The sequence below is a fragment of the Leiobunum rupestre genome, chromosome 5 (genome assembly GCF_980474605.1).
Source record: "Leiobunum rupestre chromosome 5, qqLeiRupe1.1.hap1, whole genome shotgun sequence".
NCBI lineage: Eukaryota > Metazoa > Arthropoda > Arachnida > Opiliones > Sclerosomatidae > Leiobunum > Leiobunum rupestre.
Window position 1 is genome coordinate 23,376,947 of NC_143388.1, and position 144,179 is coordinate 23,521,125.

The 144,179-nt window shown below is 39.5% G+C and overlaps 10 protein-coding genes across 10 annotated transcripts; 7 read left to right on the top strand and 3 right to left on the bottom strand.

Annotated features, from left to right (window-relative positions):
* Positions 1–2,985: 2,985 nt before the first annotated feature.
* On the bottom strand, positions 2,986–6,913 carry LOC149943851 (uncharacterized). The gene is made up of 4 exons (XM_090176224.1): positions 6,617–6,913; positions 5,216–5,378; positions 3,225–3,469; positions 2,986–3,162 (listed from the first exon to the last, which is right to left on the bottom strand). Exons 1-4 carry the CDS (start codon positions 6,911–6,913, stop codon positions 2,986–2,988), a joined length of 882 nt encoding a protein of 293 aa, XP_090032350.1.
* Positions 6,914–26,709: 19,796 nt separating this feature from the next.
* LOC149943852 (uncharacterized) lies at positions 26,710–32,991 on the top strand. The gene is made up of 4 exons (XM_090176225.1): positions 26,710–27,006; positions 31,381–31,543; positions 32,508–32,752; positions 32,815–32,991. Exons 1-4 carry the CDS (start codon positions 26,710–26,712, stop codon positions 32,989–32,991), a joined length of 882 nt encoding a protein of 293 aa, XP_090032351.1.
* A 4,934-nt stretch (positions 32,992–37,925) lies between these two features.
* On the top strand, positions 37,926–39,313 carry LOC149943853 (uncharacterized). The gene is made up of 2 exons (XM_090175643.1): positions 37,926–38,416; positions 39,144–39,313. Exons 1-2 carry the CDS (start codon positions 37,946–37,948, stop codon positions 39,258–39,260), a joined length of 588 nt encoding a protein of 195 aa, XP_090031769.1. The 5' UTR covers positions 37,926–37,945; the 3' UTR covers positions 39,261–39,313.
* A 39-nt stretch (positions 39,314–39,352) lies between these two features.
* On the bottom strand, positions 39,353–41,309 carry LOC149943854 (26S proteasome non-ATPase regulatory subunit 5). The gene is made up of 6 exons (XM_090175642.1): positions 41,079–41,309; positions 40,844–40,988; positions 40,538–40,783; positions 40,231–40,480; positions 39,861–40,162; positions 39,353–39,798 (listed from the first exon to the last, which is right to left on the bottom strand). Exons 1-6 carry the CDS (start codon positions 41,255–41,257, stop codon positions 39,397–39,399), a joined length of 1,524 nt encoding a protein of 507 aa, XP_090031768.1. The 5' UTR covers positions 41,258–41,309; the 3' UTR covers positions 39,353–39,396.
* A 4,285-nt stretch (positions 41,310–45,594) lies between these two features.
* On the bottom strand, positions 45,595–76,180 carry LOC149943855 (nose resistant to fluoxetine protein 6-like). The gene is made up of 14 exons (XM_090174980.1): positions 75,910–76,180; positions 73,386–73,555; positions 71,739–71,859; positions 71,323–71,416; positions 67,974–68,089; positions 67,732–67,905; positions 66,846–66,939; positions 64,650–64,739; positions 63,784–63,952; positions 63,634–63,713; positions 62,437–62,565; positions 62,260–62,380; positions 45,996–46,325; positions 45,595–45,934 (listed from the first exon to the last, which is right to left on the bottom strand). Exons 1-14 carry the CDS (start codon positions 76,058–76,060, stop codon positions 45,731–45,733), a joined length of 2,043 nt encoding a protein of 680 aa, XP_090031106.1. The 5' UTR covers positions 76,061–76,180; the 3' UTR covers positions 45,595–45,730.
* A 2,438-nt stretch (positions 76,181–78,618) lies between these two features.
* On the top strand, positions 78,619–80,238 carry LOC149943856 (uncharacterized). Its single transcript, XM_090176226.1, has one exon. It carries the CDS (start codon positions 78,619–78,621, stop codon positions 80,236–80,238), a length of 1,620 nt encoding a protein of 539 aa, XP_090032352.1.
* Positions 80,239–80,407: 169 nt separating this feature from the next.
* Positions 80,408–82,990, top strand: LOC149943857 (uncharacterized). The gene has a single exon (XM_090176227.1). It carries the CDS (start codon positions 80,408–80,410, stop codon positions 82,988–82,990), a length of 2,583 nt encoding a protein of 860 aa, XP_090032353.1.
* A 40-nt stretch (positions 82,991–83,030) lies between these two features.
* On the top strand, positions 83,031–84,007 carry LOC149943858 (uncharacterized). The gene is made up of 2 exons (XM_090176228.1): positions 83,031–83,128; positions 83,179–84,007. The coding sequence occupies exons 1-2, from the start codon at positions 83,031–83,033 to the stop codon at positions 84,005–84,007; spliced, it is 927 nt and encodes a 308-aa protein (XP_090032354.1).
* Positions 84,008–92,456: 8,449 nt separating this feature from the next.
* LOC149943859 (nose resistant to fluoxetine protein 6-like) lies at positions 92,457–120,630 on the top strand. Its single transcript, XM_090175924.1, has 16 exons — positions 92,457–92,748; positions 103,153–103,409; positions 104,423–104,661; positions 106,048–106,162; positions 106,224–106,311; positions 108,264–108,355; positions 108,422–108,586; positions 110,106–110,199; positions 112,643–112,735; positions 114,245–114,410; positions 114,997–115,076; positions 115,136–115,261; positions 116,007–116,127; positions 117,858–118,044; positions 118,105–118,247; positions 120,371–120,630. Exons 1-16 carry the CDS (start codon positions 92,555–92,557, stop codon positions 120,533–120,535), a joined length of 2,325 nt encoding a protein of 774 aa, XP_090032050.1. The 5' UTR covers positions 92,457–92,554; the 3' UTR covers positions 120,536–120,630.
* Positions 120,631–121,690: 1,060 nt separating this feature from the next.
* Positions 121,691–134,377, top strand: LOC149943860 (clotting factor G beta subunit-like). Its single transcript, XM_090176230.1, has 7 exons — positions 121,691–121,784; positions 128,540–128,725; positions 130,590–130,699; positions 132,252–132,367; positions 133,390–133,643; positions 134,109–134,257; positions 134,318–134,377. Exons 1-7 carry the CDS (start codon positions 121,691–121,693, stop codon positions 134,357–134,359), a joined length of 951 nt encoding a protein of 316 aa, XP_090032356.1. The 3' UTR covers positions 134,360–134,377.
* The last annotated feature ends 9,802 nt before the right edge of the window (positions 134,378–144,179 follow it).

A 144,179-nucleotide genomic window follows, 5' to 3' on the forward strand; every position in this document is an offset into this window, starting at 1 on the left:
CTTAACATTGATTTCTATCATCATTGGGAACAACCGAGAGCCTCTATACCTCCGATTTCTCCTTGGAAGCCAGTGAAAGCTGTGGTGCACATAAGCGTAACATATGTACGATGTGAAACTTTATCAGTTATTTCATTCAGAACTGGAAAATATTGAAGAGAACGATACGGATGGCTCTGTAATTCCCTGCTCATAACATCAGTACTGTAGAACTGTTTGCCATAAAAAAGGCAGTACGTTATGCCCGTAAGAATAACATTGGCGATATTATTATCTTTTTCGATTCTAAATCCACGCTTACCATGCATAATCTCCGACTTCAGTTTGGATCAACAAGTATTAACTTTTAGAACTTTATGTGAAAATTATCAGGGAAACATTTCTTTGTTATGGTGTCCCGTGTGCAGGGTAACGTCAATGTATCTGTAGTCAATTATCCTCCTTCTCACAGTCCATAAGTGGTTTCTTCTAACTTAACTTATCGTATATACTATTCTCCACCACTCTCTCCCCCCCTTTCGGCTTTCCGTTGCTATATGCAACGCGTTTTGAAATTTTTAATGTTTAGGCTTAGTTTCTCTTTTCGATTTGATAGTCGCCAGCCTGATTTCCCGCACGGTACTGATGAGTTCCAAATAGAACGAAACCAGTCTACCGTTGGAATTTCTGGCTATTTTATTTATTTTTAATTTAGTTTATTACTCGAAGATCTATTTGATCCGAGTTTCGCGTTGCTCGAAGACCTATCGGTACGAGTTATTAGTAAGTTTTTAAATTTCTTCAAATTTGTTTAGGTTTTAGCTATATTATCCCTTTTAATTATGGACTTATCTACTTTTTCGCGTATTTTATCTTCCTTCTCACAGTCCATAGGTGGTTTCTTCTAACTTAACTTATCCTCCTTTAATTCCGAGTTTCTTCCTAATTCAAAACATTGCCTAAAATTGCATTAAACTATTTACAGACATCTGGATATATGAGTGGTGCATGTTCCTTATACATAGAGATCTGGTTATAAATCAGATCGTACTAGCGACGTATTATCCACTTTAAGGAGGAATCAAATATTTGTACTAGTTTTACCTAAAATGTGGTGCAGTCAGTGGACCATGTGTTCTCTTGTGATAGTGGCCAATATGTTAGACCAAGGCTCATTCATTCCTTAGTTACGGGCAGATATCATAATAATTGAAAAGGTATAAAGACAGCTGAGGGAGACATACGAGGGGCAGGTCACTTCCATTTTGGGTGCGTCTTAATCATAGTAAAATGATTAAATCAGGGTTATCGTGATTAAATCAGGGTAATCAAGATTAAAAAATCTACTCAAGATTAGAAAATCTAATTATGATTTAAACGAGATTTAATCACTCTAATCATGATCTAATCATTCTAATCATTCTAATCATGATCTAATCTTTTTAATCAGGATTTAATAATTTTACTTAAATTTAATCATTTTAATCACGATTTAATAATTGTAATCATGATTTAATCATGCCAATCACGATTTAATCGTTTCAATCAGGATTTAATCAGATTTAAACATTCTAATCATGATTAAACGTGATTCAATCAACATAATCGTGATTAAATTGAATTTAATCAAAATAATCACGATCAAATCGGATTTAATCAAGGAATTAAGTCACCTGCCCCTCCGAGACATGCAATTATCTCCGCTGTTTGTGATATTCTCCGTGCAGCCAAGATTTTCTGACCTTACTTTCCGATCAAGTTCTACGATACTTATTTACTTGTATGCTTTCATTTTTTGTTTGGCTGACTTATATGTATACCCGATTTGTGTTTTTGAATTTAAATTTTTTATTTTTTTTAAGACTGTTCTATTTCCAATGTACCTCGGAGTGTATGGTGTGAAGATCTAGTTTTCATATGCACCATTATTAAAATATATTTTCTTTGATAAAAAAAATTGTCATTATAAATAATAGGCCTTTCCATAAAATATTTCTACGGGCTTTAACTGTTTTTTCTACGTCACCCACGACCAATTTCGATAAAACTAAACAAAAAGTTGGCTGTACTTTTTGCTTTTTCCGGTAAGATTTCCCCAAACATTTGACACGGAGTTCGGGTTAGGCTTAGTGACTTCGGAGTTCAAACTGATTTTAATTTATTTTCAATTCTAATTAAATGAATTGTTATTGCAATTCTCATTTCAACTCTGTCAAAGTATTGTTAATACTTAGATATTTATGATACACAACAATCTTCACCTGATACCCTATACTGTATAAAGTATAAAGGCTATAAACAATAACTGTTAAACATCATCGAAACCATACAAAATTTTTCGTTATTTTAAATATTTAAATCCTCTTCTTTTATGACTAGTTAAGTAAACGAAATACTTTTATAGTTTAAACATTTGATATAACAAATTTATTGTATTTATTTTAATCCACCTTGTTTTTTAAATACTTACACTCGGTAGCAGACGACATACCGAGCTCAAGAGTCGAGCAAGGAGTAACATTTATAACGTTGATCTAAATAATCCTTGAAAAAACAGTTTTCCTTCCCCCTCTTACCGTAACGAACATTTTATGGAAAGGTCTATTTTGAGACAAAAATATTTTTTCAGGAAACGATTTAAAATATAACCTTTAATTGACAAAGCAACAACTTGTTTGATACGAACGAATAGGTAGTTAATTCGAGCACATGAAGCTCATACAATTTTTGTATTTGGACAAAGGAATTTCGGACATTTGCAAAAACATTTGGACGATTGAAATTCGAATAAATGCGACAACGCCAAAATAAGAATGTATTTATTTATACTTAGGGGCAATGACGTCAGTTTTAGGGAACCAATGAGATACCAGGCTGATTTTTTTTTTGGGAAATGAGCTTACTGTTTGAGCGTGGGGGGAAGGGGTAGCAACGCTAAAAATCGTCTCAAAATAGTCATTCTCCCTAAAAGCAAATGAATACATTTTTGGCCAAAATAATAGAAGCCTAATTAAAAAATTTCTTGGGAGAGAATTCTTGATTGGATGTAAATAGTTTTCGTCTCGCGGCTTCCAAATGGGCCTCGGCGTAGATATCAGCGTCCTTCCAAAACATCTCCTCCGCTTTCTTGGCCACTTCCGGCGGAATCATTTCGATCTCTCTTCCTGTGGACCAGGCTAATACCTTTAAACCAAAAATACGTATGTTTACCAACAACTGGATAAATGAAGATCAGGTTAACGTACTTGGACAGCAGCGGCTCTTTCCAAATAGTACATCAGGTCGAAGGCAATGGCTGTGGACCTGCCCACTGTCAAAGCTCCGTGACTGCCCATCAACATGGCGTCATTCTCACCAAGTACTCGACACAATCGTTGTCCTTCGGCGAAAGCTCGCGCGAGGCCCCCGTAGTGTCTATCGTAGGCTATGCGGTTGAAAAATCGGCAGGAATTCTGATGAACCATGTGAAGAGTTGGGTCTTTCAGGGAGGCTGTTACAAAGATAAGTATCGAACGGGTTAATGGGTTTATTGTGGTACCAAGGCATTTCCTTAAAGCAAGTGGCGGTTCTAGTGTAGTAGCTGGATGGTACGATAGATGTGGTATTCTGCAGCTCCGCGAACCTATCGGTTCAGATTTCCAAAGCTTATTAACGGGAACCGCGATGTATTTGCAACGGGGCACGCCGTTTTGCTATTCATGTACTAGTCACTCATATTTCACACGTTCACCGTCTCATCGTAATTTATGATAAACATATTTTCTTCTGAACAAAAATATGTTAAAATATGAAAAGGTAAAAAAAAGTAAAAAAGTTTACAAAAATGCTTCTAAAAGCGCTTCTAGGTGAAAGCAACTTTTGGGACTCAAAGCTAAAGGTGAGTTGTCTGCCATCTGTTGTCTTCGCGAAACCACGTGTTTGATAAGTTAATAATCACGTGATTCCGAAAAGCCAATCAACGCGAGAAGCTCCCAATTCGCCACACCTTTCCATGGTGATAATAAGCAGTCAATCTGAGATAAAGGCTATTTCGCGAAATGGCACAAGTGACCGCAATAACATCTTGATACCCGACAGCATTGATCGCCCTGAGGACACCGACCGAGGTTTCCGACAGAGTAGGGACTTTAAGGCAAGTAAAATATTACCAATGTATTGAGGTCGGTGGGAGGAGCTCAAGCGATCAGCCTGATCGAGACGAAAAAGAACCGCTATAAGCAATCTAGCAAACATTTTAGGGGCCCGTCACCTTGACCTTCACCCGCGCACCCTCCCCTTGGAAATTTAAGTTAATTAAAAGGGCACGCGACCACCTAAATTGTCCCTGAATGAATGGTGTTGGTCCATTTGATCGAAAAATATGTGATCGACAGTCGATCATTATACGTTGCAATTGATCGAAATTCCATTTGATCGAATCCCATTTGTCATTTGTTTCATAAGATCGAACCTTCAAATGATCGAATACTATTTGATCGAATGCAAAAGTATTTATAGTAGCAGTTGGTATGTTTTTATTTTACCGAATGTCAATATGAAGTGCAGAAGGAATAATGATGGAATAATTAATTGCTTTAACTGTATTAAGCCACAAAGATGAAGATATTTCTACTTTAAACACTATATGATGGAATATTTTATGACATCGACGATAACGGCCCGTTGTTTTTGATATATATAAATAGGGTCAGGTTAGGTTAGGTTAGGTTGATGTACGCGCGCCGTAGGCGCGTATGCACCGTTGTATACGAGGCGTCTGACCACCTTCCCGGCCCTTCTATTGCTAAAAATTAGGTACAGAGTTCGTTTTTTAATAGGTCTTTTTATTAATTATGTCAGAGAGAATATTTTGTTTTCTACGTCACTGCACTCAGGTTTTTTTATGTATATTATTTTTCTTTAGTACAGTTTAAAGAAATAATTATTATTCATAGAGTCTACTGTATCTCATTCTGACTAGATGTTGCCTTTTCGATTTACTCCCAAAAACTAGTAGTTTTACACTACAGTAGCTTTCGATCAAATTTCGTTCGATCAAATGGAAATGCGATCAAATGGGACCCGTTCGATCATTTGGGAATCGATCAAATAGACTCAAACCTAATGAATTCCTGGTCTAATCGTTTCTGAACCTACTCATCTTAAGATATGCATTGCAAAAAGTCTAATGCACTCTGCGTCTTCGGTATTCTTAACTTATCTAAGAAAGTGAAAAAAAATATTTTTATTGACTTACAGAGCGCCGCGGCGTAGGGCATATGGGTATGCATGACGGATCTGACGTCGGGTCGGCTCTGGTAAACTCCTCGATGAATGCAAACTGCAGAAATATCCACCTTGCCCTTCCCTTCCACCAACTGGTTGTCGGAGTTCAAGCCCACCAGGTTGGTTGGTGTCACCTACGCAAATTACATCAACGGTCAATAGATCGTGCAATATAACCTTCTTTCGTGTAATATGTCATTCCATTTGAAATAGAGCCACTGACGGGTTGGAAATCAAGCGCGATAATAAAACCATTTCGGGGGGGAAATCGATCCCAACCACGGTGGATACTTTTCGTCTGTTCGGGAACAAAAGGAGTACACCTTTTACGCGAAATTAAACTATTAACTTGTTCTAATGGAGATAATTACTCTACACTGTGAAGGTCAGAGTATTAGGGTGACTTTTTTTACTCCTCCTCAAAATTAAATCTTAAGAGAGTAAACTGATCTTCTGCTTAACCAGAATTTATCTTCTAAAATGAACACAGGCAGGCATTTTGTGATAGAAAAAAAATTATGCGACTCGAACTAATCGCCACCACAGAATCAGAATAAAATGACGTCATAGGGTTACTCTTTTTACCCTACTCCCAAATTCACCTAATGTCATGACGATTAGCACTAACAAAGCCAACGTTGCGCCATCCATAGATTATTTCTGAACTAATAATCTCGTATTATATTCGTAGTATTGTCCAACTGGCAGCGTGCCACTTTGAGAAATATATTTGGAAAATTTCTATAAACGTGTCTCATTTAAATTGGGGGTCCGAGTGACCCCTTGACCACCCTACGAAAGATTTATTTCGACGGTCCCAGCATTTGTTTTGAGAGTTAATGATCACCGGACTGCCCCTATTTTCCAGTTTAGTTGATTCTCTATTAGAGTTGTTTGTTGGAAAATTTTCCGGAAAAAAGTTTTTATTCCATAATTAGCCTAATATTGTTCGCAAATTTAAATTTGTCGAGTCCAAAAGTAAAACTAAACCTCTAGACTAGTCTAGAATGAAAACCCTTAAAAGGTAGTTTGATCTATTTTAGCCGTGCTATTTTTTTCCTCAATGTTGAAAAGGCTTTAGTAGCTAGTTCTGTAGCGTTGTCGCCAAATTATTTCATATCTTAAATCTTCTATGCGCGATTCTGAAGGACAAGGGCCTTCAATAGAGAAATTTTTGTGGACCTGCAAATCGTCTTTATCAGACATTGCGGCTATGAAATTTCGTTGTAGGCTACAGCCATGTGAATCCGTAATAATATTACCATTATGGCTAGAAGAATTATATATATATCCTTCTGGTATTGTATCGCCTTAACAGCGTTTTTGGTCCACAATGCCAAAGTTAATGTATGAAGTAAAATTGAATAATTACTTCATTCCAATACAACCCTGAAGGAATGACCAGCATAACGTCGCTTTCATTTACGTCCCTAGATGGCGCCAACGCCGATAAGTGATTTCTAATTCCTTCGCACAATCCGTAGCTGTCAAAGGCGCGATAAGCGGTGGCTAAACGCACTCTTTGTTGCCAATTCTCTCTTCTGGCGTTTAAATCCTTGTCCTCGCTTTGAACAAGCTGCTTGGCTGCTAATGAGGAGCTGTGTCGAGAGACCAAGAGTTGCCCATTGCCCAATATCTTCCACGCGTAATCCGATACGGATCTCAACATCTTTGAAATTAATTCGCCTGCAAACTGGAAACTGCATAACATGTATAGTTTATGTTTCAGGCCGGTTTGAAGCTACTAACGATTCAACGAACAGGTGTGGAAAATAATAAGCTGGTGGGCGTTGGAATTATGACTAAGAAGACAGGTAGTAATTTCAAGACTGCAATAACAGAAACAAGATGTCAGGAGATTTTAGTTCACAATGAATTTATTTCACTCATGAATATTCAACCGGAGTATGCAAGGTCCCCTCCCGCTAGGGAAAAGGCGCAGTCTATTAAAAACGTAAAATTCTGTGATTGGATGATAAGGGAATATAAAAGGTCTACGGAACCTAATTCTATCAATTTCTTAATTTAAAATTAGAACGAAAAATAATACTAACGTCATTTTTATCCATTAACTTCAAATTTAAATTAAATAAAACTTCGAGAAGAACGGGCTTTGGCCATTCTGACCGCTCAAAAACTTCCCCATCGAATCCTCCTAACTCCAGTCACGGCCAACTTTAATCACGCGCTGTTCGCGCTACTACGGCCAACACATTCGTCGAAATTCCGCGAGCAAGGATTTTCCCCCTATAAACTGTACTATAATGTGTAGGAGGTCAGCGCCACGCTCGGTTGTTATATTGACTTCAATATAGAAGCTATTCTAAAAATAATTATCCGCTAGGGGCGCTGACGTCATACACATATTTTGCTCATAGGTTAACACAGAAACGTCAACGAATGAGATGGCCGCTGTAGCGCGAAAGATGCGCGAGAAATCAAAGTTGGCCGTGCTCCAGTGAACATTTTCAATACCGTTTGTAAAAGTAAGCAGTAAAGTTTTCACTCCTACGTGTTCTTCCTAGGGCGGGCTCAACCATTCAACTATCTCGTACTGTTTAAAGGAATATAATTTAATCTCTACCGAAAATGAATTCATGTACGAAGAATATTCTTTACCGAAACGAGTCTAGGGGGCGTTGGGGCGCAACGGTCTTCAGATGTAGCACCTATGATCAAGCGTCTGCTTTAATCAAATTTAAGAAAATCTGGTCAAAGTTGCACGGAGGAAACACAAAACAGTGTAAAATTATAATTAAATGCTTCTACTGCATCTACCATAACCCTCTTTTGACTGCCAAAAGCTAATAGAGCCTGCTAATATGCTACATATCTAGTTTAAGTGACGTGTGCTTTGGGTCATATTGAGTCGAAAATGTCTAATGAACATGGGTCCCAAAATGCATTGCTTCCGAGAAATTGTCCCTCAAAAATCAGCCTCCAAAACGTCGAAAAACGGTTAAATGTGCAGTTTCTATTATTCCTTGGACCCAATTGTTTCCTTTTACTAAGCAATTGTTTTTTTTTCGAAAAAGATAATAAAACGATCACTAGTATCAAAAGTGCGATATTAATTTGAATAAGTAGGTTAAGTGTGTAAATAACATTTTACGTAAAACAATCGTGTTTCAAAATGTTACCGTTATTTAAATGAAAGTTTCCAATTTAATTCGGATCTTTTTATTCTTCAAATTTTATCAAACACGTACAAATTTAATTTAATTATAAAAATTGATCAAAATCACCACCTTGGGCTTCGATACACGCATGGGCCCGTCGTACAAATGATTCTTGAACCCGTTGGAAGAATCCAGGCGTGTTACAGGCATCAATTATTCGTTGTCGCAGGTCATCAATGTCGCGAACTTAAGTCTTGTAAACTCTTCAAAAAAAGTTAGTCATATGGTCCAAGGAATAATAAAAACCTTTCTAAATACGGAAAAGATTTATAAGGCCTCCCTTTTCAAACCCCATAGAATAGGGATATGTTAATATGGAAAATATAGTTTATTTTATACGCTTTACAAAAAGTTTTAATTATAGTTTGTCATGTGGCCCAAGGTTAAAAAGGATAAGATAAAGGTGCGTAATGTTTTAGTTTAGGGGAAATGTTTTAAAGTAATTTATTAAAGTAAAATAAAAATTATTATTTTAATAGTGGTGACCACGGCTGTGCAGAAAGGACACGACGGGAACGGGACGTTGTCGGGGTCAATGTGTGTTAACCGCGCTGGAACCGGAAGCGCAGCGTGAAGGCACTGCCAGTGCCTTTAGTTTTGACGTCTGGTGGCTAGAGAAGCGCGTCCAGGCCAAAGCCACGGGGACATCGGTTGTGTCGGCGAGACGATGTAGTCCGGGATAAGCGAAGGTCATCCCGGGTATCGTCTCACGATCACGTGACCGTAAAAGTCGCTCGTGTTCGTCGCCCGTTCTAACGGCGTTTTGCCGCAGGTCACTCCACTTCGGTGTTCGACGAGAAGAATGGGAGAGGTTCCATCGCCGAAGGAAGAATCGTCTCGGAGACCGGCGGCATCGAAGTACCCGGGGAAGAAGCGTTGGATGGCTGCGATGGCATTTCCGAGCTGCGTCTCGAAAGAATTGTAGTCCAACATTCGGCGAAGACCAGTAGAGAAGAAAGCCGGCGCCAAGGAAGACGTCAAAGGTTGGCCCGTGACGTTTCGCACGGCGATTGACCCCAAGATCGGCGTCTTCAGAAAACCATTGCGAGACGATTCGACGACGGCGAGAATCGGATACATTCTGGCGCACGTGTCGGCCACGCTCCCGTCAAACCCACGAAACGGCGGGTGGCGAGCGTGACAGAAGAAGAAATCCTGCGGTCCGTCATCAGGTAGGCGACATAACGAAGACGCCAGATGGAAACCGGGATTCGCGGGTTCCAGATCGGCGAAAAGTCACGTGGCGCCCTGAATGCGAAAGGCCTCGATCTTCACGGCGACGTTGACTAGTGAGACCCCGCCCGTCACGCGGGACGCGAACAGGAAATCCGCGGCCACCCAGTGCAACCAATCGTTATTAACGAGATGACGTTGAACGTCAATCACTAAAATCGGCGGAAGCTGTAGCGTCTTTAGCCGGTGCCAGAGAACGGCAGCGGTGACTTGGTTCGCGATCATCACCCGGCCCTCGGATGGAGGAGAGATGGCGAAGTCGGCGCCAGTGACCCAGCACCTTGGGAAGACGCCGTTCGAGGTCAGGCCAGTTTTGGTCGGTGTAGGTGATCGTGTTCCCGAAGTACACGCCGAGAAATTTTCCGCCGTCGGAGCGGGAAGGAATATCACCCGGCTTGTCGATTCGATGGCGCCACGTGCCGAAAAACAGCACGAAACACTTTTCGCGATTAACTGTGGCGGCGGAAGCGGTGCACTATGTAGAGAGGCATCGAAAGAAGCCGACAAATTGCCACTTCTCGCGGATCAGGCCGTTGAGGTCGTCGGATTGAATCGCGCCGTGACTTGGGTGAGCGTTCGCGATGGTCAGCGAATTTCGGAGCGAGTCGTTGAGCGGCGCGATGGTGATGGCGAATAAGATGGCCGAAAGTGGGCAGCCCTGACGAATGCCGCTGTTAAACGGGATCGTCACCGTGTTGTTATAGTGGAGGTGGAAAGTCGCGTTCTCGTACAGCACGCGGAGATGACCGAGAAATCCTTCCGGGATGCCGAATCGCTGAAGAGTCAGGGTGAGGTAGGTGTGTTCGACTTTGTCGAAGGCTTTGTAACGAAAAATGTAAGGCATATACGCTAGATATCAAATTTAATCAAATAACCCCTTGCAATTAAAATATTAAATAATATGGTTTTAAAGTCAGTGACAGTGCTTCCAGTTTCCTGCAGGTGCACGCGCTGGTAGCGTAGGCCTGCCGGCGACGATGGTTCCCATTGTCACTGCCTTTAGTTCGTTTCGCGAAGAGGGACCCCCTGGCCAGAGCCCTTCCTAAACGATTCGGCCCAAACTATATTGACTCGCTTTCCATTTCGGGATTGGCGGGTTAATCCCCTAACCCCTTCAGTAGAAAACACGATTCCCATCATTTCCTTTTTTTATTTAAGAAACCAAAAATAACGAGGGTGCCAAGCCTCTTTTATACCATACATGAATATATAAAAACTTTTCCAAAATGTACTGTATTTTGTAAAACGGATATTGGTGTGCGCGAGTTTTGTGGAATGTGTAGTTGGGATTTTTGAAGAAAAACCCAATGACGTAGGGGTGACGTTTTTCATGAACGACTATCTTTCGGACTCTACGGAGAGACGGTAGATCGGAGTGACCGGCCCAGAGGAAGGTGAAGGCAAAAATCTCTCAGAGCCTTTTGAGTGTCGAGCCGCGATTTAAAATATGCGACACATCCCTGATTAATGAGCGTCGCGTAAACGTCGTTCGGGTGAAATGTGCAATTCCTAAAAAGATAAACCAAATTACCGCGGTCGTCCCCAGTGAGTGCCGTACCAGCCAGAATCGGACGCCGGCTCCAAGCATGGACACCATCAGCAAGCGCAACTCGAACGTTAGAAGAATGGACCGCCGCCACTATAGAGCTTCGCTCGGATAATATAAGTATATTATAAAACTTACTGATTGGTTCGGCCTTGCTGCCGTTCATGTAACCTTCGAACGGACCCATATGGGCCGTTATCTTGTTTTAAATTGTGCTAGTCTTGGTAATGCTCATAAAGCGTTAATATATTTTCCCCCTAATGTTTAAGTGTGCACACACCACTGCATGTGGTTAAGATTAAGGCCCCCTATTCGTTTAAAGAAAACCATTTCATTAAAATTAATTAATTTCAAATGTCAGTTATGCAATTTGATTCCATTAAATGTGTGAATGTTTTTGGCAACCCTCTAAAATCTGGTTTACTTCTTATTTTAATTAATTAAGTATTTAAAAATTCCCCTAGACAACGTTTCATTTAATTTTGATACCGCTAACCCCGAAAGTTAAGCGAGTTAACCCGGGCCATCATTTTTAATGTGGAGGTTAAAATATTCGAATAAGCTTATTGAGCCTAACGTGCTCTCATTTACGTACCCGACCTATTGGGCTTAATGCCCAACTTTTACGAACTGAATAGGCTTATCCATGTGGTTAAAGTATAATAATTAATAATTTCTCTACAGCTTTGCCGAAGTCGACGTTGAGGATGGCCAAAGGTTCGTTGACAGCGTTGGCTTTCCCGATGGTGTCAAAAATCGACCGACCGGGACGGAGTACGATTGACCCGGTCCGACGATGGTCGTGATTACGGTATTGAGCCTCGCGGTGAGGACGCGAGCGTACATCTTGTAGTCGGCGTTAACGACCCATATAGGGTGCCAGTTCTTGATGGATAATAGGTCGCCTGATTTCGGAAGCAGAGATGCTATCGCCTGAGAGAAGGAGGACCAGAAATCGGGATGTCACGAAACACCTCGATTAGTATAGGACCGAAAAACTCCAAAAACTTGGCGTAAAGTTCGACGGGCAGACCGTCGTAACCGCACACTTTGTCTTTCGCGAGTCCGGAAACGGCGTTCGCGACCTCGTTCGCGGCGAAACAACCTCCGATGGTTTCAGCGTCAACGTCGCTGAGTTGCGGTAGGTTGGCGCGGTCTGATAAAGGTTTCGTAGAAGGTTCTCAAGACAGTTTACGTTCATTCGCATTCGATCGACGCGCTTAGTGTCGAAAAACTCGACGATTAGGGCGTCGTGGTCTGACAGCGCGGCTAGCACGTGGCGGGCGTTTTTCACGGTGCGCGCGGCGCGATTGTACAACCGATCGAGCCGGGCGGAAACGAGTCGCTTAGGCCGCTTAGCTCAGGCGTCGGGAACTGTCGAATCGGGAATTAGATGCTTGAATAGTTTTCTTCCGGTCGGATGTCGCTGTCGATAGGGATCAACCAGCTTGTATTTCTCCAGGACCTGCCGAAAAAGAGAGGCGACGGCCGGATGATTTTCGCGACAGTTGAGGTGATCGAGGCCGGGATTCAAAGTGCAGTTGAAATCCCCTAAAAGGAAGACCGGTTGGTCATCCTGGGAGGCGGCGAGCGTATCGGCGACGATGGAGGAAGACGAGAGGTACACGATAAAAATGTGGCAAGGCGCGGAACGCGATAGCGGAGAGCCGGCTTCGAGACGTGCGTATATCGCGGTGTGACAAAAAGCCTCAGTGCAAGTGACTAGGTGAGCGATCGACACCAGAGCATCGTAACTGCTTCTCTCGCGAAAAGAGCGGTGTTGACGTACGAATGGACTGGTTGGAAGGTGCCCGCGCGATCATACCAGGTACACGTGTCGTTATCGATACGACACTGGGTGGTGAAAGGGCGCGCTGACTTTTTCGTTGTCTTCGATTGATCGTCTACGCCGTATGGTCACTTGAAGGTGGTACGTTTACCGTGGTGAGAGTGCCGTCGGTTGACTCTTGAGAGAAAGGCATATCAACATCTTGGGAAAGTTACGAGTCCTCGAGCCGTAGATCTGTGCTGTCGGTTGGAGACTGAAAAGCGACGGAGACGTCGGAATTTACATCCGCGGTGTCTAGGCTGGGTGGGGTCTGATGGTAACCGTTTTAACGGCGGTCTCAGTGAGATTGGTGAAAGAGTTCGGGGTGCTAGAGGCAGTCGAGGAAATCCCGACAGCGGCTGTGGTGGCGGCCGGACCGGAGTTTGCGCGACGACGCGGTGGGAGAATCTAAGTGGTTGAAAATTTAATACCGGTTACCGATGTGACCTCAGATCGAGAACCGGCCAGGCCACACCTACAGTCGTGGCTGTAAATTTAATACCGGTTGACGATGTGGCCCCAGATCCAGAACCGGCCACCGCCACACCTACAGTCGCGGTTGTAAATTTAAAACCGGTTACCGATGTGACCCCAGATCCAGAACCGGCCACCGCCACACCTACAGTCGCGGTTGTAAATTTAAAACCGGTTACCGATGTGACCCCAGATCCAGAACCGGCCACCGCCACACCTACAGTCGCGGTTGTAAATTTAAAACCGGTTACCGATGTGACCCCAGATCCAGAACCGGCCACCGCCACACCTACAGTCGCGGTTGTAAATTTAAAACCGGTTACCGATGTGACCCCAGATCCAGAACCGGCCACCGCCACACCTACAGTCGCGGTTGTAAATTTAAAACCGGTTACCGATGTGACCCCAGATTCAGAACCGGCCACCGCCACACCTACAGTCGCGGTTGTAAATTTAAAACCGGTTACCGATGTGACCCCAGATCCAGAACCGGCCACCGCCACACCTACAGTCGCGGTTGTAAATTTAAAACCGGTTACCGATGTGACCCCAGATCCAGAACCGGCCACCGCCACACCTACAGTCGCGGTTGTAAATTTAAAACCGGTTACCGATGTGACCCCAGATTCAGAACCGGCCACCGCCACACCTACAGTCGCGGTTGTAAATTTAAAACCGGTTACCGATGTGACCCCAGATCCAGAACCGGCCACCGCCACACCTACAGTCGCGGTTGTAAATTTAAAACCGGTTACCGATGTGACCCCAGATTCAGAACCGGCCACCGCCACACCTACAGTCGCGGTTGTAAATTTAAAACCGGTTACCGATGTGACCCCAGATCCAGAACCGGCCACCGCCACACCTACAGTCGCGGTTGTAAATTTAAAACCGGTTACCGATGTGACCCCAGATCCAGAACCGGCCACCGCCACACCTACAGTCGCGGTTGTAAATTTAAAACCGGTTACCGATGTGACCCCAGATTCAGAACCGGCCACCGCCACACCTACAGTCGCGGTTGTAAATTTAAAACCGGTTACCGATGTGACCCCAGATCCAGAACCGGCCACCGCCACACCTACAGTCGCGGTTGTAAATTTAAAACCGGTTACCGATGTGACCCCAGATCCAGAACCGGCCACCGCCACACCTACAGTCGCGGTTGTAAATTTAAAACCGGTTACCGATGTGACCCCAGATTCAGAACCGGCCACCGCCACACCTACAGTCGCGGTTGTAAATTTAAAACCGGTTACCGATGTGACCCCAGATTCAGAACCGGCCACCGCCACACCTACAGTCGCGGTTGTAAATTTAAAACCGGTTACCGATGTGACCCCAGATCCAGAACCGGCCACCGCCACACCTACAGTCGCGGTTGTAAATTTAAAACCGGTTACCGATGTGACCCCAGATCCAGAACCGGCCACCGCCACACCTACAGTCGCGGTTGTAAATTTAAAACCGGTTACCGATGTGACCCCAGATTCAGAACCGGCCACCGCCACACCTACAGTCGCGGTTGTAAATTTAAAACCGGTTACCGATGTGACCCCAGATTCAGAACCGGCCACCGCCACACCTACAGTCGCGGTTGTAAATTTAAAACCGGTTACCGATGTGACCCCAGATCCAGAACCGGCCACCGCCACACCTACAGTCGCGGTTGTAAATTTAAAACCGGTTACCGATGTGACCCCAGATCCAGAACCGGCCACCGCCACACCTACAGTCGCGGTTGTAAATTTAAAACCGGTTACCGATGTGACCCCAGATTCAGAACCGGCCACCGCCACACCTACAGTCGCGGTTGTAAATTTAAAACCGGTTACCGATGTGACCACAGATCCAGAACCGGCCACCGCCACACCTACAGTCGCGGTTGTAAATTTAAAACCGGTTACCGATGTGACCCCAGATTCAGAACCGGCCACCGCCACACCTACAGTCGCGGTTGTAAATTTAAAACCGGTTACCGATGTGACCCCAGATTCAGAACCGGCCACCGCCACACCTACAGTCGCGGTTGTAAATTTAAAACCGGTTACCGATGTGACCCCAGATCCAGAACCGGCCACCGCCACACCTACAGTCGCGGTTGTAAATTTAAAACCGGTTACCGATGTGACCCCAGATTCAGAACCGGCCACCGCCACACCTACAGTCGCGGTTGTAAATTTAAAACCGGTTACCGATGTGACCCCAGATCCAGAACCGGCCACCGCGACACCTACAGTCGCGGTTGTAAATTTAAAACCGGTTACCGATGTGACCCCAGATTCAGAACCGGCCACCGCCACACCTACAGTCGCGGTTGTAAATTTAAAACCGGTTACCGATGTGACCCCAGATCCAGAACCGGCCACCGCCACACCTACAGTCGCGGTTGTAAATTTAAAACCGGTTACCGATGTGACCCCAGATTCAGAACCGGCCACCGCCACACCTACAGTCGCGGTTGTAAATTTAAAACCGGTTACCGATGTGACCCCAGATCCAGAACCGGCCACCGCCACACCTACAGTCGCGGTTGTAAATTTAAAACCGGTTACCGATGTGACCCCAGATTCAGAACCGGCCACCGCCACACCTACAGTCGCGGTTGTAAATTTAAAACCGGTTACCGATGTGACCCCAGATCCAGAACCGGCCACCGCCACACCTACAGTCGCGGTTGTAAATTTAAAACCGGTTACCGATGTGACCCCAGATTCAGAACCGGCCACCGCCACACCTACAGTCGCGGTTGTAAATTTAAAACCGGTTACCGATGTGACCCCAGATCCAGAACCGGCCACCGCCACACCTACAGTCGCGGTTGTAAATTTAAAACCGGTTACCGATGTGACCCCAGATTCAGAACCGGCCACCGCCACACCTACAGTCGCGGTTGTAAATTTAAAACCGGTTACCGATGTGACCCCAGATCCAGAACCGGCCACCGCCACACCTACAGTCGCGGTTGTAAATTTAAAACCGGTTACCGATGTGACCCCAGATTCAGAACCGGCCACCGCCACACCTACAGTCGCGGTTGTAAATTTAAAACCGGTTACCGATGTGACCCCAGATCCAGAACCGGCCACCGCCACACCTACAGTCGCGGTTGTAAATTTAAAACCGGTTACCGATGTGACCCCAGATCCAGAACCGGCCACCGCCACACCTACAGTCGCGGTTGTAAATTTAAAACCGGTTACCGATGTGACCCCAGATCCAGAACCGGCCACCGCCACACCTACAGTCGCGGTTGTAAATTTAAAACCGGTTACCGATGTGACCCCAGATCCAGAACCGGCCACCGCCACACCTACAGTCGCGGTTGTAAATTTAAAACCGGTTACCGATGTGACCCCAGATCCAGAACCGGCCACCGCCACACCTACAGTCGCGGTTGTAAATTTAAAACCGGTTACCGATGTGACCCCAGATCCAGAACCGGCCACCGCCACACCTACAGTCGCGGTTGTAAATTTAAAACCGGTTACCGATGTGACCCCAGATCCAGAACCGGCCACCGCCACACCTACAGTCGCGGTTGTAAATTTAAAACCGGTTACCGATGTGACCCCAGATCCAGAACCGGCCACCGCCACACCTACAGTCGCGGTTGTAAATTTAAAACCGGTTACCGATGTGACCCCAGATCCAGAACCGGCCACCGCCACACCTACAGTCGCGGTTGTAAATTTAAAACCGGTTACCGATGTGACCCCAGATTCAGAACCGGCCACCGCCACACCTACAGTCGCGGTTGTAAATTTAAAACCGGTTACCGATGTGACCCCAGATCCAGAACCGGCCACCGCCACACCTACAGTCGCGGTTGTAAATTTAAAACCGGTTACCGATGTGACCCCAGATCCAGAACCGGCCACCGCCACACCTACAGTCGCGGTTGTAAATTTAAAACCGGTTACCGATGTGACCCCAGATTCAGAACCGGCCACCGCCACACCTACAGTCGCGGTTGTAAATTTAAAACCGGTTACCGATGTGACCCCAGATCCAGAACCGGCCACCGCCACACCTACAGTCGCGGTTGTAAATTTAAAACCGGTTACCGATGTGACCCCAGATTCAGAACCGGCCACCGCCACACCTACAGTCGCGGTTGTAAATTTAAAACCGGTTACCGATGTGACCCCAGATCCAGAACCGGCCACCGCCACACCTACAGTCGCGGTTGTAAATTTAAAACCGGTTACCGATGTGACCCCAGATCCAGAACCGGCCACCGCCACACCTACAGTCGCGGTTGTAAATTTAAAACCGGTTACCGATGTGACCCCAGATCCAGAACCGGCCACCGCCACACCTACAGTCGCGGTTGTAAATTTAAAACCGGTTACCGATGTGACCCCAGATCCAGAACCGGCCACCGCCACACCTACAGTCGCGGTTGTAAATTTAAAACCGGTTACCGATGTGACCCCAGATCCAGAACCGGCCACCGCCACACCTACAGTCGCGGTTGTAAATTTAAAACCGGTTACCGATGTGACCCCAGATCCAGAACCGGCCACCGCCACACCTACAGTCGCGGTTGTAAATTTAAAACCGGTTACCGATGTGACCCCAGATCCAGAACCGGCCACCGCCACACCTACAGTCGCGGTTGTAAATTTAAAACCGGTTACCGATGTGACCCCAGATCCAGAACCGGCCACCGCCACACCTACAGTCGCGGTTGTAAATTTAAAACCGGTTACCGATGTGACCCCAGATCCAGAACCGGCCACCGCCACACCTACAGTCGCGGTTGTAAATTTAAAACCGGTTACCGATGTGACCCCAGATCCAGAACCGGCCACCGCCACACCTACAGTCGCGGTTGTAAATTTAAAACCGGTTACCGATGTGACCCCAGATCCAGAACCGGCCACCGCCACACCTACAGTCGCGGTTGTAAATTTAAAACCGGTTACCGATGTGACCCCAGATCCAGAACCGGCCACCGCCACACCTACAGTCGCGGTTGTAAATTTAAAACCGGTTACCGATGTGACCCCAGATCCAGAACCGGCCACCGCCACACCTACAGTCGCGGTTGTAAATTTAAAACCGGTTACCGATGTGACCCCAGATCCAGAACCGGCCACCGCCACACCTACAGTCGCGGTTGTAAATTTAAAACCGGTTACCGATGTGACCCCAGATCCAGAACCGGCCACCGCCACACCTACAGTCGCGGTTGTAAATTTAAAACCGGTTACCGATGTGACCCCAGATCCAGAACCGGCCACCGCCACACCTACAGTCGCGGTTGTAAATTTAAAACCGGTTACCGATGTGACCCCAGATCCAGAACCGGCCACCGCCACACCTACAGTCGCGGTTGTAAATTTAAAACCGGTTACCGATGTGACCCCAGATTCAGAACCGGCCACCGCCACACCTACAGTCGCGGTTGTAAATTTAAAACCGGTTACCGATGTGACCCCAGATCCAGAACCGGCCACCGCCACACCTACAGTCGCGGTTGTAAATTTAAAACCGGTTACCGATGTGACCCCAGATTCAGAACCGGCCACCGCCACACCTACAGTCGCGGTTGTAAATTTAAAACCGGTTACCGATGTGACCCCAGATTCAGAACCGGCCACCGCCACACCTACAGTCGCGGTTGTAAATTTAAAACCGGTTACCGATGTGACCCCAGATCCAGAACCGGCCACCGCCACACCTACAGTCGCGGTTGTAAATTTAAAACCGGTTACCGATGTGACCCCAGATCCAGAACCGGCCACCGCCACACCTACAGTCGCGGTTGTAAATTTAAAACCGGTTACCGATGTGACCCCAGATTCAGAACCGGCCACCGCCACACCTACAGTCGCGGTTGTAAATTTAAAACCGGTTACCGATGTGACCCCAGATCCAGAACCGGCCACCGCCACACCTACAGTCGCGGTTGTAAATTTAAAACCGGTTACCGATGTGACCCCAGATTCAGAACCGGCCACCGCCACACCTACAGTCGCGGTTGTAAATTTAAAACCGGTTACCGATGTGACCCCAGATCCAGAACCGGCCACCGCCACACCTACAGTCGCGGTTGTAAATTTAAAACCGGTTACCGATGTGACCCCAGATCCAGAACCGGCCACCGCCACACCTACAGTCGCGGTTGTAAATTTAAAACCGGTTACCGATGTGACCCCAGATCCAGAACCGGCCACCGCCACACCTACAGTCGCGGTTGTAAATTTAAAACCGGTTACCGATGTGACCCCAGATCCAGAACCGGCCACCGCCACACCTACAGTCGCGGTTGTAAATTTAAAACCGGTTACCGATGTGACCCCAGATTCAGAACCGGCCACCGCCACACCTACAGTCGCGGTTGTAAATTTAAAACCGGTTACCGATGTGACCCCAGATCCAGAACCGGCCACCGCCACACCTACAGTCGCGGTTGTAAATTTAAAACCGGTTACCGATGTGACCCCAGATCCAGAACCGGCCACCGCCACACCTACAGTCGCGGTTGTAAATTTAAAACCGGTTACCGATGTGACCCCAGATTCAGAACCGGCCACCGCCACACCTACAGTCGCGGTTGTAAATTTAAAACCGGTTACCGATGTGACCCCAGATCCAGAACCGGCCACCGCCACACCTACAGTCGCGGTTGTAAATTTAAAACCGGTTACCGATGTGACCCCAGATTCAGAACCGGCCACCGCCACACCTACAGTCGCGGTTGTAAATTTAAAACCGGTTACCGATGTGACCCCAGATCCAGAACCGGCCACCGCCACACCTACAGTCGCGGTTGTAAATTTAAAACCGGTTACCGATGTGACCCCAGATCCAGAACCGGCCACCGCCACACCTACAGTCGCGGTTGTAAATTTAAAACCGGTTACCGATGTGACCCCAGATCCAGAACCGGCCACCGCCACACCTACAGTCGCGGTTGTAAATTTAAAACCGGTTACCGATGTGACCCCAGATCCAGAACCGGCCACCGCCACACCTACAGTCGCGGTTGTAAATTTAAAACCGGTTACCGATGTGACCCCAGATCCAGAACCGGCCACCGCCACACCTACAGTCGCGGTTGTAAATTTAAAACCGGTTACCGATGTGACCCCAGATCCAGAACCGGCCACCGCCACACCTACAGTCGCGGTTGTAAATTTAAAACCGGTTACCGATGTGACCCCAGATCCAGAACCGGCCACCGCCACACCTACAGTCGCGGTTGTAAATTTAAAACCGGTTACCGATGTGACCCCAGATCCAGAACCGGCCACCGCCACACCTACAGTCGCGGTTGTAAATTTAAAACCGGTTACCGATGTGACCCCAGATCCAGAACCGGCCACCGCCACACCTACAGTCGCGGTTGTAAATTTAAAACCGGTTACCGATGTGACCCCAGATCCAGAACCGGCCACCGCCACACCTACAGTCGCGGTTGTAAATTTAAAACCGGTTACCGATGTGACCCCAGATCCAGAACCGGCCACCGCCACACCTACAGTCGCGGTTGTAAATTTAAAACCGGTTACCGATGTGACCCCAGATCCAGAACCGGCCACCGCCACACCTACAGTCGCGGTTGTAAATTTAAAACCGGTTACCGATGTGACCCCAGATCCAGAACCGGCCACCGCCACACCTACAGTCGCGGTTGTAAATTTAAAACCGGTTACCGATGTGACCCCAGATCCAGAACCGGCCACCGCCACACCTACAGTCGCGGTTGTAAATTTAAAACCGGTTACCGATGTGACCCCAGATTCAGAACCGGCCACCGCCACACCTACAGTCGCGGTTGTAAATTTAAAACCGGTTACCGATGTGACCCCAGATCCAGAACCGGCCACCGCCACACCTACAGTCGCGGTTGTAAATTTAAAACCGGTTACCGATGTGACCCCAGATTCAGAACCGGCCACCGCCACACCTACAGTCGCGGTTGTAAATTTAAAACCGGTTACCGATGTGACCCCAGATTCAGAACCGGCCACCGCCACACCTACAGTCGCGGTTGTAAATTTAAAACCGGTTACCGATGTGACCCCAGATCCAGAACCGGCCACCGCCACACCTACAGTCGCGGTTGTAAATTTAAAACCGGTTACCGATGTGACCCCAGATCCAGAACCGGCCACCGCCACACCTACAGTCGCGGTTGTAAATTTAAAACCGGTTACCGATGTGACCCCAGATCCAGAACCGGCCACCGCCACACCTACAGTCGCGGTTGTAAATTTAAAACCGGTTACCGATGTGACCCCAGATCCAGAACCGGCCACCGCCACACCTACAGTCGCGGTTGTAAATTTAAAACCGGTTACCGATGTGACCCCAGATCCAGAACCGGCCACCGCCACACCTACAGTCGCGGTTGTAAATTTAAAACCGGTTACCGATGTGACCCCAGATCCAGAACCGGCCACCGCCACACCTACAGTCGCGGTTGTAAATTTAAAACCGGTTACCGATGTGACCCCAGATCCAGAACCGGCCACCGCCACACCTACAGTCGCGGTTGTAAATTTAAAACCGGTTACCGATGTGACCCCAGATTCAGAACCGGCCACCGCCACACCTACAGTCGCGGTTGTAAATTTAAAACCGGTTACCGATGTGACCCCAGATCCAGAACCGGCCACCGCCACACCTACAGTCGCGGTTGTAAATTTAAAACTGGTTACCGATGTGACCCCAGATTCAGAACCGGCCACCGCCACACCTACAGTCGCGGTTGTAAATTTAAAACCGGTTACCGATGTGACCCCAGATCCAGAACCGGCCACCGCCACACCTACAGTCGCGGTTGTAAATTTAAAACCGGTTACCGATGTGACCCCAGATTCAGAACCGGCCACCGCCACACCTACAGTCGCGGTTGTAAATTTAAAACCGGTTACCGATGTGACCCCAGATTCAGAACCGGCCACCGCCACACCTACAGTCGCGGTTGTAAATTTAAAACCGGTTACCGATGTGACCCCAGATCCAGAACCGGCCACCGCCACACCTACAGTCGCGGTTGTAAATTTAAAACCGGTTACCGATGTGACCCCAGATCCAGAACCGGCCACCGCCACACCTACAGTCGCGGTTGTAAATTTAAAACCGGTTACCGATGTGACCCCAGATCCAGAACCGGCCACCGCCACACCTACAGTCGCGGTTGTAAATTTAAAACCGGTTACCGATGTGACCCCAGATTCAGAACCGGCCACCGCCACACCTACAGTCGCGGTTGTAAATTTAAAACCGGTTACCGATGTGACCCCAGATCCAGAACCGGCCACCGCCACACCTACAGTCGCGGTTGTAAATTTAAAACCGGTTACCGATGTGACCCCAGATCCAGAACCGGCCACCGCCACACCTACAGTCGCGGTTGTAAATTTAAAACCGGTTACCGATGTGACCCCAGATTCAGAACCGGCCACCGCCACACCTACAGTCGCGGTTGTAAATTTAAAACCGGTTACCGATGTGACCCCAGATCCAGAACCGGCCACCGCCACACCTACAGTCGCGGTTGTAAATTTAAAACCGGTTACCGATGTGACCCCAGATCCAGAACCGGCCACCGCCACACCTACAGTCGCGGTTGTAAATTTAAAACCGGTTACCGATGTGACCCCAGATCCAGAACCGGCCACCGCCACACCTACAGTCGCGGTTGTAAATTTAAAACCGGTTACCGATGTGACCCCAGATCCAGAACCGGCCACCGCCACACCTACAGTCGCGGTTGTAAATTTAAAACCGGTTACCGATGTGACCCCAGATTCAGAACCGGCCACCGCCACACCTACAGTCGCGGTTGTAAATTTAAAACCGGTTACCGATGTGACCCCAGATCCAGAACCGGCCACCGCCACACCTACAGTCGCGGTTGTAAATTTAAAACCGGTTACCGATGTGACCCCAGATCCAGAACCGGCCACCGCCACACCTACAGTCGCGGTTGTAAATTTAAAACCGGTTACCGATGTGACCCCAGATCCAGAACCGGCCACCGCCACACCTACAGTCGCGGTTGTAAATTTAAAACCGGTTACCGATGTGACCCCAGATCCAGAACCGGCCACCGCCACACCTACAGTCGCGGTTGTAAATTTAAAACCGGTTACCGATGTGACCCCAGATTCAGAACCGGCCACCGCCACACCTACAGTCGCGGTTGTAAATTTAAAACCGGTTACCGATGTGACCCCAGATCCAGAACCGGCCACCGCCACACCTACAGTCGCGGTTGTAAATTTAAAACCGGTTACCGATGTGACCCCAGATCCAGAACCGGCCACCGCCACACCTACAGTCGCGGTTGTAAATTTAAAACCGGTTACCGATGTGACCCCAGATTCAGAACCGGCCACCGCCACACCTACAGTCGCGGTTGTAAATTTAAAACCGGTTACCGATGTGACCCCAGATTCAGAACCGGCCACCGCCACACCTACAGTCGCGGTTGTAAATTTAAAACCGGTTACCGATGTGACCCCAGATCCAGAACCGGCCACCGCCACACCTACAGTCGCGGTTGTAAATTTAAAACCGGTTACCGATGTGACCCCAGATCCAGAACCGGCCACCGCCACACCTACAGTCGCGGTTGTAAATTTAAAACCGGTTACCGATGTGACCCCAGATCCAGAACCGGCCACCGCCACACCTACAGTCGCGGTTGTAAATTTAAAACCGGTTACCGATGTGACCCCAGATTCAGAACCGGCCACCGCCACACCTACAGTCGCGGTTGTAAATTTAAAACCGGTTACCGATGTGACCCCAGATCCAGAACCGGCCACCGCCACACCTACAGTCGCGGTTGTAAATTTAAAACCGGTTACCGATGTGACCCCAGATCCAGAACCGGCCACCGCCACACCTACAGTCGCGGTTGTAAATTTAAAACCGGTTACCGATGTGACCCCAGATCCAGAACCGGCCACCGCCACACCTACAGTCGCGGTTGTAAATTTAAAACCGGTTACCGATGTGACCCCAGATCCAGAACCGGCCACCGCCACACCTACAGTCGCGGTTGTAAATTTAAAACCGGTTACCGATGTGACCCCAGATTCAGAACCGGCCACCGCCACACCTACAGTCGCGGTTGTAAATTTAAAACCGGTTACCGATGTGACCCCAGATCCAGAACCGGCCACCGCCACACCTACAGTCGCGGTTGTAAATTTAAAACCGGTTACCGATGTGACCCCAGATCCAGAACCGGCCACCGCCACACCTACAGTCGCGGTTGTAAATTTAAAACCGGTTACCGATGTGACCCCAGATCCAGAACCGGCCACCGCCACACCTACAGTCGCGGTTGTAAATTTAAAACCGGTTACCGATGTGACCCCAGATCCAGAACCGGCCACCGCCACACCTACAGTCGCGGTTGTAAATTTAAAACCGGTTACCGATGTGACCCCAGATTCAGAACCGGCCACCGCCACACCTACAGTCGCGGTTGTAAATTTAAAACCGGTTACCGATGTGACCCCAGATCCAGAACCGGCCACCGCCACACCTACAGTCGCGGTTGTAAATTTAAAACCGGTTACCGATGTGACCCCAGATCCAGAACCGGCCACCGCCACACCTACAGTCGCGGTTGTAAATTTAAAACCGGTTACCGATGTGACCCCAGATCCAGAACCGGCCACCGCCACACCTACAGTCGCGGTTGTAAATTTAAAACCGGTTACCGATGTGACCCCAGATCCAGAACCGGCCACCGCCACACCTACAGTCGCGGTTGTAAATTTAAAACCGGTTACCGATGTGACCCCAGATCCAGAACCGGCCACCGCCACACCTACAGTCGCGGTTGTAAATTTAAAACCGGTTACCGATGTGACCCCAGATCCAGAACCGGCCACCGCCACACCTACAGTCGCGGTTGTAAATTTAAAACCGGTTACCGATGTGACCCCAGATTCAGAACCGGCCACCGCCACACCTACAGTCGCGGTTGTAAATTTAAAACCGGTTACCGATGTGACCCCAGATCCAGAACCGGCCACCGCCACACCTACAGTCGCGGTTGTAAATTTAAAACCGGTTACCGATGTGACCCCAGATCCAGAACCGGCCACCGCCACACCTACAGTCGCGGTTGTAAATTTAAAACCGGTTACCGATGTGACCCCAGATCCAGAACCGACCACCGCCACAAGATAATATTAAGAATATTAATGTAAATAAAAATATGCCTTTGTTTTACAAACGCGTATTTACCGATCTTTTTCTTTCTTAAATTTTCAAAAAGATAAACGAAAGTTTCTGGTTTCGCTGAACAAACTGACCCTGGCATATTTAAACTTCAATAAACTAAGCAAAAAAATTGAAAGAATAACACATTTAATTTTTGCCTCGTCCAAAATGCGTAAGTATCAAAGAAATAAGCCGTTTAGTTTTTGCGTAGTCAAAAACGCATCTTTAAATCGCGCGTGAGAAGTCTGGCAGTGCTGTCAACAGGGACCTGGAAGGCTATTCTGTAAAATTCAAAAATGGCAAAAATAATATCGATCCCTAAAAAATGGCAATGCGCGAGTGGAGAATGGGGGGATCTCGAAATATCAAACTATCGATTGTGTAAGTTCAATTTTCAGCAGTGGCAGCTGGGAGCAACAAACACAAGGAGAACGCAGCTAGCCTTTAAACACGCTAACGCAGTGTTGTGTACAAATTTCATTGGACGAGCCTTTACGCTGAACGTTTTACGGACGGGGAAAATAATTTCAAAATTATCCCTTTCCGACGGCAGCAGGCGCTATAGCGTCTAACCAATGAAAAAATATTCGCAAGAAAATGCACGACTTTTGACGGGTTGCGTTCTCCTTGTGTGTGAGGTGCTTTATCCGGTATTTTAGTCAAATCATAAACTAAATGCTTAAGCGTACTACAAATATCTGTTTATTTTTGATGCACAAAGCTTAAATTGGCACCATCGAAGCATTTCATTAAAATTGCTTACGTCGGCATGACATTTCGATAGCAGCCTCTTCAGTTTTGATTTATACAGAATAGCCTCCCTGTTACAGGTTTTTTAGAAAGATACGCCTCTCATAGCGAAGCGACTTTACACTCTCTAACGCCAGCTGGTTATTTTCTACACTGGTTTGTTGAATCGTTTGTTGCTTCAAACAGGGCTAAAACATAAGTCACTTGGTGCGCAGAGTTTCCAGTTTGGGGGCGAAATAATTTAAAAAATGTTGAAATACATATCCGATTACGCGTTGAAAATATTGACCAATGGCCAACTTTTGGTCTCTCGACACAGCTCCTCATTAGCAGCCAAGCAGCTTGTTCAAAGCGAGGCCAAGGATTTAAACGCCAGGAGAGAGAATTGGCAACAAAGAGTGCGTTTAGCCACCGCTTATCGCGCCTTTGACACCTATGGATTGTGCGAAGGAATTAGAAATCACTTAACGGCGCTGGCCCCATCTAGGGACGTCAAAGAAAGCGACGTTATGCTGGTCATTCCTTCAGGGTTGCATTGGAATGAAGTAATTATTCAATTTTACTTCATACATTAACTTTGGCATTGTGGACCAAAAACGCTGTTTACAATGAAAGAAGTATATAGCACTTGGGAAGTGTTCTATTCTTCTAGCTATATATACTGGTAATAATATTACGAGGTGTTTATTTGGACGGTCCCAGCATTTGTTTTTACAGTTAATGATCACCGGACTGCCCCTATTTACCAGTTTAGTTGATTTTCTAGTAGAGTTGTTTGTCAGAAAATAATCCAGAAAATTAGCCTAATATTGTTCGCAAATTTAAATTTGGCGGCATTTTCACCTCATTTTTTCGAATACAAAAGTAAAACTAAACGTCCAGAATAGTCTAGAATAAAAACCCTTAAGGGGGAAGACTATAGTAAAAACCTCTTTTTCGTTCAAGCTGAACGTTTTAGTTTTAACAATTACACAATCGAATTATATTATTATTAATAGGCTGAACCTTCCTCTACACATCAATAATTATTTTATAAGTTAAAAAAAAACAGTTCAGCTTGAAATAGCGCGAAACTAAACAATGGCCACTGTAGTATTCCCCCTTAAAAAGTAAAATATGTTTCAATTTTCCGGAAATTTTTCCGCATTTAATTTTTCCGGAAAATTAACAACTCTGTAGTATAATTTTACTAAGCTAAGCAGTGGTATCCATCCTTTATAAGTCAGTTGCAGGCTAAGAAAGACAAAATATATAGTACAGTCGGCGTAAGGATACCTCAGACCATTTCCGGCCAGTCAACCGCGCGAAATTTGAATTTGACCACTTTACGGTCAATTTAAAATTTCGTGATTTTCATCGTCTTTTCGCGCCATCTAGGAACCGAAATTGGAATCTATTTTTTAATTTCATGTTGTCCTGAGTTTAATTACTGAATACAGCCGAATTATTTTGCTAAAGAAGGTTCGATAATGGAAGCTCCAAATATTTTAAATAGCCCAAGAGGTTACTATAAAAAGCACGATAAAGGTTTATTGTTAACAAGTAAAGAGAAAAACATAATTTTAAACGTCTATAGCTCATTAAGACAACGTAAGCCTCACTCAAGAAACCGTGGTAACTATTTTAATGGAAACTGCCGATTTAACTGGTAAGACGTAGAAATAAATTTACAAAATTAAATAATTATACCTACTATTTTAAATTTAAGAATGATAGGAATGCCTTATCTTTTAAATTTGCTCGCCACCACTATTATGAAATTTAAAAATAAAGATTCCAATTTTGGTTTCTAGATGGCCCTAAAAGACGACGGAAAGAGCAAAATTCAAATTTGACCGTAAAGTGGCCAAATTCAAATTTCGCGCGGTGGAATGACCGGAAACGATCTGAGGCATCCTTGCGCCGATTGTACTATATATTTTGTCTTTCTTAGCCTGCAACTGACTATAGTTATTTCATCTTCTTTCGGCAATGACTACAGAAATCACTTTACCAGAACGGACAGAAAAATAGGCGCACCAGTTGGTTGCTATTCAGTGGTATGTGTGGCAACCCTGTTTTCTAGTTGTTCAAGGTTGAACAACTATTTTCAAGGCAAATCCGTAAACATTATCACTAACCTTGAGCAATTTATTGAGTAGTCTATTATATTTTCTAGGTCGCACATATCGCTTCGCATTCAATGGACCGTGTTTAATGCACTTCCACTACAACAAAATAACCCGCAATTATCGTGCCCCCTCAAAATGTGCGGGAAATCTGGCTCGAGACTATAACACTGAATAGAGAAACTAAGCCTAATCATTAAAAATTTCAAAACGAGTTGCAAAGCAACGGAAAGCGTATTATATAATCCTTTACAATGCAGTCCATAGGTGGTTCCTTTTAACTTAACGTTGCGTATATACTAATCTCCACCACTCTCCCCCTATTCGGCTTTCCGTTGCTTTGCAACTCGTTTTGAAATTTTTAATATTTAGGATTAGTTTCTCTATTCGAGCCAGATTTCCCGCACGGAACTGACGAGTCCCAAATAGGACGAAACCGGTCTACCGTTGGAATTTCTGGCTATTTTATTTAATTTAATTTAGTTTTTCACTCGAAGATCTATTTGGTCCGAGTTACGCATCTTTTTGTTTGCACGAAGACCTATCGGTACGAGCTATTAGTAAGTTTTTAAATTTCTTCAAATTTGTTTAGGCTTTAGCTTTATTATCCCTTTTCATAATGGACTAATCTAGTTATTCGCGTATTATATACTCCTTTACAATGCAGTCCATAGGTGGTTCCTTTTAACAAGACTTAAATATAGTTTATGCTAGCTAGGAGCAACAAACACAACACCCCACACAAGGAGAACGCAACCCGTCAAAAGTCGTGGATTTTCTTGTGTACGTTTTTCATTGGCTAGACGCTTTAGCGCCTGCTGCCGTCTTAAGGGGAAAATTCGCGAATTGTCTTCCCCCCCGCCCGTAAAACGTTCAGCGTAAAGGCTCGTGACGCTCGTCCAATGAAATTCGTACACAACCCTTCGTTAGCGTGTTTAAAGGCTGGCTGCGTTCTCCTTGTGTTTGTTGCTCCTAGATGCTAACGTCTATTGGCGGTCATAGTGAAACGTCACTTCTACGCCACGAGTTACGCATCCGATATATCTAAACAAGAAGGCCAATGTTACTTTATAGAAACTTTAGAATGGCAGATTATGATCCTTGAACAGCCGATTCAGGTGGCTTCAATCCACTCAGATGTCACCGTACATCACTCTCGAAAACATTGATAAGAACAGGTTACTAGACGAATTTCTAGCTACGACTCTGTACGGAATACACTCAATTCGCCCGTATAATAATAATAATAATAATAATAATAATAATAATAATAATAAAATAATAATAAGCTTGGATAATACAGAAAGCACCATCTAGCGACTTTTAATGCCGGGTTAAATTCCGTCGGAGGGTGGTGGAAAGACCTTCATAACTCGCTTTATACCATGTGAGCCAACAGCTCCCTACACTTACTATTACCGTTAACCTCTACCATTTTTTATGGAAAGGGGAAAATGAAGAGCTCGTTGAGCCAGTAAGGAAAGAAATTGCAAACTCTACACAAAAGGAGTTTTTCCGAGTTTTCACCCAGTGCCACAAGCTCGGATCGAATTCCAGACATAACACGATACTTCGATTATACTTCCAGACATAACACGATACTTCGATTATACTTCCAGACATAACACGATACTTCGATTATACTTCGAGACATAACACGATACTTCGAATATTCTTCGAGACATAACACGATACTTCGAATATACTTCCAGACATAACACGATACTTCGATTATACTTCCAGACATAACACGATACTTCGATTATACTTCCAGACGTAACACGATACTTCGATTATACTTCCAGACGTAACACGATACTTCGATTATACTTCCAGACATAACACGATACTTCGATTATACTTCCAGACGTAACACGATACTTCGAATATTCTTCCAGACATAACACGATACTTCGATTATACTTCCAGACATAACACGATACTTCGAATATTCTTCCAGACATAACACGATACTTCGAATATACTTCCAGATATAACATGATACTACGAATATTCTCCCAAATTTTATATTTCACAATAATACGCGGAATATTCTTCATATTTTAGCCACGTTCACACTAGACACTTTGGAAACGTTTTAAAACGGTTTCGAAGGTGGAATTGTAAACTTTTGGTGTCAAATGTATTTATCGTATGCCTATTAATACAGTGGACATCGAAAATGTTTAATTTTATCTTTCGAAACCGTTTGAAAACGTTTCCAAAGTGTCTAGTGTGAACGCGGCCATTTTCTTACACTATAAACGATATTACCCTAAACTTGAATGTATTACACGGTCGAGACCTAAATTTCATTTGTAATACCGCTATATCTGTAATTCTCGAGGTACTTCCCACAAACCACCTGCGAGCCTGCAATATACAGATACACAGTTTCGGAAGTACATGTATGTTAAGGTACAACAGGATATAGTCGTAGCTATCTTGGAAGGGACCTTGTTTAACATTGGAAAACCGGTTTTATACATATAAGTTATTTCTTGCAAGTCTAAACCCAGTTTTTGAGTGTATTTTGCAAAATTGGCTTTCAAAGATTTATAAAAGCGAGGATAAAAGTTTAAACGTGTCGCCCTAATACTCTGACCTTGATAGTGTAGAGTAATTATCTCCATTTGTTCCAGAACAGACGAAAAGTATCCACCGAGGGTGGGATCGATTTTCCCTCCGAAATGGTTTTATTATCGCGCATGATTTCCAACCCGTCAGTATCTCTATTTCAAATGAAATGACATATTACGCGAAAGAAGGTTATATTGCACGATCTATTGGCCGTTGATGTAATTTTCGTAGGTGACGCCAACCAACCTGGTGGGTTTGAACTCCGACAACCAGTTGGTGGAAGGGAAGGGCAAGGTGGATATTTCTGCAGTTTGCATTCATCGAGGAGTTTACCAGAGCCGACCCGACGTCAGATCCGTCATGCATACCCATATGCCCTACGCCGCGGCGCTCTGTAAGTCAATAAAAATAACATTTATCCTTTTCTTATAGATAAAGTTAAGAATTCCGAAGACGCAGAGTGCGTTAGACTTTTTGCAATGCATATCTTAAGACAAGTAGGGTCAGAAACGATTAGACCAGGAATTCATTCAGGGACAATTTAGGTGGTCGCGTGCCCTTTTAATTAACTTAAATTTCCAAGGGGAGGGTGCGCGGGTGAAGGTCAAGGTGACGGGCCCCTAAAATGTTTGCTAGATTGCTTATAGCGGTTCTTTTTCGTCTCGATCAGGCTGATCGCTTGAGCTACTCCCACCGACCTCAATACATTGGTAATATTTTACTTGCCTTAAAGTCCCTACTCTGTCGAAAACCTCGGTCGGTGTCCTCAGGGCGATCAATGCTGTCGGGTATCAAGATGTTATTGCGGTCACTTGTGCCATTTCGCGAAATAGTCTTTATCTCAGATTGACTGCTTATTATCACCATGAAAAGGTGTGGCGAATTGGGAGCTTCTCGCGTTGATTGGCTTTTCGGAATCACGTGATTATTAACTTATCAAACACGTGGTTTCGCGAAGACAACAGATGGCAGACAACTCACCTTTAGCTTTGAGTCCCAAAAGTTGCTACCACCTAGAAGCGCTTTTAGAAGCATTTTTGTAAACTTTTTTTACACCTTTTCATATTTTAACATATTTTTGTTCAGAAGAAAATATGTTTATCATAATTTACGATGAGACGGTGAACGAGTGAAATATGAGACTAGTATATGAATAGCGAAACGGCGTGCCCTGTTTCAAATATATCGCGGTTCCCGTTAATAAGCTTTGGAAATCTCAACCGATAGGTTCGTAGAGCTACAGAAAGCAGCAGAATACCACATCCATCGTACCATCCAGGTACTGCACTAGAACCGCCACTTGCTTTAAGAAAATGCCTTGGTACCACAATAAACCCATTAACGTATCTTTGTAACAGCCTCCCTGAAAGACCCAACTCTTCACATGGTTCATCAGAATTCCTGCCGATTTTTCAACCGCATAGCCTACGATAGACAATACGGGGGCCTCGCGCGAGCTTTCGCCGAAGGACAACGATTGAGTCAAGTACTTGATAAGAATGACGCCATGTTGATGGGCAGTCACGGAGCTTTGACAGTGGGCAGGTCCATAGCCATTGCCTTTGACCTGATGTACTATTTGGAAAGAGCCGCTGCTGTCCAAGTACGTTAACGTTAACTTCATTTGTCCAGTTGTTGGTAAACATACGTATTTTTGGCTTTAAGGTATTAGCCTGGTCCACAGGAAGAGAGATCGAAATGATTCCGCCGGAAGTGGCCAAGAAAGCGGAGGAGATGTTTTGGAAGGAAGCTGATATCTACGCCGAGGCCCATTTGGAAGCGGCTAGACGAAAATTATTTACGTCCAATAAAGAATTCTTTCCCAAGAAATTATTTAACTAGGTTTCTATTTTGGCCAAGAATGTATTTATTTGCTTTTAGGGAGACCACTTTCAAGCTAACATTATTAATTTGTCATAATGATACCGAGGAAAAGAACCCCGCGCTGCTTTTGTTTGGGGGATGACGAAAGTATCGCCATCTCTGTCGTACCTTGGAAGTTCATTTTCTTAAATGTTCAGGCCTTTTTTATATATAATGTAGGCACCCATGTAAATAATTATAGAAAACGGTTATTGATTCATCGAGTCTTTTTCATTTCCCCTAACACCAGAGTTCAACGAATTTAGCTCGCATTACATATTAGAGCAAGCTGTCAATTAAAGGATCTACGTTTCGAAAGGTAAATAAACCATTTATTTACAACGTTCTTAGTACTTTATAGGATGATTTGTTTTATAATAAATACTTTTTACCTCTCCGAGGGGACAAAGTCCCCTAGGAGGGGTTATACAACGACCGTGTCTGTCTGTGGGTCTGTGGGTGATATTCTGAATAAATTAAAATTGGTCGTTTCGTCTCAATTATTTTAATTATAATTAAAATTTTATACCGGGTGGGATAGAAATGGATTAATATTTTTAACAAATAACTCTAAATTGCGGAGATATATCTTTAAGGGTTATCTCGAGAAATTAATACCACTAGGGACAATTCTACCGAGGAGAGGTATATTTTGGCTTGCCAACTTGTTACCTCTCCGAGGGGACAAAGTCTCCTAGGAGGGGTTATACAACGACCGTGTCTGTCTGTGGGTGGGTCTGTGGGTGGGTCTGTGGGTGTGTCTGTCTGTCAGGACTGCGAACGCGTTCGCATTTTCGGTGCAAAGTGTAATCACTGCGTACGCAGTTTCTCAAAGGGTTGGCAAAACCACCGTGTGACGGTGAGCGTTAACGGATGCATTTGCGGTTTGGTTTGGATGGTGTTTTTTCGCTCACCGTCGTGACGGTTGGTGTATTACGGTTTTTGTAATGTTTATGCGTAGGTTGTGAGTGTTGAATTTGTTGTGTTTGTGTTCTGATGGATGTGCATGTTGAGTCTGTTGTGTTTATATGGGCGTTTTCTCTCCAACGTCTTCTTAATGACTTTGGGACGGACCGAGTGCTGAGTGTAATGCTACCTCTCAACGTCCAATGGCAGGGTTTCCACCAGTTGTACACGGTATTCGTCTTAGTATCAATTTGCGATCGCATCGGGCGGGATTTGAACCCGAGACCTCCTGATTGACAGGCGGACGTTCTACCACAGAACCACCGACACTTGTTACGCCTTATTGAAAATTAGACCTTCAGCTTTATCGGAAGCGTATTTAATAGAGTACGAAATTTTGGTTTAATTGAAATAGAATTGAAATTGAAATTATTGCATCGAAGAAATTCTAATTTAGCGTTTCTCTATTGATTAAAAACAAATGCGCCACCCAGGTTTCGAACCCAGACCATTCGGCTTGGCAGTCGAGCGCTCTACCACAGAACCACCGATAGCTGCTTAGATTCACTGAAATTAAGACAGGCATCGTAAGCATAATAGGTAATAAAGTCTTTTTTTATTAATGAATTTATGAAGGCCTAATCTGGTATTTTTTAAAGGTTAAATCTTGTTTTAGCGCAGTCAGCCGAGATTAGAGGGTTAAAGGGTAGACCCTGTGGGTGGTCCACTTTCTTAACGACCTATATATAGTTCTGTTAATTCAAAGGAGATAATTTAACGTTAATTGCTTTAAGAGGTGGCGGTTAGTCAAGTGGCTCTCTGTGCTTTGTTGATGGTAAGGTTTTTGCTTCTTGTAAATACATTTGGTGTGGATATTTGGATATCTACGATTTCTAACGCAGTCAATGATTTCTTGGGTGTGCGAGTCATTATATGATATTGGAAATTGGACGGCATTGGTCTTTTTCATGTGGTATGCGTCACAACGTCAACAGGAAGTGAACGAGTCGTCCACTACCAGATATCTACGGTATCTTCATCAAGGGCGAGTGTTGAAATAAAATGAGCGTTAAAGATGCGGCAAGTATTTCGTAAGCGAGTAATTCCAAAAAGCCTCTGTAGATATTTCTTTCATTAAAATTTGCTTCGTATTATATTTAACTGATAAACTTGTTCTGTAAAAGGGTTTAATTCAATTGTGCATTGTTATAGTACGTCTAACTTACTGTTGTAACTACTTAACTTATGATATTCTGAATAAATTAAAATTGGTCGTTTCGTCTCAATTATTTTAATTATAATTAAAATTTTATACCGGGTGGGATAGAAATGGATTAATATTTTTAACAAATAACTCTAAATTGCGGAGATATATCTTTAAGGGTTATCTCGAGAAATTAATACCACTAGGGACAATTCTACCGAGGAGAGGTATATTTTGGCTTGCCAACTTGTTACCTCTCCGAGGGGACAAAGTCTCCTAGGAGGGGTTATACAACGACCGTGTCTGTCTGTGGGTGGGTCTGTGGGTGTGTCTGTCTGTCAGGACTGCGAACGCGTTCGCATTTTCGGTGCAAAGTGTAATCACTGCGTACGCAGTTTCTCAAAGGGTTGGCAAAACCACCGTGTGACGGTGAGCGTTAACGGATGCATTTGCGGTTTGGTTTGGATGGTGTTTTTTCGCTCACCGTCGTGACGGTTTGGTGTATTACGGTTTTTGTAATGTTTATGCGTAGGTTGTGAGTGTTGAATTTGTTGTGTTTGTGTACTGATGGATGTGCATGTTGAGTCTGTTGTGTTTATATGGGCGTTTTCTCTCCAACTTCTTCTTAATGACTTTGGGACGGACCGAGTGCTGAGTGTAATGCTACCTCTCAACGTCCAATGGCAGGGTTTCCACCAGTTGTACACGGTATTCGTCTTAGTATCAATTTGCGATCGCATCGGGCGGGATTTGAACCCGAGACCTCCTGATTGACAGGCGGACGTTCTACCACAGAACCACCGACACTTGTTACGCCTTATTGAAAATTAGACCTTCAGCTTTATCGGAAGCGTATTTAATAGAGTACGAAATTTTGGTTTAATTGAAATAGAATTGAAATTGAAATTATTGCATCGAAGAAATTCTAATTTAGCGTTTCTCTATTGATTAAAAACAAATGCGCCACCCAAGTTTCGAACCCAGACCATTCGGCTTGGCAGTCGAGCGCTCTACCACAGAACCACCGATAGCTGCTTAGATTCACTGAAATTAAGACAGGCATCGTAAGCATAATAGGTAATAAAGTCTTTTTTTATTAATGAATTTATGAAGGCCTAATCTGGTATTTTTTAAAGGTTAAATCTTGTTTTAGCGCAGTCAGCCGAGATTAGAGGGTTAAAGGGTAGACCCTGTGGGTGGTCCACTTTCTTAACGACCTATATATAGTTCTGTTAATTCAAAGGAGATAATTTAACGTTAATTGCTTTAAGAGGTGGCGGTTAGTCAAGTGGCTCTCTGTGCTTTGTTGATGGTAAGGTTTTTGCTTCTTGTAAATACATTTGGTGTGGATATTTGGATATCTACGATTTCTAACGCAGTCAATGATTTCTTGGGTGTGCGAGTCATTATATGATATTGGAAATTGGACGGCATTGGTCTTTTTCATGTGGTATGCGTCACAACGTCAACAGGAAGTGAACGAGTCGTCCACTACCAGATATCTACGGTATCTTCATCAAGGGCGAGTGTTGAAATAAAATGAGCGTTAAAGATACGGCAAGTATTTCGTAAGCGAGTAATTCCAAAAAGCCTCTGTAGATATTTCTTTCATTAAAATTTGCTTCGTATTATATTTAACTGATAAACTTGTTCTGTAAAAGGGTTTAATTCAATTGTGCATTGTTATAGTACGTCTAACTTACTGTTGTAACTACTTAACTTATGATATTCTGAATAAATTAAAATTGGTCGTTTCGTCTCAATTATTTTAATTATAATTAAAATTTTATACCGGGCGGGATAGAAATGGGTTAATATTTTTAACAAATAACTCTAAATTGCGGAGATATATCTTTAAGGGTTATCTCGAGAAATTAATACCACTAGGGACAATTCTACCGAGGAGAGGTATATTTTGGCTTGCCAACTTGTTTATTGTTACTTTATTATTTAAATAAGTGAGTTTCTGGTATTTTTGGCTGTCAACATCAATAAACTTAGGAAGGTTTATGCTTCGATATCGGTTTCTAAAACACTTTTAGTGTCCTCTGGCTTACCCCCTTTGTAATCTCTTATGTTATGCAAGGAAATATAAGTTACCTAGCTATAGTGCATTTAATAAAATAAGTTGTTTATATCACGTACTATATGTAACTAACACCTCGTTTTCAATATTTCGTAGTAGTTCAGCTCACCTCTGAAAATTTTAGCTATGTAACTAAATGTAAATAAAGTTTATTACGCTTTTACTATATGATCTTTGTCTTGCTTCTCGAACTTTACAACATTTCCGTTAGGCCTAGACCTGTCACGCGAACACAGTTTTAGTTAAATTCTTTTATTTAGAATTTCTCACACTAGCCTGAAAAAATATATAATTTTGTTTAAGTAGCGACGAACTTGAGACCACCATTTCATTTTGGAATTTTAGGATAAATAGTTTTAGTTAGATGCGGTGGAGATGGCGTTATTGTCGTACGTACGCCAACGAAAAGCACAGGCTAAAGTTACGGTTTTAATCGGCAAGCACCGAAATATTATAAAAATTAGTCTAGTTATTTTAATGTATTTTAGTTTCCATGGAGCCAATTTTTTTCTGAGTTCCAGCGGGAAGTGGATAAACGCTATCGGCAACGCGCGAGAGAGTGATTTTGAATCTTGGGTACGAGTTTAAATTATCTAGGGTGCTGCCGTCTACTATTTACTTTTGCTACTATTGATTTGGAAAACAAAGGTAGAAAAATCTCAAACTCGTCTGCTTCGTCCGTTTTAAAAATAACGAAAGCACGGTTTATACTCTAAGGTTTATAGAAACTAAAAGGAATGAACATGGGAGATAATTCGGATATAAACGATCCGAAGCAAAAAGCCATGGAAGATCTTAGACGAGAATACGAAGTACTGCGGGATTTGTATTATAAATTGCTAGAACGACACGCTGCCGCTCAAAATTTCATTGACAAAGTGTGTGTTCATTTTGGAACCTCGCCTTTGTCTACGGTAAAAGCAGATTTGGACCCAAACAATGCATTGAATAAATTTTTGGCACCAAATGTGTATAAACCCGAAGATTTTGAAAGTGTATCCAATTTTCAACGCTCAACTGATAACATTTTAAATAGCCAAAATCAAAGTGTTTCAAATGTGACAGAAACTCAGAATGCTAGTCAAGATACAACTGAAAGCAATTCCATATATGATAAGAGTGGGAGTTTTTGCTTATTAGAATCGCAAGGAAGTTCGGATACTTTGACTCAATTTAATTCAAGTCTATCACATTCAATTGAAAATCTTGTAAGTACCATTTTTTTGGGTATGGGGTTGTTACTTCTTTATGATTTCACACTAACAAGGAGACGACCCGAGGTGTAACACACCGATTTTGTTCAAACTCGGGGGTTTGGTAGACCTTCATGTAACTTGAAACACCCTAAAGGGAAATGTCTCCATAGGCAACCGTTTTGCCATGGCAACCAAAAATGTTTTTGACAATTCAAAATGTAAATTTTCCTACTGAATATAACATGGAAATCTGACCAAATGTAAGGGTACCCCTGTAAATATTTTAATCAACTTCGAACTTTTTCATAATTTTCTTTTTTATATTTTCTATTTTTAGCATTTTCAAAAATTAAAATTTTCCCATGTTATTTTCTATAGGAAAATTTCCATTTTGTGTTGTCAAAAACATTTTTGGTTGCCATGGCCAAACGGTTGCCTATGGAGACATTTCCCTTTAGGGTGTTTCAAGTTACATGAAGGTCTACCAAACACCTGAGTTTGAACAAAATCGGTGTGTTACACCTCGGGTCGTCTCCTTGTAAGTTCAAGTCTGTTGGGCATATTCTAGGAGCGAATAAAGGTAGAATGTATCATAAATAACATTAACGCAAAAACTATGCATTAGTTTACTGGAGCTAAGCAAAATTTAAAAATAATGTTACTTTTTTATTGGGATTTTCATCAGTAAATCGTTATTCAAGTAACACGCTAGCCTTAAAATAACTTTTGTTTACAACAGCCTGAAGAAGAACAACTACTTGTTCTGTCTGAAGCATTACTAAGGACCAGAGCAGTTGCAGAAGAGCTACAAATCCAATCATTATTATTAGTGAAAAAAGTGGCCAAATTATGCTGAAACAACTTATTTAAGCATTTTTAATACTTTACCATCATTTTACGCGCTATTTAACAATTGATAAAATTTAACTTATTAACATTGGTCCTTTAGCAAAATAAATGTATACATAATGACAATGTTTCATTAAATTTAATTAAGATGCTTGTTCAAAAGATATTTCTGCTGAGGAACCGATGTAAAATGGCCCATCTTTACAGAAATCGGTTATTTTCTGCATGGTATCTGCTTCAAATATAGTACTTGCGGTACTAGATTTAGCTAACGCAACTGAAATTGCGTATTTGGATTCTTTTCCCCGCTTTTCACTCTCCGTTGAACGGTCTAGTAAATATTCAACGAATCCGGGACTGGCAGCCATTAGCCTCTGTCCCCATTCTCTGGTAGCAACGTGCTTAATAGCCGATAGAGCTGAACAACGGACATCTATAAACGGGATTCTTGCTAGGGACAATAACATTCGCAACGTTCCTCCAAATGAAAATTTACGGAACCATTTCTCAACTATGTCATCAATTTCAGATGTGACAGATTGTTCCTGTAAAATAATATAAAAATGTAGAAAATATCTAAACTTGAAAATTGTAGGCAAATTCTTACGTCAATAAAAAGCAAATTTGAAATTGCTTCTAAAGCTCTAGGTTTTATGTCTTCACTTCCGTTTTCAGCTTGACGACCAATTGCGTGCATAGTGTCACTAACGCTCAACCCTGGAATTTTATCCAACATCATTTTGCCTTCATTTTTAGTTCCAATTATACCGATAGTTTCAATTGCCACCCCTCGAAGAGTTGGATCGCCAGATTCAACAGCAGATAAGGTGTAATGCAAAACATCTGAGTATTCTTTAGCTAATAGATTAGGGTTTTGTTGACCTAAATTGCCAAAGAATTTTAATAAACCTACAAAAATAGGGAATATATTGTTATTATGAATACCAAAACAATGAAATTTAAACATCATTACAGACCTGGGAAAAGAAATGTTGCCATAGAATCATCAGATGAATCCAACAGAATGTTACGAAATTTTTCAATCACTCCTTGATGTTCCAGAAATACTAATCCGTGATTTGTGAGAGCAAGTTTCGTTAGAATTTCTATGCAATTAAGTTGCAACAAAATGTCATCAGATTCTAACTCTGATAAGATTTGCATAGAATATTCTGAAGCAATTAAAGGTAGAGCAGTCGGTTGGTCGCATGAGATTGTGATTAAAACCTAAATGTTTATAAAATTAGATAATGGAACATCAGAAGTACATCCTAAATATCTTACATCGTAAACCCGCATTCTTTTAGTTTCATTTCCCCTAGCCAATATTTCATCAAGAACATTTTTGACAGGAGGATTTAGCAAAGTGGATATACCTTCTGGTATTCTACTCAGTGATGTAAGGATCGAGATGCTGAATTTTGCCACCGAGATATTTGAATCCCCAAGAAGTTTGGCAGTGTTACAAATTACATCAAGGTGTTGAATGAATTCTGATAATTCAGTTTCATTCTTCGTACACCTTTCGAGCTTTGGAAGACAAGTATTTATTATTATTGTAATCATTACCAAATTGCATTTGTAAAATACCTCTCGGAGAGTTATTTCCCTAACTTTGGGGTTGTTATGATTTAAGCCTTGCATGATAATACTTTGAAAGTGCGAGAGCATTAAAGCTGGGGATAAGCATCGCAAGAGTTTCTTAATTAAGTCGCTAACGGCTTCACTTGTGAAACTGTAAATCGATGAAGAGTTAATAACCTACGTGTAGAAGTGTTACAGCTTGCAGTATGATGACTTTCAAAATATCTAAGCCTTTGCTTACCTGGCGGAATGCAAGCGTTTAAAAAGCTTCACGGCGTCAATATTATTTTGTAGCGTTTCCGCGACTTGTGTATAATTTGTAGCATTAACTAAATTTATAATTTCTGTACATAAATTTTCAGAAACAATCGGAGATTGAAGTAAGTCCGTTAAACGGGCTGCTAGTTGTTCCTTCACCATTTTCACGTGCTAATGAGATTTCGTCTGCTTGTTCCATAGCAGCAACAGGGGTGCGTCAAAATTCTAAGAAGGATTTCTTCTCTTCTTGAGAAGAGTTCTTCGTGAAAATTTGTCTTCCCGTATGAACTCGCTAAAAAGCGTCAAATGTAAAAAGTAAAAACATTGTTCTAAAGATGGCGGTTTATGAGAATCCCACGTAAACTAAATCTCTGACAGTAAATGTTAATTTACACGATTTCACGACAATATATAAATCTATAAAACACTTTATTTATATCATACTGTTTATTTTCTTCAGCATCAAGTAAACTGACTAGAATATTAGCTGCCATTAGGCGAAAACTATTCGCTAGATTTGGAGTAAATTTTTGGAAAAAGCGAGCAACTTCAAAATACAGTTTGGCTATTATTGTATGGAAGAAGTTGGTAGTTTGGGGTAAAAGGTGTACTCTTTTCGTCCCAAAGCGAGCGAATAGTTTTGGCCTATTGTTATTTATAATTTCCCCCTTTTTGATTAAGTGAGAATGCGTGTACCATTTCCCGCTCTTGGGTGCTCCGATATCGCCCAAAACCAATCTGCAGATTTCGACAGATCAACGGATCGAAATCGAGATTGGAGGAAATTTTTGCGCGTTCCTTTTCGATTTTTTGGCAAAATGGCGGACCAATACGCGAAAATTCAAATTACTAGCAGACGCAAATCCACAAAGCGCGGAAATATGTTAATGGATGTTCTATTTCAGGCTTGGAAATAAGCGGTGGTCACTGGGTCAAAGACCAGTTTATTAATTGCTTGGACCAGTTTTTTATTCAAAAGCTAGGGGTTCACTGGTCCAGTGTCCAGTTTATTAATTCAAAATTATCTACCATATTATTAACCAACTGGTCTACGTGACCACTTAAATAATTCAAGAGTTGGGAGCCACTGGCCAAATAGACCAGTTTAGAAATAAACCTTATTTCCAAGCCTGTTCCATTTGCGTTTTTGCCGGGAGTAGTAGCATACTCCTGTAATCCCGAGCTTCTGGGAGGCAGAGTTTGTGAATGGCCTTTTGAGGACGACCACCGATCCGCAACGGGTGGTTGGAATACTTCCCCCACGGGTGTCACCCCTATCTCCAAGTGTCCCCCCGTTGGCGTGGCCTTTACACATATCACACCCCTGATTAATCGCATAGCGGTTAGTGGAATGTATTGTCCCATCTACTCTAAAATACAAAAATGTGGTTCTACTCTAGTCGACTGGGGCGAGATCTATGACGTTAGAGACAGATTCGGAGTGAATCTCGAGCAATCAAATATAACCATAAGTCTATAATATAGTTCCATAAGTTTGTCACTTTGGGGAATATTTTACTGAGTAAAACTTTTGCATGTGAAGAATAAGAAGTGTCACACTTACGTAAAATCTTATACACTTATGGTATAACCAATTTACCGCCACGTTTTAAAATTCTAGTTTCGAACCACAAGCAGACGATATTTTATCTATATTTTTCGAGATCGAATTCGACATTAACTCGTATTTCGAAAGAAATTCTCGATCGAAATATTTGCAGAATTAAAGTTTCCGGGTGTTTCCAATTTCGAAATCTCAAGAGATTTCGTTCGGAAACTGGATTTAGAAAGTTTACAGAAAAGGCTCTCAGGTGCCGAATAAAGACCACAAACAGGGTGATTCATCCAAATGTAATATAGACCTCGTACCCTAGAAAATATTTATAAACCGACGTGCGCAGTTTGCATTCTTAAGGACATTTAGCCTTTTCGTTAGTATCGTCCAAGATAGATTGGTCACCGTCGTATGCCCTGTTCCTAAGAATACCGTCTCTGCATACTACACGCGTGACGCGTATCAAGATGAACTGGATAAAATTGATATGATTGAGGTAGTGAAAGATTTCATTAAAGGGGAACGGCCAAGCTTTTCCAAATATGGCCTTATTTCCGTATCAAAAGATTAAAAAATATCCTTTGGCCCAAAAAGTTGAAACGAAAAATAACGCCAGGTGTTTGGGTTTGAATTTTCGCCGCCATCTCAGGGGCGGTCGCCAGCGCCCCTAACCCCGTATGAGCGATTTGCGAACTATCCCAACTTTTAAAATCGCGTAATTTAGGCTAGGTCTCTTATAACTGGAACGCGCCGCGCGTGCAAAACATATTTTTTGCGTCTTCAGCAGCACGCGCTTTTACGTTGTTTTTCTGTCTCACCGACTTCTCACCAGGTGTCGCGGCGGACGCGCGCTTTTCGATTTCCCGAAATTTCTTTATTTTATTAAAAATTAACCACTCAATATTTTTTGATGCGGTTTTCGCCATAAATTTTAGTTTTTAATGGACTATAGGGCTATTTAACTGGTTAAAGCTTGACCGTTCCCCTTTAATAAAGAGTGTATAGTTAAAATTTTTGGCTAACCTTAAGCACGATGATAAAATAAAATTTGTGTGAATATTCTGTGTAATTATTTTTGGCTAGTTTGATTCTGTTCCTAGCTCGTTTGATTCTAACTTAGTTAATAAACCGGCTATCTAATTCGACTAAAATCGGTAACTTATAAAGAAAATCTGGAAATATGCATTAAATATCTCGACAAAAAAAATCTAGCGCTATCGGTTCCCGCCAAGACAACCATTTTCGAATCTTTGTACCCCCCCAAAAAAAAACTGTACGCCGCCGCTGTGCAAGAAAGTTAGGTTAGATTTTGTTCATAAACTTTTTAAGTTTAGAAATGAAATGGATTCCAGTATTTCTAGTATATTTCATTAAAAAACCTCAGTCATATGCGGCTTACTATTTATTTTTACTTAACACAATGGTTTAAAAACCAATTTAAAAAATAAAAGGTCTAAAACATAATAAGCCTAATCATGTCAAAATTTAACGTAAACCATGGACACTGTATCCATGCGTAAACCCTCTTACGCTTCAGCTTCTCTACGAAACTACGTCGGAAATCAACTTCAGCGACGCCAAGTTGGTCCACATTGAACTAAAATTAAGCGTTATTTTCCTATTCTCAGTTTTAACTCGTGCTTTTTAAAGCCTGTACAGTGAGTTCCCTTAGATTGTTGGTCGATGATTCAACTGAACACACTTTAAAATTACGATAGCTGAGGATATTAAATAATACGATAGCTGAGGTTATTACATATTACGCTAACTGAGCGGTTATTACATATTACGATAGCTGAGGTTATTAAATATTACGATAGCTGAGGTTATTAAATATTAAGATAGCCGAGGTTATTACATTACGATAGCTGAGGTTATTAAATATTAAGATAGCCGAGGATATTACATTACGATAGCTGAGGTTATTACATTACGATAGCTGAGGTTATTAAATATTAAGATAGCCGAGGTTATTACATTACGATAGCTGAGGTTATTAAATATTAAGATAGCCGAGGTTATTACATTACGATAGCTGAGGTTATTAAATATTAAGATAGCCGAGGTTATTACATTACGATAGCTGAGGTTATTAAATATTAAGATAGCTGAGGTTATTACATTACGATAGCTGAGGTTATTAAATATTAAGATAGCCGAGGTTATTACATTACGATAGCTGAGGTTATTAAATATTAAGATAGCCGAGGATATTACATTACGATAGCTGAGGTTATTAAATATTAAGATAGCCGAAGATATTACATTACGATAGCTGAGGTTATTAAATATTAAGATAGCCGAGGTTATTACATTACGATAGCTGAGGTTATTAAATATTAAGATAGCCGAGGTTATTACATTACGATAGCTGAGGTTATTACATTACGATAGCTGAGGTTATTAAATATTAAGATAGCCGAGGATATTACATTACGATAGCTGAGGTTATTAAATATTAAGATAGCCGAGGATATTACATTACGATAGCTGAGGTTATTACATTACGATAGCTGAGATTATTAAATATTAAGATAGCCGAGGATATTACATTACGATAGCTGAGGTTATTAAATATTAAGATAGCCGAGGATATTACTTTACGATAGCTGAGGTTATTAAATATTAAGATAGCCGAGGTTATTACATTACGATAGCTGAGGTTATTAAATATTAAGATAGCCGAGGATATTACATTACGATAGCTGAGGTTATTACATTACGATAGCTGAGGTTATTAAATATTAAGATAGCCGAGGATATTACATTACGATAGCTGAGGTTATTAAATATTAAGATAGCCGAGGATATTACATTACGATAGCTGAGGTTATTACATTACGATAGCTGAGGTTATTAAATATTAAGATAGCCGAGGATATTACATTACGATAGCTGAGGTTATTAAATATTAAGATAGCCGAGGTTATTACATTACGATAGCTGAGGTTATTAAATATTAACACATTTATTGAAATTATTTAAATAGAACCATAAAATAGAATAATACAGATAGGCTTATACATATAATTTACATAAAATGCCTTTATTTTTGTATTGGCAAAAATATAACGCGATATTTATAGCTTTTCATCGAAAGCTTTATTTACAACACCGTTTGAGTGTCCGTTAATAGCGACAGGGGCCGGCAGGATCTCGGGTTCCTTTTTACCCCGTTTGGGCAACAAAATCTTTTCAAGCCCTAAAAATGGCGCCTCAAAAGCCAATGAACCAGCGAAGGCGAATCCGTAAGAAATCACCAGAAAGCCGAGGTACATGACAACCTATTCGAAAACCACAAACTTCAAGTAAGACTGAAAACAATTCACCTTGTAGATAACTTACGTGAGAATAATCCATATACATGACTCTTTCTCTAATAATACCACTGTAGGCCAACTGAATGATAGGATGTATCAAATATGCCAGGTACGTAGTCCTTCCCAAAGGTATAAAAAGTTTCCAAGACAGAATGGAATTAACCACTCCACCATTACCCGTCGAGCAGGCAATTACGACCCAAGCGAGACCCACGGCCCAAGCGGTCCTGTGTGTTCCTAAGTACATGGCGTGGATCGCTGTGCTACTTGGGTTCGCTTTGTTCCATTCGAAGACGCCGTAAAGGACGGATATATTGCAAGCAATCGCCAGACACCAAAGAATAGTTTTGATCGTCTGTAAGAAGACGTACCAAAGGTCCTATATTTTTCTTTGACAGAGTATCAATACATTCAGGTACACTCTGTTCAAAAAGTCTTTGCCCGTGGGAGATTTCGAACATTTTCGCCCATCATTTCTTGTATAGTTGCATCAAGTTGAAGCGGACATCGGTAGTAGATAAATAAAATGTTTAGCTACAAATTGGCCAAAATAATTTTCTGGATAGACTTATAATTTGGCCTATTTTGGCCTAAAAGAGGGGGTGTCAACTTTTTTATTTTTGATCTCAGGTCATTTTAAACCCGATTTTCGTGTTCTCCGGGGTTGATTTATATTTAGAAAGTGTTGGAATTATTGAAATCGACGCATTGGTTCAAAAGATATTCACCAAAGACGTTTTCACAGAAATTGAGAAATATCTAAACATCTCACCAAGCCATTTAAAATAATATATGTTGACGGGTTTTGTCGCCATCTATAGTTCCTAGAAGTAATATTTTTTGTTTAATTCTAAATATGTAACAAATTGAAGGTTAACATAAATATTTTCTGGCGTCGCCTCTGTTCGTTTCTCAAATGAGCACATGAAAACATTTATTATTTTAAATGGCTTGGTGAGATGTTTAGATATTTCTCAATTTCTGTGAAAACGTCTTTGGTGAATATCTTTTGAACCAATGCGTCGATTTCAATAATTCCAACACTTTCTAAATATAAATCAACCCCGGAGAACACGAAAATCGGGTTTAAAATGACCTGAGATCAAAAATAAAAAAGTTGACACCCCCTCTTTTAGGCTAAAATAGGCGAAATTATAAGTCTATTCAGAAAATTATTTTGGCCAATTTGTAGCTAAACATTTTATTAATCTATTACCGATGTCCGCTTCGACTTGATGCAACTATAAAAGAAATGACGGGCGAAAATGTTCGAAATCTCCCACGGGCAAAGACTTTTTGAACAGAGTGTACATAAAAATGTAGTTTTGGCAAAGCCATTAGCTCCTGGTACGATCCTCGCATCAGACCTCTTATATCTAACTGGACTTGTATCGCTACACTAAAGATATTGGTCATCTTAAACCAGCTAATACATTTTGGTGGCACCATCATGGGTCCATTAAAATAAACTTTGAGGGTGTCTTGTAATTATTTATAATGATTCGTAAAATATACAATATTTCAACTAAATTTTAATTGCACTCGAACTTTCAAAATTATTATTTGTAATTATTCATAAAATGTTCGTTACTTTAACCATATGTAACATAATTACTCATAAGTATGCCTCTGTATAACATTTCCATTGAAAAAATTCAATGAGACCTTGTTTCACGCGGATCATACATTAAGCGGACCCAAAAATGCAAAAATGCTTATAATCCTTGCGCTATTGAAAAGGTTACCATGGAAATGAAATCACGGGATCGCGAGGTACGAGCTAAACTTGACAAGGTCAAAGCCAGAAACGCGCGAGGAATTCTCACTAACTTCCGTTTCCCATCAGTAAAGTTGATGACGCGTATTTCGTCACGGAATTGTAAGTGACGTAATTTACGTCATATCCCGTGAACAAGGTTTCATTAACCAAAATTCTTTTACGGCATACTTATGAGTGATTATGTTACATATGCTTTAACTAAATATTCATTTACGAAGCACATTCAAAGGTTATAGGAACTGACAACAGATGTCGCATCACTCGACTTTAAAAAATATAAGCCTTTTTACAGGATTTTTTGTTATAGTTAGATCTAAGTGGTCTGAGTCCTCACCTACTTTTTTGCGAAAGTTCGTCTGCATTTTAAAACACAACGTAAACATAGATGGCTATCGTGTGTTTGGAAGAGTGTTATGAAAATCAAAAGCAGACGACCTTTCGCCACAAAGTATGCTAGGGTGTAGTGCTTAGAATTTCTGCAATACTTTATTCTTAGGTACATGACTTCATTCTTGATACAAGTGCTATTATATATATCAGGAATCCATACCTCAACTTGGAATGCTTATCATGGCAGATGTGGCTGACGGTTTTTTTGACGTCACTATGTTCACTAAACAAACAACTTGCAAAATAAGCATTTCAATTAGGAATGCTTATCCTGCCGTGGATTGGGGGAAGGAGCTTACAGTTGGAGCGTGAGGTGGATTGGGGGCTGGCGCTTACTGCTAGAGCGTGAGGTGGATTGGGGGAAGGAGCGTACTGCTAGAGCGTGAGGTGGATTTGGGGAAGGAGCGTACTGCTAGAGCGTGAGGTGGATTTGGGGAAGGAGCTTACTGTTAGGGCGTGAGGTGGATTGGGGGAAGGAGCGTACTGCTAGAGCGTGAGGTGGATTGGGGGAAGGAGCGTACTGCTAGAGCGTGAGGTGGATTTGGTGAAGGAGCTTACTGCTAGAGCGTGAGGTGGATTGGGGGAAGGAGCTTACTGCTAGAGCGTGAGGTGGATTGGGGGAAGGAGCTTACTGTTAGAGCGTGAGGTGGATTGGGGGAAGGAGCTTACTGTTAGAGCGCGAGGTGGATTGGGGGAAGGAGCTTACTGTTAGAGCGCGAGGTGGATTGGGGGAAGGAGCTTACTGTTAGAGCGTGAGGTGGATTTGGGGAAGGAGCTTACTGCTAGAGCGTAAGGTGGATTGGGGGAAGGAGCTTACTGCTAGAGCATGAGGTGGATTGGGGGAAAGAGCTTACTGTTAGAGCGTGAGGTGGATTGGGGGAAAGAGCTTACTGTTAGAGCGTGAGGTGGATTTGGTGAAGGAGCTTACCCTTAGAGCGTGAGGTGGATTGGGGGAAGGAGCTTACTGCTAGAGCGTGAGGTGGATTGGGGGAAAGAGCTTACTGTTAGAGCGTGAGGTGGATTGGGGGAAGGAGCTTACTGTTAGAGCGCGAGGTGGATTGGGGGAAGGAGCTTACTGTTAGAGCGTGAGGTGGATTGGGGGAAAGAGCTTACTGTTAGAGCGTGAGGTGGATTGGGGGAAAGAGCTTACTGTTAGAGCGTAAGGTGGATTGGGGGAAAGAGCTTACTGTTAGAGCGTGAGGTGGATTGGGGGAAAGAGCTTACTGTTAGAGCGTGAGGTGGATTGGGGGAAGGAGCTTACTGCTAGAGCGTGAGGTGGATTTGGGGAAGGAGCGTACTGCTAGAGCGTGAGGTGGATTGGGGGAAAGAGCTTACTGTTAGAGCGTGAGGTGGATTGGGGGAAAGAGCTTACTGTTAGAGCGTAAGGTGGATTGGGGGAAGGAGCTTACTGCTAGAGCGTGAGGTGGATTGGGGGAAAGAGCTTACTGTTAGAGCGTGAGGTGGATTGGGGGAAAGAGCTTACTGTTAGAGCGCGAGGTGGATTGGGGGAAGGAGCTTACTGTTAGAGCGTGAGGTGGATTGGGGGAAAGAGCTTACTGTTAGAGCGTGAGGTGGATTGGGGGAAAGAGCTTACTGTTAGAGCGTAAGGTGGATTGGGGGAAAGAGCTTACTGTTAGAGCGTGAGGTGGATTGGGGGAAAGAGCTTACTGTTAGAGCGTGAGGTGGATTGGGGGAAGGAGCTTACTGTTAGAGCGTTAGGTGGATTGGGGGAAAGAGCTTACTGTTAGAGCGTGAGGTGGATTGGGGGAAAGAGCTTACTGTTAGAGCGTGAGGTGGATTGGGGGAAAGAGCTTACTGTTAGAGCGTAAGGTGGATTGGGGGAAGGAGCTTACTGTTAGAGCGTGAGGTGGATTGGGGGAAAGAGCTTACTGTTAGAGCGTGAGGTGGATTGGGGGAAGGAGCTTACTGTTAGAGCGTGAGGTGGATTGGGGGAAGGAGCTTACTGTTAGAGCGTGAGGTGGATTTGGGGAAGGAGCTTACTGCTAGAGCGTAAGGTGGATTGGGGGAAGGAGCTTACTGCTAGAGCGTGAGGTGGATTGGGGGAAAGAGCTTACTGTTAGAGCGTGAGGTGGATTGGGGGAAAGAGCTTACTGTTAGAGCGTAAGGTGGATTGGGGGAAGGAGCTTACTGCTAGAGCGTGAGGTGGATTGGGGGAAAGAGCTTACTGTTAGAGCGTGAGGTGGATTGGGGGAAAGAGCTTACTGTTAGAGCGTAAGGTGGATTGGGGGAAGGAGCTTACTGCTAGAGCGTGAGGTGGATTGGGGGAAAGAGCTTACTGTTAGAGCGTGAGGTGGATTGGGGGAAAGAGCTTACTGTTAGAGCGTAAGGTGGATTGGGGGAAGGAGCTTACTGCTAGAGCATGAGGTGGATTGGGGGAAAGAGCTTACTGTTAGAGCGTGAGGTGGATTGGGGGAAAGAGCTTACTGCTAGAGCGTAAGGTGGATTGGGGGAAGGAGCTTACTGCTAGAGCGTGAGGTGGATTGGGGGAAAGAGCTTACTGTTAGAGCGTGAGGTGGATTGGGGGAAAGAGCTTACTGTTAGAGCGTAAGGTGGATTGGGGGAAGGAGCTTACTGCTAGAGCGTGAGGTGGATTGGGGGAAAGAGCTTACTGTTAGAGCGTGAGGTGGATTGGGGGAAAGAGCTTACTGTTAGAGCGTAAGGTGGATTGGGGGAAGGAGCTTACTGCTAGAGCGTGAGGTGGATTGGGGGAAAGAGCTTACTGTTAGAGCGTGAGGTGGATTGGGGGAAAGAGCTTACTGTTAGAGCGTAAGGTGGATTGGGGGAAGGAGCTTACTGCTAGAGCGTGAGGTGGATTGGGGGAAAGAGCTTACTGTTAGAGCGTGAGGAGGATTGGGGGAAAGAGCTTACTGTTAGAGCGTAAGGTGGATTGGGGGAAGGAGCTTACTGCTAGAGCGTGAGGTGGATTGGGGGAAAGAGCTTACTGTTAGAGCGTGAGGTGGATTGGGGGAAAGAGCTTACTGCTAGAGCGTAAGGTGGATTGGGGGAAGGAGCTTACTGCTAGAGCGTGAGGTGGATTGGGGGAAAGAGCTTACTGTTAGAGCGTGAGGTGGATTGGGGGAAAGAGCTTACTGTTAGAGCGTAAGGTGGATTGGGGGAAGGAGCTTACTGCTAGAGCGTGAGGTGGATTGGGGGAAGGAGCTTACTGCTAGAGCGTGAGGTGGATTGGGGGAAAGAGCTTACTGTTAGAGCGTGAGGTGGATTGGGGGAAAGAGCTTACTGTTAGAGCGTAAGGTGGATTGGGGGAAGGAGCTTACTGCTAGAGCGTGAGGTGGATTGGGGGAAAGAGCTTACTGTTAGAGCGTGAGGTGGATTGGGGGAAAGAGCTTACTGTTAGAGCGTAAGGTGGAATGGGGGAAGGAGCTTACTGTTAGAGCGTGAGGTGGATTGGGGGAAAGAGCTTACTGTTAGAGCGTGAGGTGGATTGGGGGAAGGAGCTTACTGTTAGAGCGTGAGGTGGATTGGGGGAAAGAGCTTACTGTTAGAGCGTGAAGTGGATTGGGGGAAAGAGCTTACTGTTAGAGCGTGAGGTGGATTGGGGGAAAGAGCTTACTGTTAGAGCGTGAGGTGGACTGGGGGAAAGAGCTTACTGTTAGAGCGTAAGGTGGATTGGGGGAAGGAGCTTACTGCTAGAGCGTGAGGTGGATTGGGGGAAAGAGCTTAATGTTAGAGCGTGAGGTGGATTGGGGGAAGGAGCTTACTGCTAGAGCGTGAGGTGGATTGGGGGAAAGAGCTTACTGTTAGAGCGTGAGGTGGATTGGGGGAAAGAGCTTACTGCTAGAGCGTAAGGTGGATTGGGGGAAGGAGCTTACTGCTAGAGCGTGAGGTGGATTGGGGGAAGGAGCTTACTGCTAGAGCGTGAGGTGGATTGGGGGAAGGAGCTTACTGCTAGAGCGTGAGGTGGATTGGGGGAAGGAGCTTACTGCTAGAGCGTGAGGTGGATTGGGGGAAGGAGCTTACTGCTATAGCGTAAGGTGGATTGGGGGAAGGAGCTTACTGCTAGAGCGTGAGGTGGATTGGGGGAAGGAGCTTACTGCTAGAGCGTGAGGTGGATTGGAGGAAAGAGCTTACTGTTAGAGCGTGAGGTGGATTGGGGGAAAGAGCTTACTGCTAGAGCGTGAGGTGGATTGGGGGAAGGAGCTTACTGCTAGAGCGTGAGGTGGATTGGGGGAAAGAGCTTACTGTTAGAGCGTGAGGTGGATTGGGGGAAAGAGCTTACTGCTAGAGCGTAAGGTGGATTGGGGGAAGGAGCTTACTGCTAGAGCGTGAGGTGGATTGGGGGAAGGAGCTTACTGCTAGAGCGTGAGGTGGATTGGGGGAAGGAGCTTACTGCTAGAGCGTGAGGTGGATTGGGGGAAGGAGCTTACTGCTAGAGCGTGAGGTGGATTGGGGGAAGGAGCTTACTGCTATAGCGTAAGGTGGATTGGGGGAAGGAGCTTACTGCTAGAGCGTGAGGTGGATTGGGGGAAGGAGCTTACTGCTAGAGCGTGAGGTGGATTGGAGGAAAGAGCTTACTGTTAGAGCGTGAGGTGGATTGGGGGAAAGAGCTTACTGCTAGAGCGTGAGGTGGATTGGGGGAAAGAGCTTACTGTTAGAGCGTAAGGTGGATTGGGGGAAGGAGCTTACTGTTAGAGCGTGAGGTGGATTGGGGGAAAGAGCTTACTGTTAGAGCGTGAGGTGGATTGGGGGAAAGAGCTTACTGTTAGAGCGTAAGGTGGATTGGGGGAAGGAGCTTACTGCTAGAGCGTGAGGTGGATTGGGGGAAAGAGCTTACTGTTAGAGCGTGAGGTGGATTGGGGGAAAGAGCTTACTGTTAGAGCGTAAGGTGGATTGGGGGAAGGAGCTTACTGCTAGAGCGTGAGGTGGATTGGGGGAAAGAGCTTACTGTTAGAGCGTGAGGTGGATTGGGGGAAAGAGCTTACTGTTAGAGCGTAAGGTGGATTGGGGGAAGGAGCTTACTGTTAGAGCGTGAGGTGGATTGGGGGAAAGAGCTTACTGTTAGAGCGTAAGGTGGATTGGGGGAAAGAGCTTACTGTTAGAGCGTAAGGTGGATTGGGGGAAGGAGCTTACTGTTAGAGCGTGAGGTGGATTGGGGGAAAGAGCTTACTGTTAGAGCGTGAGGTGGATTGGGGGAAGGAGCTTACTGTTAGAGCGTGAGGTGGATTGGGGGAAAGAGCTTACTGTTAGAGCGTGAAGTGGATTGGGGGAAAGAGCTTACTGTTAGAGCGTGAGGTGGATTGGGGGAAAGAGCTTACTGTTAGAGCGTGAGGTGGACTGGGGGAAAAAGCTTACTGTTAGAGCGTGAGGTGGATTGGGGGAAAGAGCTTACTGTTAGAGCGTAAGGTGGATTGGGGGAAGGAGCTTACTGCTAGAGCGTGAGGTGGATTGGGGGAAAGAGCTTACTGTTAGAGCGTGAGGTGGATTGGGGGAAGGAGCTTACTACTAGAGCGTGAGGTGGATTGGGGGAAAGAGCTTACTGTTAGAGCGTGAGGTGGATTGGGGGAAAGAGCTTACTGCTAGAGCGTGAGGTGGATTGGGGGAAAGAGCTTACTGTTAGAGCGTGAGGTGGATTGGGGGAAGGAGCTTACTGTTAGAGCGTAAGGTGGATTGGGGGAAGGAGCTTACTGCTAGAGCGTGAGGTGGATTGGGGGAAAGAGCTTACTGTTAGAGCGTGAGGTGGATTGGGGGAAAGAGCTTACTGTTAGAGCGTGAGGTGGATTGGGGGAAGGAGCTTACTGTTAGAGCGTAAGGTGGATTGGGGGAAGGAGCTTACTGTTAGAGCGTGAGGTGGATTGGGGGAAAGAGCTTACTGTTAGAGCGTGAGGTGGATTGGGGGAAAGAGCTTACTGTTAGAGCGTAAGGTGGATTGGGGGAAGGAGCTTACTGTTAGAGCGTGAGGTGGATTGGGGGAAAGAGCTTACTGTTAGAGCGTGAGGTGGATTGGGGGAAAGAGCTTACTGTTAGAGCGTGAGGTGGATTGGGGGAAAGAGCTTACTGTTAGAGCGTAAGGTGGATTGGGGGAAGGAACTTACTGTTAGAGCGTGAGGTGGATTGGGGGAAAGAGCTTACTGTTAGAGCGTAAGGTGGATTGGGGGAAGGAGCTTACTGCTAGAGCGTGAGGTGGATTGGGGGAAAGAGCTTACTGTTAGAGCGTGAGGTGGATTGGGGGAAAGAGCTTACTGTTAGAGCGTAAGGTGGATTGGGGGAAGGAGCTTACTGCTAGAGCGTGAGGTGGATTGGGGGAAAGAGCTTACTGTTAGAGCGTGAGGTGGATTGGGGGAAGGAGCTTACTGTTAGAGCGTAAGGTGGATTGGGGGAAGGAGCTTACTGCTAGAGCGTGAGGTGGATTGGGGGAAAGAGCTTACTGTTAGAGCGTGAGGTGGATTGGGGGAAAGAGCTTACTGTTAGAGCGTGAGGTGGATTGGGGGAAAGAGCTTACTGTTAGAGCGTAAGGTGGATTGGGGGAAGGAGCTTACTGTTAGAGCGTGAGGTGGATTGGGGGAAAGAGCTTACTGTTAGAGCGTAAGGTGGATTGGGGGAAAGAGCTTACTGTTAGAGCGTAAGGTGGATTGGGGGAAGGAGCTTACTGCTAGAGCGTGAGGTGGATTGGGGGAAAGAGCTTACTGTTAGAGCGTGAGGTGGATTGGGGGAAAGAGCTTACTGTTAGAGCGTGAGGTGGATTGGGGGAAAGAGCTTACTGTTAGAGCGTAAGGTGGATTGGGGGAAGGAGCTTACTGTTAGAGCGTGAGGTGGATTGGGGGAAAGAGCTTACTGTTAGAGCGTAAGGTGGATTGGGGGAAAGAGCTTACTGTTAGAGCGTAAGGTGGATTGGGGGAAGGAGCTTACTGCTAGAGCGTGAGGTGGATTGGGGGAAAGAGCTTACTGTTAGAGCGTGAGGTGGATTGGGGGAAAGAGCTTACTGTTAGAGCGTGAGGTGGATTGGGGGAAAGAGCTTACTGTTAGAGCGTAAGGTGGATTGGGGGAAGGAGCTTACTGCTAGAGCGTGAGGTGGATTGGGGGAAAGAGCTTACTGTTAGAGCGTGAGGTGGATTGGGGGAAAGAGCTTACTGTTAGAGCGTGAGGTGGATTGGGGGAAGGAGCTTACTGTTAGAGCGTGAGGTGGATTGGGGGAAGGAGCTTACTGTTAGAGCGTGAGGTGGATTGGGGGAAAGAGCTTACTGTTAGAGCGTGAGGTGGATTGGGGGAAAGAGCTTACTGTTAGAGCGTGAGGTGGATTGGGGGAAAGAGCTTACTGTTAGAGCGTGAGGTGGATTGGGGGAAAGAGCTTACTGTTAGAGCGTGAGGTGGATTGGGGGAAAGAGCTTACTGTTAGAGCGTAAGGTGGATTGGGGGAAGGAGCTTACTGTTAGAGCGTGAGGTGGATTGGGGGAAAGAGTTTACTTTTAGAGCGTGAGGTGGATTGGGGGAAAGAGCTTACTGTTAGAGCGTGAGGTGGATTGGGGGAAGGAGCTTACTGTTAGAGCGTGAGGTGGATTGGGGGAAAGAGCTTACTGTTAGAGCGTGAGGTGGATTGGGGGAAAGAGCTTACTGTTAGAGCGTGAGGTGGATTGGGGGAAGGAGCTTACTGTTAGAGCGTGAGGTGGATTGGGGGAAAGAGCTTACTGTTAGAGCGTGAGGTGGATTGGGGGAAAGAGCTTACTGTTAGAGCGTGAGGTGGATTGGGGGAAGGAGCTTACTGCTAGAGCGTGAGGTGGATTGGGGGAAAGAGCTTACTGTTAGAGCGTGAGGTGGATTGGGGGAAAGAGCTTACTGTTAGAGCGTAAGGTGGATTGGGGGAAGGAGCTTACTGCTAGAGCGTGAGGTTTATTGGGGGAAAGAGCTTACTGTTAGAGCGTGAGGTGGATTGGGGGAAAGAGCTTACTGCTAGAGCGTAAGGTGGATTGGGGGAAGGAGCTTACTGCTAGAGCGTGAGGTGGATTGGGGGAAAGAGCTTACTGTTAGAGCGTGAGGTGGATTGGGGGAAAGAGCTTACTGTTAGAGCGTAAGGTGGATTGGGGGAAGGAGCTTACTGCTAGAGCGTGAGGTGGATTGGGGGAAAGAGCTTACTGTTAGAGCGTGAGGTGGATTGGGGGAAAGAGCTTACTGTTAGAGCGTAAGGTGGATTGGGGTAAGGAGCTTACTGCTAGAGCGTGAGGTGGATTGGGGGAAAGAGCTTACTGTTAGAGCGTGAGGTGGATTGGGGGAAAGAGCTTACTGCTAGAGCGTAAGGTGGATTGGGGGAAGGAGCTTACTGCTAGAGCGTGAGGTGGATTGGGGGAAAGAGCTTACTGTTAGAGCTTGAGGTGGATTGGGGGAAAGAGCTTACTGCTAGAGCGTAAGGTGGATTGGGGGAAGGAGCTTACTGCTAGAGCGTGAGGTGGATTGGGGGAAAGAGCTTACTGTTAGAGCGTGAGGTGGATTGGGGGAAGGAGCTTACTGCTAGAGCGTGAGGTGGATTGGGGGAAAGAGCTTACTGTTAGAGCGTGAGGTGGATTGGGGGAAAGAGCTTACTGTTAGAGCGTAAGGTGGATTGGTGGAAGGAGCTTACTGCTAGAGCGTGAGGTGGATTGGGGGAAAGAGCTTACTGTTAGAGCGTGAGGTGGATTGGGGGAAAGAGCTTACTGTTAGAGCGTGAGGTGGATTGGGGGAAGGAGCTTACTGCTAGAGCGTGAGGTGGATTGGGGGAAAGAGCTTACTGTTAGAGCGTGAGGTGGATTGGGGGAAATAGCTTACTGCTAGAGCGTAAGGTGGATTGGGGGAAGGAGCTTACTGCTAGAGCGTGAGGTGGATTGGGGGAAAGAGCTAACTGTTAGAGCGTGAGGTGGATTGGGGGAAAGAGCTTACTGTTAGAGCGTAAGGTGGATTGGGGGAAGGAGCTTACTGCTAGAGCGTGAGGTGGATTGGGGGAAAGAGCTTATTGTTAGAGCGTGAGGTGGATTGGGGGAAAGAGCTTACTGTTAGAGCGTAAGGTGGATTGGGGGAAGGAGCTTACTGCTAGAGCGTGAGGTGGATTGGGAGAAGGAGCTTACTGCTAGAGCGTGAGGTGGATTGGGGGAAAGAGCTTACTGTTAGGGCGTGAGGTGGTTTGGGGGAAGGAGCTTACTGCTAGAGCGTGAGGTGGATTGGGAGAAGGAGCTTACTGCTAGAGCGTGAGGTGGATTGGGGGAAAGAGCTTACTGTTAGGGCGTGAGGTGGTTTGGGGGAAAGAGCTTACTGCTAGAGCGTAAGGTGGATTGGGGGAAGGAGCTTACTGCTAGAGCGTGAGGTGGATTGGGGGAAGGAGCTTACTGCTAGAGCGTGAGGTGGATTGGGGGAAGGAGCTTACTGCTAGAGCGTGAGGTGGATTGGGGGAAGGAGCTTACTGCTAGAGCGTAAGGTGGATTGGGGGAAGGAGCTTACTGCTAGAGCGTGAGGTGGATTGGGGGAAGGAGCTTACTGCTAGAGCGTGAGGTGGATTGGGGGAAAGAGCTTACTGTTAGAGCGTGAGGTGGATTGGGGGAAAGAGCTTACTGCTAGAGCGTAAGGTGGATTGGGGGAAGGAGCTTACTGCTAGAGCGTGAGGTGGATTGGGGGAAAGAGCTTACTGTTAGAGCGTGAGGTGGATTGGGGGAAAGAGCTTACTGTTAGAGCGTAAGGTGGATTGGGGGAAGGAGCTTACTGCTAGAGCGTGAGGTGGATTGGGGGAAAGAGCTTACTGTTAGAGCGTGAGGTGGATTGGGGGAAAGAGCTTACTGTTAGAGCGTAAGGTGGATTGGGGGAAGGAGCTTACTGCTAGAGCGTGAGGTGGATTGGGGGAAAGAGCTTACTGTTAGAGCGTGAGGTGGATTGGGGGAAAGAGCTTACTGTTAGAGCGTAAGGTGGATTGGGGGAAGGAGCTTACTGTTAGAGCGTGAGGTGGATTGGGGGAAAGAGCTTACTGTTAGAGCGTAAGGTGGATTGGGGGAAGGAGCTTACTGTTAGAGCGTGAGGTGGATTGGGGGAAAGAGCTTACTGTTAGAGCGTGAGGTGGATTGGGGGAAGGAGCTTACTGTTAGAGCGTGAGGTGGATTGGGGGAAAGAGCTTACTGTTAGAGCGTGAAGTGGATTGGGGGAAAGAGCTTACTGTTAGAGCGTGAGGTGGATTGGGGGAAAGAGCTTACTGTTAGAGCGTGAGGTGGACTGGGGGAAAAAGCTTACTGTTAGAGCGTGAGGTGGATTGGGGGAAAGAGCTTACTGTTAGAGCGTAAGGTGGATTGGGGGAAGGAGCTTACTGCTAGAGCGTGAGGTGGATTGGGGGAAAGAGCTTACTGTTAGAGCGTGAGGTGGATTGGGGGAAGGAGCTTACTGCTAGAGCGTGAGGTGGATTGGGGGAAAGAGCTTACTGTTAGAGCGTGAGGTGGATTGGGGGAAAGAGCTTACTGCTAGAGCGTAAGGTGGATTGGGGGAAGGAGCTTACTGCTAGAGCGTGAGGTGGATTGGGGGAAGGAGCTTACTGCTAGAGCGTGAGGTGGATTGGGGGAAGGAGCTTACTGCTAGAGCGTGAGGTGGATTGGGGGAAGGAGCTTACTGCTAGAGCGTAAGGTGGATTGGGGGAAGGAGCTTACTGCTAGAGCGTGAGGTGGATTGGGGGAAGGAGCTTACTGCTAGAGCGTGAGGTGGATTGGGGGAAAGAGCTTACTGTTAGAGCGTGAGGTGGATTGGGGGAAAGAGCTTACTGCTAGAGCGTGAGGTGGATTGGGGGAAAGAGCTTACTGTTAGAGCGTAAGGTGGATTGGGGGAAGGAGCTTACTGTTAGAGCGTGAGGTGGATTGGGGGAAAGAGCTTACTGTTAGAGCGTGAGGTGGATTGGGGGAAAGAGCTTACTGTTAGAGCGTGAGGTGGATTGGGGGAAAGAGCTTACTGTTAGAGCGTAAGGTGGATTGGGGGAAGGAGCTTACTGTTAGAGCGTGAGGTGGATTGGGGGAAAGAGCTTACTGTTAGAGCGTAATGTGGATTGGGGAAGGAGCTTACTGCTAGAGCGTGAGGTGGATTGGGGGAAAGAGCTTACTGTTAGAGCGTGAGGTGGATTGGGGGAAAGAGCTTACTGTTAGAGCGTGAGGTGGATTGGGGGAAGGAGCTTACTGTTAGAGCGTGAGGTGGATTGGGGGAAAGAGCTTACTGTTAGAGCGTGAGGTGGATTGGGGGAAAGAGCTTACTGTTAGAGCGTGAGGTGGATTGGGGGAAAGAGCTTACTGTTAGAGCGTAAGGTGGATTGGGGGAAGGAGCTTACTGTTAGAGCGTGAGGTGGATTGGGGGAAAGAGCTTACTGTTAGAGCGTGAGGTGGATTGGGGGAAGGAGCTTACTGTTAGAGCGTGAGGTGGATTGGGGGAAGGAGCTTACTGTTAGAGCGTGAGGTGGATTGGGGGAAAGAGCTTACTGTTAGAGCGTGAGGTGGATTGGGGGAAAGAGCTTACTGTTAGAGCGTGAGGTGGATTGGGGGAAAGAGCTTACTGTTAGAGCGTAAGGTGGATTGGGGGAAGGAGCTTACTGTTAGAGCGTGAGGTGGATTGGGGGAAAGAGCTTACTGTTAGAGCGTGAGGTGGATTGGGGGAAAGAGCTTACTGTTAGAGCGTGAGGTGGATTGGGGGAAAGAGCTTACTGTTAGAGCGTAAGGTGGATTGGGGGAAGGAGCTTACTGTTAGAGCGTGAGGTGGATTGGGGGAAAGAGCTTACTGTTAGAGCGTAAGGTGGATTGGGGGAAGGAGCTTACTGCTAGAGCGTGAGGTGGATTGGGGGAAAGAGCTTACTGTTAGAGCGTGAGGTGGATTGGGGGAAAGAGCTTACTGTTAGAGCGTAAGGTGGATTGGGGGAAGGAGCTTACTGCTAGAGCGTGAGGTGGATTGGGGGAAAGAGCTTACTGTTAGAGCGTGAGGTGGATTGGGGGAAGGAGCTTACTGTTAGAGCGTAAGGTGGATTGGGGGAAGGCGCTTACTGCTAGAGCGTGAGGTGGATTGGGGGAAAGAGCTTACTGTTAGAGCGTGAGGTGGATTGGGGGAAAGAGCTTACTGTTAGAGCGTGAGGTGGATTGGGGGAAGGAGCTTACTGTTAGAGCGTAAGGTGGATTGGGGGAAGGAGCTTACTGTTAGAGCGTGAGGTGGATTGGGGGAAAGAGCTTACTGTTAGAGCGTGAGGTGGATTGGGGGAAAGAGCTTACTGTTAGAGCGTAAGGTGGATTGGGGGAAGGAGCTTACTGTTAGAGCGTGAGGTGGATTGGGGGAAAGAGCTTACTGTTAGAGCGTGAGGTGGATTGGGGGAAAGAGCTTACTGTTAGAGTGTGAGGTGGATTGGGGGAAAGAGCTTACTGTTAGAGCGTAAGGTGGATTGGGGGAAGGAACTTACTGTTAGAGCGTGAGGTGGATTGGGGGAAAGAGCTTACTGTTAGAGCGTAAGGTGGATTGGGGGAAGGAGCTTACTGCTAGAGCGTGAGGTGGATTGGGGGAAAGAGCTTACTGTTAGAGCGTGAGGTGGATTGGGGGAAAGAGCTTACTGTTAGAGCGTAAGGTGGATTGGGGGAAGGAGCTTACTGCTAGAGCGTGAGGTGGATTGGGGGAAAGAGCTTACTGTTAGAGCGTGAGGTGGATTGGGGGAAGGAGCTTACTGTTAGAGCGTAAGGTGGATTGGGGGAAGGAGCTTACTGCTAGAGCGTGAGGTGGATTGGGGGAAAGAGCTTACTGTTAGAGCGTGAGGTGGATTGGGGGAAAGAGCTTACTGTTAGAGCGTGAGGTGGATTGGGGGAAAGAGCTTACTGTTAGAGCGTAAGGTGGATTGGGGGAAGGAGCTTACTGTTAGAGCGTGAGGTGGATTGGGGGAAAGAGCTTACTGTTAGAGCGTAAGGTGGATTGGGGGAAAGAGCTTACTGTTAGAGCGTAAGGTGGATTGGGGGAAGGAGCTTACTGCTAGAGCGTGAGGTGGATTGGGGGAAAGAGCTTACTGTTAGAGCGTGAGGTGGATTGGGGGAAAGAGCTTACTGTTAGAGCGTGAGGTGGATTGGGGGAAAGAGCTTACTGTTAGAGCGTAAGGTGGATTGGGGGAAGGAGCTTACTGTTAGAGCGTGAGGTGGATTGGGGGAAAGAGCTTACTGTTAGAGCGTAAGGTGGATTGGGGGAAAGAGCTTACTGTTAGAGCGTAAGGTGGATTGGGGGAAGGAGCTTACTGCTAGAGCGTGAGGTGGATTGGGGGAAAGAGCTTACTGTTAGAGCGTGAGGTGGATTGGGGGAAAGAGCTTACTGTTAGAGCGTGAGGTGGATTGGGGGAAAGAGCTTACTGTTAGAGCGTAAGGTGGATTGGGGGAAGGAGCTTACTGCTAGAGCGTGAGGTGGATTGGGGGAAGAGCTTACTGTTAGAGCGTGAGGTGGATTGGGGGAAAGAGCTTACTGTTAGAGCGTGAGGTGGATTGGGGGAAGGAGCTTACTGTTAGAGTGTGAGGTGGATTGGGGGAAGGAGCTTACTGTTAGAGCGTGAGGTGGATTGGGGGAAAGAGCTTACTGTTAGAGCGTGAGGTGGATTGGGGGAAAGAGCTTACTGTTAGAGCGTGAGGTGGATTGGGGGAAAGAGCTTACTGTTAGAGCGTGAGGTGGATTGGGGGAAAGAGCTTACTGTTAGAGCGTGAGGTGGATTGGGGGAAAGAGCTTACTGTTAGAGCGTAAGGTGGATTGGGGGAAGGAGCTTACTGTTAGAGCGTGAGGTGGATTGGGGGAAAGAGTTTACTTTTAGAGCGTGAGGTGGATTGGGGGAAAGAGCTTACTGTTAGAGCGTGAGGTGGATTGGGGGAAGGAGCTTACTGTTAGAGCGTGAGGTGGATTGGGGGAAAGAGCTTACTGTTAGAGCGTGAGGTGGATTGGGGGAAAGAGCTTACTGTTAGAGCGTGAGGTGGATTGGGGGAAGGAGCTTACTGTTAGAGCGTGAGGTGGATTGGGGGAAAGAGCTTACTGTTAGAGCGTGAGGTGGATTGGGGGAAAGAGCTTACTGTTAGAGCGTGAGGTGGATCGGAGCAACGCAAAAAACCGTCCCAACATTGTCATTATCTCTAAGTTGAAATAAATGCATTCTTGCTGAACTTACTCGACTGAACTTGAGTTTTCTATTTCCGGCTAAGAAATAGCCAGCGTAAATACCAACGCAGTACGGGCCCATTCGACACCAGGGTGTAATGTAAATTTCCCGGAAAAAGAGAGACAATTTCCTAAATATAATTTAGAAAATTAGTCAAAGTACAAAAGCCACCATTTCTTATCTTACTCTGCATTATTAGTTTGATCCAAGAACAGCGTAGTAGGTGGATAGTCGTGTTTGACTCCTAAATAAATCGGTGTTATGATAGAAGCCAGCATGAAGGCCAAATTGAACAGAATTCCGACCACGGGTTTTCTTACAAAAGTGAAAAAATAAACTTGAAACTTCTGAGACGTAAAATCAATTTGAAAGAAGGCATTAGGTAAAATCACAAGTTTATAATTATATAGCTTAAGTGTGCCAATTATTGCTGAAATTTATATATCGTCGCCGTTAAAACAAAACCACGTAACTTGAAATACGTGATTTTGTAAAAATTGACATATTTAGATTCTACACCCCAATTTACGTGTATAACATTAAAAACATTAATAGGTTGCAATTGAATTTCTTTTTTTAAATCGATAAAACATTTAAACGTATCTTTGATATTCACAACGCATTTCGCGCAAAAGCACGTCTCTCGCTTATTTTCAGCTCCTATCTCACTTCATGACGCGAAACCACGTATCTCTAAAAATTCCCCTTTAGCAAAATATTTTAAAATTAAAATCTTCATAAATTCAATATTGAAACGAAATTATTTAACTATAAAATTAACTCACGTTTAAAAACCTAACACGCGATATCACAAAACCCTGCAAAATTAAAAATCCATTTTTCTCAAAAAGGCCACCGAAAAGATACGTGGTTTTGTTTTAACGGCGACGATATGTGGAGATACGTAGAATTGACGTCATTTAAAAAAATAAAGCCCGTCTAGCGAGTAAAATACAGATTACCACACGCCAATCCTACACCTCGACAGGTCTACCTGAAGGATGGATGCGTTCATTATGACTACGAGGTCAAGAGATCGTACTAGGCTTAACGACTTAGTTAAAAGTCTACTAATAATTGGTTTTCAATCTGGAAATTAATTAAGGGTAATATTCTGGCTCAGCTGAAACGCTAAAACTTTTGATAATGGCGATCTAACGGCAAGAAAATGCACGCCCAGATATAGCTTTGCAATTTCTTGCCACTAGAGCGCCATTAAGAAACATTTTTTCACCAGCAATGGAAATTCTATGAGTCTGGAATATTCCTGTTCGTTAATTAATCCATGTTCTGGAAGTGGCTGTAAGTTAATATTGACTAGCACCTCGGACACACTTAAGTGAAACAATTATAAACTGATGTATTTTTAAAAAAAAAACGTACTTATAGAGAGCGTAAAGAATGATAGGCGACAATATATAGAACTGCATGTCGTTGGAAAGATACCATCCGTGACCTAAACACTGGAAAGTTAAATTGAAACAATTAAGAAATAGAGCCTTCGATACGAAACCAAGTCTTAACGACGCGTACCATTATCTGTTGTTTGTAAAGGTTACTTATGTACAACAAAGCCGGCCACCAGGACTTTTGACAGTTGGTAAATATCGCCGTATTGCCTGGATCTCCCCAAGTTGGACCCGAACCAAACAATGGGTAAAGTAAGGCCACCAGAATTACCAAGGCGTAAGCTGGTGTCAACCTTTATGAAATCGAAATTAATATACATTTATACATAAATAACGTAAGAAGCGTAAGTATGACACTATTGTTAATTTGGCATTAAATCACTTCTTCACAGTGATCAGGGCCACCGAGAGCGGGCCTGGGCCCCTGTGAAATATGAATTCAGGGCCCCAAAGAGAAAGGTTAATATTGTGGTTATACGTTTTCGGAGATAATTATACCTCATCCAATCCCGGGTCCCTAACTACTACTAGAGCCCCTTAGACCTTTGACCCTCTTGGCTCGGCTCGGGCCCCTTTATATATCGGTAATTTCCGGACCCCTAGGCTAAAGCCTACTGAGCCTATTGGTAAATTCAAAACTGGTCACACGGTAGTGACTTCATAAACTATATATTCCGATAATTAAATGAAAATTTATTTGCTAATTCTTTTACTAATTGGTTAGTGGTGTAGAAAGTTAAATAGTAAGGCAAAAGGAATAGAATAGTGTCATATTTAAAGGGAATATAACCTCTAGAAATTTTGATTCCCCCTCAAAAGATTCCAATATTGTCCGCTTTTCACATTTGTGTCGCTGCTAAGTGGTTTGTTGCGGATTTGTGGTTTGTTGCGGAGGTGGTCCCTCAATGGTTGCGGTTTTTTAAGTACAGAACGCTTTGGAGGCTACATTCCCTTTAAGGTTATCATGTTATTTGTGATGTTTGTCCGTACCTCCAAACACGGTGGAAATAGTACAGGCCCCAATTGATATTGCCGGTCTGTCTGAGACCCTTTATAGCGATGTACGACACCAGAAGACCACTGAAAAAAGGTACCGTCGTGTTAAAAGACTACGTACAAAAACCTTAAAGCGAGTATGATTTTTCATCAACGAATTTAACATTTATGCCACTTGAATTCAACGGAACTCGTAATTTTATTTTATATCTCCATAGAAAAATTAACAACCTCATTTTTAAAGAAATTGAGAGGAACGAAAATTTTAACAGCCTAAAAAAGAGCGAAAAGAAATGAGCGAAAATTTTACAGCTCAAAAAGGTGTGAAATGAGAGGAGCAAAATTTTAACAGCTCAAAAAAGTGCGAAATGAGAGGAGCAATATTTTATCAGCTCAAAAAAGTGCGAAATGAGAGGAGCAATATTTTATCAGCTCAAAAAAGTGCGAAATGAGAGGAGCAATATTTTATCAGCTCAAAAAAGTGCGAAATGAGAGGAGCAATATTTTATCAGCTCAAAAAAGTGCGAAATGAGAGGAGCAAAATTTTAACAGCTCAAAAAAGTGCGAAATGAGAGGAGCAATATTTTATCAGCTCAAAAAAGTGCGAAATGAGAGGAGCAATATTTTATCAGCTCAAAAAAGTGCGAAATGAGAGGAGCAAAATTTTAACAGCTCAAAAAAGTGCGAAATGAGAGGAGCAATATTTTATCAGCTCAAAAAAGTGCGAAATGAGAGGAGCAATATTTTATCAGCTCAAAAAAGTGCGAAATGAGAGGAGCAATATTTTATCAGCTCAAAAAAGTGCGAAATGAGAGGAGCAAAATTTTAACAGCTCAAAAAAGTGCGAAATGAGAGGAGCAATATTTTATCAGCTCAAAAAAGTGCGAAATGAGAGGAGCAATATTTTATCAGCTCAAAAAAGTGCGAAATGAGAGGAGCAATATTTTATCAGCTCAAAAAAGTGCGAAATGAGAGGAGCAAAATTTTAACAGCTCAAAAAAGTGCGAAATGAGAGGAGCAATATTTTATCAGCTCAAAAAAGTGCGAAATGAGAGGAGCAATATTTTATCAGCTCAAAAAAGTGCGAAATGAGAGGAGCAATATTTTATCAGCTCAAAAAAGTGCGAAATGAGAGGAGCAATATTTTATCAGCTCAAAAAAGTGCGAAATGAGAGGAGCAAAATTTTAACAGCTCAAAAAAGAGCGAAAAGAAATGATCGAAAATTTTACAGCTCAAAAAAAAAGAGCGAGCACGAGCGGTGCACGAGTTGAGCGGTTATTTAACAAAAGTGCCCATCACTGGTAGAAACAGGGCATATTAGTAACATGGACGAATCAACTAGTTGATTCGTCCATGTTAGTAAAAATCTCTAGTAACCTTGGAACAGACTTGGAATTAGCGGGAGTCTTGGGGCCAATGGCTCTTAATAAAAATCAGTGGGCTCTTAAAATAAATCATTCGAACGGGGGTTGCGGGCCACCGGGGCTCTCAATTTAATTAAAAAATATGTATTAAACATTTTACGGAAATTTCTGGAACATGATTTGTACGCCGTTTTTGAAACTCTGTTTTCCTACCCTATACGAGAGTTACAAATTATTATGTGTGATATTATAATATACTTGCTTGTTTTAAAGTTAATAAATGTTATGTAAGTAACGTAACCAATTTTTATTTTCCTATTTTCCCTACCTAATTTTAAATTTTTCCCCCAATTCCCCCCCCCCCCCGCTTGGGCCAGTGGCTCTCAATAAAAATAAACTTAAGGGGGGTTGGGCCCCCTTAAAAAATATCACTATTTCCAAGTCTGCCTTGGAAACAGGAATAGTTTATTAAAAAACGAAGGATGCGACATCTCTTGTCACTTTCTACAAGCTTTGAAGTTACTTAAATAATTAATATTTACTTAAAATATTGAATATTTTACGAATTATTACGAATAAAAGCTTTGGAGGTTCTTATTTAATTATTTTTAGATAAAATAGGAAATAGGATTTATAGGAGTTTTCATTAACAGAAAAATGATGGCGCCACCAAAGCTTATCCGTTGTCGTAAGCTGAAGATCATTTTTAGTGGGGCGTTACGAGTCCCGTTACCAATAAGTGGTCTGAGATTACGTTAAAAAAAACGTAGACAATTTTTGGATTTGGTTCAAACTCCCTTTAATACAAAGAATTTTTAAAAATACCTCAAGAAGAAAAATGAATCCACGGATATAGTGGCATTTAGGATGGCTTGGAAGGCGAAATTATCTCCAAATTCGGCAGTTTTCAGCAGATTACCTGAGTTAAATTATATTTTGTTTAATATTTGAGGAAACGTTTAAAACAAGTTCGTTGTTTTTTCTAAAACGAAAATTATTGGTTTTTATTTTAATTAATTTCATTTTTTAAATTTTATGCCTGTTTTTTGACAAAATGTTTCATAATTTGCTGAGCTGTAATGTAAACTAAATTTGAAATTAATTTTAATTAATTTAATTACTACTTGCAATTTAGTTTGTTCTGATAAAAATTAAAATCTAAATTCTTCTAATTAAATATTATTTCTATTTGTAATTTAGCTTACTCCGATTTGTGTTCTACGGTAATGTAAATTAAAATTTCAATTCATCTTAAATAAAATTAATTAATACTGTAATTTAGCCTGCTCCGATTAATTAACTAACATTAATTATTATAAATTTAATATTCAAAATTAAATCATATAATATTTGTAATTTAGTTTGATCTGATTTGTGTACCGCAGCAATGTGTATGAAAATTTGAAATTAATCCTAAATACATTTAATTAATACTATAATTTAGCCAGCTCCGATTTGCGTCCAACGGTAAGGTACACTAAAATTAATTTATATTAATTAAATTTTATTACTATTTTAATTTAGTTTACGCTGATTTGAGTGCAGCGGTAATATAAAATAAGAATTGAAATTAATCTTAATTAAATTTAATTACTACTGGCTCTGAATTGGAATTTCTACAGAAACACATTCTAGTCTAAAAGGTGATTTAAGAATATTATTTTTCTTAATAAAGTCATTTAAACCCTTTAAAAAAGCAAATATGGCGTACCATACAAGGACATATTGATGAAGTAATACGCGTGTCCCAGAATAACCCAGGCCATGCTGAGGAATCGGACGCCATTGACAGCGGACAAACTATCGGCTGCTTGGTCGGTGTTGAGAACTTTCACTCCGTTCGTATACACGGAGAAGCACAGTAAAATTTTACGCACCAATAGTCCTGCGGATTGTGTTTATGGGAAAATTAATTAAAAATAGTTTAATCTTTTAAGCCAAAGTCTCTAATACCTTTTCCTTCGCCCAGTATATTCGGAGGTTTTTCGGAAAACGCGGTAAGCAATCTTATTGATACGTCCAAAACAGTGCCACTGACTAAAAATGCCCCTAAAATTGACAATATTGTGCTAGAAAAACCATGAAAAAATGGGTTTACAAATTTCGCACTTTGTAAAATAAAGTTAACAATAATGTTCTTAAATATTTCTTCAAATTTGTTTAGGGTTTAGCTTTTTTCTCCCTTTTCATGATGGACTTATCTACTTATCGTTTGCAATATTAACGTTACCTAATAATGTTCTTATTTTATTTGCGCTATATATATATATTTTATCCAATTATGTATCTTATTTTGACAAGATAATTGTTACTCTAATTTATCACGTTGATTTGAAAGATTCGGTAATGCTATAGGTGACCTTTTTAACGGTGTTTGATAAAACTACGCTCGAAGATAATTATTTACCGCGCTGTTGACCGACTTCTGTCATATTATTTAAAGGTTAAACATACTTAATTATAATTTTATATCTCTTTCTGTACCGCTTTTACGTTTTAATAACTTTCCGTAAAACGCTGTCTGAATCGAATGATTAATTATAGTTAATGACACTTATTTACACTATTGTAATGATGCTAAAAATATGATCTATTACAATAGTACCAAAAGAAAATAAACCAAAGTTATCAGACTGCTATGAAACCATTTTTTTTACATAAAAACAGCTATACCCACAATTCCCAAGTGCAATAAACGGGGATGGAAATTAGCTTTTATTTGACTCGATTTTCTCATTATTTTCATAAGGAAAATGCCCTCCGATTCTGAGCGCTATTTCGATAACTTCGGTTCATTTACGTCTGATAGTACTAGATTGCTTTAAGTTATGGTTAAACTGTTAATAAGTTTCTATAAAAGTGAAAATTGAAACAATTTATTAATATCTGTTCGAAAAGATTGAAAACGGACAGGTTTCTGTCAAAGAGAACGAAAATGTTTTGGGTTAAAGCCACGTAAGATCGTTCTTACACACAATCCCTAAGAGATTTGTGTACAGCGTAGCCGATGCCGCCGCCGCCGTATTTTACATAACTTTTCAACAATGAGATCTAGAAGGGTCAGTGATATGCATTCGGTAGCCCGTTATACATTTTGGAAATCGGAGCATATTTTAATGTTTTTTTTTGGCGATTTTCGCCTTAAAATCAACATACTTTTTTTTAAAATTAGGAGCGACTTGGTTGAATATAATATTTTTAGTTAGTTCATTTCTGAACTAAGTTTTCGGTTGCATTAAGAAATTTTAATTTGAAGTGAGATTTCTGGCCAATTCGCGGGACCCCACAACCCGCGTACGCACTATTGTCATAATTGAATTTCGTGCCAATTGATACAGGCGCCATCTCACTCGTTCGCGTTTCGCTAGCTTTTTTCCAAAACCTGGTAACTCAAAAAAAACCGTTTGTCTAAATATTTTTCGCATTTCGTTACTTTGTATTCAAAACGAGGGGTCGGACACTTGCCATTATTTTGTACGGGATTTCGGGATTTCGTAGAGATTTTGGCGATTTCATCATTACTTTTTGAAGTGATTTTGGGATTTCAATGTTAATTTACCATAGAGAGAGTTTAAAGATTTTGCGATTTTAGACAAAGTGTACGGGATTTCGACCCCTCGATTCAAAACCAGGTAACTAAAAAAATTCGGTTTGTCTAAAAATTTATTTAAATTAAAGTGTTCGCGTTTTGCTACTTTATTGGCAAAATAAGGTAACTCGAAAAATTATTTTCTGATAAAATTGCTCTTGGGTTTATTAAGTCAATGTACTAAATGATTTGTACAAATTAAAATTTAATATTTTAAGTATTGTTAATAAATCGTGTGTACTGAAATTCCAGTGACATCTTGTTTTTCGTTTTTTCTCCCACCACAATTATCAGGAAGGATAGAATTTTGAGCGTTAATAATACAAACCAGGTGCTGAACTTCATTCAAAAATAAATTTATATTTACTATTATTCGATGCAATAAAATCTTTTATTATAACGAACCATGGACAAAAAATATTTTAACCAAAAAATATATTATTCGATGCAGTTTTCTAAAGTTTTTAACGTGTTTTTCATTATGCACGTATTTCCTGTTAAATCGATTGATCTTTAACGTATTTCCCGTTAAATCGATTGCTCTTTAACGTATTTCCCGTTAAATCGATTGCTCTTTAACGTATTTCCCGTTAAATCGATTGCTCTTTAACGTATTTCCCGTTAAATCGATTGCTCTTTAACGTATTTCCCGTTAAATCGATTGATCTTTAACGTATTTCCCGATAAATCGATTGATCTTTAACGTATTCCCCGTTAAATCGATTGATCTTTAACGTATTTCCCGTTAAATCGATTGATCTTTAACGTATTTCCCGTTAAATCGATTGATCTTTAACGTATTTCCCTTTAAATCGATTGATCTTTAAAGTATTTCTCGATAAATCAATTGATCTTTAACGTATTTCTCGATAAATCGATTGATTTTTAAGGGGTTTTTTAATAGGTTTGAAGGTGTTTTTTTTAAATAGATTATTAAGGTGTTTTAATAGATTTTAAGGTGTTTTTTAATAGATTTTAAGGTGTATTTAATAGATTTAAGGTGTTTTTTAATAGATTTAAGGTGTTTTTTAATAGATTTTGAGGTTTTTTTATAGACTTTTTAACGTTTTTCCCGTTAAAATCGATAGATTATCAAGCGCTTTTTTTCCATAGATTTTTAACATATTTCCCATTAAATCGATAGATTTTTAACATATTTCCCATTAAATCGATAGATTTTTTAAGTATTTGAAATCGAAGAATGTTTGACGTATTAGCCGTTAAATCAATAAATTTGTAACGTGTTTATCATAAAATGTGAGATTTTTACGTATCGATAGATTTTTATTGCGTTTCCCATAAAATTTGAAAGATTTTTAACGCGTTTCCCATAAAATATATATATATATATATAATCGTTAGATTGTTAACTAATTTTTCATAAAACGTTAGAATTTTAATCGTGACCATAAAATCGTTAGACTTTTAACTAGTTTTCCGTAAGATCGTTAGATTGGTAACGCGTTTCCTATAAAACCAATAGACTTTTAATTCGATTTCCGTAAAACCGTTATACTCTTAATTCGTTTCCGTAAAACCATTAAATTGTTATTGTTAACGCGTTTACCATAAAATCGTTAACGTGCTTTCTATAAAAGTGGTTATTTTTAAATGAAAGTATTGACTAGAATATTGCTATTGTCGATTATGATAATTTATGATATCAAATGAAAAAATGCCAATCTATAACTTCTATTTTGGGGGAAAACTCACATGGCAACGATTTGACCAGTATTTAAATCTCGTTTTTCTCTGGTTTGACAAACTCCCACGGAGACAGACAAGTCGATCTGACCAAGTAGTATCTCTGAGAACATAGAAAAATAGCAAATCTCAGTTATATCAATGGAATTTCCATTTCAGCTTAAAACAGGGCTGGTAGGACTTTGACAGAAGTGGAAAAACCACTGATTTCACCTTGAATATGTTTATGCCGGTTTTATCCTGTTGAATCCCGTTTATTCCGGGTTTTTGCCAACCCGGTTTTAAACAAAAACAAGGTTGGCAAGTTTTTTCCATAGGTGGAAAAACCTCGAAATTCTACATGGTTAAAACCTTTAATGATGTTTTTATCCTGGTTTTTTCCAGCCCTGTTTTAAATTAAATCTTAAAATGAAAACGATTTTAACTTTGAAAGTAGTTTTGAACAGCGACTCTGATATCGTTCTGGTTGCAAGCGCTTGGTACGCAGACATCCCATCGGAAACCAAAGCCTTTGGCACCGCTAGGTTTGAAGCCCTCCGAATTCGTCTAAAGACAATGACCATTGAATCAGCGATTGCATACGTAACATAATCATTCATAAGTATGCCTCTTTATATATTTATATAAAAACACGAGACCTAGTTTTACATTGAAGAATTAGTGGACACAAAAACAGAAAATTCTCATAATCCTTGGGCTAATAAAAAGGTTACCATCGAAACCAAATCTCGTGTTCGCGCTAAACTGTAGAATTATTAAATCCAGAAACACGTGAAGAATTCTGCGCGTTAAGGCGAACCTTATTTTTCGTCAAGAATGTATCCTATATTTTAACTCATAAGTCTGAAGAAATTAAAATAGTTAATATTTTGGTTTGAGTCTATTTGATCGATTCCCAAATGATCGAACGGGTCCCATTTGATCAAATTTCCATTTGATCGAATGGCATTTGATCGAACGAAATTTGATCGAACGAAATTTGATCGAAAGCTACTGTAGGGTAAAACTACTAGTTTTTGGGAGTAAATCGAAAAGGCAACATCTAGTCAGAATGAGATACAGTAGACTCTATGAATAATAATTATTTCTTTAAACTGTACTAAAGAAAAATAATATGCAGACAAAACCTGAGCGCAGTGACGTAGAAAACAAAATATTCTCTCGGACATAATTCATAGAAAGACCTATTAAAAAAACGAACTCTGTACCTAATTTTTAGCAATAGAAGGGCCGTGAACGTGTTCAGACCCCTCGTATACAACGGTGCATGGAATTTCGATCAATTGCAACGTATAATGATCGACTGTCGATCACATATTTTTCGATCAAATGGACCAACACCGATATTTTACCCTTATAAGTCTTTAAAACGTCCTAGTTTTTAAAAATGCTTATTTCCAACACTGTTCGCCGATAGTTAGTTTTCGACTATTTCTATAATTGGTTATTAACTTTATTTTGCTGGTGTTGTCAGATAAATATCTTTATTTCTATTTCACGTGATTCATTTAAAAAACGCACCGTAGCGACTTCGCGCGTCAGTTAGGCGAACTACTCAAAAATACGGTTTTAATGGAATACTAAATTAGTTCCTTGGGCTAGCGGTGCCATTTTCAATCGCAAACTAGATTTATGTCAAAACTATGGAGATCAGTTTTAATTTTAAAAATGGGTCCACTATAGTTCGGATTGTTTCAAGGGCGCCAGTTTCCAAATACTATAGTTTGTAAAATATTTAAAATTAAATATTAAAAAGAAATTCGAATATAAATCTCCAATCATTGACTAGTTAAGGTTTCTAACCAAATTATGCAAAAAACCGAGGTTTAATATCTTAATTTTTGTAGAATTAGGGAGTGTCGTCTGATTTCTGGAGTTATTGCTGACTTCCCCCTTAAACAATTTGGACAACCATTTTATCTTATTGTATAATTAATTTTTTCCTTTTTTCTCTCAATTTTCTTCCTATATTTCACTGATAAATTTCCTATAATTCCTTTAAAGGATTTTTAAATATTCTGTGGTCACCATGCATCTCTCATAAAAGATATATTATATAAGATAATGTTTACCAGGATGGCAATGTTGAAGTCACTATTAATGGAGACGCTACAGTACTGTCCGTGGAACTCGGAAACATTCTTGCTGGGATAGTCGGCGTCCATGCACTGGTCGAAAGCGCCGAGCAAAGATATACTGCCCAAACCGATACCCGCCTGAAGTTTGCCGCTGGAATCCATAACTAGGCAGATGTTAACAGAAATTACGTTAGAAAAATATATTACATTGTTGAACGCCTTAAGTGGGAACAATACAATAAAAGCCTTTTTTAGTTCAAGCTGAACGTTTCTGTTTTAATATTTACAGAATTGAAATATATTTTTATTATTAGACTGAACCTTCCTCTACTGCTTAAAATAATGTTGATAAATATAATATTAATATAGTTCACGAGATACAAGGTCCTAACTAAAGGGTAGTTTAGCGCTTGCCCAACTTGTTTAGCTCCGGGTGTCCTAATTAAAACGTAATAACTTAATTAATTTAAAATTTAAAATTGTCAAAATTATTTTAATCACTAAACAAGAGGCTGTTCTACACTTAAATATTAATTTTATAAGTTAAAATTAAAAATTAAAAGAGTTCAACTTGAAATAGCGCGAAAGTAGACAATGGCCACTGTAGTCTTCCCCCTTAAATTGAAATATCTTCAATCTTAAAGATTCCAAAGTGAAATCACGGATAAATCTTTAAACACATTAATGTTTTATTTATTTTCAACCGTTTGTATCAGAAGGGTGATTGTTAACTCGTTCGAAATGTTAAAAGTACAAATGTTGGAATAAAGTGTTTTGTTGAAAACTGTGTAAGGGTCTATGATATATCTATAACATTGAAATGAAAAATTTGATGCTGCTTCCTTATTTATTTAGTTCGTGAATGTCACTAGGTGGTTTCTTTTGACCTGTTCTTGGACTAATAGTGTACTCTTTTTACCCTAAAACATTTTATTCGCCTGTTCCGGGGATGAGAATTACTCCGGCCCATAAACTATTCGCTTGTTCCGGAGTATTAGGGCTACTCTTTTTACTCCTTCTGAAAAAGAGGTGTAAAGGAGTAAATCTGATTTTGTCGGCTGCTAGCCAGAATTTATCCGCTAAAAAAGCCACAGGCAGCATTTTTTGGAAACACATTTTTACTCTGACTCAAACTATTCGCCACCACAGAATCGGAGTATAATGACGTCATAGCGTTACCACAGAGTAACCCACTCGCATAGAGTGGAAGGCCCTATGGAAGCGCGTGAAACATTATAATAACAGTTTAACTTGTTTTCGAGTGGTGAATAAATATAGTCCGAAGAGCGATGGTGTTGTTTTTACATAAACTGACTTTTTTATCCAGATATTGTACATGACCTTTAAACCAACTTGTTTACTTCACACCTCGAAAACAAGACGTTGCGTACGAAAAGTGGGTTACTCTTAGTCTATGAGCGTTACTCTTCTTACCCTACTCCGAATACCCGGATCAAGCTAAAAGAAACCACCTTTTATTTCCACTATCGAGAGAATTATTAGGTTTTGACGATCAGCGGTCACTATGGTCAAATTTTACCCCTTGTACAAGAGGGAGAAGACCAAAAGTAATCGAACCAATTAAATTTTTTTTTAAATAATTGGTCCCAGGTCCCTTTTGTTCAAAAAATAAATTTATCCAAGAACATTTAACACAAAACTATTTATCTCAAAAACATTAATATTTCTAAACTCTAAAGCAAAGTATCAAAAGCTAAGATGATTCACTACGTTTTGAAGAAGCCTGATCACTTCCCCCTGGTAGACCACTTTCATCTGGAATCTAATCCATGTGTTAAATTTGAACAAATTTAATTATATTTTTCTTATTAAGCTGAACCTTCCTCTAGTGCTTAAAATAATATTTATAATTCTAATATTAATAGTTAACGAGATATAAGGTCCTAACTAAAGGGTAGTTTGGGCGCTTGCCCAACTTGTTTAGCTCCGGGGGTCCGAATTAAAACGTAATAATTTAATTACTTTTAAATTTAAAATTGTCAAAATTATTTTAAGCACTAAACAAGAGGCTGTTCTACACTTAAATATTAATTTTATAAGTTAAAATTCAAAATTAAAAGAGTTCAGCTTGAAATAGCGCGAAAGTAGACAATGGCCACTGTAGTCTTCCCCCTTAAAACCTCAAAATATTATTTTTGTGGATAAATGATATTCATGAAAGGTTTTCTTATTTCAAGGTCAATGATAATTTAACAACTAAAACATTTATCGTTGTTAAAAAAAGTTCAGGAAAAAAACCTCGAACGTAAAATTTCAAATTTCAATCACAAACGGTTTTTCTTAATTCAAGGTCAATGGAAATTCAGCTACCAAAAATCTGATCGTTGGTAGATTAATTCAGGAACAAGAATTAAAATTAAGCTACAAAAAATCTGATCGTTGGTAGAACAATTCAGGACCAAGAATTAAAATTGTAATTTCGAGAATCAAAACAGCCATTTGGGCGATATTGGAAAGGTAAAAACAGTTTCAAAGATGGAATGCAATGTTAACTCACATTTAATAGCGTTCATATTGACTTCGCTCAGCCCTGTAGATAAATTCCCCAACGCAACTTGGCATTCGCTGGACACATTCGGGTGCTGGTAGCCTTTTAAAATGAACCCTAACATGGTCATCGAAGTAATACCATCAATTACCGATCTCATAGCTAATTTTACTAATAGAGAATTGTCAAACGTCGGTGATTTTGCGTCACTAGGTTGTACCGATTTCAAACTTAAATCTAAATTTTCGCCTTTAATTAAACCCGTTAAGGCTAAACAAAGTATTAAAATTTTGAAATACATTTTGTTTCTAACAGGGCGAAAAACTATTAAATAAGAATTTAAACCGATCCAAACGCGTAACACGGTAAGAATGTTTAGTAGCTAAAGAGAGGTTTTAATATTGATTGGAAACTTCGCTGATAAAGTAATTTGTTACGGTTCTATCAGTGGAATTTTCTTATCGATGGTATCTCTTTTAAAACCAATTCAACGATGCCTTTGGTGAAAATCGAGATTGAAAATAGCCGCGTGAGTAATTGACATTTTATCATATCGTAATATTGCGTCATTCTTAAATCCCACCAAAGTGTTTTTATGAAATAAAATTTGTATCTCGCAACGTTTTTGATTGATTCGGGAATTTCCATAACTGTTCGAAAGATAAGGTCTAACGTCATAAACGAGATTACCTCAGCGTCCATGGTCAACTTAAAATTGTAGAAAGGTCAAAGTATTCTGGAATTTTAAATTCAGAAATATTCTGAGAATGTATTAGCCGAACTCACGAAGCATTATTGTTTCAAATGAATTTTTTCAAAAAGTGCATTTACTTCTGGTAATACGATAACTATAAGAGTGAGGTGGCGGAGTGGTTAGCTCTTTGACCTCGCAGAAAGAAGAGCTGGGTTCGATCCCAGCTTGTGAAAACTTGGAACAACTCCTTCCGCGTTGAGTTTGCAAGTTCTCTTCCCACTGGTTAAATGGGTTTTCCGCGAGCTCTTCAGTTTCCCCTTCCATAAAAACTTGTTGATGTTAACGGTAATAGTAAGTGTAGCGAGTTGTTATTTCGCGTGGCATGAAGAGCTTGCCACCACCCTCCTACGCATTGTAACCCCACCACCTGAATAAATGTCTTTAAAAGGTCGCTTGTTGGCTTAGGCCTATAAGGTGGTGCCTGATTATTATTATCATTAGGGCCACCCTACTTTGCCTTTGATATTCCAAGTGTATAGGTATATAATTTCCTGATGTTACTCAATGAAACAAAATATAATTTAGAAGTATACGTTTAACAACGTCAAGATATTTGCTGTAACTAGGATGTGTTTTTAACGTAAATAGCACCTGTTAAATGTAGTGCCAAAATTTCGTTGATCCACAATAAATTTTAAAATAATCACTCTTTAATATAGACTATTATTATAAACTATGATAAATATTATGTCAAAGCAACGCGTTTTAGCTTATTAATTAATTACTAATTAATAACATTACTACAACACTAACGTTTTTTTCTCTAAAACCTTCAGCTCGCTGGTTCTTTTAGATTAATCGTAGATTATAAACAGAGAGGTTACTTCAGCAACAACGAAGATTTTATCGGATAATAACCTCACCATTTGCATTTGTCACACAATCACGTTCTACTCGTAGCGGCGATTCAATTATTATCTAATTAAATTATATTGGGTTTTATTAATCTACAACTGAACAATTATACGGCGTGACATTCATCAATAAATGAGATAAAATTTTTACGAACATAATTATGAAAAGAATGCGCACTCTTTAATCACGTTCCACACACACAGTATTGATACTAAAAATGACTTTAATTAACAAATTATAAAAATGATAATTATAATTTTAGGTGCTAAGTGTTTGGAAGTGTTTGTGACCGTGGCGTATCTATGGTGAAGGGCAAGGTACACAGTTTGCAAGAAAACGAGAACCACCGTGGGTCTAAATATTAAATAAATATATTTTAGTTTCCCCAAACGTTGTTGGTCTTTTTTACCTCTTCAACCGTGTTCAAGGTACACAGTGTTAAATATCTTTGTATTTGTGTAATTAGTTTAAAATTGTGTATTATTGTTTAATTGAAATGTGTTTATTATTAATTTGTAAAATGTTGTATTTTTTTTTTGTGTATTATTTGTTTTTAAAAATGGCAATATCCATGGAAAATTAATTCGAGAATTTTCTTTTGTAATAATTTTCTTTTGTAAAATGTATAAACGCGAAAGTGCCAATCTGGGTTTTTCCGTGGCGAAAACGTTGAGCCATCCCTGCCTTGCAAACCCGAAAGACGAAGACCGGATATTGGAGGCAACGGGGGGCGGCTCAATGGGACCGTCCTAGTATTTAGGGGAAATACCCCATCCTTTATAAAAACAGAATGACCAGAAACGTCGTAAAAACTAGGTGAGAAAAAAAGCTCGCTCGGACTCTAAAGAGTCAACCCTCCTAAAGGAGGAATTTTTAGTTCAAAATAAAACTTAACCCTTTTAAAACCAAAAAGAAGTCTCAAATTATCTTAAACAAAATAAGAAAGTAGGCTCGCAAGTAGATACAGTTAAAGATCGCTTTAGGTAATTTAGTCCTATAAAACTCTCAACATAATGGTGCCGAAACCCGGGATCTAAAAGCCAACGTAAGCGAATCAAAACTTGGAAAAAAGAACTGTTTTTCCAACGCGAGCAACGACCACGCCAAAGATGACGGAGCCGGCAGAAGAAGTGATTGCGGCCGCCAACGCCGCGTACCAGAGGGTAAAAGCCAGCCGGACTCCCATCCGGAGAGCCATCACCGTGGAGACTTCGAAAGTAGAAACGCTCATCAAAGACAAAAAATGTACGATCGAGCAACTGGAGGACTTACTGGCCATCGTTCTTCAAAAAGAGGAGGAAATCATTCTTCTCGACCAAAAGGCCGAATCGCACCTCGATTCACCAGCGGATCTCGAAAAGGAGGCGAGCTCGACAATAACTTACAGGGACAAAATCACCGTCGCCAAATCCAAAGCCAACCGGAAAATCAACGAGCTCCGAGGCTACGGAACGACAACGTCCATCCCTTCGAACCACGGAGGAAACCTGCAGCTGACGACGCCAACGCTGATCCCACCACCGCAGATCATCTCGGCCACGAAGCTTCCCACCATCACGATGCCCAAATTCAACGGAGACATTTCAAAGTGGTCCAGTTTCTGGAGCCAATTTCAAGCGGCGATCCACCGAACGAACTTACCAAAGGTAGAAAAGTTTACGTATTTGGCTTCGTATTTAGAGGGGGAGGCGGCTAGTGTATTAGATTTCTTAGACGCGTCAGAGCAAAACTACGACGACGTAATAAAAATGTTAGAAGACCGATATGGTAGAAAAGATCTCGTAATACATAGATTAATGAATAAGTTATTAGATATACAATCGGTTAAAAAATCAAATGATGTAAAAGCGTTGCGCACCCTGGTTGATACGTGTGAGGGAACAATAAGAAGCTTAAGAAATCTAGGCGTAGACCCAAAAGTAAATGGTACTTTTCTCTGCCCAGCCCTACTACGTTGTCTTCCTAGCGATATTAGGCTAGATTATAGTAGAACGAAACCCGCCGGTGACAATTGGGATGTCGATAACTTGATAACGTTCCTTAAAAAAGAGGTAGAAAATCGGGAGGTCTCTGAAATGTTAGGACAGGGGCCCCAAATTATAGATAGTTACGCGAAAGTTCAAAAAGAACAAAGTAGGGAAAAATCCTACCCGGAAAAGTTTAAAAGACAGCCATCGGCAACCGCGCTATCGGCTGTAGTCCCCAACGAAAATGTGTATTGCATTTTTTGTAAAAGCACCCAACACTCGTCCACGAATTGCACCTATCACTCGATCGAGGATAAAAAACGCCTATTAAAAGATGAGGATAGATGTTTTAATTGTATTAGAAAAGCCCACCAAACCAAAAATTGCCCGTCAAAATTTAAAGGGTGTAGAAAATGTGGGAGGGCCCATAATATCGTAGTGTGCGAGAAAAATGAGTCAAATTCCAAGAAAAATCGAAACCCCCCTAAAGAGGGCGAAAAGGATAAAGAAAGGGGAAGGGAGGATTTTACTACAATGCAGGTGTCGGTAAACAGCTCTCAAGTAGCTACTTCAAATACAGTTTTGTTACAAACAGTTCAGGCCCTCGCGGAAAACCCCGAAATGAAATCAAAAGGAGAAACAATTCGTTGTTTATTAGATGGGGGTAGCCAATTGTCATTTGTACAGGAAAGCTTATCCCGTAAATTAAAATTGCCCGTAGTTGGTAAAACTGAAAATAGCGGTTCATGGGTTCGGGACTAGTAAAGCCGCGGAAGTAAGTCGGCGTATTGTTAGGCTAATTCTACGTAACAAAATTTACCCACGTGAATTTATAGAAATTCAGGCCGTAGAAGTCCCGTTCATTTGTCGGGCATTGTCTAAACCACCTTGTATCGAAATAGAAAATTATCTCGAGGAAAAAGGCCTACAGATGGCCGATGAATCGGAAAAGGGAACCCTAGACATTAACGCCTTAATTGGGGGTGATATTTATTGGGAGTTAGTTTCCGGTAAAATTGAGCGTTTCGGAAAAAACACCATCGCTTTAGAAACTAAATTTGGTTGGGCCATAACGGGTCCCGTAAAAATAACAGGTGTAGGACGAGAAACGTACTCGACCTTGCACGTTAGTGTGGAAGAAAATCAAGTTAATGAAACGTTAAAATCGTTTTGGGAGATTGAGGCTATAGGCATTCGTGAAAAATCTAATGACCCACCCAATGACGAAGAAATCGTAGAAGATTTCGAAAATAGCATTGAATTCGAAAACGGCCGTTATAGCGTTCGATTCCCCTGGAAAATTGATAGGGAAAACCTGCCCAATAATTTTGAAATCGCGAAAAAACGCGCGCAAAGTTTAGCTAGAAAACTTGGGAAAAATCCCGCTCTTTTCAAAGAGTACAGAAAAGTTCTTCAAGAACAGTTAGATTCGGGGATTATCGAGGAGGTACCCCCCGAAAAGATTGACTCGAAAAATTGTCATTATGTGCCCCACCAGGCGGTAGTGCGAGATAGCAGCGCCACAACAAAGGTCCGAGTCGTTTTCGACGGCTCCGCCCATGAAGCGAACTTACCCTCTCTAAACGACTGTTTGTCGCCAGGTCCTAATTTAAATCCTGATATGTTAGGCTTACTCTTGAGATTTAGAAACCACAAAGTGGCTTTGTTAGCCGATATAGAAAATGCTTTTCTTCAGGTGGGGTTAGCGGAAGAAGAAAGGGACGTAACTCGGTTTCTTTGGTTTAAATATGACCAAGAGGGAAAAATAGATCAAAATTCATTTAGGGTGTTTAGATACAATAGAGTTCCTTTCGGGTTTTCACCCTCCCCGTTCCTTCTCGCTGGAACAATTAAGTTCCATATTAAAAATTACCAAGAAACTGACCCCGAAGTAACCGAAATTTTAGATAGGGATCTCTATGTAGACGACGCTGTAAGCGGAGCCGAAAATGTCGAAAAGGCTTACAAAATATCAGTTAGGATGAACGAAATTATGGGGGACGCGAATATGCGACTAAGAAAGTGGAATTCAAATTCGGCCGAGCTCAGACAAATGTGGGGGGAGAAAGATAAAAACGCAGGCCCCATTCCTATTTTCTCTAGTGAAAATAGTTCCGAAACTCAAAAGGTGCTAGGCTTAAATTGGGACCCCGAAACTGATACCTTTTCATTTAACTTGTCAAAATTAATGAGTTACCTAATAAACCTCAAGAAAACGAAGCGGTGCATTTTGAGTTCCGTTTCCCAAGTATTTGATCCGATGGGGATTTTAGGGCCTTACACAATTAGGGCCAAACTACTGTTCCAAGAGTTATGGAAAATAAAAAATTTGACCTGGGATGACGAACTTCCGGAAAATATAGGAAGGGAGTTTGAAAAATGGTGCGAAGAACTACCCGAATTAAGAAAAACAGCTTTTCCCCGGTATTATTTGAATGGGTTGGAGGGCGAAATAGAGTCGAGAGAGCAACACTGCTTCTGCGACGCCAGCTCAAAAGGTTACGCAACCGCGATTTATTTTAGACTGACCACTAAAAGGGGGGAAGTTAAAACTGTACTGGTAATGTCAAAAACCCGCGTGGCCCCGCTGAAAGATAATACGATTCCCCGTTTAGAGTTGATGGGGTGCGTTTTGGGTGCCCGCTTAGCTAAATACGCTAACGAACAATTTGAAAACAAAATCTCAAAAACGTATTATTGGACCGATTCAATGATAGCCCTTCACTGGATAAAAAATAACTCGGAGGATTGGAAACCGTTCGTTTCCAATAGAGTCCGCGAAATCCAAAATTTAACTAACCTCGAAAATTGGGGTCATTGTCCCGGAACTAGTAACCCAGCCGATTTACCAACTAGGGGCTTAAGCGCGAAAAAGCTCAACGAAAGTAAACTTTGGTTTGAGGGTCCGTTATGGTTGCGGGATCCCGAAAGTCATTGGCCAAATTTTCCATCCACCCCCTTAGATTTATCTAACGACGGGGTAGACGCTGAAAGGAGAAAGGTAGCGATGGTAACAACTCGCGATGATCAAAATTTAATCCAAAATCTAATCCCTTTAGACCGCTATAGTAAAATAGATAAATTATTCCGCGTAACAGCCTGGGTTAAGCGCTTCGCTAAAATGTTGAAATGTAAAACTAGAATTAAGGGTAATTTAACCGCTGAAGAGCTAAACGAAGCGGAAAATCTATGGGTGAAACATATCCAGAAAATTGAATTTAAAGATGAAATAATTTCTTTAGAAAACAAACAAGAGGTTAATAAAAATTCGAAAATTGTATCTTTGAAACCATTTATTGATAACGAAGGTTTGCTCTGTGTGGGGGGTCGCTTGGAAGAAGCGAAATTAACGTATAGACAAAAACATCCGATTATTTTGGGAAAAACTAGCCGTTTCGCCTCCCTGCTCGTAGAAAGAAGCCACGCCCAAGTGCTACACTCTGGTGTAAACGGCACAATCACGCAAATTCTGGGTGATCTCGGGTCGCCAGTTAGCCAAACAAGTAATAAATAAGTGTTTCGAATGTAAAAAATTTAGTGCAAAACCGGGCAAAATGTCGGAAGCCCCGCTACCGAAAGCTAGAATTGACGAAACACCCCCATTTAGTACCATAGGAATAGATTTCTGTGGCCCTCTGTATGTGATTGACAAGTACAAACCAAAACAATGGTAAAAACATACGTCTGTTTGTTTACGTGTAGCGTGACGCGCGCGTTACATCTTGAATTAGTCGATTCTCTGTCTACCGAAGACTTTTTGTTAGCTATGCGGAGAATGATCGCGAAAAGAGGTATTCCTCAAATAGTGTTTAGCGACAATGCAGCCACTTTTAAAAAGGCGAATGCAGACCTTAAAGAACTTTGGAAAAATATCAAAAATGACGAAATTTTTGCGTTTTTCGGTAAAATTGGAATATCTTGGCGTTTTATCGCTGAAAGAGCGGCCTGGTGGGGAGGTCACTGGGAGCGGATGGTTCGCACTATCAAAAGTACCCTAAAAAAGGTATTGGGTAATGCTCAATTAAATTTTGCCGAAATGTCAACATTAATCGCGGAAACCGAGGGAATGATAAATTCCAGACCCATTACGTTTGTCTACAATGACGTTAACGAACCATGCCCACTCACTCCCGCTGATTTCTCTATCGGTAAAAGAATCACCACCTTGCCAAATCAAAACTTTAAAGATTTAAATGTAAATGCCACGCGAAAAGATTTGATACTAAGATTAAAGCATAGACAAAAGGTACTCGAAAGATTATGGAAAAGGTGGCAATCAGAGTACCTGTTAGATCTTAGGTCGGCTCATCACAGTAAGGTAATTAAGCGGGAAACCATATTTAAAGAAGGCCAAGTTGTTCTCATTCACGAGGACAACCGACCCCGTCAAAATTGGAAATTGGGTTTAATTACAGAAGTAAAAATTGGCCGTGACCAAAAAATACGTTCCTGCTTAGTTCGTACTGGAAATGGAAACGTCATACGACGTCCCATACAATTACTGTACCCCCTAGAAATTACTAGTGATTGAAATTTAAAATTGCTTAAAAATTACTCCCTTTAATTTGAAAAAATGTTTAAATTGAATTGTTTTTGGAAATACTAACGTATTTGCCGGGGGAGTGTTAAATATCTTTGTATTTGTGTAATTAGTTTAAAATTGTGTATTATTGTTTAATTGAAATGTGTTTATTACTAATTTGTAAAATGTTGTATTTTTTTTTTGTGTATTATTTGTTTTTAAAAATGGCAATATCCATGGAAAATTAATTCGAGAATTTTCTTTTGTAATAATTTTCTTTTGTAAAATGTATAAACGCGAAAGTGCCAATCTGGGTTTTTCCGTGGCGAAAACGTTGAGCCATCCCTGCCTTGCAAACCCGAAAGACGAAGACCGGATATTGGAGGCAACGGGGGGCGGCTCAATGGGACCGTCCTAGTATTTAGGGGAAATACCCCATCCTTTATAAAAACAGAATGACCAGAAACGTCGTAAAAACTAGGTGAGAAAAAAAGCTCGCTCGGACTCTAAAGAGTCAACCCTCCTAAAGGAGGAATTTTTAGTTCAAAATAAAACTTAACCCTTTTAAAACCAAAAAGAAGTCTCAAATTATCTTAAACAAAATAAGAAAGTAGGCTCGCAAGTAGATACAGTTAAAGATCGCTTTAGGTAATTTAGTCCTATAAAACTCTCAACACACAGTTTGAAATTTCCAAAGGAAAAGCGTTGGTGTCATATCGTACTGGGGCCTCTAAAAATACAATGGTGGCATTTAGAATATTCTGACGTACCTTAATTAATTCGATAAAAATAATGAAAAATTCGATAAATTTGCGTATTTAATTAAATAGGCAAATTTAACGAAATTTGCGTATTTAGTTAAATATGCAAATTTAACGAAATTTTAATTTTTTTAATCATCAATCGCATATAACAGTTATAAAAAAATCACCTACGCCTTAATTAATTCGTGTTGGGCACTTAATACAGCGTTGGATTAAGATACCACAGAATCGTTTGAAACATTTGGGTTGCATATAACTAGAGTTCTTAAATTACCGTAATTTAGGAAATCAGTAAATTACGCGGTAATTTACCGTAATTTTCTTTTTTAAAAAAAAGGTTTTTTTTACGATTAAAACAAGGAATACAAAGAAGAAACGCTTTTGTTGGGTATTATACATTTTATAAATTACCACAATAGGTTATAAATGCCCAAAAATGATCAATTATCTTAATTTTGAGATGCATTATCAGTATCATCATATTCCTCAGGGTACTCACTATCGTTTTCATCCTCGTCAGATTCATCGATATTTAATTGAACCGGTAGAAACAGGGCTAGACATAAGTCTTCTTCCTATTAAACGTATCAAACTATTCTAAAACGACCTTCGACTGCTTGGAAATTCGCAACCAAAACGAATCTAGGTGGCGCAGCGGTGCCTAGCTCTTCGAGTTAGTGCGTTACGCCTATGACCTAGTGTTTGCTGGAGTGAAATTACATTATTAAACGATGCAAAAATACACTAAAACGCCAATAACGTTAGGTTTTGAGTTTTGTAATCTTGTGCGACGTATTTTAGGTACATTTTAACCCGAAAGATCAAAGAAAATTGAGAAAGTGAAACAAGAGTACGATGGTAAATTACCATGGTAATTTACCACAGTAAATTACCCTGGTAATTACCAGGGTAATATCTAAGGTAATATATAAGGTTCCATTGACAACGCACAATGAAAATCTTGGTGAAAGTGTCTAGTTTCGCGTAAAAGGGCGTATTTAGATGGTTAAAAAGGACACAGAGAATAGGTGAGAAACTGGTCTAGTTTCGCGTAAAAAGGCGTATTTAGATGGTTAAAAAGGACACAGAGAATAGGTGAGAAACTGGTCTAGTTTCGCGTAAAAAGGCGTATTTAGATGGTTAAAAAGGACACAGAGAATAGGTGAGAAACTGGTCTAGTTTCGCGTAAAAGGGCGTATTTAGATGGTTAAAAAAGGACACAGAGAATGGGTGAGAAACTGCTGTAGTTTCGCGTAAAATGGCGTATTTAGATATTTAAGACAAAGCTTAATGTCGACTGAGAGCCAAGTTTAGCTTACCACGAGGCGAGCGTAAAATCTCGACTTTAAAAATCGGCCGTTCTACGATAACCACAAGTGCCTCCATAGTTTTCCTTAGAAATTCCAAGTGTACGCGTATACATTTTATTTTAAAGCCGCTAAGAAAAACTTTTACAAAAAATTTTATTTAAAAAGTATATTTCTTTATTTCCGTACTTTTTCTTTATTTTTAAATATTTGCCAACCACTTACCCCATTAGAAATTTTGGTTTAATACAATAAACTTTCGAGATCAAATTAAAAATAAATTTAACTTTTATTTGCAATTTGGATTAAATGGGAATGAAAAGGCGTTTCCTTAAAATAAAAATTTGTCGAAGAATATAAATGTTTTTTATCTATGTTTAACTTCACTTTCTCGGCACGCGCAATACTTTCACGCTGGTTTTACAATGGGAGGCTCCTCGCGATTCCAGCCCCAGGGCTTTTTAGTCCGCCGCATCATAGATGGCGCCAGAATTATACAGGGAACAATTTCAAAAATTTCGTTTTAGATGACACCATTGCCAAAGGTAGAGGCGTATTTGGATATCTGCAAACTGATACCCAGAGTAAAGAAGGAGTGTATATAGAGCGCTTCGTCGCTGTCTGTTCCAGAAATATGGAGCCCTCTATCTAGTGGAGCCGATGACTAAACTTAAAAGCGCCATTAAATTAATATGGAATTAAAATTGATTATTAAATTAATACTAATTAAAATTGATTATTAAATTAATACTAATTAAAATTGATTATTAAATTAATACTAATTAAAATTGATTATTAAATTAATACTAATTAAAATTGATTATTAAATTAATACTAATTAAAATTGATTATTAAATTAATACTAATTAAAATTGATTATTAAATTAATACAAATTAAAATTTATTAATAAATTAATACTAATTAAGATTTAAATTAATATAAATTAAGATTTAAATTAATACTAATTAAGATTTAAATTAATATAAATTAAGATTTAAATTAATACTAATTAAGATTTAAATTAATATAAATTAAGATTTAAATTATAATAATTAAGATTTAAATTAATATAAATTAAGATTTAAATTAATATAAATTAAGATTTAAATTAATATAAATTAAGATTTAAGTTAATACTAATTAAGATTTACATTAATACTAATTAAGATTTACATTAATACTAATTCAGATTTACATTAATACTAATTAAGATTTACATTAATACTAATTAAGATTTAAATTAATAGAAATTAAGATTTAAATAATTATGAATGAAGATTTAAATTAATATGAATGAAGATTTAAATTAATATAAATTAAGATTTAAATTAATAGAAATTAAGATTTAAATAATTATGAATGAAGATTTAAATTAATAGAAATTAAGATTTAAATAATTATGAATGAAGATTTAAATTAATATGAATGAAGATTTAAATTAATATAAATTAAGATTTAAATTAATATAAATCAGAATTACATTAATATAAAATTAAGATTTAAATGAATATAAATCAGAATTACATTAATATAGAATTAAGATTTAAATTAGTATAAATTTAATACTAACGAGGAGACTACCCGAGGTGATAATCACCGATTTTTTTGAAACTATAGGTCGGTATGTAGACCTTATGGTAACATGAAATTTCACCAAGGGAAAAGTTGCAATGGGCGTTAGTTTTGCCATGGCAACCGCAAATGTTTTTGACAACACAGTATGTATATTTTCCCATTGAAAATAACATGGGAATCTCCCCCCCCCCCCGTGAAAATTTTCAAAACCAAAAAAAAATAGATCAAAATTGACAAATGAAATTAATTTTATGATATTTTGGTCAATTTGGTCAAAATATGTAAAAATTGACCAGTGTCGGTAAAAATGGAGAAAAGCGAAATATAAAAATAAAAAGTTGTATTTACCAACTAATCGCCCAATCGACGGTAATAAATGATTTTTTCAAAATTAATAAAATAGAATTTAGATGTTTGAATTTGATCAAAATTAATAATTTTAATTAGAATTATTATTATTATTTTTTAGGAGTGCTCAGATTCCCATGTTATTTTCAATGGGAAAATATACATACTGTGTTGTCAAAAACATTTTTGGTTGCCATGGCAAAACTAATGCCCATTGCAACTTTTACCTTGGTGAAATATCATGTTACCATAAATTCTACACGAGGGGCTGATCACTTCGCGTAATCGGTGTACAGAGCCGTACCTTTGACTGTACTAATGGGATTACACGTAATCTTTGAAGTTCCTGCCTTAGGCAGTGGTAATCTTAGCGTAATCCGGTGTACAGACTTTCTAAGAGTGGTTAGCCCCTCGGGTCTACATACCCATCTAGTTTCAACAAAATCCGTGATTATCACCTCGGGTAGTCTCCTCGTAAGTAAAACGTGAAAAAGGTAAGAGGGGACCAACATTTAGGGGAACTTAGCTTTACTAGGGTAACAAGCGCGGTACTTCGGCCTATAGGCCTTCTGGGCAAATTAAAAACTTAGGACTAACGACAAAAACAACGTCAATTATCGGACCAGAATTTCTACGAAGAGCTCCAAGTTGATCCAACTCATGCAGCTGTTTGTTACCACTCCGAAAGGTAAAAACATCTCAATAGAGTAATGGCAGTGGTACGTCACACGACGTCACCCAGGCTTTTTCCTACTCATAAAAAATTCGCGCCACAATGGCGGCCATGGCCAAAGCTACAGAGTGCTACTACTCTATAGTGGCAAAAACAAATCTAATGCTCTACTAAAACAAGGAATTTATAAAATTCCCTGTAATGATTGTAAACTAATTGTTTACTGTACTAAATGTGCACTATACTAATTTCGCTCTCTACTAAATTTTCCCCTCTGTCAATTTTGTACTTTAACAATTTTGTCTACAGTTTTATAGTCTACTAATTATAGTACTAATTGTGTACTAATTTTGTACCCTACTTCTTTTTGTACTCTACTATTTTTGTACACTACTATATTGGTACCATACAACTTTTGTTCTCTACTACTTTTGCACTCTCCTAGACTACTAATTTTGTAATCTAATAACTTTTTAGTTAACTATTAAATAATAATATAATGAAAATAACTATTATTCTAAAATAAGTTTACCCAAATTTCCAATCGCCATTTTCAAGGTCAAAACTGCCACTTACTAAAGATTGGCCATTTGGTCACCAGTGTTCTCAAACAATGAACTTCATTGAGGACCGGAGGAAATATTTCTTTGTTTTGTTGTCAAAAAAAGGTCCCAGAATTACCTGGGCATGCCCATTTAGTTTCCACCTCGTCGAAGGTGACCTTTCCTGCTCTCCTTTAATCTAAGCTTATTAAAATAACTTTGCAGAAGCTGCGCATCGTAGTTAAGAGTTTGGGATGGTAAGTTATAGATAGCTAAATTAGAAAGTGTCTGCTTGGAGCTTGCCGCGCTATGCGACTCTTTGTTAAAGGGCAACGCAAGTGACCATGCAGGGGGTAAATTATCTTATAGATAAAAAGAACGACTGCGCATGCGCTATCTGCCATAGCCTTTCCCTCTGTAAAAAAAGCAGAACCATATTTGCCGAATTTATTTTGCATAAATGCGCCTCTCGCGGTTTTTACGCAAAATCCATTCATTCATTAGTCGCGAAAATAGCCGAGGAAAGTGAAGTCTCCATGCTTACCGATAAATTGGATCCTAAACTTCTACAAAATAAATGTAATAAAAAAAGATAAATATTCTGTCGGGGTATAATGATAGGGAAATTGTTAAGGGAGACGGGATATAGGAGTGTGTGTGGTGTTGAATTTTATTAATCCAATGTGAGGCTAGCGGCAGAGATTTACCGCGTCCAAGGCCTAATGTTTCAACTTCCATTATTAAAAATATTCAATTCACGAATAATTTTATTCCAAAACATTGTTAAATCGAAAATATCAAAGTCCAACTCTCGGAAACTAACCCAGTTCTTTTCTCCATAATAAATAAATTAAGCTAGGCCTAAATTCCTGGGTTCGTTGATTGCGAGCTAACTCAGCGAAGAAAATCGAAAAATTCGCGAATGAGAGCGAAATTGCGCCACGTGGCTACACCAAGGAAAATAAGGCTTTCGCGCTGTATAAAATCATCCTTGGAAAACCTACTTACGGCTTGTTGTATAAAACATAGTTCCCCCCTGCATGACCACTTGCGTTGCCCTTTAACTGAAAAGGCTAATTTACTATTAATTTCAAGGAAAACTTACTTTATTGAAGTAATACTACATAACCGGAATAGGCTAATACACATTTATCAAAGCAAAAGATTCTTTCACGGGGTATCACCATCAAAGGCCAATTTTTGAAACTCTTAAGTCCTACCAGAATTTTTAAACCTAAATACCGTTAAAACTATTTTTAGTTATTTTTCATTATTTTAAAGAATTAATTTTTTGTAGCGTTAAAATTGTGTTTAAACAATTGAAAAATAATTTTAGTAATAAATATATTACTTAATAGTAAACGAAAAGTGGGGTGGCGGAGTGGTTAACACTTTCGCCTCGCAGCAAGAGGAACCGGGTTCGATCCCAGCTTGTGGCACTGGGTGAAAACTCGGAACAACTCGTTTTGCGTTGAGTTTGCAAGTACTCTCTGGTTTAAGTGGTTTTCCCTCCATAAAAACTTGTCGAGGTTAACGGTAATAGTTAAGACCTTTTCACATGAGCCAACTTTTCAAATCAAAATGCTGAGTCAGCAAAAATGGATCAGTGATCCATTTTTTTCTCGCTTACTTTTTTGGTGGATCAACTCATCGAACTTTTATTCACACGAACCAACTAGTTGACTCAACTCAAGTTGACTCATCTAGTTGGATCAAAAAGTTGGCTCGTGTGAAAAGGCCTTTAGTGTAAGGAGTTGTTGGCTCGATCGCGTGGCATGCAAGGCTTGCCACCACCCTCCTACGCATTGTAACCCGGCCACCTGAATTAAAAAGGCTTCAAAAAGTCGCTTGATGACTTGGGCCTAAGGTGGGACCTTGGGTATTAGCCTTGCTGATTATTTAAGTATTTGTAATTTCTTTTTTAAATTGACGCAATCTAGTAGAAATAAAATCATTAAAATGAAACTTAAAATGTCTTCGGTCTGGAAATTCGTTTCCCCGTAAGAAAATTGTCAATCGATTCATTTCGCCAAATTAACACTTTGCTCACTAGGTGGTTGTAGTATCTCAATTTAAAAATTGACAGATCTTTCCGATTATATTAAAAAGTGAAAATGCTCAAGTTGCTCGAGATCAAACATTGCGAGGAATTCGCTCGAGGTGAAGAACCTTCCAAAAGCGTCATAAATATCTTTAGGCGGATGTGAACATTCTTAAAATTGTTCATAATTATGAAAATCGAAAACTCGATATGATTTTTCCTTAATTTATAATGCAAAAAAATATTAATTAAATATCTGTACAATTTCTAAACACCCAATGTCTTACCATCTGTTGCTAACAGTCTCAAATGTATAAATTTTAAATTATATAATTTTTCACTCGAACATTTATAGTTTTTATTTAAATATGTTATAATAATGCTTATTATAATTATTTTATTATTTTTATATTGGCATACACTAATAATATTGCGCTGTAATAAATTAGGTTAAAGCTTATTTACACACAGAATCGCTAAAAGGGAGTATGAACTAAATCGAAAGATCGTCTGCTGTTTATTAACGTAACTAGTGACAATCAGCCCTAGCTTCTGTTAAACCAGATGGCAGAAATAGGAAACTCCTTGATCCCCATTCTGTTAGTGTTTCATCTAGTATAAACGAAATTATCAATATAACACCTCTAAATGTTGATTTCTACGTAAGCAATAGTGAATCAGTCCTTTATCAACAACCACAAGAAAGTTCGATCAATTTAGTTAGTTTCCTTTTTGAGAGAAAAAGTTGGAGAAAAGGCAAAAATCTGTCATCGACTTCGACTCAGCAAGGCTAAATCACAGCTGCAGGTTTACGCGCTCGGTTGAATTTAAACGCGGGTCGAAGTACTGACGAGAAAATGATTGACACGAATATTTAGGAAAAGTTGTTGAGGCAAAGAAACGAAGAACTCGACACTCCCGTTGAAAGTCACAGCGGGTCATTTCCAAACACACCCAAGCTTATTATTCACGCGATAAAAGACTACCAAAAAATCTAAAAATAAAATATTGGTTAAAATAAACGCAAAACATTACTACAATTAAATCTATGGTGTTTTAATAAAGTACGTCCAGAGGGGGGTCTCTATGGAGTGATTTAAAATAGACTTTGAAGATCTAGAAGGTGCGAATGTGGGTTAAGCTAATACGCCTCTCAATTGAAGGGTTCGAAGATGGAATAATTATCCAAACGCGAGTACCGATCATTTCCAAGAGATTTTCGAGTGAAAGTTGTTGAATTTTGCGGAGTAAAAAAGGCTTGGCGTGGTTGGAGAACGGGGTTAGAAAGTGTTGGAATCGTCAACAATGAACAGCTTTCGATTCTTCTCCGGGAATGGTTCCCAATTACTTCTAACTATTCTTATCGCGGGACTGTTAGATTTGGTCATCGGGGCTGATTCGGATGCAATTTCGGCCTGCGTCTTGACCCAACCGGCCGTTTACCCAAACAATGATACGAAGTACAACTGCTCCGGACAAATCGTCACCATTGGACCCAAGTAATGTGATATTATTTTTGTTATATGATATTATTATTCATATTATTATTATCGTATAAATTAAATTTTACCACGGCTAAGATTACTCGAGATTACTTAACTATTATCGTAGAAATTAAATTTTACCATGGCTAGGATTACTGAAAATTTTTATAGAACATGAGGTATCAGTGGTCGTTTAATTCTATTAAAATTTTAACATTATTATTATTATTATTGTTGTTAGTGGGGTTTTCCTTCTAGTATTTCAGTTTCTCCTTTGCAGAATTATATTTATTATTCTTCTTGCACATTCTCAATACTTCAAGTTCTTCCCATATTTTATAATTAAAATCAATTTCATCAATTCCAAAAGTCAGCGGCAGTAAATTTAGTTCCCCCTTATCTTGTGCAAACTCACTTCCGCTCCACCATTAGTTGGTTTATTCCTTCATCTTCTCTTAAGTTTGGGAGAGTGGGATATCAGACGACGTTATGCGGAAGTGAGTCTTCACAAGATAAGGGTGTAGAACTATAACTATAACTCTTTAGAAAGATAACAGAAGCTAGGATTAATTGGCGCTATATAGTTTCGTTGATAAAGAAGTTTTAGCGCATGTTAGCAGCCGATTTTTTTATTAAGTTCATATTCCCTTTAAGTTATTTCGACGATTTAGTTTCTCGTCCCTTTAATAGTTTCAATCAGGGCCCCGATAAAAGAAGTATTTCGGGCTCCACAATTGAAATGTTATATCTGTAACTATATATCCTTTGGGGGGAGCTTGGGAGAAGGGTATTAGTGCGGACCCCGAAGTGTTTATTGCAGATTCTGTTCAAAGTCAGCCGTAATGTAACTATATCCATTCGGGGGGAGCTTGGGAGAAGGGTACACGCTAAAAAAGGTTGGGTTAAAAATTCCGCAAATTGGGCCAATTTTTAACCAAAATCTGGGTCAGTATTGCACCTACCAAGAAACTTGGGTAAACTTGAAACAACCCGAAATGGGGTTAAAAAATTACACATGCTTGGGTCAATGGAAAACTACCCAAGCGGTTGGGTAGCATTTTAATAACCCAAAAATGGGTAACTTATTTAATGACCTAAAATTAATAGTTGTTTTTTTATTTAACCCAAAAGTAAGGTATAGTTTACTAACCCAACAATTTTAGTCAAATGCGACTTTTGCCCAATTTTATAGTTAATAATTTCATTTTACAGCAAGATTTGGGTAGTTGAAATATATGGTTAAAATTGGACATTTGACCAAATTAATTGGGCAAAATCTACAATTAATCCTACTATCTTGGTAAATAGGATTAATAGTAGATTTTGTTGAATTTTTTTACCAAAGTGAATATATCTATAGCCCCCTGCAACAGTTATGGCCTTTTTAAATAATTTTTTTGAATTAAAATTGCATTAAATACAGCAATTAACTTTCGAAAATTAACCTTAAAAAAACCTTTTTTTTACTTTTAAATATGAAACATTAAAATTCACAAACTTATGAAATTTGATTTAAACTTGAAGTTTTGCAAAACATTTATTAAAACTAAATCTTATCACAGATTATTTTACATGGGTCCGAAATTTTTGTCTTAAGTTAAACAAAAAGATTTAGCCGGAAAGATTAATTTCAAAATCATGAAATTTATCAGTGAAAATATACATAAAGGTGGAAATGTCTTGGACTAAAAGGCAATTTAAAAATGAGATTTTACGAAAGAATATTCTTAGTATGTTCATAAGTTAATGATACCTCTAAGTACACAAATGGCTATGCTGCCTATGGCGGAAATGCTTGTCCAAATCGACCTATGTAACTCCGTACTGCGTATCAAAGTAGCCTTAACATACACTTGGAACTGCCGAAGCTTACGTTTCTTTAATCCTGTTTGGTGCAAGGCTAGCTTGAACTTCCCCAAAAGAAATAAATTTCGATATTCCCTTAGAAAATTCGTTCCCCCCGCAGAGGCAGAAAAACGTTTTTTTTGCTATTGGTTTATTTCTCTCATGTGACTGAAATTATAACGAATGAACTCTCTCCCTCTCCCTCTCCCCCTCCACCCCGCTAAAGCACCCCCACTAAGGTACGACTAGTAAAAGTAGCCCCTCCCAATATAGTTTCATTCTCGACCGCACAGCGGCGCTGGGTAAGAGATATTTTTCAAATCTTTCATTTTCGCGGGAATCGGAGGGACAAGATTTGACATCACATTTTCTGGACAAAGATTCCTCCTTGAAAGGGCTTATTTGTGTACTTAGAGGTATCATTAACTTATGGTATGTTATACAGGGATGATAGCTGGTTTATATCTTTCCCAATAAGTGGTTCATCAGCAATAGGGTAAACCTCAATATTGTATTAGCTATTGGTTAGATTTTACTACTAAATTAACCAAAATAGTCTACAGTTAGCAAAAACATAATATAATGAAAAGTGAGTTTCTGTAACAATTAGGTAATAAAACAAGTTGGCAAGCCAAAATATACCTCTCCTCGGAAGAATTGTCCCTAGTGGTATTAATTTCTCGAGATAACCCTTAACAAATAACTCTAAATTGCGGAGATATATCTTTAAAAATGTTATCCCAGTTCTATCCCGCCCGGTATAAAATTTTAATTATAATTAAAATAATTGAGACGAAACGACCAATTTTAATTTATTCAGAATATCAGAAGTTAAGTAGTTACAACAGTGAGTTAGACGTACTATAACAATGCACAATTGAATTAAACCCTTTTTACAGTACAAGTTTATCAGTTGAATATAATACAAAGCAAATTTTAATGAAAGAAATATCTACAGAGGGTATTATAACGACCGTTCGCTTTTTGGTTTATAATTTTAACGGAATCGGGCCGATTTTAATTAAACGATAGTTTATCGAAATTTTGTTCAAAGAATATTCCCTAAGGCCGCGCGATAAATTTACGAGAATAATTTCCCGTCGCCGTTATATCGAAAATTTATTTGATTCGGGATTGCCAGAACTGTAATGTTTTTAGCGAGTGATTAGAAAATAAAATGGCAACCAGAATTATGCAAAATTATAAATGTTTATTTTTATTCAGAACAGTCTATGGAACGTTCTAGATTTAACTTTCATCAATAACCCAACAATATATATCCCTTCTACGTAATTGTACAGAACTGGTACTCAAGTGACTAAGACTAGATTTGTCTTAGTTCATCGTGATTGAAAAATAAACTAAAACGCACTTACACTTAAGTAAATATCATAAATTATACTGAGTAATTTTAACTTAATTCAAACTACCTAACTATAAACTCTGTCTTAATTAACAGCTGAGAGCTGAGAGCTACTAATTACTTCCAATCTACTTAATTAGCCTCACAGGTTGAGTTGATAATTTCAAGGGTATAATTAGGTTATTCCAATTCAAAAAATAATAACAATCAATTTTATCTTACAGCTGACTTGAGTTAGTTCACAATTACTTTGACACTTTCAGTCTTAAACACGCACTGTTCATACACTTAAGTCCATTCACTCACGTTCCAAACGCGAAACACAATTTAACTCTTTTTCTTGACCGTAGACCGAACATACTAATTAAAACCGGAAAGTTACCTCATAACTTTTGACCGACACCAGGACCCCGTTCTGTAGTAGTTCGTCTGACAGCCAAGAACTAAAAAAGACTAAATCTTCTATATTGACGGCAACGGCCTTATATATGTTTATTTTTTGTTTTTTTGACCCGTCGAGATTTGACTAAAGTTCGAAAAATTGAAGAGATTATATTTTTTACCCGGTTTGATTGATAGTTCTGCACACGGTGGCGCTATATTATTACTTTGATATAGTTTCCGCGGGAGTTTTGAATAATTATCCTTTTTCTAAGCGTTATTAAAAGGTAACAATGAACTACTTTTTGTGTTTTAACGAAATTTTGTTAATAATTTAACAAAAATTTAAAACAAAACCAAAAACCGTACCACAGAATAGACAAACAAAGTTCAATAAACAATATATACAGATATTCTATTAATCCGTTTAGTAAAAAAACCCGCCTTATCATAATTGTTCCTTTACTTTAATATTTTCTCTAAGGAAGTCAATGGCTCGGCGGTGAACTATGCGTTGGTGCTGTGTGGTTAGAGTACATCTCTTGCACGAGGCAAATACCCGGGTTCGATTCCCGGCCGGCGCCAAAAAATCGCAAATTGATACTAAGACGAATACCGTGTACAATTGGTGGAGACCCTGCCATTGGACGTTGAGAGGTTGCATAACACTCAGCACTCGGTCCGTCCCAAAGTCATTAAGAAGAAGTTGGAGAGAAAACGCCCATACAAACACAACAGACTTAACATCTACAATCATCATAACACAAACTCAACACCCACAACCTACACGTAAACATTACAATAACGAAATATCCAATTAAACCTGTCGCGACGGTGAGCGTTGACGAAAAAAGACCAACCCAACCGCAAATCAATCTGTTAACGCTTCGAGAAACGGTGAACGCAGTGATTACCCTTTGCCCCGAAAATGCGAACGCGTTCGCAGGCCGAACACACACACACCCACAGACAGACCCACAGACAGACAGACACGGTGATTGTATAACCCCTCCTAGGGGACATTTTCCCCTCGGAGAGGTAAAAATCCACAGTTTTTAGAAAACAGGGCATACATCTTATTAAATAGTCATCCTAACCATAACTACATGAAATACACCAAATTTAGTTTGAAAATTAGCTAGATATCTCGGATTCGCTAACATTAAGAAGTAATTTTTTTAGAAAACTGTTATAAATTTACTCGTAGAGGTCAAAATTCCACCAATTCCACTCATCCTAACCAGATTCGCTAAAATTGAGTAGTAATGTTTTCAGAAAACTTATATATTAACTCGTAATGATCAAAATTCTGTCAATTCCACTCATACTAACCATAACTACATGAAAAACATCAAATATGGTTTGAAAATTAGCTATATTTCTACGATTTGGTAAAGCTCTCCATTGACAAGAACTTTTTTGTCAATTCCAAGTTTCAAAGGCATTTTTCAAGTAAATTCTTACAGCAAGAAACTCTATGAGTAATTCATTGCCAATGTACTGAACACATAAGCCAGACTGGAGCGAGAATGATAGTGGAATTTACCTATGGCATATTACAACATAGTAATTGCTTTGAATTAAAAGCAATTGATCTGATTAATTTTGAGAACTTCCAACCAGTTCACATTTTAAATTCATATAAGCTAATATTTTTAAACAAATAGACCTAGGCAAAACTTTACCTATGTTTGGAAGTAAAAAACATGTTTACACAATAAAGAAGCAAGCTTAGGCCTAATTAGTAATTACTTAAAAGATAAAGACTTATTAGGTATAGTAATTGCATCAAATTTAGTGTATAGCATATTGCAATGCTTTAAAATATCTAAGTTAAAATTACTATTTAATTACCAATAGAAACTCAACATTCAAAAATTTAGCAGCCGACATAATGCCATAATGGAGCGTTACCAGTTTTTTGGGTACATTTTACCCAAGTTGGGCAATAAGACAAATCCCGAAAATAACCCAAACACATAACCCTTTCAAAATAACCCAAAAGTTTTGGAACAACCCAAAATGGGTTAAAATTAACACAAATGGGGGTCGAAATAAATTTTACCCAAAATATTTAACCCAAACTTTTTTAGCGTGTATTAGTGCGGACCCCGAGGTGTTTATTGCAGATTTTGTTCAAAGTCGGGAGTGATGTAGACCTATATGAGATATGAAATTTCCCAAAAGGAGACGTTGCACTACCCATTCGCTTTTCCATGGCAACCGAAAATGTTTTTGACCACTTAAAACAAAAGTTAGATTTTTACTTATTTTACCCAAAAATTCTTACAATTTTACCCCAAAAATGTTTCAAGTTATCCAAACTTGATGAAATTTACCTAAATGTGCTCCAAATTATCCATTTCATGATTTTCAAATTAAAAAAAAAATTGTTACCGAGAAAATCCCATGCTTTTTTAAATTGAGATTTTTTTGTATTAAGTGGCCAAAAACATTTTTGGTTGCCATGGCAAATCGAATGGGTAGTTCAACTTCTCCTTTTGGGAAATTTCATATCTTATACAGGTCTACATTACACCCGACTTTGAACAAAATCGGCCATAAACACCTCGGATACTCTCCTTGTAAGTGACTTGTGGCCAGTTATTAATTCCAACGCTGAAGCTGGAGCACTAAAATGTATCTCGCCCAACTAACAAGTATATAATATAAATCTTAAAGAAACGACCCGTATCCCTACATTGTTAATGTCAGTGCCCAAAGGAACTCGAAACCTAGAAGCCCATCAAGCACAGGGGCTCATCAAGGGGAGGGGGGTGTCGAGGCCCGAAAGATTATCGAAGCCTAGGGGCCCACCAACAGCCCAAATTTCCAATTTAAAAAATCGTTTTTTTTGTAGGTTGATATGGCTGTTTTCAAGGTCAAAATCGCTCTGTTTAGGGTAGTTATTTGGTATGATAAGATTTTAGTTTATTTTCGATATAAATATTTTGAGGGGCGAAAGCACCATTAATAATAATAATAATAATGTTGTAAGTCGGAAAATTTTCCGGAAAATGACCGAGGCCTTTTTTTCCGGAAAATGTTCCGTATTTTTTCGAAATTGTTTTTAAAAAGTTTTAATTTCATAACTAGCCTAATATTGTTTGAAAATTAAGATAAAGCGGCATTTTCGCCTCTTTTTTTCGAATCCGAAATTAAAACTAAACCCCCAGACTAGCCTTAAACTGATTAACAATATAACACTATTAATGTTTTGTAGTATGTTTACTGTTATTAGACATTTTATATCGATAAGAAGTTCAAAACATTAAAAAAACTTCAAAAGTAATTTATGTTTAAATTGTTTATTTTTCCGATTTGCGGAACCCTTAAAAAGTAATTTATGTTTCATTTTCTTTTTCCGATTTGCGGAACCCTTAAAAAGTAATTTATGTTTCATTTTTTTTTCCGATTTGCGGAACCCTTAAAAAGTAATTTATGTTTCATTTTTTTTTCCGATTTGCGGAACCCTTAAAAAGTAATTTATGTTTCAATTTTTATTTTTCTGCTTGCACATTTAAGTTACATCTTAAAACATTCTAATTACAATTGTCTTAGACTATATAGTAGTGTCGTCTTATAATCTCATGCGTCTGTGAGGCAGAAAATGTGGATGGCCGTGTGACGAAGACAACCTAGTCTCCCAACGGGTATCCCGTCCTTATCCCCAAATATCCTCCCGTTGGCGTGGCCGTAACACATATCTTACACCTGATAAATCGCTTAACGGTTAGTGGACTGAGTTGTCCCGTCTACTCTAATAGAAACAAGTTTGGCAAGCCAAAATGCACCTCGCGTCATGAAAGTCAATGGCTCCGCGCTAAACAATCCGCCTGCTAAGAATTTGACCCGCGTTCGATTAATAATTAATTAATTTTAATTTTAATTTTAATTTAATTTATAAACATTAAAAATATTATAGAATAAATTAACGTTAATACGTTTATAAAAGCGTAAAGGAAAGCGAACTTTCGCCAAAGCTGACAAAGTCGCCTAGGAGGGGTATTACAATCACCATGTCTGTCGGTGTGTGTGTGTGTGTGTCTGTCTGGGCTGCGAACGCGTTCGAAGCTTTGGAGCGAGGTGTAATCGCTGCGTACGCAGTTTATTAGAATTAGGGGAAAGATTTTTCCAAAACCGCCGCCTTTTTGTTGTCATTGGGTGTAGCATAAATGTTTTTCATTTTGCGTTAGTATCGGGCGGGATTCGAACCCGAGCCCTCCTACACGATAGTTGTGCGTTCTACCACAGAACCACGGATACACGTAAAACTATACTGAAAATTAGAAACTCTTCCAAAGATAGTTATTTTTTGGCTTGCCAACTTGTTAATTTTTTTTACGCAATAATTTAAATCGAACAAGAAATCTCGTTATATTTCAATAAGAATCAAAATGTAAAATAATATTGACTAATAATATATGCTTCCGCTTAAGCTGAATTTCTATTTTTCAGCGAAGTGTAACAAGCGCCGGTGGTTCTATGGTAGAACGCCCGCCTGTCGTGCAGGTGGGCTCGGGTTCGAATCTCACACGCTGCTATAGCAAATTGATAATAAGATGTATAACGTGAACATTTGGTAAAAACCCTGCCATTTGGATGTTTCGACCTAGGAGCGACAAAACAATACTGCCCACACAAGGAGATCGCCACCCGTCAAAAGTCGTGCATTTTCGTGTGCAAATTTTTATTGGTAGACGCTTTAGCGCCTGCTGCCGTCGGAAGGGGAAAATTCGGAAATTCTCTTCCCCCCGCCCGTAAAACGTTCAGCGTAAAGGCTCGTCCAATGAAATTTGTACACAACACTGCGTTAGCGTGTTTAAAGGCTAGCTGCTTTCACCTTTTGTGTTTTTTGCTCCTAGCCTAGACGTTTACCGTACCCCTAAGCGCTCGGTCCGTCCCAGACGAGTCCCAGAAGTCAAACTATAGAAGTTAAAGAGAACAAACCCCGTACATACCAAACAAAAAACACAAAAGCCACACACGTCACATAACAAACACACAATACACATACACAAGAAAACATAGAAAGACACACTGGAATGCCCATCGCTCCATAGAACCTAGCCGCAAACGATAGACACACACCGTAGGCATGGCTAAAACTCGCGAGTCTACGTCAAGTCATTTAAGCGCCTGATTGGTTGTTGTGATTCGATTGAAATTTGAAAAAAAAAACCACACAATTCCGTAAATTGGCGTCTGCTATTTCTAGGGAAACGTTAGCGAGGGGATAATGGATTTGATGGTAGAAATTTGACCAATTTTAAGACTCCTTCCAAAGAATAAATTACTTGTAGACAATCATGAAGTCTGCCGTTTTTTTGTAAAGTTTAAAACGTTTCTTACATTTTTCCCACAAAAGCCTAACTAATAATTTAAAATCCGTTCCTTCAGTCTCATCCCAAAATTCCATGACTTTTAAGCCTACCACTAAATGTTTTTGAAAACCGACAAAAACTTCTTCGTTATCTTTAAGTATATGTTTATCATATTTTTCTAAAAATTGTCTAGTTTAAAAACTAATTTCCCTAATTTTAAAATTACATAATTTTTCATTCTAAAAGATTTATATCAACTGGTTTTAAATATTGTTTCACTGACTTAAGCCTTGTTTTCTTAAGCGGACGATTTTTAGAACTTCCGTTAGTGACGTTAAAGACAGCGACGTCAATGGAGCTAGGCCCCGTCCCGCGTGTGTGCCTATCGTTTGAACAGCTTGGCTGCGATGGGCATTCCAATTGTGTCTTTCTATGTTTTCTTGACATAAAATTTTCCAAATTTCAAGAGACTGTGAACACGGTTTTACACTTCGCCCCAATACTGCGAACGTGTTTCCGCAGCCAGACAGACACACACACAGACACGGTGATTGTAAACCCTCTCCTAGCCTCGGTGGGGTAAAGTTGCACGCAATCGGAAGAAATTTGTTGGATTTTTTAAACAAATAGACAAAAAAATCGAAGACTATTGCTTCTAAAAAACTCGTACAAATTTTATTAGGCGCCAAAAAAATCAACGGTTGTCGATTTTCTTAAAAAGCTCATTGTTCACAAAACCGACTCAATGACGTCACGAATATCTGCCAAACTAGTTGACGAAGCGGTTGTTGGGCTGTGTGAGTACTCGAACATCATCGAGTACCCGGCCTATTTTGAGTACTCAACATCGGATAAGTAATTGGAGAATACTCGTCAATTACAGAGTACCTAAAAATTGCATAGTCGAGTACCCGATTACTCGAATAAGCTACTCTCTAAACTCGTCGAGTATTTGTTTTTTCTATCCTCGCTGCTTCAAAGTTCAAAGAGGGTTTTTTACAACTTTTTGGGGGGCAATAAACGGTACCTACAAAAATGTGGTTCGTTTAAATTAAATGTATATTTTTCAGCATTGAAAGTTACTTTATATTCATTTTAAATTTAATTTCATAATTACTTGAATAAATCCAGCTCCTATAATCAAGTACTCGATAACCCGACTCGTTAAAAATATTACTCTAGTTTTTTTTAGTTACTCGACTCGAATAAGAGAAAATTTCCCCTTAATCAAGTACTCGATTATTCGACCCGACTTTAATGTTACTCAACTCGAATACTCGATTAAAAAAAATTTGGTACTCGATACCCGACTCGATGGCCTAAAACCATTACGTTGGAGCGCTCGCAACGTTTCAGAGGCTATGAGTGAACGCGGGTTTAAGTTGAGATAGGGAAAAACCATTCCTCTCATTTTTCCTTTGCCATTTCCTCGTGACAGGGGAAAACTAGATGATGATGTCCGCTGATCGTCACAACATTAATACATTCTTGACTTAAACCTTTCAGCCCAAGACCGATTGACGTCAACGAAATAATTGGAGCTGATAATGATTTCAAAGTGGGCAACGGTAAAGAGATGCCCATTTTGGAAAGGCTGAAAAATTTGGAAGGGAACTTTGTGAGTTCCCTCAACACCGCGATGGACCTCATTTGGCCCACAATGGAGGACATCATAGAACGGGCCAACGTTTCCTACTCCTGTCAACACACCATCGAAAAATTCAAAGTTGACATAAGAACCGCCCAAACGTGGGCAGTCATGAGTAAGTAGGGGTTATTATATATTTGTACACTAGGAATGTCTATGGATACAATACCACCGTGCTGCGAATACGTCTGGTGAAGAGGGGCCGGGTTAAACTACGTATTTTGAAAATAACTGGTTGGCAACCGTCCAGTGCTGTTTTAAGGCTTCGGTCCCATTCGACCGAATGCGGTTTTTTTGTGTCCTATTCGACCGAAAGTAGCCCAAATGTGCGATTTTTAATTAAATATATTTTTGGTTCCATTCAACCGAAATTAAACTCCATTTTACTACCGTCTACGGAGGCCCTAAACCAAAACCTAAACCTAACCTAAACCTTACCTTACCTAACCTTATCTTACCTAACCTAAACCTAAACCTACAACTACACCTAAACCTAACCCTTAACCTAACCTAAATTGAATGTGACTTTTGAATTGTCTAACCCTTTGGGCTCGAAAATATTCGGTCGAATGGGAAGGGTATTTCTCGATTGAATGAAATTATTCGGTTGAGTGGGATTTCGGGCAAAAGAGATGATACCGTTTTAAGACCTTTGAACTTTGAAGGCCCTATTTCTAAGAACAAATTTATTAAATTTAATTTTTTCATTATAGACTTTCGTAGGCCCATTTGAACCTTTGTAGACCCCTTTAAACCTTCGTAGACCCTGGGCACAGTGCCCATTTTGTCCATGGATTGGATAAAACGACCCTGCAACCGTTACTAATACTCACGCGGAAAATAGACTTACCATAAAAATGCCTTTTCGCATTGAAGTTCTTAAACAATTTCACGAAACTAGTCTAGTTCCGCACAAAATATCATATTTAGATGGTTAAAAAATAGCATTGTAAACACTTATCGAATCGGCGAACGTTGCTAGAACAACTCTCACCCCTAAACCACGCCCATTTTCAAGAGAATCATCATAGTCTTCCTTAGACACTCCAAGTGTCTATATATATAATTTACTTTTAAATACGAATATAAGAAATATCGTGTTTTAACTTTAAAACTAAAACCACGCAGTGTTGGACGCCAGTGGTAAGTTCCCGACCGGATTCTTGGACGGCACTGTGGCCGATTTGGGTTCGTACGATTTGTGCCATTACATCGAGATTCCTCTGGGTCCGTACCACGACCAGGCCTTCGAGGGACAGTACTGCGGTTTGGAGTTCGTCCCGCCGGTACCCAACAAACCCCGCTTTTACAACCTCTTCGAAACGCTACCGGAAGTGAAAAACATACCGGAAGGAATTGACGTTAACGTGCGTATATGACAAATACTTTCAAATCGTGAGAAACGTAGTTCAACAACTTGGTCAGATCATATAATTATTACGTTAGGTCGTTCGTTCTAGAAGTTTGAACTTCAAAATAGAGAACATCAATTTATTTTTTTGGGCATCGTATTTCTGACAAGTTTGTGACACACTTCGTATTAGATTTACACTGTTGAAATTAACAAACTCCCAATTTATGAAATCTAGAGATAATTACTGGAATTTTTTTAATTAATAATCATAAATGGTTTAAATTTAAATGACATAAACTCTGTATGATTCTGGTAACCCTAAATAAATAAATAAATACCGATAGTTATTCGTTCACCTGTCAAAAGGAAAGCATGATTTCTTGACAAACGTCGGGAAACTCAAAACGTTGTTTTCCAAACTTCTAGAGCAATTTACTTAATTCGGTTGCATTCTAGCTTGAAACTAGTTTTCTCTCAATCGATCATGGAGGCCATATCTTGATTCATTTCTGAACTATTTATTAGCTCGCGGGATTTTGGAATTAGTCGTCTGCTAAATGGTGGTTCAGCAACTAATCTAGAAGGTTGTTACTTTTCGCTTGTTCTAAATTAAACTATTCGCTTGTTTCGATAGAGAGAATGAATTTAATCCATGAACTATTCGTCAAGGTCAGAGTATAGGGGCACCCAAGTCATCTAGCGACCTTTATGACCTTTCAATTCAGGTGTCCGGGTTACAATTCGTAGGAGGGTGGTGGAAAGTCCTTCATGCCACAAGAGCCAACAGCTCCATACACTTACAGAATTGATATCTGGTAAAATGACCACTGACAACCATTTTTGGAAAACGTTTTTACCCCGACTCGCGCTATTCGCCACAACAGAATCGGAGTAAAATGACGGCATACGGTTACTCTTCTTACTCTACTCCGAAATCCCAGAACAAGCGAAAAGTGTCCACCTAGAGATATTGATAGTGTAATTACAAATTTTCGTCTGCTACGACAGGCATTTGCAGTAGGTTGGAATCTCTTTTACCATTCGTGGGTACGTTCAGTAACGCAAATCTGGGAAAAATCGGTTTTTACATGTTTGCTTGATGAGGAAGTTACTGAACGGTGCTATTTCTAGTCAGCGCTGTTCATAAAAAAAACCTTCTCTCCTGGATGGTATTTTGATGTCCATCGTAACGTCAAATCAGAAACGTGAAAAATCGTCTTTGATGAGCGTTACTGAACGTACCCCTAGAAAAAGAGTTCCAGGTAAAAATATACCTACGAATTAGGAAAGGCTTTTATTATTGGTCCAAACTGGAGTACAAACAGACTTAAACCTAATTTAAATGAATGGTTTCACTTAAGGGAAAAGAAAGAATATAATAAGCATTTGAAATAAATAGGTCGTTAATTTCGTGGCTCGATATATTCATTTATTCTTCGCGGTGCCTCTGAGGTTGGGCGTTTGCGTGCCGTCCACCTGCCACGAAGACGACGTACGAAGCGTCATCCAAGAAAGTAATTGATCAGATCACCCGCAGACACGCTTTATTAATAACTTCGATGAATATTCCCGCAGTGTCAGCTCGATGGGACATCTCGGGGAAACTCATGGGCTGCGAACTTAAACGGAGCGAACCAATCGACTATAGTCAGAAACTGTGCTGGTAAGAGGTCGTTTGCATTGTTTAGAAAGGTTCAAATCCCTCAGGGGAAACCCCCGACATTTTTCCCCGACCCCGGTACCTAAGATAAAAAATAAAGTCGGGGTTAATTTTCGGGAATGTATGTTTGAAGTTTTAACTTTGGAATAGACCATGGATAGTAGATTTTAGAGGATCGGTAAAAAGCCTGGTTTTTAGCCCCCGTAAACCAATCACACTAAGGGAGTCGGCCAAGGTTATTTGAAGAAAAAAAACAAGTATCGCTAAGAGTGGACGATGTAACTTCATAAGGAAAACGCCTCCAACATGGTAACTTCGGTTCATTTACTTCTGACAATATTGAATAGTATTAAATATGACCTACATTTTACTTTTACACGAAAGATTTTTCTAAATGGTTCTGGGCAAAATTTGATGCAGGTTTCGAGAGTACCAATCTATCCAAATTATTGCATTTTCATTAATTTTATTAATTCAAAAAGAAATACTTTTTAACTCGGCAGAGTACATGTTTTGATACATTTTTCGTTGCTACGGTAACGAGTTTATGTCGGTCATAACTTACAAGGAGACTACCCGAGGTGTTACACACCGATTTTGTTCAAACTCGGGGCATTGGTAGACCTTCATGTAACTTGAAAAATCCTAAAGGGATTTTATTCAATGGGCAACGGTTTTGCCATGGCAACGAAAAATGTTTTTGACAACTTAAATGGAAATTTTTCCATTGAAAATAACATGGGATTTTGACCGATTCCAAGGGTCCCCCATGTGAAACATTTTACAAAATTGAAAAAAAAAATTAAAATACCAAAATTATAAAAAAATTGATAAAAATTGACGAAAAAAATTAAAATTGGTCACATTTTTATCAATTTTTAAAATTTTCACAGGGAAATCGGTCAAAATCTCATGTTATTTTATGTTGTCAAATACATTTTTCGTTGCCATGGCAAACCCGTTGCCCATTGAATAAAATCCCTTTGGGATTTTTCAATTTACATGAAGGTATACCAATGCCCCGAGTTTGAACAAAATCGGTGTGTAACACCTCGGGTAGTCTCCTTGTTAGTGGGTACGTGATTATTTGATAAACACGATCATGTGTTTTGATGCGTGATCTGTGACATAGAATAACATCATGACGGCCTTTTTAGGACTTATGACAACAACGCTACAGGCAAGCAACGAATTATTAAAGGGGAACGGTCAAGCTTTAACCAGTTAGATAGCCCGATAGCCCGTTAAAAACTAAAATTTACGGCGAAAACCGCATAAAAAATATAAAGTGGTTAATTTTTAATAAAATAAAGAAATTTCGGGAAATTGAAAAGCGCGCGTCCGCCGCGACACCTGGTGAGAAATCGGTGAGACTGAAAAACAACATAAAAGCGCGCGCTGCTGAAGACGCGAAAAATTGGTTTTGCACGCGGGTCGCGTTGCAGTTATACGAGACCTAAGCCTAAATTGCGCGATTTTAAAAGTTAGGATAGTTCGCAAATCGCTCACTAAGGTGCTGCGGGCGCTGGCGATACACCTTAAGATGACGGCGAAAATTCAAACACAAATACTTGGCGTTATTTTGCATTTCAACTTTTTAGGCCAAAATCTATTTCTTCAAGACAAGATAAGTATATTAAACGTCTTGTTGATCTTTTGATATGCAAATAAGCCGATATTTGGAAAAGCTTGGCCGTTCCCCTTTAAGGAAATTTCAAATAATTTTCAAGACTATTTAGTCTATGTGACCTCTGTAATTTTTTGCCTGGAAATCACGGTTTCATAAAACCAAGATGGCATTTATTTCTATATTAAATAAAATGAGCCCGATTTTTCATTGGTGATTGAAACTCACCCCACTCTGAGGTAAAATTCGACCATGATCGTTTTAACATTATCAGAATAAATACATTCTTGATAAATCACTGATTTCAGTCTTCCTTTCACAAATACAGGTGCATTTTAATAGCTGCTTTCAGCATAATTGCATTAGCAACGGTTCTGGATTACCAAAATCGTCATAGCGCAGATAAACCTCAATCTATAGGTAAAATTCTTCAATTATTATTCGAAAGTTTAAGATGTATTAAAATTAAAATTAATTTGTATACAGAAAAGGAAGCTCTACTGTGTTTCTCGCTCTACACTAACATTCCGAAGTTACTGGACACGACTCCGGTCAAGGGATCACTGGGTTCCTTACACGGAATCCGGGTGCTGACCATCCTGTGGGTCATCTTGGCTCACAGCTACTTATTCGTTAATAAATTCATGTTTCGTATGTACATTCGACATTAATATTATCAGAAGTATACAGGGTGTTTCAAAAGGTATGCAAAAATTTAAGGAGTTGTAGGGGATGAGTTGAGAAGTATGCCTATTTTTCCCCTTTTTCTTACGATGAGTTAAAAGAGCGCTAGAGAGCTTCAATGTGTGGCCTACTAGCTCCTGGAAGTACGCTGCAACAAGTGCAAAATCAAGCAGCAGGGAAACGCGAACAATAAGGTTTGGGTTCGTGTGATAGGTAAAAAAGGACTTCTCAACTCACCCCTTTCAACTCCTTAAAATTTTTGCATAACCTTTTGAAACACCCTGTATAATACATATCTTACGAGAGAAATATCCTGCTAATATCCTTCATGGAATATATTTTTCACTATCAACTGCCTGATTAAATTCATAGTAAATGACTGATTTAATAATTTCACTACAAATAAAAAAAATCTAATGGATTTCGGGAAATATTTGGTGTAAGCCCAGTTTTAACGCCTATGGTTTTTAAAGCTAAGTGAACACTGAACAGTGTTTGGCAGTTCGGTTTGGCCAGTAGTTACGAACTTCCGATGGATAGAGCATTCTCTATGTATTTTTACGCTGAACCGGGGTACACGAAGAAATGAAAAGTGCTAAGATGAGACTAAAACAAATATAATAAAAAGCTCTACCTAGGATAACATTAGGGTCGTGGTACTTTTTTCAATTAAGTAACATTTCTAAGGTTTTAATAGCTAGTCTTAAACCCATTTCAAGCCATTGAATTTAGTTTCTCGTATCATCTCCAATTTACTTTGCTTAGAGATCGTAGATACAACCAAAAACAGTTTCAACGATGGCACTACTTTGTCTAAGGAAATGAAATAAATAACAAAAAAGTTGGTGGGGGCGGCTCCCCCTGCCCCCCCCTAAAACTTCGCCCCTGATGGGCAGGGCCTGAATTACGTCAATTGTCTTCAAAATCATTAATTATCACACTGAATATCTTGTAGAATTTGCCATGTTCTTTACAAAACTGCCCTAGTTCCGCGAAAAATCACATATTTAGATGGTATAAAAAGTAGAGCACAGAAGTTAAAGGGAATATAACCTCAGGTATTTGGTGTGGAACACCAACGGTTGCAGCTCCGGCCGCTCTTGCCTTTGGCTTTAAAAATGTTTGGCGCCACTGTACAGGGTAGTTGGAAAAATTTAAAGGGTCTTCCATAAAGATTGTTTTGCAGGTTATATTCCCTTTAAGAGAGCTTCTATTCGAGATAAGGCTTAATGTCGACTAGGAGTCGAGTTTAGCTTACCACGTGGCGAGCGAAAATCTCGACTGTAAACTTATCTTTCGCGGAAAATTTAGAGCCGTAACATGTTGTACAAATCCTCGGTTTGGGCCAGAAATGAGACCAAATTGGGGCTTTCAAAGGTACATGTTTCAATTTAATGGCTTAGATGGATACTTCTCTCGTGAGATAATTCTTATAAACTTCTGGCATTACCCGTCTGGATTTTTTTTAATCTACAAACTTTGATAGGAAATTTGGTGAGCATGATGGAGGGCTCCAAAGGATTGGCCTTTCAAGCTATTTCAAACGGAACTGTCTCCGTAGATACTTTCTTCTTCATCAGGTACTGACGTTCAACCATAAGTAACGTAATAGTCATAAGTACCCTCAGTTTTTAATTATAGTCTTTTTCGCCAATGACCACCTTAATCATTACGTGGGTAAGTACTGATAACTCTCCGCGAGTTTTTACCGACAGCCAACTGGGATTGTGGGTAGCTATTGGGTGGCGTGGAATATAGGGGGCTTGCCACCACCCTCCTCCCCATTGTAACCCGGCCACCTGATTTAGAAGCCTTAAAAGTCGCTAGATGACTTGGGCCTTAGGTGGTGCCTTGGTTATTAGTCTAGATGATGATGATTATTATTATTAGGTTCAGTCAAGATTTACTGAAATCTGCAACACTTTCAACAGTAAAGATAATCAGCATTAAATTACGAAATGCCTTACGCTCATTGTTAAAAGTAACAAGTTGGCAAGCCAAAATATACCTCTCCTCGGAAGAATTGTCCCTAGTGGTATTAATTTATCGAGATAACCCTTAAAGATATATCTCCGCAATTTAGAGTTATTTGTTAAAAATATTAACCCATTTCTATCCCGCCCGGTATAAAATTTTAATTATAATTAAAATAATTGAGACAAAACGACCAATTTTAATTTATTCAGAATATCATAAGTTAAGTAGTTACAACAGTAAGTTAGACGTACTATAACAATGCACAATTGAATTAAACCCTTTTACAGAACAAGTTTATCAGTTAAATATAATACGAAGCAAATTTTAATGAAAGAAATATCTACAGAGGCTTTTTGGAATTACTCTCTTACGAAATACTTGCCGCATCTTTAACGCTCATTTTATTTCAACACTCGCCCTTGATGAAGATACCGTAGATATCTGGTAGTGGACGACTCGTTCACTTCCTGTTGACGTTGTGACGCATACCACATGAAAAAGACCAATGCCGTCCAATTTCCAATATCATATAATGACTCGCACACCCAAGAAATCATTGACTGCGTTAGAAATCGTAGATATCCAAATATCCACACCAAATGTATTTACAAGAAGCAAAAACCTTACCATCAACAAAGCACAGAGAGCCACTTGACGAACCGCCAGCTCTTAAAGCAATTTACGTTAAATTATCTCCTTTGAATTAACAGAACTATATATAGGTCGTTAAAAAAGTGGACCACCCACAGGGTCTACCCTTTAACCCTCTAATCTCGGCTGACTGCGCTAAAACAAGATTTAACCTTTAAAAAATACCAGATTAGACCTTCATAAATTCATTAATAAAAAAGACTTTATTACCTATTATGCTTACGATGCCTGTCTTAATTTCAGTGAATCTAAGCAGCTATCGGTGGTTCTGTGGTAGAGCGCTCGACTGCTAAGCCGAATGGTCTGGGTTCGAAACCTGGGTGGCGCATTTATTTTTAATCAATAGAGAAACGCTAAAGTAGAATTTCTTCGATGCAATAATTTCAATTTCAATTCTATTTCAATTAAACCAAAATTTCGTACTCTATTAAATACGCTTCCGATAAAGCTGAAGGTCTAATTTTCAATAAGGCGTAACAAGTGTCGGTGGTTCTGTGGTAGAACGTCCGCCTGTCAATCAGGAGGTCTCGGGTTCAAATCCCGCCCGATGCGATCGCAAATTGATACTAAGACGAATACCGTGTACAACTGGTGGAAACCCTGCCATTGGACGTTGAGAGGTAGCATTACACTCAGCACTCGGTCCGTCCCAAAGTCATTAAGAAGAAGTTGGAGAGAAAACGCCCATATAAACACAACAGACTCAACATGCACATCCATCAGAACACAAACACAACAAATTCAACACTCACAACCTACGCATAAACATTACAAAAACCGTAATACACCAAACCGTCACGACGGTGAGCGAAAAAACACCATCCAAACCAAACCGCAAATGCATCCGTTAACGCTCACCGTCACACGGTGGTTTTGCCAACCCTTTGAGAAACTGCGTACGCAGTGATTACACTTTGCACCGAAAATGCGAACGCGTTCGCAGTCCTGACAGACAGACACACCCACAGACCCACCCACAGACCCACCCACAGACCCACCCACCCACAGACCCACCCACAGACAGACACGGTCGTTGTATAACCCCTCCTAGGGGACTTTGTCCCCTCGGAGAGGTAAAAATAAAATACTCGATATTATGGCGTAAATAAAAGTTTTTTATTATTCTAAAAAAACGACTAGTTTCGGCACAACTTTGTGCCATTGTCAAAGTTGTGCCGAAACTAGTCGGTTTTTTTATAATAATAAAAAACTTTTACTTACGCCATAATATCGAGTATTTTATTTTCGCTGATAGTAAAGATAATGTTTACTTGGTTAAATATTTAATTATTTTACCAAAATCGTTTATTTACTTACGTTTATTATTATATAGTTAAACTAATTTTTGATCATTCGTGAGTTAGAACGTCTAAATAATCCACCTTCTCGTTACAGTGGCCTCCTCACTACATACATCATGCTTAAAGTTTTCAAAAGCACAGACAGAAAATTTAGCATTCCATTGTATATATTTCACCGTTTTTGGAGGTATGTTACTTAAAGGGAGTAGAACTCTCCTTGGGAGGGTGCGCCATAGCTTCTCTCTTTTCTCGCTCATGGCGCTAGTCTAGAACGATAGTAGAAACACCCAATTCTTCTATTAGAGGAAGCGAGCCTGCCCTAAAGAATTTTTCTCACTCGAAACCTTTATTGTTTCATATTTATTGTTTATTTTTTAAATGAACCCTTAATTAACATATAAACAACAATATCCAAGCTATTAATTAATTAATTTAATTATAGTTTGGATATTTATTCAAATATAATTTCTTAATAATGAGGTTCGTGGTTTTAGATTCACGAAAGGCGTTCTAGTAGATATGAGAAATTAAAGCACTACCAAAGCGGGAATTATTTTAGTGGGATCTTCTCAAAAACCACGTGGTTAGAAAAATGAGGGGAGGGAATTATGTATTGCATCAAATTCCTGAAAAGGTTATACTCGCTTTAGCTTCTATCAGAAGTAAATGAACCAGGGTTATCGAAATTGCGCTCAGAACCGGAGGGCGTTTTCCTTATGAAAATGATGAAAAAATCGAGTCAAATAAAAGCTAATTTCCATCCCCGTCTTTTGACACGATAAATTGCACTTGGGAATTTTGGGTATAGTTATTTCTATGTATAAAAAATAGTTTCATAAAAACCAAAACATTTTTTTCGGCCTAGGAGTCAAAATGTAACTTCATAACGAAAACGCCTCCAACATTGGGAATATAGCAGTCTAATAACTTCGGTTCATTTACTTATTCCCCGCGTAATGTCGTATAATTGGAAAGTAGCGCTAGGAAAAGCGTGACTGAAGGAAATATTAATCTCCTTGTATCAGGATCTTTTTATGGAGAGGTTGCCGTGGGTGTGCAAACCGCTTTCCTAGTTAGGGAAAAAGGAATACATAGAGAGGAAAACTTCAGTGTGATGAGTCAAGCCATCAAACGACCGCTAGTGGAATTAATGTGGGTTTTAACGCATAAATTGTGGTAGACCGAATAAAGGCTGAACAGTACAATGCGCCATCTATTGAATCTTAAAATTTTAATATCTTATACAGGGTGTTTCTAAAGGTTATGCAAAAATTTGAAGGAGTTGTAGGGCGTGAGTTGAGAATTTTGCCTGTTTTGACCCCATTTTCCTACGTTGAGTTAAAAGAGCGCCAGAGAGCTTCAAAGTGTGACCTACTAGCCCTTGGAAATCGACTTAACCAGCGTAAAAAAGGAAACTTAAACAGTACTTAAAGTCACCCCTACAACTCCTTAAAAATGTTGCACAACCCTTTGAAACACCCTGTATAAATAAGAATGATAAATAATTCAATTGGTACTAAATAAAAAGTTTGGGGTATCAATATAGATGGCGCCAAACAGTACTAGGGAATTGTTTCCTGGATTGAATCTGACGAACGAGTTGCTGAAAAAGCACGAGTGCACGCTGACCGGTCAATAGAAAGATCAGGCTTTTCTATAGATTTCACTAAATTTGTGTATTTCTTTTTATACGAAGGCTGACTCCAACTTACGCCATGGTAATTGTGTTGACCATGGTTCTACCAGGACTCGGCCAAGGACCCTTATGGAAAGAAACAGTTGGCGCGTTGGCCGAACGGTGCAAAACGCAATGGTGGAACAACTTACTTTACATTAGCACCATCGTAACACCGGCTAATCAAGTATTTACTAATATTATTAATTTCAAGTTACACTAACAAGGAGACTACCCGAGGTGTTACACACCGATTTTGTTCAAACTCGGGGGATTGGTATACCTTCATGTAACTTGAAAAATCCTAAAGGGATTTTATTCAATGGGCAACGGGTTTGCCATGAAAACGAAAAATGTTTTTGACAACATAAAATAACATGGGATTTTGACATATTTCCCTGTGAAAAAATTTTAAAAAATTGATAAAAATGTGCCCAATTTTAATTTTTTTCGTCAATTTTTATCAATATTTTTAATAATTATGGTATTTTAATTCGTTTTCAATTTTGTAAAATGTTTCACAGGGGGGAAGGGACCCTTGGAATCGGTCAAAATCCCATGTTATTTTCAATGGGAAAATTTCCATTTTAAGATGTCAAAAACATTTTTCGTTGCCATGGCAAAACCGTTGCCCATTGAATAAAATCTCTTTAGGATTTTTCAAGTTACATGAAGGTATACCAATCCCCCGAGTTTGAACAAAATTGGTGTGTAACACCTCGGGTAGTCTCCTTGTAAGTTACTTTAATTAAAGTTTATTTTAATCGGTGCAGTGTTTGCAACACAGCTGGTTTTTACCAGCGGATGTACAATTTCATATTATGTCCTTAGTCATCGTTATACCTTTGATGAGGTACGTAGAACTTGACAGTTATAAATTCAATTTAAACGCTATTAAATTGAACATTTCAGTGGACAGGTAAGAAAAGCGGTCAGGAACTGTCTTTATTTCGTCGGGATCTCCACTTTCGTCACAGCATTCATTACCTGGTATAAAGATTATCCACCCACCGAACTATACGTTCATCCGGATGAAGCGTAAGATAAATTAATAAACTATAAAAATTAATAAAGTATAAAAATTCATAAACTATAAAAATTCATAAACTATAAAAATTAATAAATTATAAAAATTAATAAACTATAAAAATTAATAAACTATAAAAATTAATAAACTATAAAAATTAATAAGCTATAAAAATTGATAAATAGTAAAAATTGATAAACTGTAAAAAATGGTAAAGTATAAACTTGGTACAATTAGCCTTTTCAGTTTACGTATATGACTATATGTACATAATGGTCAACGCGATATGCTCTTAAGCTTGTTTATTTTCGCCTGCTAAGCAGACGCTCTGAGATTTATCGCATGCTTAGCAGATGAAAATCCAACAGTTGATGAAATTCTCACGTAGTCACGTTGGTTGCTTTGTAAACTGAAAAGGATAATTATAGCGTATAAAGTAACACCATAAAATTTATAAAGTATAAAAATTGATGAAGAATAAAAATTGATAAAGTATAAAAATAGATACAGTATAAAAATTGATAAAGTATAAAAATTGATAAAGTATAAAATTTGATAAAGTATAAAATTTGATAAAGTATAAAATTTGATAAAGTATAAAATTTGATAAAGTATAAAAATTGATAAAGTATAAAAATTGATAAAGTATAAAAATTGATAAAGTATAAAAATTGATAAAGTATAAAAATTGATAAAGTATAAAAATTGATAAACCATAAAATTTATAAACTATAAGTTTTTTAAACCAAATTTCAGAGATCGAATGGAAATGAAATCACTCGTGTACTATCAGTTCTATCCCCATGCCGGCGCCTATTCCATTGGACTTTGGTTGGGTTACATTCTCGCGTCTGGAAATAAATTCAAGTTAAATAAAGTAGGTGTTTACTATTCCCACATTTCTTATTATGCTATAATCCTATGGTGGGAGAAAACGCAACAATGGGAGGCGTCAATACAATGTGACGTAACTAAGTCATATTTTAAATCCCGAACTTAAAATTTCAATTATTTAAAAAAAATCAATTTACAACCCATTTTTTATAATTTATAATTTTATAATTAGTTTTATTAAGGATATACAGGAATTAAATTTGGACTTCTTAAAATTAATTTCAATTGTATTATTGGGGGATCAGAAGTGTGTGTTGCGGGGAATAAATTTTGGTCTTACGAAATATGTAATCTTGTGAGTCGTGACGTCGTCAAGTAAGACAAGGCCTACCTTCGAAATTCAAAGAGAGACTTCTAGAGCCACAATTTGTATTTGATGGCGGGGGGCACTTCCTTCTATTCACGTACGGTCCCTAAATGGGTTAGAGTGTGCAATAACTGGTGGCTTTACCGGGGAGTCGGGGCAGGGCCGTAGCCAGGCTATAGATGTAGACCGGGCGAACCGTAATTGTTTTCGCCAGGTCGGGCGAAAACAATTCCAGTACTGCCCCCCCCCTGGCTACGGACCACTGTGTGCCCGTTGTTCCCATTTAGGGGCTCTCTCCAAAGGGTTTGACTCTTTACCTCCGTAGGTAGGGTGTCGGCTGGAGTTGCTACAGCATCCACTCTTACTCCCACTGCTGTGTGCGAAGTGGGGACTGGTCGTCCCATTGCTGCTCCTTCTGCTGGGTTGAGTGGCTTGCGTCGAAGGTGCGACCATTAGTAGTAGGGTACTACTACCCATGCGGGATTTTTCACCTTTACGAGGTGTGAACGCTGGCGTAGGGCACTATGATGATAGACCTCCGGTGGTATGGTCTCTGTTAAGTACTAGGTACACCGGGCTATAAATTCTGACACACTGTAGTCACGTAAGAACCAAAACAGTTATCATAAGTCGGTGGCGTCATCTAGCGCAAACCAGCGGTGATAATAAATTAAACTAGTGGCGATATCTACAACTAGCGTGAACAGAGTATAAGCATACGATATTTAAAAATATATATTTTCTTTGAAAGATAGGTGACGCCACCGACTAATGATAACTGTTTCTGTTCGTACATAATTTCAAGAAAGTGCACTTCTTCAAGAACCCAGTTACAGCAGATGTAAATTGCGACTCTAGAAGTACTAAATTCCCAACTCAATGATCAAAGGTGTCCAAAATTAAAAAAAAAAATTAAATTGAGGGCTAAATATCGGAGAAATAATCAGCATATTTGGTTAGGATTAGGAGGTATAAAAGAGAGACCCAAATCCTTTTAAGGGACCCAAATCCTTTTAAGGGACCCAAATCCTTTTAAGGGACCCAAATCCTTTTAAGGGACCCAAATCCTTCTAAGGGACCCAAATCCTTTTAAGGGACCCAAATCCTTTTAAAGGACCCAAATCCTTTTAAGGGACCCAAATCCTTTTAAGGGACCCAAATCCTTTTAAGAGACCCAAATCCTTCTAAGGGACCCAAATCCTTCTAAGGGACCCAAATCCTTCTAAGGGACCCAAGTCCTTCTAAGGGACCCAAATCTTTCTAAGGGACCAAAATCCTTCTAAGGCACCAAACTCCTTGTAAAAAACCAAAATAGGGGACCCCATATTTAAGAAACCACATAAAATCTTAAACCCCGAAATAATTTCGTGATGAAATAATACGAATCAATGAATAATAAATTTCAGAACCAGGTGACGTTAGGTTGGTTCCTAGCCTTAGTTTGCAGTGCTGCCGTACTGTTCGGGGTTTACCCTTGGAATAACGGCAGTTTACCAAGTCCGATACTCTCCGCCGTGTACGCTAGTACCCATAGGACGGTATGGGCACTAGCCCTGGCATGGGTAATCTACGCCTGCGTTCACGGACAAGCGGGTAAGACGATACCTTACTTTTCAGTAATCAAGTGACTAAATTTGAAATAAACGTGCGCAGGTTTCGTCAACACGTTCTTATGTTGGAGAGGGTTCATTCCTCTGAGTCGTCTGACCTTCTTGGCCTACCTCCTGCATCCTCATGTCCAGTGGGTTTACGCTGGTCAAGCCAGAGAAAGAACCTACTACAGTCACTATGGAATGGTTAGTTACTGCTGAAGTTCATGATATATTTTGAAGAACATTTATAATATGATAAATTTCTAGAAATTTTAAAATATTTCTAGAAACGTTAAAATATTTCTAGAAATGTTAAAATATTTCTAGAAACGTTAACATATTTCTAGAAACGTTAAAATATTTCTAGAAACGTTAAAATATTTCTAGAAACGTTAAAATATTTCTAGAAATGTTAAAATATTTCTAGAAATGTTAAAATATTTCTAGAAATGTTAAAATATTTCTAGAAACGTTAAAATATTTCTAGAAACGTTAAAATATTTCTAGAAACGTTAACATATTTCTAGACACGTTAAAATATTTCTAGAAACGTTAAAATATTTCTAGAAACGTTAAAATATTTCTAGAAACGTTAAAATATTTCTAGAAACGTTAAAATATTTCTAGAAACGTTAAAATATTTCTAGAAACGTTAAAATATTTCTAGAAATGTTAAAATATTTCTAGAAATGTTAAAATATTTCTAGAAATGTTAAAATATTTCTAGAAATGTTAAAATATTTCTAGAAATGTTAAAATATTTCTAGAAACGTTAAAATATTTCTAGAAATGTTAAAATATTTCTAGAAACGTTAAAATATTTCTAGAAATGTTAAAATATTTCTAGAAATGTTAAAATATTTCTAGAAACGTTAAAATATTTCTAGAAATGTTAAAATATTTCTAGAAATGTTAAAATATTTCTAGAAATGTTAAAATATTTCTAGAAACGTTAAAATATTTCTGGAAACGTTAAAATATTTCTAGAAATGTTAAAATATTTCTAGAAACGTTAAAATATTTCTAGAAATGTTAAAATATTTCTAGAAATGTTAAAATATTTCTAGAAATGTTAAAATATTTCTAGAAATGTTAAAATATTTCTAGAAATCTTAAAATATTTCTAGAAATCTTAAAATATTTCTAGAAATCTTAAAATATTTCTAGAAATCTTAAAATATTTCTAGAAATCTTAAAATATTTCTAGAAATCTTAAAATATTTCTAGAAACGTTAAAATATTTCCATAACTCTCCAAGAATTAGTCTTAGAAGGGCCAGGTATTTATTAATCGAAAGGAAATGAAGTTGGTCATTTCCCCATTTTAGTGCTTTTTGGTGATATTGGACATACATACTTATTTTAAATTAAGACCGACATGGTTGAAAATTTTATTTATAGTTATTACGGATCATTTCTGAACTACGTTTTCAGTTTCATTAGGAAATTTTAATTTTAAATGAGATTTCTGGCCAATTCGCGGGACCCCACAACCCACGTACGCACAATTTTGACTTTTCAATTTCGTGCCAATTGATACAGGCGCCATCTAACTCGTTTCGCTACCTTATTTCCAAAACCAGGTATCTAGAAAAATTGGGTTTGTCTAAAAATGAATTTAAATTAACGTATTCGGGTTTCGCTACGTTATTTCCAAAACCAAGTAACTCGAATTGGCGGATATTCTTTTGTTTTTGTTATTTATCTCAATTCCCACGCATTCGCAAATTGATCGTATCCCTGAAATCGTATTTCCCTGCTGCTTGGTTTTGCGCTTGTTGCAGCCTACTTCCAGGGGCTATTAGGTCACACTTTGAAGTTATCTGGCGCTCTTTTAACTCATCGTAGGAAAATGGGGAAAAACAGGCATACTTCTCAACTCACCCCCTTTAAGGCACGTTTAGATAAGTTTCGCGGATGGCGCTAATGTGTGTGTGTATATTGTTTGGGTACTGGGTGTATTTATCTCTAGCTATGTCTATGTAATCTTTGCTCTTTTATTTAGTTTTGCCTGTAAACTCTAGTGTTTTATTACTTTCAATTACTTGTCCATTGCTTGTTCATTACCTGACAGGGCACAATAAGTGTATAGCTTTCTTTACCTGATGAAATAAAAATTATTATATATTTAACTCCTTAAACATTTTGTATCACCTTTTGAAACACCCTGTATAATGTTTTAGTTAAATCGTTTAAGTTTTCCCAGTATATAAAGTGACATTTGAAATGAATTTTATGAAGGGGATTAGGAGCAAAAATAGTTATTTCTCTTAAAGAGATATGTTAATTACTTAATTGCTAATTTTGAATACAACGTTTCCATTCCAGATATACTCCTTCGTGGGCCATTTTGTGCTGACCTATTTGGCCTCTTTAATATTTAGCGCCGCTTTTGAGTCGCCGTTTCTAGCCTTGGAAAAAATCATCTTTCAGAGGAAAATTCATAGACAAAAGAAAGACAAAATGGGCAATGGCTACTGTAAAATAGAATAACCATTTTAAATTTCATCTTTCAATTTTAAATTATTTAAGTAATGGTAACAAAAGTTTATAATTATGTTTCACATAAGTGTGCCAGTTACCTATATTCCGATTGTTAAATTTGTACTGTTAGCTATTTTGAGAATGACCGCGTACAGGAATCCATACCTCTACTTGGAATGCTTATCGCGGCAGATTTTCGTCTCGATGTGGCTGACGGTTTTTTGACGTCACTATGTTAACTTAACCAGGGGCGTAGGAACGTTCTAGAAGTTGGAGGGGGCAAAGATAAACGAAAAGGTGTCTGGAGAATGGTTTTTAATTTTTAATGGAGTGTAGCTTCTCTGAATGCATGTGTACTTGTTACTACTATGTAAATTGGCGGGAAAAGACTGAAATTTAAATACAGTTGAGGTTCTATAAACTGTATATGCTTTTAAAATGATAATTTTAGACTTTTGAAGATTTCAACTGACCAAAGGTTGGAGGGGGCAATAACATTAGTTGCCCCTCCCAGCAAAATTCTAGGGAGGGGCATTGCCCCCCCTGCCCCTCCCGGTTCCTACGCCCCTGAACTTAACAAACAACAACGTGAGAGGGGAGCGCGCGCAGAGGGGATTTTTTATCCGTCAGAGTGATCTTACTATACGCGATATGGCAGGATAAGCATTGCAACTAGACGTATGGATTCCTGCCGCATATTGTTGGTGAACTTCAAAGCAAGTGCAGAGAGCCGTGATAACGCGCTTTCAGTTGCATATTTTTGTCGCTAGAGGAGCTTATCATTTTGGGTATGACGTCACTACAGATGGCTGATGTTTCGACTAACTGACATAACTCGATTGTAGACCCATATGTATAATATTTGAAACACTAAAAAATTAAAATTAAAATTGACACACTAATAGAATATAATTATAGATTTATACTGGTAATTGACAAATAGTTGAAATTATTATTTTAGGTTTTAACTACGAAATGTATTATTTAAACTTACAAAGCGTGAATTATACGGTATACGTTTTGTAAACTTTGGAAAATAAAATGTTATTATAAAACGTGGGATGATATTTCAAAGTTTGTGACACTTGACGACGTGTACGAGTGAACAAAGTTCAGCTGTTAGCTTATAAATATGTGGGATTAGACTAACGCGTTTTTGTTAAAATGTTTTTCATCGTGACAGTAGCGTTGTTGTTAAAGTTGCACGTTTTCTCCGCAGTTTGCGATGACACCATAGTAGCGACTGAAATATTAGAAGGTAAGTTATGTGACTGTTCTCAAGCTAAGCCCAAATTGCGAATATACCACCCACTTCCTAGAAATCTGTACAGAGTTTATGGCGCATGAAACCGATTACAACCTTTGGTATTGCCAGACCATCTAGGCCATTAAAGGCACTTTCAAGGAAGAACTATGTGGGGGGGTGAAGTATATTTAAAATACGTCATTCGGACGCCGTTCGTCGCGTTTACAATGTTACACTCTGATAACGTTTCAGTGACGTTTTTTGAATCGACTTCCGACCCCTCACACCTCCCTTGAAAGTCCCTTTAAAGGGGAACGGTCAAGCTTTAACCAGTTAGATAGCCCTATAGCCCATTAAAAAATAAAATTTATGGCGAAAACCGCATAAAAAAGTATTGAGTGGTTAAGTTTTAATAAAATAAAGAAATTTCGGGAAATTGAAAAGCTCGCGTCCGCCGCGACACCTGGTGAGAAGTCGGTGAGACCGTAAAACAACGTAAAAGCGCGCGCTGCTGAAGACGCAAAAAATATGTTTTGCACGCGCGGCGCGTTCCAGTTATAAGAGAACTAAGCCTAGATTGCGCGATTTCAAAAGTTAGGATAGTTCGCAAATCGCTCATACGGGGTTAGGAGCGCAGGCGTCAGCCCCTAAGATGGCGGCGAAAATTCGCTGGCATCTCGGCGAAATAACATTTAAGCCAATCAGAGCGGCTTCGTTTGCAGAAATAGCTTTTCGAAATCTGGTATTTTTCTTCTCAATCCTATTTTTCTCTAGATTTAGTAATACAACATATTGTTCGGGACCCATTCGAAAGAACCTACAAAGTAAATAAAATTTTAATTTCTTAACCCGTCAAACATTGTTTATTTCGAATTACTCACTTGAAAAAAACTTTATCCGTCGCAATTCCCCCTAACAATTAAAAAATCGCGGCTTTTTTCGTCAAGGGGGAACTAGGTTTAAAGGTGTAAATTTTACACCGCGTAGGAATATTTATCTATTTTCCCAGTGAAATAGTATTAGAATATCAATATAAGATTTAATGAAAAGTTAATGCAATAGGTGTTTCCATAAAATAAAACAGTATTAAATGTTTTTTTCCGCGTCACGAGCGTAAGCTTTTTAGTACTTTATGGGCACGCGCGTTTCGCACGTGGACTTTAAATTTAAAATTTTTAATTGACTCGAGCGCGTGCTCTCTATCTTAAATAACTATAGCTAGTGACTCAGAAAAAACATTTACACGTGACCTTCCGTATTTTATAGAAACACCTATTAAGATACGAGAAAAAGGTAGAAACGTCCATATTAAAAAGGGGCCAAAAAGCCAAACCCTAACAAATTTAAAGTAATGATAAAATTTACGAAATACTCGGGCCAATAGGTCTTCGAGAATAAAATTAAAACGAGAAACTCGGACCAAATGAATCTTCGACACAAAAACCAATGAAAATGAAATTAAAATAGCCAGAATTTCCAGCGGTAGACCGGTCTCGCCCTATTTGGAGCTTATTAGTCTCGCGCAGCGAATCTGGCTTGCGACTAACTATACCGAAAAGAGCCTTAACATTAAAAATTTCAAAAGTGTTGCGTAGCAACGGAAAGACCAATAAAAGGATATTGGTGGATAATTAAATGTACGATAAGTTAAAGTTAATTAAAATCACCTATTTATTACTCTGCTTAAAGGTGTTAAATATAAAACTTAAACCGCGTAGGGATATCAACTTAATGATGGACCATATTTTCCCGATGTGAAATCAATATATGACGGTCTTCGTCATTGGTAAGATAGCTAGATGATGATTTGTAATCAGTTACGTACTGTAATAGGTATACAAGTGTAGCTTTGACTGTACTAAATTGATTACGTAACTGATTCAGATTTAGTATTAATAAAACCTGTATTCTGTTCCATGTGCCTGTAATTGGTGTACAAATGTAGCTTTGACTGTACTAAAGTGATTTCGTAAATGATTACAGATTTAGTATTATTAAAACCTGTATTCTGTTCCATGTGCCTGTAATTGGTGTACAAGTGTAGCTTTGACTGTACTAAAGTGATTTCGTAAATGATTACAGATTTAGCATTATTAAAACCTGTATTCTGTTCCATGTGCCTGTAATAAGATGTACTAGTGTAGCTTTGTCTGTACTAAAGTGATCACGTAAATGATTACAGATTTAGCATTATTAAAACATGTATTATGTTTCATGTGCCTGTAATCGGTGTACTAGTGTAGCTTTGACTGTACTAAAGTGATTACGTAAATAATTACAGATTTAGCATTATTAAAACCTGTATTCTGTTTCATGTGCCTGTAATCGGTGTACAAGTGTAGCTTTGTCTGTACTAAAGTGATTTCGTAAATGATTACAGATTTAGCATTATTAAAACCGGTATTCTGTTTCATGTGCCTGATAAATCGGTGTACAGATTTTTAAGAAGTGGTTAGCCCCTCGCTAAAGTAATCACGGGCAAAGCTACAGCTAGGCCTTGTACACCGATTACGGGCAGTAATCAGACCCTTGATTTGTGTTCACATTTGAATTTTCAATTTTTATCAAATCTACTTGAACGAGCTTTTAAAGACCGACTTTATTTAGTTACCAAAAGCAATATAAGACCCAAAAGTGTGTCAACTCTATCATTGTGCCCTTTAAATTATTTACTGAGAGCTAGTTGGAATAGTACTAGCAACTATTAAAGTAAACCGATAGGTTTACTGTTTATTCTTACCCTCGATTCCTGCCTTCTACAAGCCCCCCATTCTACAACGCAATCTGTTCCGGATCGCCTGGCTTTGGTCTATGCTGAAACCGTAAGCCCCGAAATTTCGACTGAGATCCTTTTCTAACATGCATTGCTTGTTATTTTTATATCTCTAAAACTATTTGTCCTAGGCGAAATCTAAAATCACCACTGGATTCCTGACGTCGGAAACCTGTGCCTATTATATGTTTCGATTTAATTGTTTTTTAAGTGCTTAATCATTAGTTTAAAGAAATTCGATGTTTTTGGCTCTTAGCAAATTCCCGTTTCGCGGTACTTGGGGAGCGGCAACGGGATAAAGGGGGAAACGAAAACGGTCCATTCACAGAGAAGGGAGAGAGGGAATACCATAGAAAATTTCTATTTCTAGACGGGAAAGGCGCCGGGGCACAGCGGAGAGAACAAATACGGAAATTCCAAAATTCTTAGTAATTTTTTTGTAACGAGATGGCGTTGGGAGCCCAAAATGAATTAAAATGACAAGATAATGAATTCGAGGAATTTAAGTAATATTATTCGAGGAATTTAAGTAATATTATTCGAGGAATTTAAGTAATATTATTCGAGGAATTTAAGTAATATTATTCGAGGAATTTAAGTAACATTATTCGAGGAATTTAAGTAACATTATTCGAGGAATTTAAGTAATATTATTCGAGGAATTTAAGTAATATTATTCGAGGAATTTAAATAATATTATTCGAGGAATTTAAATAATATTATTCGAGGAATTTAAGTAATATTATTCGAGGAATTTAAGTAATATTATTCGAGGAATTTAAGTAATATTATTCGAGGAATTTAAGTAACATAATTATTTGATATAAAATATTTGTATGAAAGGCAGAGAAAATGTTCAACTAGATTTTGTATTATTTATGAATTATCTTTAAATTTGACTAGAAATTAAATACTTCGTTAAGTCTTCGCTGTTCTAAACAGTGTTTTCATATGAAACCAATTTGGTTTCACCTAAATAAATATTATTACATTCCATTTAATCTTTTTTCTCCCTCTGAAAAAGGGACATACATTATACAAAAATCAGTTCTACGAACTGAAAAAACTGTGTTTATTCTTGTAAGTGTTACGGCTAAGAAGGGACAGACATAGAATTCATGTTTTTACGAAACATCATAACAAAACAAGTTGGCAAGCCAAAATATACCTCTCCTCGGAAGAATTGTCCCTAGTGGTATTAATTTCTCGAGATAACCCTTAAAGATATATCTCCGCAATTTAGAGTTATTTGTTAAAAATGTTATCCCAGTTCTATCCCGCCCGGTATAAAATTTAATTATAATTAAAATAATTGAGACGAAACGACCAATTTTAATTTATTCAGAATATCATAAGTTAAGTAGTTACAACAGTGAGTTAGACGTACTATAACAATGCACAATTGAATTAAACCCTTTTTACAGTACAAGTTTGTCAGTTGAATATAATACAAAGCAAATTATAATGAAAGAAATATCTGCAGAGGGTATTATAACGACCGTTCGCGTTTTGGTTTATAATTTTAACGGAATCGGGCCGATTTTAATTAAACGATAGTTTATCGAAATTTTGTTAAAATAATATTCCCTAAGGCCGCGCGATAAATTTACGAGAATAATTTCCCGTCGCCGTTATATCGAAAATTTAGTTGATTCAGGATTGCCAGAATGGCAACCAGAATTATGCAAAAATTATAAATGTATATTTTTATTCAGAACAGTCTATGTAACGTTCTAGATTTAACTTTCATCAATAACCCAACAATATATATCCCTCCTACGTAATTGTACAGAACTGGTACTCAAGTGTCCAAGTCTAGATTTGTTTTAGTTCATCGTGATTGAAAAATAAACCAAAACACACTTACACTTAATATCATAAATTATACTGAGTAATTTTAACTAAATTCAAACTACCTTACTATAAACTCTTGTCTTAATTAACAGCTGAGAGCTGTTCGCTACTAATTACTTCCAATCTACTTAATTAGCCTCACAGGTTGAGTTGATAATTTCAAGGGTATAATTAGGTTATTCCAATTCAAAAAATAAAAACAATCAATTTTATCTTACAGCTGACTTGAGTTAGTTCACAATTACTTTAACACTTTCAGTCTTAAACACGCACTGTTCATACACTTAAGTCCATTCGCTCTCGTTCCAAAAGCGAAACACAATTTAACTCTTTCCTTGACCGAAGACCGAACATACTAATTAAAACCGCAAAGTTACCTCATAACTTTTGACCGACACCAGTACCCCGTCCTGTAGTAGTTCGTCTGACAGCCAAGAACTAAGAAAGACTAAATCTTCCATTTTGACGGCAACGGCTTAATATACATTTATTTGGTGTTTTTTAGACCCGTCAAGATTTGACTAAAGTTCGAAAAATTGAAGAGATTATATTTTTTACCCGGTTTGATTGATAGTTCTCCACACGGTGGCGCTATATTATTACTTTTATATAGTTTTCGCGGGAGTTTTGAATAATTATCCTTTTTCTAAGCGTTATTAAAAGGTAAAAAACCCGCCTTATCATAATGGTTTCTTTACTTTTTTATTTTCCTAAAGGAAGTCAATGGCTCGGCGGTAAACTATCTGCATTGTAACGATGCGACCCGAGTTCAATTCCTGAACACGATCAAATAAATTAAAATACTCAGATGTTTAATTAAATATAATATTAATATAATTTATAAATATTTAATTAAATATAAGATTAATATAATTTATTAATAATTAATTAAATATAAGATTAATATAATTTATAAATATTTAATTAAATATAAGATTAATATAATTTATAAATATTTAAAATGATGTAGAATTAATTATAGTACCTAACGTTATAACTTTGTAAATGACATTCGCCAAAGCTGTTTTTTAGAAAAACACCGTAATATAACCAGCGTTGGTGGCTGAGTGGTTAGAGTAAATCTCTTGCACGAGGCAGGCCCGGGTTCGATTCCCGGCCGGCGCCAAGAAATCGTAAATTGATACTAAGAAGAATACCGTGAACAATTGGTGGAAGCCCTGGCATTGGACGTTGAGAGGTTGCATAACACTCAGCATTCGGTCCGTCCCAAAGTCATTAAGTAGAAGCTGGAGAGAAAACGCCCGTACAAACACAACATACTCAAAATCTACAACGATCATAACACAGACGCACCACAATCTCTACACCCACAACCGACATAACACGAACTCAACATGCACAACCATCAAAACACAAACACAACAAACTCAACACTCACAACCGTCATAACACGAACTCAACATTCACAACCTACGCATAAACATTACAAAAACGTAATACACCAAACCGTCAGGACGGTGAGCGAAAAAACACCATCGAAACCGCAAATTAATCCGTTAACGCTCACCGTCACAAGGTGGTTTTGCCAACACTACGAAAAACTGCGAACGCAGAGATTTCGAGACATTGCGTACATTGATTAACCTTTGCACGAAAAAGGCGAACGCGTTCGCAGGGCAGACAGACAAGGTTTATCCAGAATAAACTCTATAACGTTAAGAGATTATATATTATACAAAATTAAAGAGTGGAAAAATAATTATGATGTGCGATTCGAAAATCGCTCTTGTCTACGTCACTCCGTAGTCGAAGTCGACCAAAAAGAATGGTCTAAAACTAGAAAAGTTTTATTTTTCATAATTTTCGAAGAGTCTCCGTGACAATTTTCATTCTCACATTATGAGAAATTCAGAAAATTGTCACGGAGAACTGGTTTTTGTAAAATATATTTAGTGTATGGTCTGGCGCGATTTTCGAATGGTTATAACGTATTTTCAACCCCCTCTCCCACTCCATCTTTTTACTTCGCGACAAGCTCTCATTAAACATTATACCGTACTGACACACTTTTGAATCTTATGTCGCTTTGGATATTTGTAGTTGTAGTGTACCTGTAGTTGCGAAATATTGGTTCAGAAGCGGTTCAAGTGTACAATAACGGCTCTATGCTTCTTCGAAGGTGTCATCCCACCGTACGACAAGTGGATCAATTGCAGCATGTCCAACAAGACGGCAGGCTGGTGCGTCTTGGATTCCCAGTGTCACCAACCAGCGGAAAAATCGCACATTTGTGCCAAATCATTTCTAGTATGCTGTCCGCAATCGAAGATCAAACAAGACGGTATTCCCGACCTGTCATATCCAGGTACAACCACGTCTACTTAAGAACAAGAATAATTTCAGGTACCCAAGAATATGGCGCAATATAATAGCCTCTGGTTCGTAGCGTAAGTTCGTCTGCTTTTTAATCACAAAACGTAAACATAGATGGCGACAGTCTAGGCCAGCGGTTCCCAACTTTTGAATGGCGGAACCATTGAGTTGGGAATAAATAGAGGTACAACTATATCTAGCTGGCGCGGGACCAATTTCGTTCAATAAGGAGAGTAACTTTATCGTTCTACCGTGGCGGCATCTGTCTCTAGTGGTGGAAACTATATTGCAATTGAATTTTTTCGCGAATCTGATGCGAAATTGAAATGTATGATTACTCGTAACAAACAAACCTTTGAAGTTGTTTAAAAATAATTTTATTCTGCCAACACGATCCTTTTTAACTCGAGTTACGGTGAGTTAGCTAATAATTATTTATTTTTAGCCATGTAACTTTACAAAATATAGATGGCTCTACCGCCTAATTATAAAGATGAATTTCGTACAGTCTTGTCAGAGCAGGTCCCGCGTAACCATGGCAACTGAAATCGTAATTGTAATTCTAGCAGTATTATTCCCAATTCAATGGGCGGAACCCTTTGGTATCTGCGAGGGTATCTGACAGAAATACAATTTTTGTTATAGTGACCAAAACCCCCATATCATTTTTGAAATAAAATTGTGCAGCAGGACTCGCAAAATATGGAGACTAAACTAAAAATGCTTATAAAGCTCCCACGAAAACGGGAGATAATTTCTACCCAAGATAGTATGTTCTCTTCATCTAACTACAAATAAATAGCATTAAAATAAAGCCTAAATAAACGGCATACGTTTTACATGCTACAAATTTAAGCCCTATGGGCAGGAATTCAACCTCTACTTGAAATGCTAATAGCGGCAGATTTTTGTCTCTATGTGGCTGACGGTTTCTTTGACGTCACTATAGCCACGTTCACACTTACCCCTAGAATCGCTTCGTTTAGATAACTAGTTTCCAAAACAAGCGTGATAAATCGCTTCATGTTGGTTCGGGAAGCAACTCGTCCAAGTCGGTTCGCTTAGAAAGTTAGAATCGCGTTCAGAACGATAAGGCGGGCAAGTAAAATTGCTCGTAATTTCCAAAATAATGGGAATAAAATTCTAAAGAATGTCAAATAATCTTACAGTATGTATAGTAAACATGATTAACTAATTGTTTTGGGATACATTTTAGTATTTTCAAAATTCTAGTCATAATTTGAAATGGCGGTAAGCCTTGGCTATAAGCAAACCGGGGTGAAGCGATTTTGCACGTGTGAACCAAGAATTATCGTCGGCGGTCAAAACTGGCATTCAAACTGACCAAAACTGGGTTTTAGGCTCTAGTGTGAACGTGGCTTATGTTAACTTAACAAACAACAACGTGAGAGGGTAGCGCGTGCAAAGCCGTCAGAGTGATCTTACCATACGCGATACGAAAGGTTAAGCATTCCAATTAAGTAGAGATATGGATTTCTGCTATCGGTTATTAGTACTTTATATTTATTTTACCAATTAGTTCAGTTTGGGAAACACTGGTCTATGCAAAAGAGTGTCACGAAAAATTCAAAGCTATGAAGTATTCGACGTGGGCTTAGAATCTTTGAGCTCCCATATTCCTAGGTACCAGAATTCATTCTTGCTAGTACGTGATAAAAATTGCGATAGCGCCACCTAGGAGATGTTTCAGAAAGCTCTCTTTCGGTTAAAGGGAATATAACCTTAGGTATTTGAAGTTATATTCCCTTTAAGAGTCTCTTGCTATAACGAAACCACTCACGATGACGCTGCCAAGTGGTGTACCAACATTTTACGAAATCTCTGGTTTTCCTCAGATTGTGGATTACGCGGTATCACACCACCTCCGCCTCAGCCGACCAAGAAACCCAAATTTTTGCCCATCGTCAGCGGCACATTCCCAGGAACGGGTGTTTTAAAATGGATGGTATTATTATTATCAGAAGTACATCAAGATAAGAGTGTTGAACTTTAAACTGCGTCTATCGGATAACTTGTATTTCGACGTCATCGTAAAAATTAAAAATATGCAAATGAGGGGGCGACGAATCAATGGGTAGTCAGATTTGTGGTAAAATGTAATATTTTCATTTTTATATTTATCTTAAAGCAACTGTCGGCTCTACCATTGCCACCTGTATTATGAAAAGGCCCCTGTTATTAGAGATGACGATGAATCTATCCGATTCTTCGAAAAACGCTACTGTACGGGAGAGCGTGGTACCATCTATTTATGGCAAAGGAAGCTAAAATTTAAAATAGTCAAAGGATAACGTCGTCAGAGAGCCATTGTAGAATATTAGAGTTAGACAACTTATACTCTATTTAGTGAACTTTCGCCCAAAATAGTTCTCCCAATTCCAATTTCTCCCAATCCCATTTCTCCCAATTCCCATTTCTCCCAATCCCATTTCTCCCAATTCCCATTTCTCCCAATCCCATTTCTCCCAATCCTATTTGTCCCAATCCCATTTGTCCCAAAATAGTTATCCCAAATCCCATTTGTCCCAAAATATTTATCCCAAATCCCATTTGTCCCAAAATAGTTACCCCAAATCCCATTTGTCCCAAAATTACACTTGGTATAAACATGAATCTAAGTTTTATTTTAATATGCAAGTACATCAAATGTTGCCCATTTCATTTTACATCGAATCCCCATTTTATCGCTTCGAGGAATTCTTCTGGGGTTTTGGATCCTAACCTAACCTAACCTAACCTAACCTAACCTAACGCCAAGTCAATTCACATATTCACAAAACGGTAAACTTACTTTGTTTACCGATTCCAAATAATGATTGCCAGGAGAAAGGGGAATCCATATTTTTGGGAATATTGATCGTTGGGAGAAATGGGAATCAATTTTTTTGGGAAACTTGCTCGTTGGGAAAAATTGGAATACATATTTTTGGGTTAAATGAACTCTGGTTCGGAGAAATGGAATTGGGACAAATGGGACACCATGTTTTTGGGAGAACTGATAACTTTGGGAGAAGGTAAAATTGGGTTAAATGGGAACATACCTAAAAATTTTGTTTATAATTGCTGTAATTTAAGTTTATGGGCGAATTTACAAACGATCCAATTAACGAGGGGTACCTATAAGTACCCGCCTTTTGGGTCCAAATGTTACTTAACTATTTTGTTTTTATTACGACGATAGTGACATCTGTTGAAAAAAGAGCTACTTGACGTAGAGCCGGCACTGGCTTTAATTTTCACTGGTTTCCAAACGTTTTTTGGCGCCCATTTAGTTTCACCTTTGTACGATAGATAGCGCCATGGTATAGAGTGGATTACCATTTAAATTAGCCTCACAGGAGTTGTAAGAGATGGCGCTTCGAACGCTATAGTTTACATGCTTTAGCGCGTCTGCACGTGAGCTCGTCGAAACGGTCCTTGAATACGAATATCTTGATGCACTCCTGTTATCATTTTAATTATTATTATAATTTTATAAAATTAAATATGTATTTTAGGGCGCTTTGTATATGGTGACCCCGAAGAACAAAGAAGAATTCGTTGGCGGATGCGTCATTATTAGCAAAAGATGCCTCCTGACAGCAGCCCATAGCTTCGAATCAAACAGCCGAAAGTGGGCATTTCACGAGACCCGAGCTGCTGATCACTTGCGAGTTGACCTGTACAATGTTTACGTAATAAGATAGTATGCCAAGAATACGTGGAGTACTTTAACATTACGCGGAATAGGTTAAGAGTACTCTACAATTACGCCGAGTACGCGAAGAGTGTTCTAAGATTACGCGGAGTGTACAAAGAGTGCTCTAAGATTACGTAAGTGGAGTGTACAAAAAATACTATAAGATTACGTAACTGGAGTTCACAATAATACTATAAGATATTACGCGTAGATTACACGTAGCACGTTAACAGTACTCAAAGCTTACACGAAGTACTCAAGATAACGTGTAGATTACACGGAGTACGCAACAGTACTCTTTGATTACGCGTAGTACGTCAAGATAACGCTTAGATTAGTACGGAGTACGCGAAGAGTATTAAAATATTAACCCGAGTGTACAAAGAGTACTCTAAGATTACGCTTATATTACACGGAGTACGCGAAGAGTATTGAAATATTATCCCGAGTGTACAAAGAGTACTCTAAGATTACGCTTAGATTACACGGAGTACGCGAAGAGTATTGAAATATTATGCGGCGTGTACAAAGAGTGCTCTAAGATTACGTTGAGTGTACGAGGGGTTCTCAAAGATTACGCCAAATACTTCAAGATGAGGCGTAGATTACTCGGAGTACGCGAACAGAACTCAAAGATAATGCGGCGTACGCGAAGAGTATAGAAAGATTATGTGGAGTGCACGGAGAGTACTCTAAGATTACGTGAAGTGCATGAAGAGTGTATACTATTTGGAGTACGCGGATCGAACTCAAAGATATCGCGGAGTACGCGATGAATACTCTATTATTACGCGGAGTACGCGAAGAGTACTCTATTATTACGCGGAGTAGGTACTCATTACCGGAAGCGTGTACACCAATTTCGAGAAGTGATCAGACCCTCGGTGAGATTTAAAGCTCGTGAAAGCACTAGTCTCAAAATATTTCAAAATTGAAATAACAATAAAAATTTTCAGAAACGGTTACTTCGTGAAAGTGGGCGCCGACTCGTTATCCGCGAACGGGACGAGGTACCGAGTCAGGAGAGTCATCGTTCACTACAAAAAGAACAAAACCAACTTGGACTACGACATGGCGTTGGTCGTCACATCCACGCCGATTTCTTTCAACAACAAAGTGTGGCCCATTTGCCTACCAACGCCGGCAATGGCCAAAATGGATCTGGTAGGATTGAACGTACAAGTTGCAGGCTACGGAAGAACCAAAAGCTGTACGACCTTCTAAAATATTGTATTTAATTAATTAACTAACTAATTACGGAATTAATTAATTAAGTAATATTGAAATTCAGTAATCGATTAATTAATTAAGTAATATTGAAATTCAGTAATCGATCAATTAATTAAGTAATATTGAAATTAAGTAATCGATCAATTAATTAAGTAATATTGAAATTAAGTAATCAATCAATTAATTAAGTAATATTTAAATTTGTTTATTTAATAAATAAATACTTAAAAGTAACTAATTGATAAATAAATATTTAAATTAATTAAGTAACTAATTGATAAATAAATATTTAAATTAATTAAGTGATGAGTATTTAAATTAATTAAGTGATAAATATTTAAATTAATTAAGTGATTAATATTTAAATTAGTTAAGTGATAAATATTTAAATTAATTAAGTGATGAATATTTAAATTAATTAATTGATGGTTTATTTTTTACATAGTCGGAGATATGAGTACGACGTTACTTCAAACAACGATACAAATCGTGGACACGGTCTCCTGCGCGGAGATGTATTTGAAGTTCAACAAAAAGATGATCCTGACAGATCGCATGATATGCGCCCTGGGAGATGACACTGATGCATGCCAGGTAGGTATTGCTAACCATTTCTATTCTTTATTTAATTTTAAGGGTATTTTACGTATTAAGCTTACCTGGTTTGTATGGTATTTGGCATTGAGATACCTTTAACCCCGAAAAGTCAAAACAAAACCTAGACTAAGTATTATTATTATAGTATTGTAACTTAGAACCTAGACTAAGTATTATTATTATAGTATTGTAACTTAGAACCTAGACTAAGTATTATTATTATAGTATTGTAACTTAGAACCTAGACTAAGTATTATTATTATAGTATTGTAACTTAGAACCTAGACTAAGTATTATTAATATAGTATTATAACTTAGAACGTATAATAAGTATTATTTTAAGTATTATTATTATAGTATTGTTCAACCAAAATTGGAAATATTTGAAAAACCATGTTTTTGAGAAATAATATTAAGAATTTAATCAGTTCTTACCATCTCTTGGTAATTGATTAACTGTACAGATTTTTAATTATTAAATTGTACAGATTTTTAATTGTTAAATTGTACAGATTTTTAATTATTAAATTGTACAGATTTTTAATTGTTAAATTGTACAGATTTTTAATTATTAAATTGTACATATTTTTAATTGTTAAATTGTACAGATTTTTAATTATTAAATTGTGTAGATTTTTAGTTGTTAAATTGTACAGATTTTTAATTGTTAAATTGTACAGATTTGTAATTCTTAAATTGTATAGATTTTTAATTGTTAATTAAATTTTTTTTTGTTAATTCTGAAGCATGATTTCACGTAATAATAATAAATTGCTTATTAAAAATATTTATTTTTCCATTTTTGTGCATAATTTAACGTTAGTTTTAAAATGAATATATAATTTATAATTTAAAAAGTAGTCATAATTTCAGGTTTTTTACGACAGAAGTATCCAATCTAGTCGGCTACGTCCTTACGTTTCGTACTTAACACCAGAAATACATGTATTTCTGTTAACACTCAATGAATTAAAATGAGCATGTTAATTTACACAGAAAAACTTAACACTCAATGAATTAAAATGAGCATGTTAATTTACACAGAAAAACTTAACACTCAATGAATTAAAATGAGCATGTTAATTTACACAGTAAAACTTAACACTCAATGAATTAAAATGAGCATGTTAATTTACACAGTAAAACTTAACACTCAATGAATTAAAATGAGCATGTTAATTTACACAGTAAAACTTAACACTCAATGAATTAAAATGAGCATGTTAATTTACACAGAAAAACTTAACACTCAATGAATTAAAATGAGCATGTTAATTTACACCGAAAAACTTAACACTCAATGAATTAAAATGAGCATGTTAATTTACACAGAAAAACTTAACACTCAATGAATTAAAATGAGCATGTTAATTTACACCGAAAAACTTAACACTCAATGAATTAAAATGAGCATGTTAATTTACACAGAAAAACTTAACACTCAATGAATTAAAATGAGCATGTTAATTTACACAGTAAAACTTAACACTCAATGAATTAAAATGAGCATGTTAATTTACACAGTAAAACTTAACACTCAATGAATTAAAATGAGCATGTTAATTTACACAGAAAAACTTAACACTCAATGAATTAAAATGAGCATGTTAATTTACACAGAAAAACTTAACACTCAATGAATTAAAATGAGCATGTTAATTTACACAGAAAAACTTAACACTCAATGAATTAAAATGAGCATGTTAATTTACACAGTAAAACTTAACACTCAATGAATTAAAATGAGCATGTTAATTTACACAGAAAAACTTAACACTCAATGAATTAAAATGAGCATGTTAATTTACACAGTAAAACTTAACACTCAATGAATTAAAATGAGCATGTTAATTTACACAGAAAAACTTAACACTCAATGAATTAAAATGAGCATGTTAATTTACACAAGTAAAACTTAACACTGAATGAATTAAAATGAGCATGTTAATTTACAACGGGGTAATGAAAAACGTGTGCTGTTTAACTGACGAGGAGAGTACCCGAGGTGTAAATCACCGATTTTGATGAAACTCGGGGGGTATGTAGACCTTGGGGTAACATTAATTTTCATAAAGGGAAAAGTTACGCTGGGCTTCCGTTTTGCTATGGCAACCGAAAATGTTTTTGACAACATAAAATGAAACGATCTACATTTAAAAAAGCATGGGATTTTCTCGGTTTCACAAGGGGGCTACTTGATGAATTTCACCCAAAATTGTTCAAATTTAGCATTTTAGTTGAAATTTTAATTTTAATTTTAATTTTTGGTTTTCCAAAATTTTCACAGGGTACCCCCTGTGAAACCGAGAAAATCCCATGCTTTTTTAAATGTAGATTTTTTCATTTTATGTTGTCAAAACCATTTTCGGTTGCCATAGCAAAACGGAAGCCCAGCGTAACTTTTCCCTTGGTGAAAATTCATGTTACCCCAAGGTCTACATACCCCCCGAGTTTCATCAAAATCGGTGATTTACACCTCGGGTACACTCCTCGTGAGTTCACTTTGTTTTAGGGGTAAGGGGTTTACCGTTAGAGCCGACAGCTCCCTACATTCACTATTAACGTTAACCTCGACCAGTTTTTATGGAAAAGGGGAAACCGAAGAACTTTTAAAGGCCAGTTAGTTTGACCAACTAATTGGTGGTAAATTAAGCAGTGTGAACGGCAAACTATGCTACACTTTTGGGGGGAACAACACGCAATTATTTTCGGGTAGATGACCGAGTTTTGCGTGTATCATTTGTTTCAGATATACAATATTTGAAATTCAACCAATCAATTTAAGCTATTCCATGACGTCACTAACCAGTCGTCTGCTTACTATCTAGTATTGCTATTGTCGAAATAGTAGTGATAAATAGAAATGAAATAGTAGAGTCGACGATAGTAACCAAATACAGATAATTTCATTGGAGGAACCGAAATCGTTAGGCCTCGTGTGGACAATTGTCGTACTATTGCTATCGCCAAAAATTGAATATAAATATATTGTTCGGTGGAATAGTGTAAGCAATGAAGGGTGACCAATTAATTGCATTGTCTGAACAGTACTTAAGATTAATGAAGATTAATTAAAATTCGTGACAATCACGTTTATTATGACTTATCAAACAACGCTATACACCTATTCTCAAATTTCATAAAACCATCCATTAGAGCGAAGCCATTATTAGAGGCTAAATTTTAATGCTTTTATTTACACTAGATGGCGACCATATAAACCTTTTGGGAGAATAAGAGAATAAATATTTATTTATTACGAAAACATTATTATTTTATAACAAAATTGTAATAATTATTATAAATGCTATAGACTGCCTCGAATAAATGGCGCCTTAAATGTCTTTGTTTTCTGCGCATCGGCTGGCCTTCCCTGATAGGCTCTCTTAAAGCTTTTATTTATGGGAAATCCCAATTAATTTAGACATAACTTTTAATAATCGGTTAATAAAAATTAAGAATTAATGCGTAAAATATGATTTAAATAATTTATAGTTTAAAATCTGTTGCTGTCTCACTATTCTCCTCAACATTGTTTACCTTTTTAAATTAGTTTCGGTTGGCATCCTAGCTAATATTAAGATTTTCGTAAACGATTCTCACCCAGACCAGTTCCCATGATCGACTGAAAATATTTCTTTCCTGTGTTAAACCTTGCATCTCCTCTACAAAATGGACTGCCAACGTGTCAATTCCACTCTGGCCCAATTCTAAGCAGATACCATCTGAAGAAACTGCCTCTGCAACAGATAAAACCTCTACAAAATATAAACGCTGCGATGTGGTTGATTGACTGGATTAGATGTAAACAGTGCCAAACCATCTCCTTTGAAGAAATTACAAAAGACACAGCTTTCGTATGCAAACTCTGTTCAATTGCTTTTAACAAGTGCAGAACTACATCACAATCAAAAAGGCCATCATCACATCTGTCGCAACCTCCAACTCTCGCCTAACAGATTTGGAATCCAAAGTCACGCACTCACGACCACAGCTAACAGCCTATCCTCTATACACACTCAACTTAATGATCTCACATTGCAAATCAGCTCTCTTCGTGATCTCGAAACTAGCTAAAAAACACATCCACTGCCAAAACCCTAGCCTTTACAATGAATGTAGAATCGCAATCCCAAATCATCGCTGACAAGGTCCTTGATTCACGAGAATCTGATGTCTCCTACCGCTTGGACACTGTTGAATAAAAACTGCAATCAAAGGTTCAAGAAGTGGAAGAACATCAAATGGTCACTCAACATCTAAGCAACGTCTTCCTTCTCAACATCTCTGAATCCTATGGTACTGATACTGATCAAGGTCTCTCGAACCATTAAACCACTCTTGCACCTGACTGCTGTAAAATCCCAATTCGTTTCTCATATCTTTACAGACCCTAATTCGACCTTATACACAAACATTCCCTCACAACTACATATCTCTACCGTCAGCCCCAGACTCACAACACACCAGTGAGTTAACAACACTCCTTCTTGCACCAATATCGCCAACCCTTACTCCCTAATCCCACGCAAAACAGCAATATTTCATACCTTGACCAATACAACCCCACTTCAATTCGAAACATATCCAACAAAACCATCCTAAACAATATGCCTATCAGGTCCCCGCATTATCCCCTAATCAGTTTAATTACCCGGTTTGACAACACATTACCCTTCCACTCGACTCATCTACCGCCCCGTCCACTCCACCAGTGAACCGCCTACTTATTAACGATTAGCTTTCACTTATTGCCTTCTACCAAATTTTGTTGATAACAGAAACATGGTGGGATGACACTATTTTAGACCCTGAACTTCATATCTCCAATTTCTTTTTCATCGGAAGTGATAGGGCAAAGAACACCTCGGGTGATGGTGTTGCCACACATTCCAAATTTAGATGTGCCCCCATTTCCTTCTTAGACGTAAGAAAACCCTGCCCCAGGGTTTAACTGCAGCCTACTGTGGGCTCGACTACTCATTTGCCGAAATTCATTTCCCTAATGTCCCTATCCTCTTTCCCCGACATACCTGTATTACCTCCACCTCTTAAAGCACATTGAATCCTACGCCGCTGCTCACAAACTAGGCCTACTACTGCTAGGCGATTTCAACTATCCTGCTATTTACTCAACAACTCATCCCCCTCCACTACCTCCTCAGTGGATGAGTAATTCTTAGGCTTCCACCAATTTGCACATCCCCACACACGCTTATCTCTTATACAGTGCGACATGACCCCGAGACCTCATTCTACCAATCTGACCCATAGGGACAAGGCACTAGATGCCATTTTGAGGGAGGGAAACGTCACGACATCGTACCGTTATAGCTAATTTCGCGCGCTTTTCCCCCAGTGGGTGGATTTTCAGGAGTGTGAGATAGAGCGTAGTGACGTTCTACCTCCCCCAACTGCCTTGTCCCTATTGCTAGTGTCCCTGGGCAAAGGAGACCACAATATTCATTCCTTTAATCTCCATCTACCCTCATCACTTATTTCACCACCAATCCAAATACTCGATTTTTTAATGGGGATTACGTTATTTAGCCCTCACCATTTCAATGCAAACCCAATGTGGAATGTTGGATCATTTTTAAAACCATCCTACTAGAATCTGCCGGTACTCACCTTTCACTTTAAACCAATACGTAGCAAATACCCAAATAGGACGGATATTTCGAAAGCACCGCCGCCTTAACTCCCATGATCTCCCCTACTATCACTCCCAATACCAAGTGGCTAAAAAACATGAAAAAATTATCACTGCCAATATTTGTACCAACCCAAAGGCCTTTTTCTCAAATATAAACCAAAAGCGTAAATCTAAGCATGGCGTCCAATGCATGAAAGTCAATAACCAAACTAAGACATAGCTATCACACGCATCACCTACTTCAAAGCCCCGCCTCCCAGTGGCGTAAATAAGGCCTTACCGTGCCTTTCCAATTCACGCCTAATGAAGTACTCGAACCGTCTAAGGTCCCAGGGCCTGACCAACTACATCCCAACCTAATATTCAACCTCAGCTTGCTTACAGGATATGAAGTAGCTCTATTTTCAACAGATGTCGCTAGCGTCGAAATCAAAACCAAACGTTTAAGCAAAATTGTGAGCGAAAGGTGGGACATAAAAGTACCCCTCGCGTTGATTGGCTCATTTCTAAATTTGTCAATAAATAAATAAATAAATAAATAAATAAATAAATAAATGCTTTATTTCCCATTAAGTTGGAGACTTATTTACCGTGGGGTCCAGTTTAAATTAATTACAAGTTAAACTCAAGGTCTTGGGAATAGATAATGAAATTTGATTTTAGTAGTCTTAAACCATTGCAGATTAAAAATAAATAAATTTTTCTTTACGATATAAAGACTTATTATTTTTAAAAGAATTCAGTGTTTCTATTTCTTTAAAAATTGTTGGTAAATTGTTTCATTGTCTGATTCCTATGAATTTAGTGCTGCGATTCGAAAGTCCGGATTTACATTTTTCTACATGAAAGTCATATTTTTATCCTCTAGTTATTATATGACCAGTTGGGAAGAGGAACCAGTTCAAGACATAATTGGGTAGGAGAGCATTTTTAACTTTAAACATGAAAATTAGAAGGTTAAAATGATACTTAAATGCTAGGGTTTGAAGGTCTGCTGCTTTCCTAGCTTCTGTAGCTGATGAACGCTTCTTTTGTCTCATAATAATTTTAGCACCTACATTATGAAGAATTTCAAGTTTATCGAGGTTACCTTTAGACGCATTGTTATAAAGAATGTTCCCATAGTCAAAGAGGGGTTTCACTAAAGCCAGGTAGAGTGTTTTCAGTGATTTGGTGTCTAAGGAGACTTGAAGTGCGCGGAGCAACCATAAACGAGACTTCACTTTGTAGTGTTAAATATATATATATTCTATGTAAAAGTATAAATGAGATTTAAATACACCACGTTCTTAATAGTACTACTTGGACAGACCATTTTAAGCTTTCTTCGATCCAGACACCCAGATAATTGAATTTGTCCCACTCTCTCAATCTCCCAGTTTAGCAGATTCTGTACAGAGCTGACAAGGTTTTTCGCTTCCCATAAATTTGGTTTTCTTCTTGTTCAGAATCAGGTCTTTATGATGTAGTTTTTTGTTATATTTTTAAGATCCTTATCAGCCCACTGAAGAGTTTGGTTGTAGTCTTTTCCAGCAAGAGGTATGGCTTTTTTCATCTGCATATTCATTTGCACTACATTATATTTCAAGCGCCGTGTGGATGCCAATAGAATACACATTAAAGTGAAGTGGACCGAGGACACTGCCTTGCGGAACACCATACTTCGAAATTTGAGGGACAGAGTATTCTCCGTTAATGTATACTTGCTGTTCTCTCTCAAAGAGATATGACTCGTACCACATAAGAGCAGTTCCTTTGACACCCATGTTATCCAAAACTTGAAGTAGCTGGATATAATTGACAGTGCGAAGGGCTTTTGACAAGTCAACAAATATTACTATCACGAACATTTTGTTATTTAGACCTTTAAGTATAGATTTGTATATATGAAATATACTAGTTATGGTTGTGTGTCCCGGTATAAATACAGATTGTAGCTCGTATAGTAGTTTGTCGTCATTCAAATGCTTTTGTGTTTGTTCATTCGCAACTTTTTCTCAAATCAAAGAGAGGGTCTGTAGTACAGTCAATGGACGGTAATTATTTGGGTCTTTAGGGTCACGACCCTTAAATGCAGGGATAACTTTAGCTTATTTCCAAAGCTTTGGGAAGGCAGCAGTTCTAAATGATGTGTTGATAATTAATGCAAGAATCTTGGAGCCAAGTTCCGAACCAGAGCCGGGGCAATATTATCAGTGCCCGGAGCTTTATTTGGTTTAATCCTCATTAGTAATTTGAGGATTTGTTGCTCAGTAACTGATGTAAAAAAAATTCCGGTTACTAGCTACATTTGTTTCATTGTTACTTTGGTTGTTGTTTGGCTGGAAGCTCTATAAACATTTTTTATAAAAGGTAATGAAGTGAGCATATAAGTGCATTGACCATTTCAGAAGTATTTTCATAAGTTTTTCTTTCCACAGTTAATTAGGTTTTTTGGTTTTAAGGTATGGTTTCAAAGTTTTCCACAACTGCTTTTGATCTGTCCCGGTTTTATTATCCAATCTGTTGCTGAAGTAGTTCTTTGCTTCACTAACCTCGCAGTTGACTATATTCCATTGTTGCCTAAAGAGCTCGATAAAATGGAAACTCTTGTATTGAATCTTAGAACGGGATTTCGTTTTATACTTATCGCGTAAATGCATTTTATGCTTTATATAAGAATCGATACATGGGGTGTTATTAGTACAGATATATTTCTGTCTAGTTGGAGCATGCTGGTCTAGATTGAGGTTGATAGTGTTCTGAAGGGCAACAATAGCAAGGTCTGCATTATCATTTGTGATTTCTTCCAGATTCAAGATATCAGCTTGGGTGCATTTGAGAAAGTTTCTCACAATCTTAATAGTTTTGATTAAGCTACGGCAAGTTTTCTTTTTCGTGATGATAGTGAGATCATGATCAGTAAAACCCTTGGCGACTGTTTTCCATTTAAGGATATTATTAGAGCAATTGGTATATACATGATCAGTAACTGTACTGGCATTGAGAGTAATTTATGTAATAGATGGCACCACGCTCTCTAGTATATAGTAATTGTTTTCGAAAAATCGGATAGCTTCATTGCCATCTCTATAACAAAGGCCTTATCATAATACAGGTGATTCCCTTTTTAATTTAACAAACTATCTCAAGCACTTAAAGAACTATTTCATGATTCATTCACATGAAACTAAATTTTCCCATTTTTATCTTAGAAATATATTAATACTAATTGATAAACAATATTTATAAAAACCAATTCTATCTATTACATATTTCCGGTATTACTAAATTGGCATAAAAGATAGCGTACCATATATATAGCCCCCTCCTGCCAAAATAAAACGCGTTCGTTTTGAAATAAGCGACTAGTAAAACGCGTGGATCACGGTTAATTAATTAAGAACGCGGAGATGCTCAAAAGATGGCGCTATAGGGCAGTGTTATTTTTCTTCGGCGTTTTCTCTCCATTACACTCCGCGCGATGATGGAAAAAGGCTAAATGTTATCCGGAATGGCTCTCTGCCGCTAGAGGCGCTGCGCGGAGCCGAGTTCACGCGTCATTTGCCGCGTTTTTCACCCCATTCGTCCATCTTTTACCGCAAACGGTTCCAATTGCTCGCTTCTACTTCTTCCTCTTGAACCATCCATCGCGATACGGAGGAATTAGACCCCGACACGCGAATATTTATTGAGTGCCCTATGGAGTAGTGTGCTTCCAAACGGGGAAAGCAGAAGTCGCGTTAGTTGTACCGGGAACGTATTTATGGCAACAAGAACTTGTTTTAGGTCAACGATAACCTCTTTAGGGTACCGAGAATGTATTTAGGGTAACGATAACCTATTTAGGGTACCGATAACGTATTTAGGGCAACGAGAACCAATTTAAGGTACCGATAACGTATTTAGGGTACCGATAACGTATTTAGGGTACCGATAACGTATTTAGGGTACCGAGAACGTATTGAGGGTACCGATAACGTATTTAGGGCAACGAGAACCAATTTAAGGTACCGATAACGTATTTAGGGTACCGATAACGTATTTAGGGTACCGATAACGTATTTAGGGTACCGAGAACGTATTGAGGGTACCGATAACGTATTTAAGGTAATGAGAACATATTTAGGGTAATGAGAACGTAGTTAGGGCAACGAAAACGTACCTAGGACAACTATAACCTATTTAGGGTAACGATAATGTTATTATAGGGTAACGAGAACGTTATTAGGGTAACGAGAACACTATTATAGGTAACGAGAACGTATTTTGGGTAACGAGAAC

What these genes read in the sequence shown, in the direction of transcription:
- LOC149943851 (XM_090176224.1), bottom strand. Translation starts at nt 6,913, where the DNA reads ATGTTGAGATCCGTATCGGATTACGCGTGGAAGATATTGGGCAATGGG. An exon ending in GCCCTACGCCGCGGCGCTCT is followed by an intron (nt 3,470 to 5,215) that starts GTAAGTCAATAA and finishes TCTTTGTAACAG; the next exon opens with CCTCCCTGAAAGACCCAACT. An exon ending in AAAGAGCCGCTGCTGTCCAA is followed by an intron (nt 3,163 to 3,224) that starts GTACGTTAACCT and finishes TTTGGTTTAAAG; the next exon opens with GTATTAGCCTGGTCCACAGG.
- LOC149943852 (XM_090176225.1), top strand. Translation starts at nt 26,710, where the DNA reads ATGTTGAAATACATATCCGATTACGCGTTGAAAATATTGACCAATGGC. An exon ending in GCCCTACGCCGCGGCGCTCT is followed by an intron (nt 31,544 to 32,507) that starts GTAAGTCAATAA and finishes TCTTTGTAACAG; the next exon opens with CCTCCCTGAAAGACCCAACT. An exon ending in AAAGAGCCGCTGCTGTCCAA is followed by an intron (nt 32,753 to 32,814) that starts GTACGTTAACGT and finishes TTTGGCTTTAAG; the next exon opens with GTATTAGCCTGGTCCACAGG.
- LOC149943853 (XM_090175643.1), top strand. Translation starts at nt 37,946, where the DNA reads ATGAACATGGGAGATAATTCGGATATAAACGATCCGAAGCAAAAAGCC. An exon ending in CACATTCAATTGAAAATCTT is followed by an intron (nt 38,417 to 39,143) that starts GTAAGTACCATT and finishes TGTTTACAACAG; the next exon opens with CCTGAAGAAGAACAACTACT.
- LOC149943854 (XM_090175642.1), bottom strand. Translation starts at nt 41,257, where the DNA reads ATGGTGAAGGAACAACTAGCAGCCCGTTTAACGGACTTACTTCAATCT. An exon ending in AAAGAATGCGGGTTTACGAT is followed by an intron (nt 40,481 to 40,537) that starts GTAAGATATTTA and finishes ATAAACATTTAG; the next exon opens with GTTTTAATCACAATCTCATG. An exon ending in CAAATTTGCTTTTTATTGAC is followed by an intron (nt 39,799 to 39,860) that starts GTAAGAATTTGC and finishes ATTATTTTACAG; the next exon opens with GAACAATCTGTCACATCTGA.
- LOC149943855 (XM_090174980.1), bottom strand. Translation starts at nt 76,060, where the DNA reads ATGAGATCGGTAATTGATGGTATTACTTCGATGACCATGTTAGGGTTC. An exon ending in ACTTCAACATTGCCATCCTG is followed by an intron (nt 71,860 to 73,385) that starts GTAAACATTATC and finishes CATTGTCTTTAG; the next exon opens with ACGAATTCGGAGGGCTTCAA. An exon ending in GAAAACTCAAGTTCAGTCGA is followed by an intron (nt 46,326 to 62,259) that starts GTAAGTTCAGCA and finishes GTCTTCTTACAG; the next exon opens with ACGATCAAAACTATTCTTTG.
- LOC149943856 (XM_090176226.1), top strand. Translation starts at nt 78,619, where the DNA reads ATGACGGAGCCGGCAGAAGAAGTGATTGCGGCCGCCAACGCCGCGTAC.
- LOC149943857 (XM_090176227.1), top strand. Translation starts at nt 80,408, where the DNA reads ATGGCCGATGAATCGGAAAAGGGAACCCTAGACATTAACGCCTTAATT.
- LOC149943858 (XM_090176228.1), top strand. Translation starts at nt 83,031, where the DNA reads ATGTCGGAAGCCCCGCTACCGAAAGCTAGAATTGACGAAACACCCCCA. An exon ending in CCTCTGTATGTGATTGACAA is followed by an intron (nt 83,129 to 83,178) that starts GTACAAACCAAA and finishes GTTTACGTGTAG; the next exon opens with CGTGACGCGCGCGTTACATC.
- LOC149943859 (XM_090175924.1), top strand. Translation starts at nt 92,555, where the DNA reads ATGAACAGCTTTCGATTCTTCTCCGGGAATGGTTCCCAATTACTTCTA. An exon ending in ACGAAGCGTCATCCAAGAAA is followed by an intron (nt 106,163 to 106,223) that starts GTAATTGATCAG and finishes ATATTCCCGCAG; the next exon opens with TGTCAGCTCGATGGGACATC. An exon ending in TATAGTCAGAAACTGTGCTG is followed by an intron (nt 106,312 to 108,263) that starts GTAAGAGGTCGT and finishes TCACAAATACAG; the next exon opens with GTGCATTTTAATAGCTGCTT.
- LOC149943860 (XM_090176230.1), top strand. Translation starts at nt 121,691, where the DNA reads ATGTTTTTCATCGTGACAGTAGCGTTGTTGTTAAAGTTGCACGTTTTC. An exon ending in CGGGTGTTTTAAAATGGATG is followed by an intron (nt 130,700 to 132,251) that starts GTATTATTATTA and finishes TATGTATTTTAG; the next exon opens with GGCGCTTTGTATATGGTGAC. An exon ending in TTCGAATCAAACAGCCGAAA is followed by an intron (nt 132,368 to 133,389) that starts GTGGGCATTTCA and finishes AAAAATTTTCAG; the next exon opens with AAACGGTTACTTCGTGAAAG.